Genomic DNA, 144,179 nt, shown 5'->3' with positions numbered 1-144,179 from the left:
AAATGTGACTGGTGTACTCGTATCATTCATAAATGTGACTGGTGTACTCGTATCATTCATAAATGTGACTGGTGTACTCGTATCATTCATAAATGTGACTGGCGTACTCGTATCATTCATAAATGTGACTGGCGTACTCGTATCATTCATAAATGTGACTGGCGTACTCGTATCATTCATAAATGTGACTGGCGTACTCGTATCATTCATAAATGTGACTGGTGTACTCGTATCATTCATAAATGTGACTGGTGTACTCGTATCATTCATAAATGTGACTGGCGTACTCGTATCATTCATAAATGTGACTGGTGTACTCATATCGTTCATAAATGTGACTGGCGTACTCGTATCATTCATAAATGTGACTGGCGTACTCGTATCATTCATAAATGTGACTGGCGTACTCGTATCATTCATAAATGTGACTGGTGTACTCGTATCATTCATAAATGTGACTGGTGTACTCGTATCGTTCATAAATGTGACTGGCGTACTCGTATCGTTCATAAATGTGACTGGCGTACTCGTATCGTTCATAAATGTGACTGGCGTACTCGTATCGTTCATAAATGTGACTGGCGTACTCGTATCGTTCATAAATGTGACTGGTGTACTCGTATCATTCATAAATGTGACTGGCGTACTCGTATCATTCATAAATGTGACTGGCGTACTCGTATCATTCATAAATGTGACTGGCGTACTCGTATCATTCATAAATGTGACTGGTGTACTCGTATCATTCATAAATGTGACTGGTGTACTTTCATTCATAAATGTGACTGGTGTACTCGTATCATTCATAAATGTGACTGGTGTACTCGTATCATTCATAAATGTGACTGGTGTACTCGTATCGTTCATAAATGTGACTGGCCTACTCGTATCATTCATAAATGTGACTGGTGTACTCGTATCATTCATAAATGTGACTGGCGTACTCGTATCATTCATAAATGTGACTGGTGTACTCGTATCATTCATAAATGTGACTGGTGTACTCGTATCATTCATAAATGTGACTGGCGTACTCGTATCGTTCATAAATGTGACTGGCGTACTCGTATCGTTCATAAATGTGACTGGCGTACTCGTATCGTTCATAAATGTGACTGGCGTACTCGTATCATTCATAAATGTGACTGGCGTACTCGTATCATTCATAAATGTGACTGGTGTACTCGTATCATTCATAAATGTGACTGGTGTACTCGTATCATTCATAAATGTGACTGGCGTACTCGTATCATTCATAAATGTGACTGGTGTACTTATCATTCATAAATGTGACTGGTGTACTCGTATCGTTCATAAATGTGACTGGCCTACTCGTATCATTCATAAATGTGACTGGCGTACTCGTATCATTCATAAATGTGACTGGTGTACTCGTATCATTCATAAATGTGACTGGTGTACTCGTATCATTCATAAATGTGACTGGCGTACTCGTATCATTCATAAATGTGACTGGCGTACTCGTATCATTCATAAATGTGACTGGTGTACTCGTATCATTCATAAATGTGACTGGTGTACTCGTATCATTCATAAATGTGACTGGTGTACTCGTATCATTCATAAATGTGACTGGCGTACTCGTATCATTCATAAATGTGACTGGTTTACTCGTATCATTCATAAATGTGACTGGCGGTATCATTCATAAATGTGACTGGTGTACTCGTATCATTCATAAATGTGACTGGCGTACTCGTATCATTCATAAATGTGACTGGCGTACTCGTATCATTCATAAATGTGACTGGTGTACTGTATCATTCATACATATGACTGGTGTACTCGTATCATTCATAAATGTGACTGGTGTACTCGTATCATTCATAAATGTGACTGGTGTACTCGTATCATTCATACATATGACTGGTGTACTCGTATCATTCATAAATGTGACTGGCGTACTCGTATCATTCATAAATGTGACTGGCGTACTCGTATCATTCATAAATGTGACTGGCGTACTCGTATCATTCATAAATGTGACTGGAGTACTCGTATCATTCATAAATGTGACTGGTGTACTCGTATCATTCATAAATGTGACTGGCGTACTCGTATCATTCATAAATGTGACTGGCGTACTCGTATCATTCATAAATGTGACTGGAGTACTCGTATCATTCATAAATGTGACTGGTGTACTCGTATCATTCATAAATGTGACTGGTGTACTCGTATCGTTCATAAATGTGACTGGTGTACTCGTATCGTTCATAAATGTGACTGGCGTACTCGTATCGTTCATAAATGTGACTGGCGTACTCGTATCATTCATAAATGTGACTGGTGTACTCGTATCATTCATAAATGTGACTGGTGTACTCGTATCATTCATAAATGTGACTGGTGTACTCGTATCGTTCATAAATGTGACTGGCGTACTCGTATCGTTCATAAATGTGACTGGCGTACTCGTATCGTTCATAAATGTGACTGGCGTACTCGTATCGTTCATAAATGTGACTGGTGTACTCGTATCATTCATAAATGTGACTGGTGTACTCGTATTATTCATAAATGTGACTGGTGTACTCGTATCATTCATAAATGTGACTGGTGTACTCGTATCATTCATAAATGTGACTGGTGTACTCGTATCATTCATAAATGTGACTGGTGTACTCGTATCATTCATAAATGTGACTGGCGTACTCGTATCGTTCATAAATGTGACTGGCGTACTCGTATCGTTCATAAATGTGACTGGCGTACTCGTATCGTTCATAAATGTGACTGGCGTACTCGTATCATTCATAAATGTGACTGGTGTACTCGTATCGTTCATAAATGTGACTGGTGTACTCATTCATAAATGTGACTGGTGTACTCGTATCATTCATAAATGTGACTGGTGTACTCGTATCATTCATAAATGTGACTGGTGTACTCGTATCATTCATAAATGTGACTGGTGTACTCGTATCATTCATAAGTGACTGGTGTACTCGTATCATTCATAAATGTGACTGGCGTACTCGTATCGTTCATAAATGTGACTGGCGTACTCGTATCATTCATAAATGTGACTGGCGTACTCGTATCATTCATAAATGTGACTGGTGTACTCGTATCATTCATAAATGTGACTGGTGTACTCGTATCATTCATAAATGTGACTGGTGTACTCGTATCATTCATAAATGTGACTGGTGTACTCGTATCATTCATAAATGTGACTGGCGTACTCGTATCATTCATAAATGTGACTGGCGTACTCGTATCATTCATAAATGTGACTGGCGTACTCGTATCATTCATAAATGTGACTGGAGTACTCGTATCATTCATAAATGTGACTGGTGTACTCGTATCATTCATAAATGTGACTGGCGTACTCGTATCATTCATAAATGTGACTGGTGTACTCGTATCATTCATAAATGTGACTGGTGTACTCGTATCATTCATAAATGTGACTGGTGTACTCGTATCGTTCATAAATGTGACTGGTGTACATTCGTATCATTCATAAATGTGACTGGCGTACTCGTATCATTCATAAATGTGACTGGTGTACTCGTATCGTTCATAAATGTGACTGGCGTACTCGTATCGTTCATAAATGTGACTGGCGTACTCGTATCGTTCATAAATGTGACTGGCGTACTCGTATCGTTCATAAATGTGACTGGCGTACTCGTATCATTCATAAATGTGACTGGTGTACTCGTATTATTCATAAATGTGACTGGTGTACTCGTATCATTCATAAATGTGACTGGTGTACTCGTATCATTCATAAATGTGACTGGTGTACTCGTATCATTCATAAATGTGACTGGTGTACTCGTATCATTCATAAATGTGACTGGCGTACTCGTATCGTTCATAAATGTGACTGGCGTACTGTATCGTTCATAAATGTGACTGGCGTACTCGTATCGTTCATAAATGTGACTGGTGTACTCGTATCGTTCATAAATGTGACTGGTGTACTCGTATCATTCATAAATGTGACTGGTGTACTCGTATCATTCATAAATGTGACTGGTGTACTCGTATCATTCATAAATGTGACTGGTGTACTCGTATCATTCATAAATGTGACTGGTGTACTCGTATCATTCATAAATGTGACTGGTGTACTCGTATCGTTCATAAATGTGACTGGCGTACTCGTATCGTTCATAAATGTGACTGGCGTACTCGTATCATTCATAAATGTGACTGGCGTACTCGTATCGTTCATAAATGTGACTGGCGTACTCGTATCATTCATAAATGTGACTGGTGTACTCGTATCATTCATAAATGTGACTGGTGTACTCGTATCATTCATAAATGTGACTGGTGTACTCGTATCATTCATAAATGTGACTGGCGTACTCGTATCATTCATAAATGTGACTGGCGTACTCGTATCATTCATAAATGTGACTGGAGTACTCGTATCATTCATAAATGTGACTGGTGTACTCGTATCATTCATAAATGTGACTGGTGTACTCGTATCATTCATAAATGTGACTGGTGTACTCGTATCATTCATAAATGTGACTGGTGTACTCGTATCATTCATAAATGTGACTGGTGTACTCGTATCGTTCATAAATGTGACTGGTGTACTCGTATCATTCATAAATGTGACTGGCGTACTCGTATCATTCATAAATGTGACTGGCGTACTCGTATCATTCATAAATGTGACTGGTGTACTCGTATCATTTATAAATGTGACTGGTGTACTCGTATCATTCATACATATGACTGGTGTACTCGTATCATTTATAAATGTGACTGGTGTACTCGTATCATTCATAATCCAATCAGAAATATGGTACATGACCGTAGAGTGTAAAGAGGTAACTACATGTAACTAGATAACCTATGGCATATGACATGAACCGAGAGTAAAGAGGTAACGTAAATCTTGCAAGCTCACCTGCCTACTGAAAAAAGTGAGAATGGCTTGTGTGGAAAAGAAAACTACAAAATGCTGACTGGTTATTTTCTGCCCAACGACAACCAATCAGGGACCAGCGGATTGACATCGAGTCAGGGACGATGCGGATGAGTCATCAGAGACAGAGCCTGTGGTTTGTCAGAATCAACTGTTATTCCTCACATGCTTGGTAAACAACAGGTGGACTAACAGTGACATGCTTCTTAACCTCCTATCTGAACAATGCTGAGAACATAGTAATAATACTAAAGTAAAACACATAATAATAGGAGCTAACATGGCTATATACAGGAAGTACCAGGTAATAACATGGCTATATACAGGGAGTACCAGGTAATAACATGGCTATATACAGGGAGTACCAGGTAATAACATGGTTATATACAGGGAGTACCAGGTAATAACATGGTTATATACAGGGAGTACCAGGTAATAACATGATTATATACAGGGAGTACCAGGTAATAACAGGGCTATATACAGGGAGTACCAGGTAATAACATGATTATATACAGGAAGTACCAGGTAATAACATGGCTATATACAGGGAGTACCAGGTAATTACATGGCTATATACAGGGAGTACCAGGTAATTACATGGCTATATACAGGAAGTACCAGGTAATAATATGGCTATATACCGGAAGTACCAGGTAATAACATGGCTATATACAGGGAGTACCAGGTAATAACATGGCTATATACAGGGAGTACCAGGTAATTACATGGCTATATACAGGGAGTACCAGGTAATTACATGGCTATATACAGGAAGTACCAGGTAATAACATGATTATATACAGGAAGTACCAGGTAATAACATGGCTATATACAGGGAGTACCAGGTAATTACATGGCTATATACAGGGAGTACCAGGTAATTACATGGCTATATACAGGAAGTACCAGGTAATAATATGGCTATATACCGGAAGTACCAGGTAATAACATGGCTATATACAGGGAGTACCAGGTAATAACAGGGCTATTTACAGGGAGTACCAGGTAATAACATGGCTATATACAGGGAGTACCGGGTAATAACCTGGTTATATACAGGGAGTACCAGGTAATAACATGGCTATATACAGGGAGTACCAGGTAATAACATGACTATATACAGGGAGTACCAGGTAATAACATGGCTATATACAGGGAGTACCAGGTAATAACATGGCTATATACAGGGAGTACCAGGTAATAACATGGCTATATACAGGAAGTACCAGTTAATAACATGGCTATATACAGGAAGTACCAGTTAATAACATGGCTATATACAGGAAGTACCAGTTAATAACATGGCTATATACAGGAAGTACCAGTTAATAACATGGCTATATACAGGAAGTACCAGGTAATAACATGGCTATATACAGGAAGTACCAGTTAATAACATGGCTATATACAGGAAGTACCAGGTAATAACATGGCTATATACAGGAAGTACCAGTTAATAACATGGCTATATACAGGAAGTACCAGGTAATAACATGGCTATATACAGGAAGTACCAGTTAATAACATGGCTATATACAGGAAGTACCAGGTAATAACATGGCTATATACAGGAAGTACCAGTTAATAACATGACTATATACAGGGAGTACCAGGTAATAACATGGCTATATACAGGGAGTACCAGGTAATAACATGGCTATATACAGGGAGTACCAGGTAATAACATGGCTATATACAGGGAGTACCAGGTAATAACATGGCTATATAAAGGAAGTACCAAGTAATAACATGGCTATATACAGGGGTACCAGGTAATAACATGGCTATGTACAGGAAGTACCAGGTAATAACATGATTATATACAGGGGTACCGGGTAATAACATGGCTAAATACAGGAAGTACCAGGTAATAACATGGCTATATACAGGAAGTACCAGGTAATAACATGGCTATATACAGGAAGTACCAGTTAATAACATGGCTATATACAGGAAGTACCAGGTAATAACATGGCTATATACAGGAAGTACCAGGTAATAACATGGCTATATACAGGAAGTACCAGGTAATAACATGGCTATATACAGGAAGTACCAGGTAATAACATGGCTATATACAGGAAGTACCAGTTAATAACATGGCTATATACAGGAAGTACCAGTTAATAACATGGCTATATACAGGAAGTACCAGGTAATAACATGGCTATATACAGGAAGTACCAGTTAATAACATGGCTATATACAGGAAGTACCAGGTAATAACATGGCTATATACAGGAAGTACCAGGTAATAACATGGCTATATACAGGAAGTACCAGGTAATAACATGGCTACAGGTGGACACCAATCAAGTTGCAGAAACATCAAGGACGATCAATGGAAACAGGAGGAGTTCAATTTTGAGTCTCATAGCAAATAGTCTATATACGGTATCTGTTTATTTTTGACACAGTTGCAAAACTTTCTAAAAAAAGTTTTCTTTGTCATCATGGGGTATTGTGACATCATCATGGGGTATTGTGACGTCATCATGGGGTATTGTGACGTCATCATGGGGTATTGTGACATCATCATGGGGTATTGTGACGTCATCATGGGGTATTGTGATGTCATCATGGGTTATTGTGTGTAGATTGCTGAGGATTTTTATTTATCTATACATTTTAGAATAAGGCTGTAACGTAACAAAATGTGGAAAAGGGAAAGGGGTCTGAATACTTTCCGAATGCACTGACTGACTTAGCTCCTTCTGATATTTCTTAATTCCTTTAATTATGAGGATTTGTGTGTATTTTTCTGTGTTGTTAGGTATATACTGCACTGTTTGAGCTAGAAACAGTAGCATTTTGCTACACCTGCGATAACATCTGCAAAATGTGTACACAACCAATAAACTTTAGATATCAGTTAAGAGTCTGGAAAACATTCAACAGAACAACGTTCCGTGAGTTCAACTGCACCAACAAACTCCAGGTGAACTGAGCCCGGGACAGATCCTACAGAATGGTTTCAGGAAGTGGTGTTGATGTCTGTTCCTCTGTAGGGAGACAGCTCTCCACATGGAACCCTATGGACCCTGGTCTAAAGTAGTGCACTATATAGGGAATAGGGTGCTCTGGTCAAAAGTAGTGCACTATATAGGGAATAGGGTGCTCTGGTCAAAACTAGTGTACTATATAGGGAATAGGGTGCTCTGGTCAAAACTAGTGTACTATATAGGGAATAGGGTGCTCTGGTCAAAACTAGTGTACTATATAGGGAATAGGGTGCTCTGGTCAAAACTAGTGTACTATATAGGGAATAGGGTGCTCTGGTCAAAACTAGTGTACTATATAGGAATAGGGTGCTCTGGTCAAAACTAGTGTACTATATAGGGAATAGGGTGCTCTGGTCAAAACTAGTGTACTATATAGGGAATAGGGTGCTCTGGTCAAAACTAGTGTACTATATAGGGAATAGGGTGCTCTGGTCAAAACTAGTGTACTATATAGGGAATAGGGTGCTCTGGTCAAAACTAGTGTACTATATAGGGAATAGGGTGCTCTGGTCAAAACTAGTGTACTATATAGGGAATAGGGTGCTCTGGTCAAAACTAGTGTACTATATAGGGAATAGGGTGCTCTGGTCAAAACTAGTGTACTATATAGGGAATAGGGTGCTCTGGTCAAAACTAGTGTACTATATAGGGAATAGGGTGCTCTGGTCAAAACTAGTGTACTATATAGGGAATAGGGTGCCATTTGCGACACTCACATGTGATTAATGGAATTATAAAATCACACCAGTCAACTCTCTGATAAAACACTTTACTAACGTTTAGACAAACAGAATGTCATGCCGACAGGATACTCCTCCAATAGTAATACAACATATTGGTTCATTGGGAAAATAAATCATTTATCTTAACTATCAACAATGTACAGCATTAGGATAGAAATATAGAGTAGTATGTTTCATATCCCGTCACCGCCCCCGCTGGGTCAGCAGTGGGCTCCTCAATCCATGACGTCCTCCTGCTGTGACCTGAACTCACTCACACTCCTCTACAACACACACACACACACACACACACACACACACACACACACACACACACACAACACACACACAGACACACACACACACACACACACATACTATAACAGTCCCCAACATCAGAGTCCCCATCTGTTATAACTGACCCTGTCCCCACTACTGTTAAATCTGACCCTGTCCCCACTACTGTTATAACTGACCCTGTCCCCACTACTGTTATAACTGACCCTGTCCCCACTACTGTGATAACTGACCCTGTCCCCACTACTGTTATAACTGACCCTGTCCCCACTACTGTTATAACTGACCCTGTCCCCACTACTGCTATAACTGACCCTGTCCCCACTACTGCTATAACTGACCCTGTCCCCACTACTGCTATAACTGACCCTGTCCCCACAGACCCTGGGTTGGAAGGATGGTGGACCCTGGAAGGTGCTATAACTGACCCTGTCCCCACTAGACATCACTGACCCAGTCCCCTTCTCAAAGGTTATAACTGACCCCCTGTCCCCACTACTGTTATAACTGACCCTGTCCCCACTACTGTTAAAACTGACCCTGTCCCCACTACTGTTATAACTGACCCTGTCCCCACTACAGTTATAACTGACCCTGTCCCCACACTGTTATAACTGACCCTGTCCCCACTACTGTTATAACTGACCCTGTCCCCACTAGTTATAACTGACCCTGTCCCCACTACTGTTACAACTGACCCTGTCCCCACTACTGTTACAACTGACCCTGTCCCCACTTGTTACAACTGACCCTGTCCCCACTACTGTTATAAGGACCCATCCCCACTACTGTTATAAATGACATGTCCCCACTACTGTCTTTGACCCTGTCCCCAGTACTGTTATAACTGACCCTGTCCCCACTACTGTTATAACATGACCCTGTCCCCACTACTGTTATAACTATTAGGCACCCACTACTGCTATAACTGACCCTGTCCCCACACTGTTATAACTGACCCTGTCCCCACTACTGTTATAACTGAGGGTGTCCCCACTACTGCTATAACTGACCCTGTCCCCACTACTGGACAGAGGGTGGACTGCTATAACTGACAGGGGTCCCCACTACTGCTATAACTGAGGGTCCCCACTACTGCTATAACTGAGGGGCTATAACTGACCCTGTCCCCAGAAGTGACAGATGACCCTGTCCCCACTACTGCTATAACTGACCCTGTCCCCACAGACCCTGGGTTGGAAGGATGGTGGTACCTGGAAGGTGTTGAGGACGTGTTGACAGACATCACAGAGGTGGATTCAGTCCTCTTCTCAAAGGTTCCACAGCTGGAACCCCACCTGGAACACACAGAGACAGGACAGAGGGTGGACAGAGAAGGACACACACACAGAGACACACACAGAGACACAGACACAGGACAGAGACAGGACAGAGGTGGAGAGACACAGGACAGATGGTGGAGAGACACACACAGAGACACACACACAGAGACACACACACAGAGACACACACACAGAGGACACACACAGAGGGTGGACACACACAGGACACACACACAAGAATAACATCCGAGGCTCGTCAGGACCCATACAGGTAATAGTTTGTAAAAGCTGTGGAGGCTCGTGGCTACAGGACATCCCACCAATAGAATGACATGCTGTCTTTACTGCAGTATGTAGACCGACAGGAAACATGCTGACTGGGGATTTCTATTAGGCAGCAAGTAGCTGTGTTATACACGCACACAGGGCAGAGTGGGTGGAGGAGAGAAGGACAGAGGGTGGAGGAGAGAAGGACAGAGGGTGGAGGAGAGAAGGACAGAGGGTGGAGGAGAGAAGGACAGAGGGTGGAGGAGAGAAGGACAGAGGGTGGAGGAGAGAAGGACAGAGGGTGGAGGAGAGAAGGACAGAGGGTGGAGGAGAGAAGGACAGAGGGTGGAGGAGAGAAGGACAGAGGGTGGAGGAGAGAAGGACAGAGGGTGGAGGAGAGAAGGACAGAGGGTGGAGGAGAGAAGGACAGAGGGTGGAGGAGAGAAGGACAGATGGTGGAGGAGAGAAGGACAGATGGTGGAGGAGAGAAGGACAGAGGGTGGAGGAGAGAAGGACAGAGGGTGGAGGAGAGAAGGACAGATGGTGGAGGAGAGAAGGACAGAGGGTGGAGGAGAGAAGGACAGAGGGTGGAGGAGAGAAGGACAGATGGTGGAGGAGAGAAGGACAGATGGTGGAGGAGAGAAGGACAGATGGTGGAGGAGAGAAGGACAGAGGGTGGAGGAGAGAAGGACAGATGGTGGAGGAGAGAAGGACAGAGGGTGGAGGAGAGAAGGACAGATGGTGGAGGAGAGAAGGACAGAGGGTGGAGGAGAGAAGGACAGAGGGTGGAGGAGAGAAGGACAGATGGTGGAGGAGAGAAGGACAGAGGGTGGAGGAGAGAAGGACAGAGGGTGGAGGAGAGAAGGACAGAGGGTGGAGGAGAGAAGGACAGATGGTGGAGGAGAGAAGGACAGAGGGTGGAGGAGAGAAGGACAGATGGTGGAGGAGAGAAGGACAGAGGGTGGAGGAGAGAAGGACAGAGGGTGGAGGAGAGAAGGACAGAGGGTGGAGGAGAGAAGGACAGAGGGTGGAGGAGAGAAGGACAGATGGTGGAGGAGAGAAGGACAGAGGGTGGAGGAGAGAAGGACAGAGGGTGGAGGAGAGAAGGACAGATGGTGGAGGAGAGAAGGACAGAGGGTGGAGGAGAGAAGGACAGAGGGTGGAGGAGAGAAGGACAGAGGGTGGAGGAGAGAAGGACAGAGGGTGGAGGAGAGAAGGACAGATGGTGGAGGAGAGAAGGACAGAGGGTGGAGGAGAGAAGGACAGAGGGTGGAGGAGAGAAAGACAGAGGGTGGAGGAGAGAAAGACAGAGGGTGGAGGAGTACCTCGGGTCTGGATACGGAAGTTGATTTTGCTCTCAGAGGGGTGAGTGATGCTGTAACCACAGAAGTCTACATCCAGGCTAAACACACAGCAGAAACAGACCATTACACACAGTAAGACCCATCACTATGACGAGGCATTACATAGGAGGGAGCAATATAACCAAGGATAAACCAAGCCCACCTAATGGCAAGGTGGACACCTACAGACAACACATCTCAGTGGTGGCTGGTGGCTGTGGAGCGGGGGCTAGGGGCAAGGCCTGGATTATGGCTCTGTATCAGAGGAGCTTGGTTGCCCAGGGTTAAGGGTCAGAGGTTAGGATGTCAAGGACTAACCTGATCACGAAGCGGAGGAAGTTAGGGTTAAAGGTCAGAGGTTAGGGTTAGGGTCAGGTAATAACCTCTCCATGACGTTGTAGCAGAGGGAGTTAGGGGTTAGAGGTTAAAGGTCAGGTAATAACCTCTCCATGACGTTGTAGCAGAGGGGGTTAGGGGTCAGGTAATAACGTCTCCATGATGTTGTAGCAGAGGGGGTTAGAGGTTAGAGGTCAGGTAATAACCTCTCCATGACGTTGCAGCAGAGGGAGTTAGGGGTTAGAGGTTAAAGGTCAGGTAATAACCTCTCCATGACGTTGCAGCAGAGGGAGTTAGGGGTTAGGGGTCAGGTAATAACGTCTCCATGACGTTGTAGCAGAGGGAGTTAGGGTTAGAGGTTAAAGGTCAGGTAATAACCTCTCCATGACGTTGCAGCAGTAGCAGAGGGGTTAGGGTCAGGTAATAACCTCTCCATGACGTTGTAGCAGAGGGGTTAGGGGTCAGGTAATAACCTCTCCATGACGTTGCAGCAGAGGGGTTAGGGGTCAGGTAATAACCTCTCCATGACGTTGTAGCAGAGGGAGGGGTTAGGGTCAGGTAATAACCTCTCCATGACGTTGTAGCAGAGGGGTTAGGGGTCAGGTAATAACCTCTCCATGACGTTGTAGCAGAGGGAGTTAGGGGTTAGAGGTTAGGTAATAACCTCTCCATGACGTTGTAGCAGAGGGGGTTAGGGGTCAGGTAATAACCTCTCCATGACGTTGTAGCAGAGGGAGTTAGGGGTTAGAGGTCAGGTAATAACCTCTCCATGACGTTGTAGCAGAGGGGGTTAGGGGTCAGGTAATAACCTCTCCATGACGTTGTAGCAGAGGGGGTTAGGGGTCAGGTAATAACCTCTCCATGACGTTGTAGCAGAGGGGGTTAGGGGTCAGGTAATAACCTCTCCATGACGTTGTAGCAGAGGGGTTAGGGGTCAGGTAATAACCTCTCCATGACGTTGCAGCAGAGGGAGTTAGGGGTTAGGGGTCAGGTAATAACCTCTCCATGACGTTGTAGCAGAGGGAGTTAGGGGTTAGAGGTCAGGTAATAACCTCTCCATGACGTTGTAGCAGAGGGAGTTAGGGGTTAGGGGTCAGGTAATAACCTCTCCATGACGTTGTAGCAGAGGGGGTTAGGGGTCAGGTAATAACCTCTCCATGACGTTGTAGCAGAGGGAGTTAGGGGTTAGAGGTCAGGTAATAACCTCTCCATGACGTTGTAGCAGAGGGAGTTAGGGGTTAGAGGTCAGGTAATAACCTCTCCATGACGTTGTAGCAGAGGAGTTAGGGGTTAGAGGTCAGGTAATAACCTCTCCATGACGTTGTAGCAGAGGGAGTTAGGGGTCAGGTAATAACGTACTCTCCATGACGTTGCAGCAGAGGGGTTACCCCTGCACCTCAGTTAGAGGTCAGGTAATAACCTCTCCATGACGTTGTAGCAGAGGGAGTTAGGGGTTAGAGGTTAGGTAATAACCTCTCCATTACGTTGCAGCAGAGGGGTTACCCTGGGGTCAGGTAATAACCTCTTCATGACATTGTAGCAGAGGGAGTTACAGGGTTAGAGGTTAGGGGTCAGGGACTAACCTCTTCATAACCATGTAACGTAGAGAGTTCCCCAGAGTGTGATCCTCCTCATGAAGAACAAACGTCACACAGCCTTCGTCTGTTCCATCAGCCTGCACCTGGGGACACAGATACAACAATCAGACCCTTAAACAGCCACCTCCCAGTACTCTACCCTGAACCTCAGTCACTCGCCGGCTAACACCCGGTACTCTACCCTGCACCTCAGTCACTAGCAGGCTAACACCCGGTACTCTACCCTGCACCTCAGTCACTAGCAGGCTAACACCCGGTACTCTACCCTGCACCTCAGTCACTAGCAGGCTAACACCCGGTACTCTACCCTGCACCTCAGTCACTAGCCGGCTAACACCCGGTACTCTACCCTGCACCTCAGTCACTAGCAGGCTAACACCCGGTACTCTACCCTGCACCTCAGTCACTAGCCGGCTAACACCCGGTACTCTACCCTGCACCTCAGTCACTAGCCGGCTAACACCCGGTACTCTACCCTGCACCTCAGTCACTAGCCGGCTAACACCCGGTACTCTACCCTGCACCTCAGTCACTAGCCGGCTAACACCCGGTACTCTACCCTGCACCTTAGTCACTAGCCGGCTAACACCCGGTACTCTACCCTGCACCTCAGTCACTAGCCGGCTAACACCCGGTACTCTACCCTGCACCTCAGTCACTAGCAGGCTAACACCCGGTACTCTACCCTGAACCTCAGTCACTAGCCGGCTAACACCCGGTACTCTACCCTGCACCTCAGTCACTAGCAGGCTAACACCCGGTACTCTACCCTGCACCTCAGTCACTAGCAGGCTAACACCCGGTACTCTACCCTGAACCTCAGTCACTAGCAGGCTAACACCCGGTACTCTACCCTGCACCTCAGTCACTAGCAGGCTAACACCCGGTACTCTACCCTGAACCTCAGTCACTAGCCGGCTAACACCCGGTACTCTACCCTGCACCTTAGTCACTAGCAGGCTAACACCGGTACTCTACCCTGAACCTCAGTCACTAGCCGGCTAACACCCGGTACTCTACCCTGCACCTCAGTCACTCAGCCGGCTAACACCCGGTACTCTACCCTGCACCTCAGTCACTAGCCGGCTAACACCCGGTACTCTACCCTGAACCTCAGTCACTAACACCCGGCCGGCTAACACCCGGTACTCTACCCTGAACCTCAGTCACTAGCAGGCTAACACCCGGTACTCTACCCTGCACCTCAGTCACTAGCCGGCTAACACCCGGTACTCTACCCTGCACCTCAGTCACTAGCCGGCTAACACCCGGTACTCTACCCTGCACCTCAGTCACTAGCAGGCTAACACCCGGTACTCTACCCTGCACCTGAGTCACTAGCAGGCTAACACCCGGTACTCTACCCTGCACCTCAATCACTAGCAGGCTAACACCCGGTACTCTACCCTGCACCTCAGTCACTAGCCGGCTAACACCCGGTACTCTACCCTGCACCTCAGTCACTAGCCGGCTAACACCCGGTACTCTACCCTGCACCTCAGTCACTAGCAGGCTAACACCCGGTACTCTACCCTGCACCTCAGTCACTAGCAGGCTAACACCCGGTACTCTACCCTGCACCTCAGTCACTAGCAGGCTAACACCCGGTACTCTACCCTGCACCTCAGTCACTAGCAGGCTAACACCCGGTACTCTACCCTGCACCTCAGTCACTAGCCGGCTAACACCCGGTACTCTACCCTGCACCTCAGTCACTAGCAGGCTAACACCCGGTACTCTACCCTGCACCTCAGTCACTAGCAGGCTAACACCCGGTACTCTACCCTGCACCTCAGTCACTAGCAGGCTAACACCCGGTACTCTACCCTGAACCTCAGTCACTAGCAGGCTAACACCCGGTACTCTACCCTGCACCTTAATCACTAGCAGGCTAACACCCGGTACTCTACCCTGCACCTCAGTCACTCGCCGGCTAACACCCGGTACTCTACCCTGCACCTCAGTCACTAGCAGGCTAACACCCGGTACTCTACCCTGCACCTTAGTCACTAGCAGGCTAACACCCGGTACTCTACCCTGCACCTCAGTCACTAGCTGGCTAACACCCGGTACTCTACCCTGCACCTCAGTCACTCGCCGGCTAACACCCGGTACTCTACCCTGCACCTCAATCACTAGCAGGCTAACACCCGGTACTCTACCCTGCACCTCAGTCACTAGCAGGCTAACACCCGGTACTCTACCCTGCACCTCAGTCACTAGCAGGCTAACACCCGGTACTCTACCCTGCACCTCAGTCACTAGCAGGCTAACACCCGGTACTCTACCCTGCACCTCAGTCACTAGCAGGCTAACACCCGGTACTCTACCCTGCACCTCAGTCACTAGCAGGCTAACACCCGGTACTCTACCCTGAACCTCAGTCACTAGCAGGCTAACACCCGGTACTCTACCCTGCACCTCAGTCACTAGCAGGCTAACACCCGGTACTCTACCCTGCACCTCAGTCACTAGCAGGCTAACACCCGGTACTCTACCCTGCACCTCAGTCACTAGCAGGCTAACACCCGGTACTCTACCCTGCACCTTAGTCACTAGCAGGCTAACACCCGGTACTCTACCCTGCACCTCAGTCACTAGCAGGCTAACACCCGGTACTCTACCCTGCACCTCAGTCACTAGCAGGCTAACACCCGGTACTCTACCCTGCACCTCAGTCACTAGCAGGCTAACACCCGGTACTCTACCCTGCACCTCAGTCACTAGCAGGCTAACACCCGGTACTCTACCCTGCACCTCAGTCACTAGCAGGCTAACACCCGGTACTCTACCCTGCACCTCAGTCACTAGCCGGCTAACACCCGGTACTCTACCCTGCACCTCAGTCACTAGCAGGCTAACACCCGGTACTCTACCCTGCACCTCAGTCACTAGCAGGCTAACACCCGGTACTCTACCCTGCACCTTAAGTCACTAGCAGGCTAACACCCGGTACTCTACCCTGCACCTTAGTCACCAGCAGGCTAACACCCGGTACTCTACCCTGCACCTCAGTCACTAGCAGGCTAACACCCGGCACTCTGCCCTGCACCTCAGTCACTAGCAGGCTAACACCCGGTACTCTACCCTGCACCTCAGTCACTAGCAGGCTAACAGTCACTACCCTGCAGTCACTAGCAGGCTAACACCCGGTACTCTACCCTGCACCTTAGTCACTAGCAGGCTAACACCCGGTACTCTACCCTGCACCTCAGTCACTAGCAGGCTAACACCCGCTCTACTCTACCCTGCACCTCTAGTCACTAGCAGGCTAACACCCGGTACTCTACCCTGCACCTCAGTCACTAGCAGGCTAACACCCGGTACTCTACCCTGCACCTCAGTCACTAGCAGGCTAACACCCGGTACTCTACCCTGCACCTCAGTCACTAGCAGGCTAACACCCGGTACTCTACCCTGCACCTCAGTCACTAGCAGGCTAACACCCGGTACTCTACCCTGCACCTCAGTCACTAGCAGGCTAACACCCGGTACTCTACCCTGCACCTTAGTCACTAGCAGGCTAACACCCGGTACTCTACCCTGCACCTCAGTCACTAGCAGGCTAACACCCGGTACTCTACCCTGCACCTCAGTCACTAGCAGGCTAACACCCGGTACTCTACCCTGCACCTCAGTCACTAGCAGGCTAACACCCGGTACTCTACCCTGCACCTCAGTCACTAGCAGGCTAACACCCGGTACTCTACCCTGCACCTCAGTCACTAGCAGGCTAACACCCGGTACTCTACCCTGCACCTTAGTCACTAGCCGGCTAACACCCGGTACTCTACCCTGCACCTTAGTCACTAGCAGGCTAACACCCGGTACTCTACCCTGCACCTCAGTCACTAGCAGGCTAACACCCGGTACTCTACCCTGCACCTCAGTCACTAGCAGGCTAACACCCGGTACTCTACCCTGCACCTCAGTCACTAGCAGGCTAACACCCGGTACTCTACCCTGCACCTCAGTCACTAGCAGGCTAACACCCGGTACTCTACCCTGCACCTCAGTCACTAGCAGGCTAACACCGGTACTCTACCCTGCACCTCAGTCACTAGCAGGCTAACACCCGGTACTCTACCCTGCACCTCAGTCACTAGGAGGCTAACACCCGGTACTCTACCCTGCACCTCAGTCACTAGGAGGCTAACACCCGGTACTCTACCCTGCACCTCAGTCACTAGCAGGCTAACACCCGGTACTCTACCCTGCACCTCAGTCACTAGCAGGCTAACACCCGGTACTCTACCCTGCACCTCAGTCACTAGCAGGCTAACACCCGGTACTCTACCCTGCACCTCAGTCACTAGCAGGCTAACACCCGGTACTCTACCCTGCACCTCAGTCACTAGCAGGCTAACACCCGGTACTCTACCCTGCACCTCAGTCACTAGCAGGCTAACACCCGGTACTCTACCCTGCACCTCAGTCACTAGCAGGCTAACACCCGGTACTCTACCCTGCACCTCAGTCACTAGGAGGCTAACACCCGGTACTCTACCCTGCACCTCAGTCACTAGCAAGCTAACACCCGGTACTCTACCCTGCACCTTAGTCACTAGCAGGCTAACACCCGGTACTCTACCCTGCACCTCAGTCACTAGCCGGCTAACACCCGGTACTCTACCCTGCACCTCAGTCACTAGGAGGCTAACACCCGGTACTCTACCCTGCACCTCAGTCACTAGCAGGCTAACACCCGCTACTCTACCCTGCACCTTAGTCACTAGCAGGCTAACACCCGGTACTCTACCCTGCACCTCAGTCACTAGCCGGCTAACACCCGGTACTCTACCCTGCACCTCAGTCACTAGGAGGCTAACACCCGGTACTCTACCCTGCACCTCAGTCACTAGCAGGCTAACACCCGGTACTCTACCCTGCACCTCAGTCACTAGCAGGCTAACACCCGGTACTCTACCCTGCACCTCAGTCACTAGCAGGCTAACACCCGGTACTCTACCCTGCACCTCAGTCACTAGCAGGCTAACACCCGGTACTCTACCCTGCACCTTAGTCACTAGCAGGCTAACACCCGGTACTCTACCCTGCACCTTAGTCACTAGCAGGCTAACACCCGGTACTCTACCCTGCACCTTAGTCACTAGCAGGCTAACACCCGGTACTCTACCCTGCACCTCAGTCACTAGCAGGCTAACACCCGGTACTCTACCCTGCACCTCAGTCACTAGCAGGCTAACACCCGGTACTCTACCCTGCACCTCAGTCACTAGGAGGCTAACACCCGGTACTCTACCCTGCACCTCAGTCACTAGCAGGCTAACACCCGGTACTCTACCCTGCACCTCAGTCACTAGCAGGCTAACACCCGGTACTCTACCCTGCACCTCAGTCACTAGCAGGCTAACACCCGGTACTCTACCCTGCACCTCAGTCACTAGGAGGCTAACACCCGGTACTCTACCCTGCACCTCAGTCACTAGCAAGCTAACACCCGGTACTCTACCCTGCACCTTAGTCACTAGCCGGCTAACACCCGGTACTCTACCCTGCACCTCAGTCACTAGGAGGCTAACACCCGGTACTCTACCCTGCACCTCAGTCACTAGGAGGCTAACACCCGGTACTCTACCCTGCACCTCAGTCACTAGCAGGCTAACACCCGGTACTCTACCCTGCACCTTAGTCACTAGCAGGCTAACACCCGGTACTCTACCCTGCACCTCAGTCACTAGCAGGCTAACACCCGGTACTCTACCCTGCACCTCAGTCACTAGCAGGCTAACACCCGGTACTCTACCCTGCACCTCAGTCACTAGCAGGCTAACACCCGGTACTCTACCCTGCACCTCAGGGCAGCAATCTATGTACGTAGTCATTCAACACTTGTCACAATAACAGATACTGTTCTTAACTGACTTGCCTGGTTAAATAAAGGTAATAAAGGTAAATAAAGGCCTGGTTAAATAAAGGTAAGAAAAAAACAAAAAAAACAGAAGAAAGAAAAAAAAAAAAAAAAAAACACCCCCGTTTTCTAAAAGTGAAATTTACCCAGTAAAATATTACTAAAATATAAATAAATACAATATATATAATATAAAATAAAAAATATTAATGTTATACACTATTTTAGGTCCAGTCTTTGAAACTTTGGTTTTCCTAGATATGGCTATTATATCATGATCACTACGTCTGATGGGTATGAATACTACATAAGAGAAGATTTCTGTGGGATTAGTAAAGATGTGGTCAATACAATGGTTTAGTTCCTGTTCTGTTTGTAACTACCCTGGTAGGTTGACGGTTTAGTTCCTGTTCTGTTTGTAACTACCCTGGTAGGTTGACGGTTTAGTTCCTGTTCTGTTTGTAACTACCCTGGTAGGTTGACGGTTTAGTTCCTGTTCTGTTTGTAACTACCCTGGTAGGTTGACGGTTTAGTTCCTGTTCTGTTTGTAACTACCCTGGTAGGTTGACGGTTTAGTTCCTGTTCTGTTTGTAACTACCCTGGTAGGTTGACGGTTTAGTTCCTGTTCTGTTTGTAACTACCCTGGTAGGTTGACGGTTTAGTTCCTGTTCTGTTTGTAACTACCCTGGTAGGTTGACGGTTTAGTTCCTGTTCTGTTAGTAACTACCCTGGTAGGTTGACGGTTTAGTTCCTGTTCTGTTTGTAAATACCCTGGTAGGTTGACGGTTTAGTTCCTGTTCTGTTTGTAAATACCCTGGTAGGTTGACGGTTTAGTTCCTGTTCTGTTTGTAACTACCCTGGTAGGTTGACGGTTTAGTTCCTGTTCTGTTTGTAACTACCCTGGTAGGTTGACGGTTTAGTTCCTGTTCTGTTTGTAACTACCCTGGTAGGTTGACGGTTTAGTTCCTGTTCTGTTTGTAACTACCCTGGTAGGTTGACGGTTTAGTTCCTGTTCTGTTTGTAACTACCCTGGTAGGTTGACGGTTTAGTTCCTGTTCTGTTTGTAAATACCCTGGTAGGTTGACGGTTTAGTTCCTGTTCTGTTTGTAACTACCCTGGTAGGTTGACGTTTTAGTTCCTGTTCTGTTTGTAACTACCCTGGTAGGTTGACGGTTTAGTTCCTGTTCTGTTTGTAACTACCCTGGTAGGTTGACGGTTTAGTTCCTGTTCTGTTTGTAACTACCCTGGTAGGTTGACGGTTTAGTTCCTGTTCTGTTTGTAACTACCCTGGTAGGTTGACGGTTTAGTTCCTGTTCTGTTTGTAACTACCCTGGTAGGTTGACGGTTTAGTTCCTGTTCTGTTTGTAACTACCCTGGTAGGTTGACGGTTTAGTTCCTGTTCTGTTTGTAACTACCCTGGTAGGTTGACGGTTTAGTTCCTGTTCTGTTTGTAACTACCCTGGTAGGTTGACGGTTTAGTTCCTGTTCTGTTTGTAACTACCCTGGTAGGTTGACGGTTTAGTTCCTGTTCTGTTTGTAAATACCCTGGTAGGTTGACGGTTTAGTTCCTGTTCTGTTTGTAACTACCCTGGTAGGTTGACGTTTTAGTTCCTGTTCTGTTTGTAACTACCCTGGTAGGTTTACGGTTTAGTTCCTGTTCTGTTTGTAAATACCCTGGCAGGTTGACGGTTTAGTTCCTGTTCTGTTTGTAACTACCCTGGCAGGTTGACGGTTTAATTCCTGTTCTGTTTGTAACTACCCTGGTAGGTTGACGGTTTAGTTCCTGTTCTGTTTGTAACTACCCTGGTAGGTTGACGGTTTAGTTCCTGTTCTGTTTGTAACTACCCTGGTAGGTTGACGGTTTAGTTCCTGTTCTGTTTGTAACTACCCTGGTAGGTTGACGGTTTAGTTCCTGTTCTGTTTGTAACTACCCTGGTAGGTTGACGGTTTAGTTCCTGTTCTGTTTGTAACTACCCTGGTAGGTTGACGGTTTAGTTCCTGTTCTGTTTGTAACTACCCTGGTAGGTTGACGGTTTAGTTCCTGTTCTGTTTGTAACTACCCTGGTAGGTTGACGGTTTAGTTCCTGTTCTGTTTGTAACTACCCTGGTAGGTTGACGGTTTAGTTCCTGTTCTGTTTGTAACTACCCTGGTAGGTTGACGGTTTAGTTCCTGTTCTGTTTGTAACTACCCTGGTAGGTTGACGGTTTAGTTCCTGTGCTGTTTGTAAATACCCTGGTAGGTTGACGGTTTAGTTCCTGTTCTATTTGTAACTACCCTGGTAGGTTGACGGTTTAGTTCCTGTTCTGTTTGTAACTACCCTGGTAGGTTGACGGTTTAGTTCCTGTTCTGTTTGTAACTACCCTGGCAGGTTGACGGTTTAGTTCCTGTTCTGTTTGTAACTACCCTGGCAGGTTGACGGTTTAGTTCCTGTTCTGTTTGTAACTACCCTGGCAGGTTGACGGTTTAGTTCCTGTTCTGTTTGTAACTACCCTGGTAGGTTGACGGTTTAGTTCCTGTTCTGTTTGTAACTACCCTGGTAGGTTGACGGTTTAGTTCCTGTTCTGTTTGTAACTACCCTGGTAGGTTGACGGTTTAATTCCTGTTCTGTTTGTAACTACCCTGGTAGGTTGACGGTTTAGTTACTGTTCTGTTTGTAACTACCCTGGTAGGTTGACGGTTTAATTCCTGTTCTGTTTGTAACTACCCTGGTAGGTTGACGGTTTAGTTCCTGTTCTGTTTGTAACTACCCTGGTAGGTTGACGGTTTAGTTCCTGTTCTGTTTGTAAATACCCTGGTAGGTTGACGGTTTAGTTCCTGTTCTGTTTGTAACTACCCTGGTAGGTTGACGGTTTAGTTCCTGTTCTGTTTGTAACTACCCTGGTAGGTTGACGGTTTAGTTCCTGTTCTGTTTGTAACTACCCTGGTAGGTTGACGGTTTAGTTCCTGTTCTGTTTGTAACTACCCTGGTAGGTTGACGGTTTAGTTCCTGTTCTGTTTGTAACTACCCTGGTAGGTTGACGGTTTAGTTCCTGTTCTGTTTGTAACTACCCTGGTAGGTTGACGGTTTAGTTCCTGTTCTGTTTGTAACTACCCTGGTAGGTTGACGGTTTAGTTCCTGTTCTGTTTGTAACTACCCTGGTAGGTTGACGGTTTAGTTCCTGTTCTGTTTGTAAATACCCTGGTAGGTTGACGGTTTAGTTCCTGTTCTGTTTGTAACTACCCTGGTAGGTTGACGGTTTAGTTCCTGTTCTGTTTGTAACTACCCTGGTAGGTTGACGGTTTAGTTCCTGTTCTGTTTGTAACTACCCTGGTAGGTTGACGGTTTAGTTCCTGTTCTGTTTGTAACTACCCTGGTAGGTTGACGGTTTAGTTCCTGTTCTGTTTGTAACTACCCTGGTAGGTTGACGGTTTAATTCCTGTGCTGTTTGTAAATACCCTGGTAGGTTGACGGTTTAGTTCCTGTTCTATTTGTAACTACCCTGGTAGGTTGACGGTTTAGTTCCTGTTCTGTTTGTAAATACCCTGGTAGGTTGACGGTTTAGTTCCTGTTCGGTTTGTAACTACCCTGGTAGGTTGACGGTTTAGTTCCTGTTCTGTTTGTAACTACCCTGGTAGGTTGACGGTTTAGTTCCTGTTCTGTTTGTAACTACCCTGGCAGGTTGACGGTTTAGTTCCTGTTCTGTTTGTAACTACCCTGGTAGGTTGACGGTTTAGTTCCTGTTCTGTTTGTAACTACCCTGGTAGGTTGACGGTTTAGTTCCTGTTCTGTTTGTAACTACCCTGGTAGGTTGACGGTTTAATTCCTGTTCTGTTTGTAACTACCCTGGTAGGTTGACGGTTTAGTTACTGTTCTGTTTGTAACTACCCTGGTAGGTTGACGGTTTAATTCCTGTTCTGTTTGTAACTACCCTGGTAGGTTGACGGTTTAGTTCCTGTTCTGTTTGTAACTACCCTGGTAGGTTGACGGTTTAGTTCCTGTTCTGTTTGTAAATACCCTGGTAGGTTGACGGTTTAGTTCCTGTTCTGTTTGTAACTACCCTGGTAGGTTGACGGTTTAGTTCCTGTTCTGTTTGTAACTACCCTGGTAGGTTGACGGTTTAGTTCCTGTTCTGTTTGTAACTACCCTGGTAGGTTGACGGTTTAGTTCCTGTTCTGTTTGTAACTACCCTGGTAGGTTGACGGTTTAGTTCCTGTTCTGTTTGTAACTACCCTGGTAGGTTGACGGTTTAGTTCCTGTTCTGTTTGTAACTACCCTGGTAGGTTGACTGATAACATGAACCAGGATGCAGGCACTGGTTACAGTTTGAAGTTTTTTTCCTGAGTGGGCAGCTTGATGAAAACTAGTCAATATTTAAAATCACCCAGAAAATATACTTCTCTGTTGATATCACATATATTATCAAGCATTTCACACATATTACCCAGATACTGACTGACCACTTGGTGGTCTATAGCAGCTTCCCACCAGAATGGGCTTTAGGTGAGGCAGATGAACCTGTAGCCATATTACTACAACAGTATTTAACATTATCCAGATACTGACTGTCTATAGCAGCTTTAGATGAGGCAGATGAACCTGTAGCCATATTACCTCAACAATATTTAACATTATCCAGATACTGACTGTTAACACTTGGTGGTCTATAGCAGCTTCCCACCAGAATGGGCTTTAGGTGAGGCAGATGAACCTGTAGCCATATTACTTCAATAGTATTTAACATTATCCAGATACTGACTGTTAGCACTTGGTGGTCTATAGCAGCTTCCCACCAGAATGGGCTTTAGGTGAGGCAGATGAACCTGTAGCCATATTACTTCAATAGTATTTAACATTATCCAGATACTGACTGTTAGCACTTGGTGGTCTATAGCAGCTTCCCACCAGAATGGGCTTTAGGGGAGGCAGATGAACCTGTAGCCATATTACTTCAATAGTATTTAACATTATCCAGATACTGACTGTCTATAGCGGCTTTAGATGAGGCAGATGAACCTGTAGCCATATTACCTCAACAATATTTAACATTATCCAGATACTGACTGTCTATAGCAGCTTCCCACCAGAATGGGCTTTAGTTGAGGCAGATGAACCTGTAGCCATATTACTTCAATAGTATTTAACATTATCCAGATACTGACTGTCTATAGCGGCTTTAGGTGAGACAGATGAACCTGTAGCCATATTACCTCAACAGTATTTAACATTATCCAGATACTGACTGTCTATAGCGGCTTTAGGTGAGACAGATGAACCTGTAGCCATATTACCTCAACAGTATTTAACAGGAGATCCTCTCTAAGCTTTACAGGAATGTGGTTCTGAATATAAACAGCAACACCTCTAGTATTTATACAGTGTATTTCTACACAGCTCACTGATATATATCCTAGTATATCTGGAGGAGTGGTAGGGTTAGTGGAGGGGTGGTAGGGTTAGTAGCTCACTGATATATATCCTAGTATATCTGGAGGAGTGGTAGGGTTAGTGGAGGGGTGGTAGGGTTAGTAGCTCACTGATATACAGTGCCTTGCGAAAGTATTCGGCCCCCTTGAACTTTGCGACCTTTTGCCACATTTCAGGCTTCAAACATAAAGATATAAAACTGTATTTTTTTGTGAAGAATCAACAACAAGTGGGACACAATCATGAAGTGGAACGACATTTATTGGATATTTCAAACTTTTTTAACAAATCAAAAACTGAAAAATTGGGCGTGCAAAATTATTCAGCCCCTTTACTTTCAGTGCAGAAAACTCTCTCCAGAAGTTCAGTGAGGATCTCTGAATGATCCAATGTTGACCTAAATGACTATTGATGATAAATACAATCCACCTGTGTGTAATCAAGTCTCCGTATAAATGCACCTGCACTGTGATAGTCTCAGAGGTCCGTTAAAAGTGCAGAGAGCATCATGAAGAACAAGGAACACACCAGGCAGGTCCGAGATACTGTTGTGAAGAAGTTTAAAGCCGGATTTGGATACAAAAAAAGATTTCCCAAGCTTTAAACATCCCAAGGAGCACTGTGCAAGCGATAATATTGAAATGGAAGGAGTATCAGACCACTGCAAATCTACCAAGACCTGGCCGTCCCTCTAAACTTTCAGCTCATACAAGGAGAAGACTGATCAGAGATGCAGCCAAGAGGCCCATGATCACTCTGGATGAACTGCAGAGATCTACAGCTGAGGTGGGAGACTCTGTCCATAGGACAACAATCAGTCGTATATTGCACAAATCTGGCCTTTATGGAAGAGTGGCAAGAAGAAAGCCATTTCTTAAAGATATCCATAAAAAGTGTTGTTTAAAGTTTGCCACAAGCCACCTGGGAGACACACCAAACATGTGGAAGAAGGTGCTCTGGTCAGATGAAACAAAAATTGAACTTTTTGGCAACAATGCAAAACGTTATGTTTGGCGTAAAAGCAACACAGCTCATCACCCTGAACACACCATCCCCACTGTCAAACATGGTGGTGGCAGCATCATGGTTTGGGCCTGCTTTTCTTCAGCAGGGACAGGGAAGATGGTTCAAATTGATGGGAAGATGGATGGAGCCAAATACAGGACCATTCTGGAAGAACCTGATGGAGTCTGCAAAAGACCTGAGACTGGGACGGAGATTTGTCTTCCAACAAGACAATGATCCATAAAGCAAAATCTACAATGGAATGGTTCAAAAATAAACATATCCAGGTGTTAGAATGGCCAAGTCAAAGTCCAGACCTGAATCCAATCGAGAATCTGTGGAAAGAACTGAACACTGCTGTTCACAAATGCTCTCCATCCAACCTCACTGAGCTCGAGCTGTTTTGCAAGGAGGAACGGGAAAAAATTTCAGTCTCTCGATGTGCAAAACTGATAGAGACATACCCCAAGCGAATTACAGCTGTCATCGCAGCAAAAGGTGGCGCTACAAAGTATTAACTTAAGGGGGCTGAATAATTTTGCACGCCCAATTTTTCAGTTTTTGATTTGTTAAAAAAGTTTGAAATATCCAATAAATGTTGTTCCACTTCATGATTGTGTCCCACTTGTTGTTGATTCTTCACAAAAAAATACAGTTTTATATCTTTATGTTTGAAGCCTGAAATGTGGCAAAAGGTCGCAAAGTTCAAGGGGGCCGAATACTTTCGCAAGGCACTGTATATCCTAGTATATCTGGAGGAGTGGTAGGGTTAGTGGAGGAGTGGTGGGGTTAGGGGAGGGGTGGTAGGGTTAGTGGATGGGTGGTAGGGTTAGTGGAGGGGTGGTAGGGTTAGTGGAGGAGTGGTAGGGTTAGTGGAGGAGTGGTAGGGTTAGTGGAGGAGTGGTAGGGTTAGTGGAGGAGTGGTAGGGTTAGTGGAGGAGTGGTAGGGTTAGTGGAGGAGTGGTAGGGATAGTGGAGGAGTGGTGGGGTTAGGGGAGGGGTGGTGGGGTTAGTGGAGGAGTGGTAGGGTTAGTGGAGGGGTGGTAGGGAGTGGTAGGGTTAGTGGAGGAGTGGTAGGGTTAGTGGAGGAGTGGTAGGGTTAGTGGAGGAGTGGTGGGGTTAGTGGAGGGGTGGTAGGGTTAGTGGAGGAGTGGTAGGGTTAGTGGAGGAGTGGTAGGGTTAGTGGAGGAGTGGTGGGGTTAGGGGAGGAGTGGTAGGGTTAGTGGAGGAGTGGCAGGGTTAGTGGAGGAGTGGTAGGGTTAGGGGGGGGTTAGGGGAGGGGTGGTAGGGTTAGTGGAGGAGTGGTAGGGTTAGTGGAGGGGTGGTAGGGTTAGTGGAGGGGTGGTAGGGTTAGTGGAGGGGTGGTAGGGTTAGTGGAGGGGTGGTAGGGTTAGTGGAGGGGTGGTAGGGTTAGTGGAGGGGTGGTAGGGTTAGTGGAGGGGTGGTAGGGTTAGTGGAGGAGTGGTAGGGTTAGGGGAGGGGTGGTAGGGTTAGGGGAGGGGTGGTGGGGTTAGTGGAGGAGTGGTAGGGTTATGGGAGGAGTGGTAGGGTTATGGGAGGAGTGGTAGGGTTATGGGAGGAGTGGTAGGGTTATGGGAGGAGTGGTAGGGTTATGGGAGGAGTGGTAGGGTTAGGGGAGGGGTGGTGGGGTTAGTGGAGGAGTGGTAGGGTTAGTGGAGGAGTGGTAGGGTTATGGGAGGAGTGGTAGGGTTATGGGAGGAGTGGTAGGGTTATGGGAGGAGTGGTAGGGTTATGGGAGGAGTGGTAGGGTTATGGGAGGAGTGGTAGGGTTAGGGGAGGGGACACACAGTACTACATAGAGCCATGACCACATGGCCGCCTCGCTTCACGTTCCTAGGAAACTATGCAGTTTTTTGTTTTTTTACGTGTTATTTCTTACATTAGTACCCAGGACATCTTAGGTGTCATTACATACAGTCGAGAAGAACTACATACTCATCTCAAATGTATATACTGTACTCGATACCATCTACTGTATGCTGCTCTGTACCATCACTCATTCATATATCCTTATGTACATATTCTTTATCCCCTTACACTGTGTATAAGACAATAGTTTAGGAATTGTTAGTTAGATTACTTGTTGGTTATCACTGCATTGTCGGAACTAGAAGCACAAGCATTTCGCTACACTCGCATTAACATCTGCTAACCATGTGTATGTGACAAATAACATTTGATTTGATGTGTGTAACAGTATAACTTTAAACCATCACCTCGCCCATACCAGGGACCCTGGTTCACATCCCTTACATGTGGTAGTGGTGGAGAAATGGCTTGAGGGCACACAGTCTGAATGTGTTGTAATGTTTTTTTAAATGGTATAAACTGCCTTAATTCTTCTGGACCCAACGAAGAGTAGCGTACACAGGAGTAATTGCCTTTAAATAAAACAAATATAATGGAAACATCCCCCAGTGGACGCTGTCTAAATGACAGGTTGTTGTACAGTCAACCTCTTCCCGGTTACATTTACGAGTTGTCAAAACAAACCCTAGATAACTGGCAACACAGGCAGTATGCATCAGGCTTAATTAAAATAATTATGTACATTGTGTATTTGAGTTAACAGTACCTGGTCTGACATAACGCTACTGTAGTCAAATCATGACCAGGGCCCGTGAATCTTCTTCCACACGAACCGTGGAAAACTCAGCCTGCTATTACACGATGAGGCTGCCTTTGCCGAATTATGGCACCACGTGAGAACCATTTCAGACAACTATTCAGAGGCATATTTTCATGCCCTGTTCGATAAAGTAGTTCGCAACACTTACCATCTCCAATACCGATTTCTTTTCTCCATCTACCCCCGCCATGCTTGAACAAAAAAAAAAAACACTCGACTGCAAAGTTTCCTGTTTCGTCGCGTAAATGTGACATACATGTGACGTTGGTCTGACACAACCAGGAAGTAGCTGCACACCAGGAAGTGTAGTTCAACATTCCGCATGCATATTCATCGTAAGGAAGCAAAAAACCACATTTCCCTCGGTGGAACCAGATAAAGCTTCCGATCAAGGATCTGGGAAAGCAGAAGTCAGACGAGAAGATTAACGTTAACAGTTGTTTTAATGTTGAAAACACATCGTTTTGAAGACTGCTGAGCATCGCAGGTATGCATGATTATGTGTTATTGTTTAGTACTGCTAAAAAAAACATTTATAATGGTCGTATTATTGCTAACTATGATTTGTCATGATGATCGCAACCGTAGGTACCCGGGATGCATACGGCAGTCTTTGTGAACGTCATTGTTGTAGTTTATGCTAACCAGCCACCTTAACTAGCTACTTTAGTTTGATTCAGAGCGACAATGTTAAAGTTGGCGGTGGTGAATCTCTTGCTCATGTTTCCCGATGTTCCGCAGGCAGACGGCTGTGCACTGGGTTAGCTAACCTTAGCTAGCTTGTTAGCAACATGTCAGTGTTGTTGGTCTCAACAGTGTTGTTGTAGACTTGTCTACTATTCGTTGCCTACTTTGCCACTAGCTTAGTGGTGAAAACATGTTAACCCACCATCTCTCTATCCCTCCTCATAACCTTTCTCCTCCCTCTCTCAGTGAACCTCTGACCAGCTGTCCTCCCTGACCCTGTCCACAACCATGGCGATCCTGTTTGCAGTGGTTGCCCGCGGCAGCACCATCCTGGCGAAGCATGCGTGGTGTGGCGGTAATTTCCTGGAGGTGACAGAACAGATCCTAGCTAAGATACCATCCGAGAACAACAAGCTCACCTACAGCCATGGCAGGTAGGGATAACACTCAGACAGCCACACACACATCCGCCTGGAGTTGGATAGTCCTGTTCTACTTGTAGTGTATGTATGTTAGTGTGACCGTGAAGATCAAATCAGACTGAGTATCTGACAAAGTATCTTGTCTTCTCCTTCAGCTATCTCTTCCACTACATCTGCCATGACAGAATCATATATCTCTGTATCACTGACGACGTGAGTATACAGGCTTTAGTTGTAATGTGTGTCTGAGAGACCGAGTGTGTGTATATAGTGTTTTTTGGTTTACAAACCTAAATGTACAGTGGGGCAAAAAAGTATTTAGTCAGCCACCAATTGTGCCAGTTTTCTCACTTAAAAAGATGAGAGGCCTGTAATTTTCATCATAGGTACACTTCCACTATGACAGACAAATCACATTTTAGGATTTTTTAATGAATTTATTTGCAAATTATGGTGGAAAATAAGTATTTGGTCAATAACAAAAGTTTATCTCAATACTTTGTCATTGCCAACAAAGGGTATGTATCAGAGGTCAAACGTTTTCTGTAAGTCTTCACAAGGTTTTCACACACTGTTGCTGGTATTTTGGCCCAATCCTCCATGCAGATGTTTTATTTTATTTTACCTTTATTTAACTAGTCAGTTAAGAACAAATTCTTATTTTCAATGACGGCCTAGGAACAGTGGGTTAACTGCCTGTTCAGGGGCAGAACGACAGATTTGTACCTTGTCAGCTCTGGGATTCGAACTTGCAACCTAGTCCAACACTCTAACCACTAGGCTACCCTGCCGCCCCAGATCTCCTCTAGAGCGGTGATGTTTTGGGGCTGTTGCTGGGTAAGACAGACTTTCAACTCCCCTCAAAGATGTTCTATGGGGTTGAGATCTGGAGACTGGCTAGGCCACTCCAGGACCTTGAAATGCTTCTTACGAAGCCACTCCTTCGTTGCCCGGGCGGTGTGTTTGGGATCATTGTCATGCTGAAAGACCCAGCCACGTTTCATCTTCAATGCCCTTGCTGATGGAAGGAGGTTTTCACTCAAAATCTCACGATACATGGCCCCATTCATTCTTTCCTTTACACGGATCAGTCGTCCTGGTCCCTTTGCAGAAAAACAGCCCCAAAGCATGATGTTTCCACCCCCATGCTTCACAGTAGGTTTGGTGTTCTTTGGATGCAACTCGGCATTCTTTGTCCTCCAAACACGACAAGTTGGGTTTTTACCAAAAAGTTATTTTGGTTTCATCTGACCATATGACATTCTCCCAATCTTCTTCTGGATCATCCAAATGCTCTCTAGCAAACTTCAGACAGGCCAGGACATGTACTGGCTTAAGCAGGGGGAAACGTCTGGCACTGCAGGATTTGAGTCCCTGGCAGCGTAGTGTGTTACTGATGGTAGAGGCTTTGTTACTTTGGTCCCAGCTCTCTGCAGGTCATTCACTAGGTCCCCCCGTGTGGTTCTGGGGTTTTTGCTCACCGTTCTTGTGATCATTTTGACCCCACGGGGTGAGATCTTGCGTGGAGCCCCAGATCGAGGGAGATCATCAGTGGTCTTGTATGTCTTCCATTTCCTAATAATTGCTCCCACAGTTGATTTCTTCAAACCAAACTGCTTACCTATTGCAGATTCAGTCTTCCCAGCCTGGTGCAGGTCTACAATTTTGTTTCTGGTGTCGTTTGACAGCTCTTTGGTCTTGGCCATAGTGGAGTTTGGAGTGTGACTGTTTGAGGTTGTGGACAGGTGTCTTTTATACTGATAACAAGTTGAAACAGGTGCCATTAATACAGGTAACGAGTGGAGGACAGAGGAGCCTCTTACAGGCCAGAAATCTTGCTTGTTTGTAGGTGACCATACTTATTTTCCACCATAATTTGCAAATAAATTCATTAAAAATCCTACAATGTGATTTTCAGGATTTTTTTCCCCCTCATTTTGTCTGTCATAGTTGAAGTGTACCTATGATGAAAATTACAGGCCTCTATCATCTTTTTAAGTGGGAGAACTTGCACAATTGATGGCTGACTAAATACTTTTTTTGCCCCACTGTATCTGAATAACCTGCCATTCTATATGGGTGTGCTGCAGGATATTTTTTTGACAACTGTGTTAACCCCCTAGAATCGATGTCCGCACACCCGTAAACATCTAATTAGCATGATCGGGTTGGGTCCTTTACGGGGGGGTCGGGGTTGAGTCCTTTACGGGGGTCGGGGTCGGGGTTGAGTCCTTTAAGGGGGGTCGGGGTTGAGTCCTTTAAGGGGGGTCGGGGTTGAGTCCTTTACGGGGGGTCGGGGTTGAGTCCTTACGGGGGGTCGGGGTTGAGTCCTTTACGGGGGGTCGGGGTTGAGTCCTTTACGGGGGTCGGGGTTGAGTCCTTTACGGGGGGGGGTCGGGGTTGAGTCCTTTACGGGGGGTCGGGGTTGAGTCCTTACGGGGGGTTGAGTCCTTACGGGGGGGTTGAGTCCTTTACGGGGGGCGGGGTTGAGTCCTTACGGGGGGTTGAGTCCTTACGGGGGGTGGGGGGTTGAGTCCTTTACGGGGGGTTGAGGCTTACGGGGGGTTGAGTCCTTTACGGGGGGTCGGGGTTGAGTCCTTTACGGGGCGGGGTTGAGTTTTTAAAAATGTATTTCATTTTATATGGGGGGGTTGATCAGATTTAATATTGTAGCTTCCATCAAGGTAATTGTGTGTGTGTGTGTGTGTGTGTGTGGTGTGTGTGGTGTGTTGTGTTGCATGGTAAAAGTTGAGAGAAAAGAGAATAAACCATCTTACTAGTATCACTGCTCTTCATTAAGCTTTATGTATCGGCCTCAAGGCTTATCTTACTAGTATCACTGCCCTTCATTAAGCTTTATGTATCGGCCTCAAGGCCTTCCTCAGAGCTTATGTTAAAATAACTAACAATTGAAGAGCAGCAGTAAAATAACAATAGCAAGGCTATTGTACAGGGGTACAGGTACAGAGTAAATGTGCGGGGCACCGGTTAGTCGAGGTAATTGAGGTAATATGTACATGTAGGTAGAGTTAAAGTAACTATGCATAGATGATAAACTGAGAGTAGCAGCAGCATAAAATGCAATGCAAGTAGTCTGGGTGGCCATTTGATTAGATGTTCAGGAGTCTTATGGCTTGGGGGTAGAAGCTGTTTAGAAGCCTTTTGGACCTGGACTTGGCGCTCCAGGAACCGCTTGCCGTGCGGTGGCAGAGAGAACAGTCTATGGGGTGGCTGGAGTCCTTGACATTTTATAGGGCCTTCCTCTGACACCGCCTGGTATAGAGGTCCTGGATGGCAGGAATCTTGGCCCCAGTGATGTACTGGGCCGTACGCACTATCCTCTGTTGCCAGGTCTGTTGGAACTGTCGTGTCTCACTGTGTTAACTGTCTGTCTGTTAGGACTTTGAGCGGTCACGTGCGTTCAGCTTCCTGGGAGAGGTGAAGAAGCGTTTCCAGACGACCTATGGTTCCAGAGCTCAGACAGCCCTTCCCTACGCAATGAACTCAGAGTTCTCCTCCACTCTGATGGCTCAGATGGTGAGACAGACACACACACACACACACACACACACACACACACACACACACACACACACACACACACACACACACACACACACACACTCACTCCCTGATCAGATGGTGAGTTAGTTTGCCTCCACTATGATGGCTCAGATGGTGAGACACACACACACACACACACACACACACACACACACACACACACACACACACACACACACACACACACACACTCCCTGATCAGATGGTGAGTTAGTTTGCCTCCACTCTGATGGCTCAGATGGTGAGACACACACACACACACACACTCCCTGATCAGATGGTGAGTGAGTTCTCCTCCACTCCCTGATCAGATGGTGAGTTAGTTCTCCTCCACTCCCTGATCAGATGGTGAGTTAGTTCTCCTCCACTCCCTGATCAGATGGTGAGTTAGTTCTCCTCCACTCCCTTATCAGATGATGAGTTAGTTCTCCTCCACTCCCTGATCAGATGGTGAGTTAGTTCTCCTCCACTCCCTGATCAGATGGTGAGTTAGTTCTCCTCCACTCCCTTATCAGATGGTGAGTTAGTTCTCCTCCACTCCCTTATCAGATGGTGAGTTAGTTCTCCTCCACTCCCTGATCAGATGGTGAGTGAGTTCTCCTCCACTCCCTGATCAGATGGTGAGTTAGTTCTCCTCCACTCCCTGATCAGATGGTGAGTTAGTTCTCCTCCACTCCCTGATCAGATGGTGAGTTAGTTCTCCTCCACTCCCTTATCAGATGGTGAGTTAGTTCTCCTCCACTCCCTGATCAGATGGTGAGTTAGTTCTCCTCCACTCCCTGATCAGATGGTGAGTTAGTTCTCCTCCACTCCCTGATCAGATGGTGAGTTAGTTCTCCTCCACTCCCTGATCAGATGGTGAGTTAGTTCTCCTCCACTCCTGATCAGATGGTGAGTTAGTTCTCCTCCACTCCCTGATCAGATGGTGAGTTAGTTCTCCTCCACTCCCTGATCAGGTGGTGAGTTAGTTCTCCTCCACTCCCTGATCAGGTGGTGAGTTAGTTCTCCTCCACTCCCTGATCAGATGGTGAGTTAGTTCTCCTCCACTCCCTGATCAGGTGGTGAGTTAGTTCTCCTCCACTCCCTGATCAGATGGTGAGTTAGTTCTCCTCCACTCCCTGATCAGATGGTGAGTTAGTTCTCCTCCACTCCCTGATCAGATGGTGAGTTAGTTCTCCTCCACTCCCTGATCAGATGGTGAGTTAGTTCTCCTCCACTCCCTGATCAGATGGTGAGTTAGTTCTCCTCCACTCCCTGATCAGATGGTGAGTTAGTTCTCCTCCACTCCCTGATCAGGTGGTGAGTTAGTTCTCCTCCACTCCCTGATCAGGTGGTGAGTTAGTTCTCCTCCACTCCCTGATCAGATGGTGAGTTAGTTCTCCTCCACTCCCTGATCAGATGGTGAGTTAGTTCTCCTCCACTCCCTGATCAGATGGTGAGTTAGTTCTCCTCCACTCCCTGATCAGATGGTGAGTTAGTTCTCCTCCACTCCCTGATCAGATGGTGAGTTAGTTCTCCTCCACTCCCTGATCAGATGGTGAGTTAGTTCTCCTCCACTCCCTGATCAGATGGTGAGTTAGTTCTCCTCCACTCCCTGATCAGATGGTGAGTTAGTTCTCCTCCACTCCCTGATCAGATGGTGAGTTAGTTCTCCTCCACTCCCTGATCAGGTGGTGAGTTAGTTCTCCTCCACTCCCTGATCAGGTGGTGAGTGAGTTCTCCTCCACTCCCTGATCAGATGGTGAGTTAGTTCTCCTCCACTCCCTGATCAGGTGGTGAGTTAGTTCTCCTCCACTCCCTGATCAGGTGGTGAGTTAGTTCTCCTCCACTCCCTGATCAGGTGGTGAGTTAGTTCTCCTCCACTCCCTGATCAGATGGTGAGTTAGTTCTCCTCCACTCCCTGATCAGATGGTGAGTTAGTTCTCCTCCACTCCCTTATCAGGTGGTGAGTTAGTTCTCCTCCACTCCCTGATCAGATGGTGAGTTAGTTCTCCTCCACTCCCTGATCAGATGGTGAGTTAGTTCTCCTCCACTCCCTTATCAGATGGTGAGTTAGTTCTCCTCCACTCCCTGATCAGATGGTGAGTTAGTTCTCCTCCACTCCCTGATCAGATGGTGAGTTAGTTCTCCTCCACTCCCTGATCAGATGGTGAGTTAGTTCTCCTCCACTCTGGCTACTCAGATGATGAGAGCCAACCCTGTAATATGTTAGTATGGTAGCGAGTGGTCAGAACAGACTGTGAGACAGGGTTTGACAGGTCTGCGTTTCAGCTAGACCTCTCACTCCACAAATGTATTGTGTTCCTTTTAAACAGCTTGGACAATTCCTGAAAATGATGTCATGGCTTTAGGAGCTTCTGATAGGCTAATTGACATCATTTGAGTCATTTGGAGGTGTACCTGTGGATGTATTTCAATGCCTACCTTTAAACTCAGTGCCTCTTTGCTTGACATTTAATTTTACCTTTATTTAACCAGGCAAGTCAGTTAAGAACATATTCTTATTTTCAATGACGGCCTAGGAACAGTGGGTTAACTGCCTGTTCAGGGGCAGAATGAAAGATTTGTACCTTGTCAGCTCGGGGGTTTGAACTCGCAACCTTCCGGTTACTAGTCCAACGCTCTAACCACTAGGCTACGCTGCCGACATCATGGGAAAATCAAAAGAAATCAGCCAAGACCTCAGAAAAACAACCTCCAAAGTCTGATTCATCTTTGGGAGCAAATTCCAAATGCCTAAAGGTACCACATTCATCTGTACAAACAATAGTACGCAAGTATGAACACCATGGGACCACGCAGCCATCATACCGCTCAGGAAGGAGGCGTTGGCCGAGGTTGGAGTAGCCAGGAGGAAGGCATGGCCAGCCGCTGAGAAATGCTTATTGCAATTTTCGATTATCATGGATTTATCAGTGGTGACAGTGTTCCCTAGCCTCAGTGCAGTGGGAGCTGGGAGGAGGTGCTCTTGTTCTCCATGGATTTATCAGTGGTGACCATGTCGCCTAGCCTCAGTGCAGTGGGAGCTGGGAGGAGGTGCTCTGGTTCTCAATGGATTTATCAATGGTGACAGTGTTTCCTAGCCTCAGTGCAGTGGGAGCTGGGAGGAGGTGCTCTTGTTCTCCATGGATTTATCAGTGGTGACCGTGTTCCCTAGCCTCAGTGCAGTGGGCAGCTGGGAGGAGGTGCTCTTGTTCTCCATGGATTTATCAGTGGTGACAGTGTTACCTAGCCTCAGTGCAGTGGGCAGCTGGGATGAGGTGCTCTTGCTCTCCATGGACTTTACAGTGTCCCAGAACTTTTTGGAGTTGGAGCTACAGGATGCAAACTTCTGCCTGAAGAAGCTGGCCTTTGCTTTCCTGACTGACTGCGTGTATTGGTTCCTGACTTCCCTGAACAGTTGCATATCGTTGGGACTATTCGATGCTATTGCAGTCCGCCACAGGATGTTTTTGTGCTGGTCGAGGGCAGTCAGGTCTGGAGTGAACCAAGGGCTATATCTGTTCTTAGTCCTACATTTTTAGAAAGGGGCATGCTTATTCAAGATGGTGATGAAAGCACGTTTAAAGAACAACCAGGCATCCTCTACTGACGGGACGAGGTCAATATCCTTCCAGGATACCCGGGCCAGGTCGATTGGAAAGGCCTGCTCGCAGAAGTGTTTTAGGGAGCGTTTGACAGTGATGAGGGGTGGTCGTTTGACTGCAGACCCGTAGCGGATACAGGCAATGAGGCAGTGATCGCTGAGATCCTGATTGAAGACAGCGGAGGTGTATTTGGAGGGCCAGTTGGTCAGGATGACGTCTATGAGGGTGTCCGTGTTTACGGATTTAGGGTTGTACCTGGTGGGGTCCTTGATGATTTGTGTGAGATTGAGGGCATCTAGCTTAGATTCTAGAACGGCCCGGGTGTTAAGCATATCCCAGTCACCTAACAGAACAAACTCTGAAGCTAGATGGGGGCGATCAATTCACAAATGGTGTCCAGGGCACAGCTGGGAGCGGAGGGGGGTTGATAGCAGCTGGCAACCGTGAGAGACCTTTCTGGAGAGATTAATTTTTTAAATTAGAAGTTCAAACTGTTTGGGTATAGACCTGGAAAGTATGACAGAACTTTGCAGGCTAACTCCTACCCTTTGGCAGTTCTATCTTGTTGGTGGCCTTCCTAAGCCAGGATTCAGACACGGCAAGGACATCAGAGTTGGCGGAGTGTGCTAAAGCAGTGAATAAAACAAACTTAGGGAAGCTTCTGATGTTAACATGCATGAAACCAAGGTTTCTTCGATCACAGAAGTCTGAGATGAGCTATTCCACATGGTTTTAGAGACATGTGAAGAGCTACTAAACAAAGAGTCATTTGGGAGATGAAGACCAGACTCAGAATGCCAATCACTAGTGGCAGGAGAGATGAGGAACACACTGTCAGCTCAAAGGGGCCAGAGAGGGGCCTGGGCTGAAAGGATTATGGCTGGAGGACGGGTTAGTGTGTAAGGAGGGGCTCGTGAGGGGAGCATGACAACTATGCCTCTGGGGGAACTCTGAGCGCATGACCACACCACTGAAAACACACACACAGGCACAAACACACACTACACACACACTCCGTTTGTGAGGACAGTCTGTTTACCTTCAGTCACATGAACACCATACCACTGATCCCCTCTCTCTCCCTCCATGTGTCTCCTTATCTCTCCCTCCATGTGTCTCCTTATCTCTCCCTCCATGTGTCTCCTTATCTCTCCCTCCATGTGTCTCCTTATCTCTCCCTCCATGTGTCTCCTTATCTCTCCCTCCATGTGTCTCCTTATCTCTCCCTCCATGTGTCTCCTTATCTCTCCCTCCATGTGTCTCCTTATCTCTCCCTCCATGTGTCTCCTTATCTCTCCCTCCATGTGTCTCCTTATCTCTCCCTCCCCGTGTCTCCTTATCTCTCCCTCCCTGTGTCTCCTTATCTCTCCCTCCATGTGTCTCCTTATCTCTCCCTCCATGTGTCTCCTTATCTCTCCCTCCATGTGTCTCCTTATCTCTCCCTCCCCGTGTCTCCTTATCTCTCCCTCCATGTGTCTCCTTATCTCTCCCTCCCCGTGTCTCCTTATCTCTCCCTCCCCGTGTCTCCTTATCTCTCCCTCCCCGTGTCTCCTTATCTCTCCCTCCACGTGTCTCCTTATCTCTCCCTCCACGTGTCTCCTTATCTCTCCCTCCACGTGTCTCCTTATCTCTCCCTCCACGTGTCTCCTTATCTCTCCCTCCACGTGTCTCCTTATCTCTCCCTCCACGTGTCTCCTTATCTCTCCCTCCACGTGTCTCCTTATCTCTCCCTCCACGTGTCTCCTTATCTCTCCCTCCATGTGTCTCTCTTTCTCCTTCTCCCTCTCCTTCTTTCTCTCTCTAGAAGCACCATTCCTCTCCTCCATCAGATCGCCTGGCTGAGACTCAGATGCAGGTTGACGACCTGAAAGGCATCATGGTACGCAACATCGGTGAGATAAGACTCCACTCCTACATCCACCACTACCGCTGTATTCGGGGCTAGGGGAGAAGTGTCTAGGGTCTGAGGATTTATTTTAGTGTCTTGTGTTTACTCTGTGTTTCCTACAGACTTGGTGGCTCAGAGGGGAGAGAAGTTGGAGTTGCTGATTGATAAAACGGAGAACCTGGTCGGCTCAGTGAGTCACATTCTAATCTACTACAATTACTCAACTATCTTACTACTACTGTTCCTATAACCCGACTCAGAGCGGCACTAACTTCCTCTCTCCTCCAGTCTGTGAGTTTCAAGACCACCAGCCGTAACCTGGCCAGAGCCATGTGTATGAAGAACCTCAAACTGACTGTCGTCGTAGTGGTGGTGTCACTGGTAGGTACTGTGTGTGTGTGTGTGTGTGTGTGTGTGTGTGTGTGTGTGTGTGTGTGTGTAATAGTCTGAACTATGTGGTGTGTTCTCGTCAGGTGGTCCTGTATGTAGTTGTGTCTGCAGCCTGCGGAGGACTCAGCTGGCCCAACTGCATCAGGAAATAAGAGAGGGGGAGGACGAGGAGAGAGAGAGGGGGAGGAAAATAGGGAGCAAGAGAAGACTACAGCGGACCCACAAAGAAAGAAATTGCTCTCCTCCTCCTCCTCCCTCTTGACTGCCAGTCAGCGGGGAGGAGAGGTCCTCTATTGGACAGAATGGTGACGAAAACAAGGCATCCAGACTGGAGATTTAACAACGTTGTGATTGTCTTGCTTTCTGTTCCTTAACAAGAGAATGAGGTGTGTTTATCTGTCCAAAGACAAGCGATTGTTGGATATGCAGCTTTAAAATATTGTGCAAGTGGAATTCAGTCCACTCTCCAGTCCAGCTGTCCTCCATACTGTTCTCCAGTCCATGGCCCTCTCATCCAGGGCTCTACAAGCCTAGCAAACAGCTGTTCTCCAGTCCATGGCTCTCTCATCCAGGGCTCTACAAGCCTAGCAAACAGCTGTTCTCCAGTCCATGGCCCTCTCATCCAGGGCTTTACAAGCCTAGAAAACAGACTGATAATCTGGAGTAGGGTTTACCAAATGTTTTTACCCTGGGGCCCCCTTCCAGCATTGGAGAACATCCCACGCCTCCCCCGGCACCGTGTCTATTTCTATTGGTACAGCACTGTTCATGGCACACTGTTCACACCCCTCTTGTTGGTGGAGAGGACATGTTGCAGGTTTTTAAGCTTATTTCCTGCAATTGTACACATTTTGTCATGGGGTGCAAAATAAATGTTTCAGTTTTAAAGCAACATTTTTTGCAATTCTATACATTTTGCCATGTCTAATGTGTATTGGGCTAAAAAAAACTAACTTAAAAGACGTTAGCTGATCTGGACATGTCTCACCAGTATTTAACATCTCTGTAGGGTCGTTAGCTGATCTGGACATGTCTCACCAGTATTTAACATCTCTGTAGGGTCGTTAGCTGATCTGGACATGTCTGACCAGTATTTAACATCTCTGTAGGGTCGTTAGCTGATCTGGACATGTCTCACCAGTATTTAACATCTCTGTAGGGTCGTTAGCTGATCTGGACATGTCTCACCAGTATTTAACATCTCTGTAGGGTCGTTAGCTGATCTGGACATGTCTCACCAGTATTTAACATCTCTGTAGGGTCGTTAGCTGATCTGGACATGTCTCACCAGTATTTAACATCTCTGTAGGGTCGTTAGCTGATCTGGACATGTCTCACCAGTATTTAACATCTCTGTAGGGACGTTAGCTGATCTGGACATGTCTCACCAGTATTTAACATCTCTGTAGGGACGTTAGCTGATCTGGACATGTCTCACCAGTATTTAACATCTCTGTAGGGTCGTTAGCTGATCTGGACATGTCTCACCAGTATTTAACATCTCTGTAGGGTCGTTAGCTGATCTGGACATGTCTCACCAGTATTTAACATCTCTGTAGGGTCGTTAGCTGATCTGGACATGTCTGACCAGTATTTAACATCTCTGTAGGGTCGTTAGCTGATCTGGACATGTCTCACCAGTATTTAACATCTCTGTAGGGTCGTTAGCTGATCTGGACATGTCTCACCAGTATTTAACATCTCTGTAGGGTCGTTAGCTGATCTGGACATGTCTCACCAGTATTTAACATCTCTGTAGGGACGTTAGCTGATCTGGACATGTCTCACCAGTATTTAACATCTCTGTAGGGTCGTTAGCTGATCTGGACATGTCTCACCAGTATTTAACATCTCTGTAGGGTCGTTAGCTGATCTGGACATGTCTCACCAGTATTTAACATCTCTGTAGGGACGTTAGCTGATCTGGACATGTCTCACCAGTATTTAACATCTCTGTAGGGACGTTAGCTGATCTGGACATGTCTCACCAGTATTTAACATCTCTGTAGGGTCGTTAGCTGATCTGGACATGTCTCACCAGTATTTAACATCTCTGTAGGGTCGTTAGCTGATCTGGACATGTCTCACCAGTATTTAACATCTCTGTAGGGTCGTTAGCTGATCTGGACATGTCTCACCAGTATTTAACATCTCTGTAGGGTCGTTAGCTGATCTGGACATGTCTCACCAGTATTTAACATCTCTGTAGGGTCGTTAGTTGATCTGGACATGTCTCACCAGTATTTAACATCTCTGTAGGGACGTTAGCTGATCTGGACATGTCTCACCAGTATTTAACATCTCTGTAGGGTCGTTAGCTGATCTGGACATGTCTCACCAGTATTTAACATCTCTGTAGGGTCGTTAGCTGATCTGGACATGTCTCACCAGTATTTAACATCTCTGTAGGGTCGTTAGCTGACATGACAAGAGGAACTGATGATGTACTACCCAATTAGATACCTTGTGGGCTCTACTATTGCAACTTTCAAGAGAAAGTTTAAAGACGCACGAGTTCCTTTTTAAAACAAACCAGTAATGGGGGGGCATGGAACCACTGCTGTCTCTGTGTAGATGTCTGTCTCTGTGTAGATGTCTGTCTCTGTGTAGCTACCCTGTCAGGGTCAGTCTGTACCCAGACAGAATATTTAGATGTCTGTCTCTGTGTAGCTACCCAGTCAGGGTCAGTCTGTACCCAGACAGAATATTTAGATGTCTGTCTCTGTGTAGCTACCCAGTCAGGGTCAGTCTGTACCCAGACAGAATATTTAGATGTCTGTCACTCTGTGTAGCTACCCAGTCAGTGCTAGTGATACTAAACTACACCTGTAATGTGTTATCACCATGGAGATCAGGACATGGTACATTACAGGTCTCCCCTGTTCTATACACACTGCTGTGACGGCTTCATTACTCTACATGTCAGAGAAGCAGGTCTGTTATTGTCCAGACACCGTTACAATGTCTCTCTGTTCAGTTGTTACAAGAAATTAGATTAAAAGATTGATTGCACTAACAAGTCTGATGTTACAAATCAATAGACAGTATTTAATGACATTAAATAACCATATCACTCTACTCTGATATGCTACTCCTTCCCCTCTGCTATGATAGGCTGACCCTTCCCTTACTCTGATAGGGCGCTTCAGCTCAGCCTCTCGTCCACAGCCTCCTTTCTGGTTCAGCCCCCTGGCCTTGACTCAGGAGTACGGTACTATAGTTTTGCTCTTGTAGTACTGCAGTAGTACTGTACAGAGCTGAGCTTGACCGTGGGACCTGGCACGCAGTTGGAAAGGCTTAACGTACTGACAGAAATGTCTTGAATAGAACTGACATGCTTCATTACTCTACATGTCAGAGAAGCAGGTCTGTTCTACAGTGCATTCGGAAAGTATTCAGACCCCTTGACTATGTCCACATTTTGTTCCGTTACAGCCTTATTCTAGAATGGATTCAATTGTTGTTTTCCCCTCATCAAACTACACACACTACCCCATAATGACACACTACCCCATAATGACACAATACCCCATAATGACTCAATACCCCATAATGACTCAATACCCCATAATGACTCAATACCCCATAATGACTCACTACCCCATAATGACACAATACCCCATAATGACTCGATACCCCTTAACGACACAATACCCCATAATGACAAAGAAAAATATACATTTATTTTTAGCAAATTTATTAAATAAAAAAATAGATCACATTTACATAAGTATTCAGACCCTTTACTCAGTACTTTGTTGAAGCACCTTTGGCAGCGATTACAACCTTAAGTCTTCTTGTGTATGACTCTACAAGCTCTGTCAGAGGGACCATCCTCGCTACCAAGTCCCTTCTCCCCCGATTGCTCAGTTTGGCCAGGCGGCTAGCTCTGGGAAGAATCTCTGTGTTTCCAAACTTCTTCCATTTAAGAATGATGGAGGCCAATGTGTTCTTGGGGACCTTCAATGCTGCAGACATTTTTTGGTACCCTTCCCCAGATCTGTGCCTGGACACAATCCTGTCTCTGAGCGCTATGGACATTTCCTTCGACCTCATGGATAGGTTTTTGCTCTAACCATGCGCTGTCAACTGTGGGACCTTTTATATAGACAGGTGTGTGCCTTTCCAAATCATGTCCAACCAATTGAATTTACCTCAGGTGGACTACCACAGTTGTAGAAACATCTCAAGGATGATCAATGGAAACGGGATGCACCTGAGCTCAATTTGGAGTCAAAAATCTGTCACTTTGTCACTATGGGGTAATGTGTGTAGATTGAGGACATTTTAATACATTTTTTAATCCATTTTAGAATAAGGCAACATGTGGAAAAGGGAAGGGGTCTGAATACTCCCTGAATGACCCCTGATCTCCTGTCACCTCTGTACCCTGACCACCTCTCCTCTGTCACCTCTGAACCCTGACCACCTCCTCTGTCACCTCTGAACCCTGACCTCTCTGTCACCTCTGAACCCTGACCCTCTGTCACCTCTGAACCCTGACCTCTCCTCTGTCACCTCTGAACCCTGACCTCTCCTCTGTCACCTCTGAACCCTGACCGTCACCTCTGAACCCTGACCACCTCCTCTCTGTCACCTCTGAACCCTGACCACCTCCTCTCTGTCACCTCTGAACCCTGACCACCTCCTCTCTGTCACCTCTGAACCCTGACCACCTCTCCTCTGTCACCTCTGAACCCTGACCACCTCCCTCTGTCACCTCTGAACCCTGACCTCTCCTCTGTCACCTCTGAACCCTGACCACCTCCTCTCTGTCACCTCTGAACCCTGAGCACCTCCTCTGTCACCTCTGAACCCTGACCACCTCCTGTCACCTCTGAACCCTGACCTCTCCTCTGTCACCTCTGAACCCTGACCACCTCTGATTCACCTCCACCGTTTGTGTCTTTCAGTTAATCATATACATTATAATGTACTGCACTGTGACATGGTTTGTTTGCTTCCTGCCGTCATATGGTTTATAATCACGGAATGATTTAATTATTCTACAATTTGGAACTGCAGATGAAAATTAGCCAGCTGGCTAAAACCAGCACTTTTACTGAAACCTTGATTAATGTGCACTGTCCCTGTAAATATAAAAATAAACTAATCATAATAAACAAACTCATTTTTCTGCCTTGATTTCTACAGGATAGGTTTTCTAAATGTCAAATGATATGGCCACACAGAGGGATGATACCTTCAAGTCAATGAAAAGTCATGAAGACCACTAGTTCTGTCTTAGTTTAATTGTTATTATTTCATATGGCACATCTTCAGGATGTGTTCTGTGTTCCACTCTGCTCCAACACCCTACAGAGTCAACAGTCTGTATAACGCTCCAACACCCTACAGAGTTAACAGTCTGTATAACACTCCAACACCCTACAGAGTTAACAGTCTGTATAATGCTCCAACACCCTACAGAGTTAACAGTCTGTATAACGCTCCAACACCCTACAGAGTTAACAGTCTGTATAACGCTCCAACACCCTGCAGAGTTAACAGTCTGTATAACGCTCCAACACCCTACAGAGTTAACAGTCTGTATAACGCTCCAACACCCTACAGAGTTAACAGTCTGTATAACGCTCCAACACCCTACAGAGTTAACAGTCTGTATAACGCTCCAACACCCTACAGAGTTAACAGTCTGTATAACACTCCAACACCCTACAGAGTTAACAGTCTGTATAACGCTCCAACACCCTACAGAGTTAACAGTCTGTATAACGCTCCAACACCCTACAGAGTTAACAGTCTGTATAACGCTCCAACACCCTACAGAGTTAACAGTCTGTATAACGCTCCAACACCCTACAGAGTTAACAGTCTGTATAACGCTCCAACACCCTACAGAGTTAACAGTCTGTATAACGCTCCAACACCCTACAGAGTTAACAGTCTGTATAACGCTCCAACACCCTACAGAGTTAACAGTCTGTATAACGCTCCAACACCCTACAGAGTTAACAGTCTGTATAACGCTCCAACACCCTACAGAGTTAACAGTCTGTATAATGCTCCAACACCCTACAGAGTTAACAGTCTGTATAACGCTCCAACACCCTACAGAGTTAACAGTCTGTATAACGCTCCAACACCCTACAGAGTTAACAGTCTGTATAACGCTCCAACACCCTACAGAGTTAACAGTCTGTATAACGCTCCAACACCCTACAGAGTTAACAGTCTGTATAACGCTCCAACACCCTACAGAGTTAACAGTCTGTATAACGCTCCAACACCCTACAGAGTTAACAGTCTGTATAACACTCCAACACCCTACAGAGTTAACAGTCTGTATAACGCTCCAACACCCTACAGAGTTAACAGTCTGTATAACGCTCCAACACCCTACAGAGTTAACAGTCTGTATAACGCTCCAACACCCTACAGAGTTAACAGTCTGTATAACGCTCCAACACCCTACAGAGTTAACAGTCTGTATAACGCTCCAACACCCTACAGAGTTAACAGTCTGTATAACGCTCCAACACCCTACAGAGTTAACAGTCTGTATAACGCTCCAACACCCTACAGAGTTAACAGTCTGTATAACGCTCCAACACCCTACAGAGTTAACAGTCTGTATAACGCTCCAACACCCTACAGAGTTAACAGTCTGTATAACGCTCCAACACCCTACAGAGTTAACAGTCTGTATAACGCTCCAACACCCTACAGAGTTAACAGTCTGTATAACGCTCCAACACCCTACAGAGTTAACAGTCTGTATAACGCTCCAACACCCTACAGAGTTAACAGTCTGTATAACGCTCCAACACCCTACAGAGTTAACAGTCTGTATAACGCTCCAACACCCTACAGAGTTAACAGTCTGTATAACGCTCCAACACCCTACAGAGTTAACAGTCTGTATAACGCTCCAACACCCTACAGAGTTAACAGTCTGTATAACGCTCCAACACCCTACAGAGTTAACAGTCTGTATAACGCTCCAACACCCTACAGAGTTAACAGTCTGTATAACACTCCAACACCCTACAGAGTTAACAGTCTGTATAACGCTCCAACACCCTACAGAGTTAACAGTCTGTATAATGCTCTAGCACCCTACAGAGTTAACAGTCTGTATAACGCTCTGATACTGATACTGACTCCCAGTCTATTCTGGGTTCTGTTACCACCCCACAGTCTATTTTGGGGTGATATTGCCCCCAGTCTATTCTGGGGTCTGATACTGCCTCCAAATCTATTCTGGGGTCTGATACTCCCTCCCAGTCTATTCTGGGGTCTGATACTGCCTCCCAGTCTATTCTGGGGTCTGATACTGCCTCCAAATCTATTCTTGGGTCTGATTCTGCCTCCCAGTCTATTCTGGGGTCTGATACTGACTCCCAGTCTATTCTGGGTTCTGTTACCACCCCACAGTCTATTTTGGGGTCTGATATTGCCCCCCAGTCTATTCTGGGGTCTGATACTGCCTCCAAATCTATTCTGGGGTCTGATACCCCCTCCCAGTCTATTCTGGGGTCTGATACTGCCTCCAAATCTATTATGGGTTCTGATTCTGCCTCCCAGTCTATTCTGGGGTCTGATACCGCCTCCCAGTCTATTCTGGGGTCTGATACTGTCTCCCAGTCTATTCTGGGGTCTGATACTTACTCCCAGTCTATTCTGGGGTCTGATACTGCCCCCCAGTCTCTTCTCGGCTCTGATACTGACTCCCAGTCTATTCTGGGGTCTGATACTGCCTCCCAGTCTATTCTGGGGTCTGATACTGACTCCCAGTCTATTCTGGGTTCTGTTACCACCCCCCAGTCTATTTTGGGGTCTGATACCACCTCCCAGTATATTCTGGGGTCTGATACTGCCCCACCCCCCAGTCTATTCTGGGGTCTGATACTGCCTCCCAGTCTATTCTGGGGTCTGATACCACCCCCCAGTCTATTCTGGGGTCTGATATTGCCCCTCCAGTCTATTCTGGGGTCTGATTCTGCCTCCCAGTCTATTCTGGGGTCTGATACTGCCTCCAAATCTATTCTGGGTTCTGATACTCCAACTATTCTGGGTTCCTCCCAGTCTATTCTGGGGTCTGATACTGCCCCCAGTCTCTTCTGGGGTCTGATACTGACTCCCAGTCTATTCTGGGGTCTGATACTGCCTCCCAGTCTATTCTGGGGTCTGATACTGACTCCCAGTTTATTCTGGGTTCTGTTACAGAGTTAACACCCCCAGTCTATTCTGGGGTCTGATACTGACTCCCAGTCTATTCTGGGGTCTGATACCTGCCTCCCAGTCTATTCTGGGGTCTGATACCACCCCCCAGTCTATTCCGGGGTCTGATATTGCCCCCCCAGTCTATTCTGGGGTCTGATTCTGCCTCCCAGTCTATTCTGGGGTCTGATACTGCCTCCAAATCTATTCTGGGTTCTGATACCGCCTCCCAGTCTATTCTGGGGTCTGATACTGCCTCCAAATCTATTCTTGGGTCTGATACCGCCTCCCAGTCTATTCTGGGGTCTGATACTACTACCCCCAGTCTCTTCTGGGGTCTGATACTGACTCCCAGTCTATTCTGGGGTCTGATACTGCCTCCAAATCTATTCTTGGGTCTGATTCTGCCTCCCATTCTATTCTGGGGTCTGATACTGACTCCCAGTCTATTCTGGTTTCTGTTACCACCCCACAGTCTATTTTGGGGTCTGATACCGCCTCCCAGTCTATTCTGGGGTCTGATACCGCCTCCCAGTCTATTCTGGGGTCTGATACTGCCCCCAGTCTATTCTGGGGTCTGATACTGCCTCCCAGTCTATTCTGGGGTCTGATACCGCCTCCCAGTCTATTCTGGGGTCTGATACTGCCTCCCAGTCTATTCTGGGGTCTGATACTGCCCCCCAGTCTATTCTGGGGTCTGATACTGCCTCCCAGTCTATTCTGGGGTCTGATACCACCCCCAGTCTATTCCGGGGTCTGATATTGCCCCCCAGTATATTCTGGGGTCTGATTCTGCCTCCAAGTCTATTCTGGGGTCTGATTCTGCCTCCCAGTCTATTCTGGGGTCTGATACTGCCTCCAAGTCTATTCTGGGTTCTGATTCTGCCTCCCAGTCTATTCTGGGGTCTGATACTGCCTCCCAGTCTATTCTGGGGTCTGATACTGACTCCCAGTCTATTCTGGGTTCTGTTACCACCCCACAGTCTATTTTGGGGTCTGATACCGCCTCCCAGTCTATTCTGGGGTCTCATACCGCCTCCCAGTCTATTCTGGGGTCTGATACCGCCTCCCAGTCTATTCTGGGGTCTGATAATGCCTTCCAGTCTATTCTGGGGTCTGATACTGCCCCCCAGTCTATTCTGGGGTCTGATACTGCCTCCCAGTCTATTCTGGGGTCTGATACCGCCTCCCAGTCTATTCTGGGGTCTGATACTGCCTCCCAGTCTATTCTGGGGTCTGATACTGCCTCCCAGTCTATTCTGGGGTCTGATACTGCCCCCAGTCTATTCTGGGGTCTGATACTGCCTCCCAGTCTATTCTGGGGTCTGATTCTGCCTCCCAGTCTATTCTGGGGTCTGATACTGCCTCCCAGTCTATTCTGGGTTCTGATTCTGCCTCCCAGTCTATTCTGGGGTCTGATACTGCCTCCCAGTCTATTCTGGGGTCTGATACTGTCTCCCAGTCTATTCTGGGGTCTGATACCGCCTCCCAGTCTATTCTGGGGTCTGATACTGCCCCCCAGTCTCTTCTGGGGTCTGATACTGACTCCCAGTCTATTCTGGGGTCTGATACTGCCTCCAAGTCTATTCTGGGGTCTGATTCTGCCTCCCAGTCTATTCTGGGGTCTGATACTGCCTCCCAGTCTATTCTGGGGTCTGATACTGCCCCCCAGTCTATTCTGGGGTCTGATACTGCCTCCAAATCTATTCTTGGGTCTGATTCTGCCTCCCAGTCTATTCTGGGGTCTGATACTGCCTCCCAGTCTATTCTGGGGTCTGTTACCACCCCCAGTCTATTTTGGGGTCTGATACCGCCTCCCAGTCTATTCTGGGGTCTGATACCGCCTCCCAGTCTATTCTGGGGTCTGATACCGCCTCCCAGTCTATTCTGGGGTCTGATACTGCCTCCCAGTCTATTCTGGGGTCTGATACTGCCCCCAGTCTATTCTGGGGTCTGATACTGCCTCCCAGTCTATTCTGGGGTCTGATACTGCCTCCCAGTCTATTCTGGGGTCTGATACCGCCTCCCAGTCTATTCTGGGGTCTGATACTGCCTCCCAGTCTATTCTGGGGTCTGATATTGCCCCCAGTCTATTCTGGGGTCTGATACTGCCTCCCAGTCTATTCTGGGGTCTGATACTGCCTCCAGTCTATTCTGGGGTCTGATTCTGCCTCCCAATCTATTCTGGGGTCTGATTCTGCCTCCAAATCTATTCTGGGTTCTGATTCTGCCTCCCAGTCTATTCTGGGGTCTGATACTGCCTCCCAGTCTATTCTGGGGTCTGATACTGCCTCCCAGTCTATTCTGGGGTCTGATACTGCCTCCCAGTCTATTCTGGGGTCTGATACTGCCTCCCAGTCTATTCTGGGGTCTGATACTGCCTCCCAGTCTATTCTGGGGTCTGATACTGCCTCCCAGTCTATTCTGGGGTCTGATACTGCCTTCCAGTCTATTCTGGGGTCTGATACTGCCCCCAGTCTATTCTGGGGTCTGATACTGCCTCCCAGTCTATTCTGGGGTCTGATTCTGCCTCCAAATCTATTCTGGGGTCTGATTCTGCCTCCCAGTCTATTCTGGGGTCTGATACTGCCTCCAAATCTATTCTGGGTTCTGATTCTGCCTCCCAGTCTATTCTGGGGTCTGATACCGCCTCCCAGTCTATTCTGGGGTCTGATACTGTCTCCCAGTCTATTCTGGGGTCTGATACTGCCTCCCAGTCTATTCTGGGGTCTGATACTGCCTCCCAGTCTATTCTGGGGTCTGATACTCTACTCCCAGTCTATTCTGGGGTCTGATACTGCCTCCCAGTCTATTCTGGGGTCTGATACTGCCTCCCAGTCTATTCTGGGGTCTGATACTGCCCCCCAGTCTCTTCTGGGGTCTGATACTGACTCCCAGTCTATTCTGGGGTCTGATACTGCCTCCAAATCTATTCTTGGGACTGATTCTGCCTCCCAGTTTATTCTGAGGTCTGATACTGACTCCCAGTCTATTCTGGGTTCTGTTACCACCCCACAGTCTATTTTGGGGTCTGATACCGCCTCCCAGTCTATTATGGGGTCTGATGCTGCCTTCCAGTCTATTCTGGGGTCTCATACCGCCTCCCAGTCTATTCTGGGGTCTGATACCGCCTCCCAGTCTATTCTGGGGTCTGATACTGCCTTCCAGTCTATTCTGGGGTCTGATACTGCCCCCCAGTCTATTCTGGGGTCTGATACTGCCTCCCAGTCTATTCTGGGGTCTGATACTGCCTCCCAGTCTATTCTGGGGTCTGATACTGCCTCCCAGTCTATTCTGGGGTCTGATACTGCCTCCCAGTCTATTCTGGGGTCTGATACTGCCCCCAGTCTATTCTGGGGTCTGATACTGCCTCCCAGTCTATTCTGGGGTCTGATTCTGCCTCCAAGTCTATTCTGGGGTCTGATACTGCCTCCAAATCTATTCTGGGTTCTGATTCTGCCTCCCAGTCTATTCTGGGGTCTGATACTGCCTCCCAGTCTATTCTGGGGTCTGATACCGCCTCCCAGTCTATTCTGGGGTCTGATACTGCCCCCCAGTCTATTCTGGGGTCTGATACTGACTCCCAGTCTATTCTGGGGTCTGATACTGCCTCCCAGTCTATTCTGGGGTCTGATACTGCCTCCCAGTCTATTCTGGGGTCTGATACTGCCTCCAAATCTATTCTGGGGTCTGATACTGCCTCCCAGTCTATTCTGGGGTCTGATACCGCCTCCCAGTCTATTCTGGGGTCTGATACTGCCTCCCAGTCTATTCTGGGGTCTGATACCGCCTCCCAGTCTATTCTGGGGTCTGATACTGCCTCCCAGTCTATTCTGGGGTCTGATACCACTGGGGTCTCCCAGTCTATTTCTGGGGTCTGATACTGCCTCCCAGTCTATTCTGGGGTCTGATACTGCCTCCCAGTCTATTCTGGGGTCTGATACCCCCCCCCAGTCTATTCTGGGGTCTGATACTGCCTCCCAGTCTATTCTGGGGTCTGATACTGCCTCAGTCTATTCTGGGTCTGATACTGCCTCCCAGTCTATTCTGGGGTCTGATACTGCCTCCCAGTCTATTCTGGGGTCTGAGTCTATTCTGGGGTCTGATACTCCCAGTCTATTCTGGGGTCTGATACTGCCTCCCAGTCTATTCTGGGGTCTGATACTGACTCCCAGTCTATTCTGGGGTCTGATACTGCCTCCCAGTCTATTCTGGGGTCTGATACTGCCTCCCAGTCTATTCTGGGGTCTGATACTGCCTCCCAGTCTATTCTGGGGTCTGATACTGCCTCCCAGTCTATTCTGGGGTCTGATACTGCCTCCCAGTCTATTCTGGGGTCTGATACTGCCTCCCAGTCTATTCTGGGGTCTGATACTGCCTCCCAGTCTATTCTGGGGTCTGATACTGCCCCCAGTCTATTCTGGGGTCTGATACTGCCTCCCAGTCTATTCTGGGGTCTGATACTGCCTCCCAGTCTATTCTGGGGTCTGATACTGCCTCCCAGTCTATTCTGGGGTCTGATACTGCCTCCAAATCTATTCTGGGGTCTGATTCTGCCTCCCAGTCTATTCTGGGGTCTGATACTGCCTCCAAATCTATTCTGGGTTCTGATTCTGCCTCCCAGTCTATTCTGGGGTCTGATACCGCCTCCCAGTCTATTCTGGGGTCTGATACTGCCTCCCAGTCTATTCTGGGGTCTGATACCGCCTCCCAGTCTATTCTGGGGTCTGATACTGCCCCCAGTCTATTCTGGGGTCTGATACTGACTCCCAGTCTATTCTGGGGTCTGATACTGCCTCCAAGTCTATTCTGGGTCTGATACTGCCTCCCAGTCTATTCTGGGGTCTGATACTGCCTCCCAGTCTATTCTGGGGTCTGATACTGCCTCCCAGTCTATTCTGGGGTCTGATACTGCCTCCCAGTCTATTCTGGGGTCTGATACTGCCTCCCAGTCTATTCTGGGGTCTGATACTGCCTCCCAGTCTATTCTGGGGTCTGATACTGCCTCCCAGTCTATTCTGGGGTCTGATACTGCCTCCCAGTCTATTCTGGGGTCTGATACTGCCTCCCAGTCTATTCTGGGGTCTGATACTGCCTCCCAGTCTATTCTGGGGTCTGATACTGCCTCCCAGTCTATTCTGGGGTCTGATACTGCCTCCCAGTCTATTCTGGGGTCTGATACTGCCTCCAGTCTATTCTGGGGTCTGATACTGCCTCCCAGTCTATTCTGGGGTCTGATACTGCCTCCAAAGTCTATTCTGGGGTTCTGATTCTGCCTCCCAGTCTATTCTGGGGTCTCATACTGCCTCCCAGTCTATTCTGGGGTCTGATACCGCCTCCCAGTCTATTCTGGGGTCTGATACTGCCTTCCAGTCTATTCTGGGGTCTGATACTGCCCCCAGTCTATTCTGGGGTCTGATACCGCCTCCCAGTCTATTCTGGGGTCTGATACTGCCTCCAAATCTATTCTGGGGTCTGATTCTGCCTCCCAGTCTATTCTGGGGTCTGATACTGCCTCCCAGTCTATTCTGGGGTCTGATACTGCCCTCCCAGTCTATTCTGGGGTCTGATACTGCCTCCCAGTCTATTCTGGGGTCTGATACTGCCTCCCAGTCTATTCTGGGGTCTGATACTGCCTCCCAGTCTATTCTGGGGTCTGATACTGCCTCCCAGTCTATTCTGGGGTCTGATACTGCCTCCCAGTCTATTCTGGGGTCTGATACTGCCTCCCAGTCTATTCTGGGGTCTGATACTGCCTCCCAGTCTATTCTGGGGTCTGATACTGCCTCCCAGTCTATTCTGGGGTCTGATACCACCCCCAGTCTATTCTGGGGTCTGATACTGCCTCCCAGTCTATTCTGGGGTCTGATACTGCCCCCCAGTCTATTCTGGGGTCTGATACTGCCTCCCAGTCTATTCTGGGGTCTGATACTGCCTCCCAGTCTATTCTGGGGTCTGATACTGCCTCCCAGTCTATTCTGGGGTCTGATACTGCCCCCCAGTCTATTCTGGGGTCTGATACTGCCTCCCAGTCTATTCTGGGGTCTGATACTGCCCTCCCAGTCTATTCTGGGGTCTGATACTGCCTCCCAGTCTATTCTGGGGTCTGATACTGCCCCCCAGTCTATTCTGGGGTCTGATACTGCCTCCCAGTCTATTCTGGGGTCTGATACTGCCTCCAAATCTATTCTGGGTCTGATTCTGCCTCCCAGTCTATTCTGGGGTCTGATACTGACTCCCAGTCTATTCTGGGTTCTGTTACCACCCCCAGTCTATTTTGGGGTCTGATACCGCCTCCCAGTCTATTCTGGGGTCTGATACCGCCTCCCAGTCTATTCTGGGGTCTGATACTGCCTCCCAGTCTATTCTGGGGTCTGATACTGCCTTCCAGTCTATTCTGGGGTCTGATACTGCCCCCCCCCAGTCTATTCTGGGGTCTGATACTGCCTCCCAGTCTATTCTGGGGTCTGATACTGCCTCCCAGTCTATTCTGGGGTCTGATACTGCCTCCCAGTCTATTCTGGGGTCTGATACTGCCTCCCAGTCTATTCTGGGGTCTGATACTGCCTCCCAGTCTATTCTGGGGTCTGATACTGCCTCCCAGTCTATTCTGGGGTCTGATACTGCCTCCCAGTCTATTCTGGGGTCTGATACTGCCTCCAAGTCTATTCTGGGTTCTGATTCTGCCTCCCAGTCTATTCTGGGGTCTGATACCGCCTCCCAGTCTATTCTGGGGTCTGATACTGTCTCCCAGTCTATTCTGGGGTCTGATACTGCCTCCCAGTCTATTCTGGGGTCTGATACTGCCCCCCAGTCTATTCTGGGGTCTGATACTGACTCCCAGTCTATTCTGGGGTCTGATACTGCCTCCAAATCTATTCTGGGGTCTGATTCTGCCTCCCAGTCTATTCTGGGGTCTGATACTGCCTCCCAGTCTATTCTGGGGTCTGATACTGCCCCCAGTCTATTCTGGGGTCTGATACTGCCTCCCAGTCTATTCTGGGGTCTGATACTGCCTCCAAGTCTATTCTGGGGTCTGATACTGCCTCCCAGTCTATTCTGGGGTCTGATACTGCCTCCCAGTCTATTCTGGGGTCTGATTCTGCCTCCCAGTCTATTCTGGGGTCTGATACTGCCTCCCAGTCTATTCTGGGGTCTGATACTGCCTCCCAGTCTATTCTGGGGTCTGATACTGCCTCCCAGTCTATTCTGGGGTCTGATACTGCCTCCCAGTCTATTCTGGGGTCTGATACTGACTCCCAGTCTATTCTGGGGTCTGATACTGCCTCCCAGTCTATTCTGGGGTCTGATACTGCCTCCAAATCTATTCTGGGGTCTGATACTGCCTCCCAGTCTATTCTGGGGTCTGATACTGCCTCCCAGTCTATTCTGGGGTCTGATACTGCCTCCCAGTCTATTCTGGGGTCTGATACTGCCTCCCAGTCTATTCTGGGGTCTGATACTTACTCCCAGTCTATTCTGGGGTCTGATGCTGCCCCCCAGTCTCTTCTGGGCTCTGATACTGACTCCCAGTTTATTCTGGGGTCTGATACTGCCTCCCAGTCTATTCTGGGGTCTGATACTGCCCCCCCCAGTCTATTCTGGGGTTCTGCCTCCAGTCTACTGGGGTCTGCCTCCCAGTCTATTATTCTGGGGTCTGATACTGCCCCCCAGTCTATTCTGGGGTCTGATACTGCCTCCCAGTCTATTCTGGGGTCTGATACTGCCTCCCAGTCTATTCTGGGGTCTGATACCGCCTCCCAGTCTATTCTGGGGTCTGATACTGCCCCCAGTCTATTCTGGGGTCTGATACTGCCTCCCAGTCTATTCTGGGGTCTGATACTGCCTCCCAGTCTATTCTGGGGTCTGATACCGCCTCCCAGTCTATTCTGGGGTCTGATACTGCCTCCCAGTCTATTCTGGGGTCTGATACTGCCTCCCAGTCTATTCTGGGGTCTGATACTTACTCCCAGTCTATTCTGGGGTCTGATACTGCCCCCCAGTCTCTTCTGGGGTCTGATTCTGACTCCCAGTCTATTCTGGGGTCTGATACTGCCTCCAAATCTATTCGTGGGTCTGATTCTGCCTCACTGTCTATTCTGGGTTCTGTTACCACCACCCAGTCTATTTTGGGGTCTGCTACCTCCTCCTAGTCTATTCTGGGGTCTCATACCGCCTCCCAGTCTATTCTGGGGTCTGATACCGCCTCCCAGTCTATTCTGGGGTCTGATAATGCCTTCCAGTCTATTCTGGGGTCTGATACTGCCCCCCCAGTCTATTCTGGGGTCTGATACTGCCTCCCAGTCTATTCTGGGGTCTGATACCACCCCCAGTCTATTCCGGGGTCTGATATTGCCCCCCAGTCTATTCTGGGGTCTGATACTGCCTCCAAATCTATTCTGGGGTCTGATTCTGCCTCCCAGTCTATTCTGGGGTCTGATACTGCCTCCAAGTCTATTCTGGGTTCTGATTCTGCCTCCCAGTCTATTCTGGGGTCTGATACTGCCTCCCAGTCTATTCTGGGGTCTGATACTGCCTCCCAGTCTATTCTGGGGTCTGATACTGTCTCCCAGTCTATTCTGGGGTCTGATACTTACTCCCAGTCTATTCTGGGGTCTGATACTGCCCCCCAGTCTCTTCTGGGGTCTGATACTGACTCCCAGTCTATTCTGGGGTCTGATACTGCCTCCAAATCTATTCTGGGGTCTGATACTGCCTCCCAGTCTATTCTGGGGTCTGATACTGCCCCCAGTCTATTCTGGGGTCTGATTACTGCCTCCCAGTCTATTCTGGGGTCTGATACTGCCTCCCAGTCTATTCTGGGGTCTGATACTGCCTCCCAGTCTATTCTGGGGTCTGATACTGCCTCCCAGTCTATTCTGGGGTCTGATACTGCCTCCCAGTCTATTCTGGGGTCTGATACTGCCTCCAAATCTATTCTGGGGTCTGATTCTGCCTCCCAGTCTATTCTGGGGTCTGATACCACCTCCCAGTCTATTCTGGGGTCTGATACCACCTCCCAGTCTATTCTGGGGTCTGATACTGCCCCCAGTCTATTCTGGGGTCTGATACTGCCTCCCAGTCTATTCTGGGGTCTGATACCGCCTCCCAGTCTATTCTGGGGTCTGATACTGCCTTCCAGTCTATTCTGGGGTCTGATACTGCCCCCAGTCTATTCTGGGGTCTGATACTGCCTCCCAGTCTATTCTGGGGTCTGATACCACCCCCAGTCTATTCTGGGGTCTGATATTGCCCCCCAGTCTATTCTGGGGTCTGATACTGCCTCCAAGTCTATTCTGGGGTCTGATTCTGCCTCCCAGTCTATTCTGGGGTCTGATACTGCCTCCAAATCTATTCTGGGTTCTGATTCTGCCTCCCAGTCTATTCTGGGGTCTGATACCGCCTCCCAGTCTATTCTGGGGTCTGATACTGTCTCCCAGTCTATTCTGGGGTCTGATACTTACTCCCAGTCTATTCTGGGGTCTGATACTGCCCCCCAGTCTCTTCTGGGGTCTGATACTGACTCCCAGTCTATTCTGGGGTCTGATACTGCCTCCAAATCTATTCTGGGGTCTGATACTGCCTCCCAGTCTATTCTGGGGTCTGATACTGCCCCAGTCTATTCTGGGGTCTGATTCTGCCTCCCAGTCTATTCTGGGGTCTGATACTGCCTCCAAGTCTATTCTGGGTTCTGATTCTGCCTCCCAGTCTATTCTGGGGTCTGATACCGCCTCCCAGTCTATTCTGGGGTCTGATACTGCCTCCCAGTCTATTCTGGGGTCTGATACTGACTCCCAGTCTATTCTGGGGTCTGATACTGCCTCCCAGTCTATTCTGGGGTCTAATACTACCCCAGTCTATTCTGGGGTCCCCCCAGTCTATTCTGGGGTCTGATACTGCCTCCCAGTCTATTCTGGGGTCTGATACTGCCTCCCAGTCTATTCTGGGGTCTGATACTGCCTCCCAGTCTATTCTGGGGTCTGATACTGCCTCCCAGTCTATTCTGGGGTCTGATACTGCCTCCCAGTCTATTCTGGGGTCTGATACTGCCTCCCAGTCTATTCTGGGGTCTGATACTGCCTCCCAGTCTATTCTGGGGTCTGATTCTGCCTCCCAGTCTATTCTGGGGTCTGATTCTGCCTCCAAGTCTATTCTGGGGTCTGATTCTGCCTCCCAGTCTATTCTGGGGTCTGATACTGCCTCCCAGTCTATTCTGGGGTCTGATACTGCCCCCAGTCTATTCTGGGGTCTGATACTGCCTCCCAGTCTATTCTGGGGTCTGATACTGCCTCCCAGTCTATTCTGGGGTCTGATACTGACTCCCAGTCTATTCTGGGGTCTGATACTGCCTCCAAATCTATTCTTGGGTCTGATTCTGCCTCCCAGTCTATTCTGGGGTCTGATACTGACTCCCAGTCTATTCTGGGTTCTGTTACCACCCCCAGTCTATTTTGGGGTCTGATACCGCCTCCCAGTCTATTCTGGGGTCTGATACCGCCTCCCAGTCTATTCTGGGGTCTGATACCGCCTCCCAGTCTATTCTGGGGTCTGATACTGCCTCCCAGTCTATTCTGGGGTCTGATACTGCCTCCCAGTCTATTCTGGGGTCTGATACTGCCTCCCAGTCTATTCTGGGGTCTGATACCACTCCCAGTCTATTCTGGGGTCTGATACTGCCCCAGTCTATTCTGGGGTCTGATTCTGCCTCCCAGTCTATTCTGGGGTCTGATACTGCCTCCCAGTCTATTCTGGGGTCTGATACTGCCTCCCAGTCTATTCTGGGGTCTGATACTGCCTCCCAGTCTATTCTGGGGTCTGATACTTACTCCCAGTCTATTCTGGGGTCTGATACTGCACCCCAGTCTCTTCTGGGGTCTGATACTGCCTCCAAATCTATTCTGGGTTCTGATTCTGCCTCCCAGTCTATTCTGGGGTCTGATACCGCCTCCCAGTCTATTCTGGGGTCTGATACTGCCTCCCAGTCTATTCTGGGGTCTGATACTGCCTCCCAGTCTATTCTGGGGTCTGATACTGCCCCCCAGTCTATTCTGGGGTCTGATACTGACTCCCAGTCTATTCTGGGGTCTGATACTGCCTCCCAGTCTATTCTGGGGTCTGATACTGCCTCCCAGTCTATTCTGGGGTCTGATACTACTCCCAGTCTATTCTGGGGTCTGATACTGCCCCCCAGTCTATTCTGGGGTCTGATACTGCCTCCCAGTCTATTCTGGGGTCTGATACTTCCTCCCAGTCTATTCTGGGGTCTGATACTGCCCCCCAGTCTATTCTGGGGTCTGATACTGCCTCCCAGTCTATTCTGGGGTCTGATTCTGCCTCCCAGTCTATTCTGGGGTCTGATACTGCCTTCCAGTCTATTCTGGGGTCTGATACTGCCTCCCAGTCTATTCTGGGGTCTGATACTTACCCCAGTCATTCTGGGGTCTATTCCAGTCTATTCTGGGGTCTGATACTGCCTCCCAGTCTATTCTGGGGTCTGATTCTGCCTCCAAATCTATTCTGGGGTCTGATTCTGCCTCCCAGTCTATTCTGGGGTCTGATACCGCCTCCCAGTCTATTCTGGGGTCTGATACTGCCTCCCAGTCTATTCTGGGGTCTGATACTGCCTCCCAGTCTATTCTGGGGTCTGATACTGTCTCCCAGTCTATTCTGGGGTCTGATACTTACTCCCAGTCTATTCTGGGGTCTGATACTGCCCCCCCAGTCTATTCTGGGGTCTGATACTGACTCCCAGTCTATTCTGGGGTCTGATACTGCCTCCCAGTCTATTCTGGGGTCTGATACTGCCTCCCAGTCTATTCTGGGGTCTGATACTGCCTTCCAGTCTATTCTGGGGTCTGATACTGCCCCCAGTCTATTCTGGGGTCTGATACTGCCTCCCAGTCTATTCTGGGGTCTGATACTGCCTCCCAGTCTATTCTGGGGTCTGATACTGCCTCCCAGTCTATTCTGGGGTCTGATACTGCCTCCCAGTCTATTCTGGGGTCTGATACCACCTCCCAGTCTATTCTGGGGTCTGATACTGCCCCCCAGTCTATTCTGGGGTCTGATTCTGCCTCCCAGTCTATTCTGGGGTCTGATACCTGCCCCCCCAGTCTATTCTGGGGTCTGATACTGCCTCCCAGTCTATTCTGGGGTCTGATACTGCCTCCCAGTCTATTCTGGGGTCTGATACTGCCTCCAAATCTATTCTGGGGTCTGATTCTGCCTCCCAGTCTATTCTGGGGTCTGATACTGCCTCCAAATCTATTCTGGGTTCTGATTCTGCCTCCCAGTCTATTCTGGGGTCTGATACCGCCTCCCAGTCTATTCTGGGGTCTGATACTGTCTCCCAGTCTATTCTGGGGTCTGATACTTACTCCCAGTCTATTCTGGGGTCTGATACTGACTCCCAGTCTATTCTGGGGTCTGATACTGCCTCCCAGTCTATTCTGGGGTCTGATACTGCCTCCCAGTCTATTCTGGGGTCTGATACTGCCTCCCAGTCTATTCTGGGGTCTGATACTGCCTCCCAGTCTATTCTGGGGTCTGATACTGCCCCCAGTCTATTCTGGGGTCTGATACTGCCTCCCAGTCTATTCTGGGGTCTGATACTGCCTCCAAATCTATTCTGGGGTCTGATTCTGCCTCCCAGTCTATTCTGGGGTCTGATACTGCCCCCAGTCTATTCTGGGGTCTGATTCTGCCCTCAAATCTATTCTGGGGTCTGATACCGCCTCCCAGTCTATTCTGGGGTCTGATACCGCCTCCCAGTCTATTCTGGGGTCTGATACTGCCCCCAGTCTATTCTGGGGTCTGATACTGCCTCCCAGTCTATTCTGGGGTCTGATACTCACTCCGTCTATTCTGGGGTCTGATACTGCCCCCCAGTCTATTCTGGGGTCTGATACCACCTCCCAGTCTATTCTGGGGTCTGATACCACCCCCCAGTCTATTCTGGGGTCTGATACTGCCCCCAGTCTATTCTGGGGTCTGATTCTGCCTCCCAGTCTATTCTGGGGTCTGATACCGCCTCCCAGTCTATTCTGGGGTCTGATACTGCCTTCCAGTCTATTCTGGGGTCTGATACTGCCCCCCCTCCCAGTCTATTCTGGGGTCTGATACTGCCTCCAAATCTATTCTGGGGTCTGATTCTGCCTCCCAGTCTATTCTGGGGTCTGATACTGCCTCCAAATCTATTCTGGGTTCTGATTCTGCCTCCCAGTCTATTCTGGGGTCTGATACTGCCTCCCAGTCTATTCTGGGGTCTGATACTTACTCCCAGTCTATTCTGGGGTCTGATACTTACTCCCAGTCTCTTCAGGGGTCTGATACTGATTCCCAGTCTATTCTGGGGTCTGATACTTACTCCCAGTCTATTCTGGGGTCTGATACTGCCTCCCAGTCTATTCTGGGGTCTGATACTTACTCCCAGTCTATTCTGGGGTCTGATACTGCCCCCCAGTCTCTTCTGGGGTCTGATACTGACTCCCAGTCTATTCTGGGGTCTGATACTGCCTCCAAATCTATTCTTGGGTCTGATTCTGCCTCCCAGTCTATTCTGGGGTCTGATACTGACTCCCAGTCTATTCTGGGTTCTGTTACCACCCCACAGTCTATTTTGGGGTCTGATACCGCCTCCCAGTCTATTCTGGGGTCTCATACCGCCTCCCAGTCTATTCTGGGGTCTGATACCGCCTCCCAGTCTATTCTGGGGTCTGATACTGCCTTCCAGTCTATTCTGGGGTCTGATACTGCCTCCCAGTCTATTCTGGGGTCTGATACTGCCCTCCCAGTCTCTTCTGGGGTCTGATACTGACTCCCAGTCTATTCTGGGTTCTGTTACCACCCCCCAGTCTATTTTGGGGTCTGATACCGCCTCCCAGTCTATTCTGGGGTCTCATACCGCCTCCCAAAGTTTTGGGACACTGTAAAGCCCATGGAGAATCAGAGCACCTCCTACCAGCTGCCCACTGCTCTGAGGCTAGGAAACACAGTCACCACCGATAAATCTACGATAATTGAGAATTTCAATAAGCATTTTTCTACGGCTGACCATGCTTTCCACCTGGCTACCCCTACCCTGGTCAACAGCCCTGCAACCCCCCACAACAATTTGCCCAAGCCTCCCCATTTCTCCTTCACCCAAATCCAGATAGCTGATGTTCTGAAAGAGCTGCAAAATCTGGACCCCAACAAATCAGTTGTTCAATCTGGACCCCTCTTTCTAAAATTATCTCCCGAAATTGTTGCAACCCCTATTACTAGCCTTTTCAACCTCTCTTTCGTAATGTCTGAGATCCCCGAAGATTGAAAGCTGCCGCGGTCATCCCCTCTTCAAAGGGGGACACTCTAGACCCAAACTGCTACAGACCTATATCTATCCTGCCCTGCCTTTCTTCGAAAGCCAAGTCAACAAACAGATCATCGACCATTTTGAATCCCACTGTACCTTCTCCGCTATGCAATCTGGTTTCCGAGCTGGTCATGGGTGCACCTCAGCCACGCTCAAGGTCTGAAACGATATCATAACCGCCATCGATAAAAGACAGTACTGTGCATCCGTATTCATCGACCTGGCCAAAGCTTTCGACTCTGTCAATCACCGTATTCTTATCGGCAGACTCAACCGCCTTGGTTTCTTAAATGACTGCCTCGCCTGGTTCCCCAACTACTTCTCAGACAGAGTTCAGTGTGTCAAATTGGAAGGTCTGTTGTCCGGGCCTCTGGCAGTCTCTATGGAGGTGAGAAAGGGTTCAGTTCTCAGGCCGACTCTTTTCTCTGTATAGATCAATGATGTTGCTCTTGCTGCTGGTGATTCTCTGATCCACCTCTACACAGACGACACCATTCTGTATACATTTAGTCCATTCTTAGGACACTGTGTTAACTAACCTCCAGACGAGCTTCAATGTTCGCACTACTACATGCATGCTCTTCAACCAATCGCTGCCCACACCTGCCCGCACATCCAGCATCACTACTCTGGACGGTTCTGACTTAGAATATGTGGACAACTACAAATGCCTAGGTTAGAGCGTAAACTCTCCTTCCAGACTCACATTAAGCATCTCCAATCCAAAATGAAATCTTGAATCGGCTTCCTATTTCACAACAAAGCATCCTTCACTCATGCTGCCTAACATACCCTCGTAAAACTGACTATCCTACCAAGCCTTGACTTCGGCGATGTCATTTGCAAAATAGCCTCCAACACTCTACTCAGCAAATTAGATTCAGTCTATCACAATTTCGTCTGTTTTGTCACCAAATCCCCATATACTACCACACCTGCTACCTGTATGCTCTCGTTGGCTGGCCCTGCTTCATATTTGTCGCCAAACCCACTGGCTCAAGGACATCTATAAGTCTTCGCTAGGTAACGCCCCGCCTTATCTCAGCTCACTGGTCACCATAGCAGCACCCACCCGTAGCACGCACTCCAGCATGTTTATTTCACTGGTCACCCCCAAAGCCAATTCCTCCTTTGGCCGCCTTTCCTTCCAGTTCTTTGCTGCCAATGACTGAAACAAACTGCAAAAATCACTGAAGCTGGAGACTCATATCCCCCTCACTAACCTTAAGCATCAGCTGTCAGAGCAGCTTACAGATCACTGCACCTGTAAATAGCCCATCCAACTACCTCATCCCCATACTGTTATTTATTTTGTTCCTTTGCACCCCATTATCTCTACTTGCACGCTCATCTGCTGCACATCTATCACTCCAGTGTTTAATTGCTATATTGTAATTATTTCACCACTATGACCTATTTATTGCCTTACCTCCCTAATCTTACCTCATTTCCACTCACTGTATATAGACTTTTTCTATTGAATTATTGACTGTATGTTTGTTTTACTCCATGTGTAACTGTGTTGTTTGTGTCGCACTGCTTTGCTTTATCTTGGTCAGGTCGCAGTTGTAAATGAGAACTTGGTTAAATAAAGGTGAAAAAATAAATACAAATCGCACTGTCACAGTGTAGTCTAATTACCATCGTTCTATCAGTACTGTCAGTCTACCTACCATCATATTGTACGTACTGTCAGTCTGTCTACCATTATACTGTCACAGTGTACCTGTCACAGTGTACCTACCATCGTTCTGTCAGTCTACCAAACATTGTACGGTCATAGTGTGGTCCACCTACCATCATACCGTCACAGAGTAGTGTGGGGCACTCTGTTCACAACGTTGACATCAGCAAACCACTCGCCCACACGACGCCATACAAGCTGTCTGCCATCTGCCTGGTTGAAATCTGGATTTATCCACTTCTCCAGCGTGGTGACCGAAGGTGAGGTGGGTTATGACCCTGAACTGCAGTCAGGTCAAGACCCTGATGAAGACGAGGAGAGGGGATGGCTGCCGTTTTTAACGGGCTCCTTACCAACTGTGCTCTTTGTGTGTTTTGAATCATTGTTTGTAACTTATTTTGTACATAATGTTGCTGCTACCGTCTCTTATGACCCGAAAAGATCTTCTGGACATCAGAACAAAAATTACTCAACAAAGATTTTTTTTCTTTAATGAGTCCAACGCAAAGGATATACTGCTTTGTCAAGACAAATCCCCGTCATAAGCGTGAAGACAAGATGGAGAAAAAGGGAGAGGAGGGCGGGGTGCCTTGTAAGGATTCGCCACCACTTCCTTCCGTATTATTGGCCAACGATGGTTTTGATTCATCATGGGCTGAAAACAAACTGGACGATCTATGATTAAGATGATCCCACCAACAGGACATTAAAAACTGTAATGTCTTATGTTTCACCGAGACGTGGCTGAACGACGACACAGATAATATAGTGCTGGCTGGCTTCTCCATGCATCGGCAGGACAGAGCAGCTACGTCTGGTAAGATGAGCGGCGGGTGTGTGTCTATTTGTCAAAAACTGCTGGTGCGCGATGTCTAATATTAAAGAAGTATCGAGGTATTGTTTGACTGAGGTAGAATACCTCATTATAAGCTGTAGACCACGCTATCTACCAAGAGAGTTTGCATCTTTATTATTCGTAGCCGTCTATTTACCACCACAAAAACCGATGCTGGCACTAAGACCGCACTCAACCAGCTGCATCAAGCCTAAAGCAAACAAGAAAATGCTCATGTCACGCCTTGGTCTTAGTATTTTGTGTTTTCTTTAATTATTTGTTCAGGCCAGGGTGTGACATTGTCGTATTGGGGTTTTTGTAGACATTGGGATTGTGATTGATTAGGGGTGTGTCTAGTATAGGCTTGGCTGCCTGAGTCAGGTGATTCTTGTTGTCACTGATGGGGAACCGTATTTAGGTAGCCTGGGTTTCACTTTGTATTTCGTGGGTGATTGTTCCTGTCTCTGTGTAGTTTCACCAGATAGGTTTCACGTTCCGTTTTGTTGTTTTGTATTTGTATCAGTTATTTCATGTACCGCGATTCATTCATTATAGACATGAGGAACCACCACGCTGCATTTCGGTCCGACTCTCTTTCTACAAACGGAGGAACGCCGTTACAGCTCATCCAGAAGCGGCGCTCCTAGTGGCCAGGGACTTTAATGCAGTAATGAAACTTAAATCAGTTTGACCTCATTTCTACCAGCATGTCACATGTGCAACCAGAGGAAAACAACTCTAGACCACCTTAACTCCACACACAGAGACGCATACAAAGCTCTCCCTCGTCCTCCATTTGGCAAATCGGACCATAGTTCTATCCTCCCGATTCCTACAAGCAAAAACTAAAGCAGAAAATACCAGTGACTCTCAATATGGAAGTGGTCAGATGACGTGGATGCTAAACTACAGGACTGTTTTGCAGCACAGACTGGAATATGTTCCGGGATTCATCCAATGGCAGTGAGGAGTTACACCACCTCAGTCACCGGCTTCATCAATAAGTGCATCGACGACGTTGTCCCCACAGTGACTGTATGTACATATCCAACCAGAAGCCATGGATTACAGGCAACCTCCTCACCGAGCTAAAGGCTAGAGCTTCCACTTTCAAGGAGCAGGACACTAATCCGGACACTTATGAGAAATCCCGCTATGCCCTCAGACGAACCATCAAACAGGCAAAGCGTCAATACAGGAATAAGATTGAATCCTGCTACACTACACTCTGACGCTTGTTTGATGTGGCAGGGTTTGTAAACTATTAAGGACTACAAATCTGAAACCCAGTCGCGAGCCTACCAGACGAGCTAAATGCCTTTTATGCTCGCTTCGAGGCAAGCAACACTGAAGCATGCATGAGAGCACCAGCTGTTTTGGACGACTGTGTGATCACGCTCTCAGTAGCCGATGTGAGCAAGACCTTTAAACAGGTCAACATTCACAAAGCCGCGGGGCCAGACGGATTTCCAGGTGTACTCAAAGCATGTGCGGACCAACTGGCAAGTCTCTTCACTGACATTTTCAAACTCTCCCTGACCGAGTCTGTAATCCCTACATGTTTCAAACAGACCACCATATTCCCTGTGCCCAAGGAAGCGAAGGTAACCTGCCTAAATCATTAACGCCCCGTAGCACTCATGTCAATAGCCAGGCTGGTCATGGCTCACATCCACACCATCATCCCGGATATCCTAGACCCACTCCAATTCGCAGACCACCCCAACAGATCCACAGATGACACCATCTCGATCGCACTACACACGGCCCTTTCCCACCTGGACAAAAGGAACACCTATGTGAGAATGCTGTTCATTGACTACAGCTCAGAATTCAACACCATAGTGCTCACAAAGCTCATCATTGAGTTAAAGACCCGGGGACTAAACACCTCCCACTGCAACTGGATCCTGGACTTCCTGACGGGTCGCCCCCAGGTGGTAAGGGTAGGCAACAACATCTGCCATGCTGATCCTCAACACTGGGGCCCCTCAGGGGTGCGTGCTTAGTCCCCTCCGGTACTCCCTGTTCACCCACGACTGCTTGGCCAAGCATAACACCAACACCATTATTAAGTTTGCTGATGATACAACAGTGGTAGATAGCCTGATCACCGACAATGATGAGTCAGCCTATAGGTAGGATGTCAGAGACCTGGCAGTGTGGTGCCAGGACAACAACCTCTCCCTCAATGTGAGGAAGACAAAGGAGCTGATCGTGGACTATAGGAAAAGAAGGGCATGTGACCGTTAGGCGCTAGAGAGGGTAGTATGTACAGTCCAATACATCACTGGGGCCAAGATCCTGACATCCAGGACCTATATTGTTGGCGGTGTCCGAGGAAGGCCCAAAAAATTGTCAGACTGTTCCCTCTGCTACCGCATGGCAAGTGGTAACATAGCGCCAAGTCTAGGACCGAAATGCTCCTTAACAGCTTCTACCCCCAAGCCATCAGACTGCTGAACAACTAATCAAATGGCCACCTGGACTATTTATATTGACCCCCCCCCCCAAAAAAAAATGTGCACAAAATGTTTGGGTTGTCTATGTTCGTTTTTCTATGTTGTGTTTTGCGTTTGGCCTGGTATGGTTCTCAATCAGAGGCAGGTGTCGTTGTCTCTGATTGAGAATCATACTTAGGCAGCCTTTTCCCACCTGTGTTTCGTGGGTGATTGTTTTCTGTCTTTGTGTATGTCACCAGACAGGACTGTTTCGCTTCGTGTCATTTTCTTTGTTATTTTTGTTTTAGTGTTCTGTGTATAATATATTAATCATGAACAGGCTTAAACCAAACCCCAAACGAGGAACAGGTGAAACCAATAAGACATAACCAACAGAAAAGGTGGCAGCTGGAAGACCGATGACTGCCGAGCGTTGCCCGAACAGGAAGGTGGAAGTCGTGACAGAGTGAGACATTTTCATAGGTTTTTTTTCATACTTTTTGAATCAATCCCACAACCATGGCGTTGCTCTACCAACTGAGCCACACAGGACCATGTTGCAATTATATTTTTGTTCTGTGCATATTTTAGATGAGACACCTGTCAAGAGTGTGCAAAGCTGTCATCAAGGCAAAGAGTGGCTACTTTGAAGAATCTCAAATATAAAATATATGATATATAATATATAAAATATATGATTCCATATGTGTTATTTCATAGTTTTGAAGTCTTCACTATTATTCTACAATGTAGAAAATAGGAAAAATAAAGAAAACCCTGGAATGAGTCGGTGTCCAAACTTTTGACTGGCACTGTACATGAATAAAAATGTATTGGCCCTGGATAATATGCTAGCATCACACGAAGCAGACTCCCATAGTGAAGGAGGTTTACATCGTGCATCACGTACACTTTTATGGATGGAGGTTCTCTGTGCTCTGGAGGTCCTTGGACTCACTTGGTAACTTACCATACTTCTCTGACCAACTAGACATTACTTCAGCCATTCTCTGCCCGACTCCTTGTTGCCTGCTCCAGTCTATAGGTCTTCTTCTAGGGTCAAAACGATACAGCTTCACTGTCAAAAGAAACCCACACTGCCATCTGGTGCAGTCAGGTGCAATGGCTCAGCGTTCTAAAAGTATTCACCTGAATCTACATCAAGCCTGGACAATGTTAGACTTAATATTTTTATGGTGTGCATGCAGCCCAAAATGGATTACCTCTCTGATTTACAATGGAGGGAAAAAAGTGACATCAGATTGATACAGATATGCAACACTCATCATTGTTGGGTTAAAGTGGGCTCTCGAGTTGGGACTGCATCTCCACTACTAGAGGCATCACTACAGACCCTGGTTTGATTCCAGGCTGTATCACAGTTGGCCCAGCGTCGTTTGGGTTTGGTAGGCCGTTATTGTAAATAAGATTTGTTTTTATTGACTCGTCTAGTTAAATAAAGATATGTAAAAAAGTGAAACATGGCTTTCAACATATAGACTCACTTTAGACGAGGACCCAAAGCATTTATTCCATATAGTATTTTTCTGTTTTGTGCTTGATTCATCATGGGCTGGAACACTGTGGTGTTCCCTGGGTTTGATTCATCATGGGCTGGAACACTGTGGTGTTCCCTGGGTTTGATTCATCATGGGCTGGAACACTGTGGTGTTCCCTGGGTTTGATTCATCATGGACCGGAACACTGTGGTGTTCCCTGGGTTTGATTCATCATGGGCCAGAACACTGTGGTGTTCCCTGGGTTTGATTCACCATGGACCAGAACACTGTGGTGTTCCCTGGGTTTGATTCACCATGGACCAGAACACTGTGGTGTTCCCTGGGTTTGATTCACCATGGGCCAGAACACTGTGGTGTTCCCTGGGTTTGATTCATCATGGGCCAGAACACTGTGGTGTTCCCTGGGTTTGATTCATCATGGGCTGGAACACTGTGGTGTTCCCTGGGTTTGATTCACCATGGGCTGGAACACTGTGGTGTTCTCTGGGTTTGATTTATCATGGGCCGGAACACTGTGGTGTTCCCTGGGTTTGATTCATCATGGGCCAGAACACTGTGGTGTTCCCTGGGTTTGATTCACCATGGGCCAGAACACTGTGGTGTTCCCTGGGTTTGATTCATCATGGGCCGGAACACTGTGGTGTTCCCTGGGTTTGATTCATCATGGGCTGGAACACTGTGGTGTTCCCTGGGTTTGATTCACCATGGGCTGGAACACTGTGGTGTTCTCTGGGTTTGATTCATCATGGGCTGGAACACTGTGGTGTTCCCTGGGTTTGATTCATCATGGGCCAGAACACTGTGGTGTTCCCTGGGTTTGATTCATCATGGGCTGGAACACTGTGGTGTTCCCTGGGTTTGATTCACCATGGGCTGGAACACTGTGGTGTTCTCTGGGTTTGATTCATCATGGGCTGGAACACTGTGGTGTTCCCTGGGTTTGATTCACCATGGACCAGAACACTGTGGTGTTCCCTGGGTTTGATTCACCATGGACCAGAACACTGTGGTGTTCCCTGGGTTTGATTCACCATGGACCAGAACACTGTGGTGTTCCCTGGGTTTGATTCACCATGGACCAGAACACTGTGGTGTTCCCTGGGTTTGATTCACCATGGACCAGAACACTGTGGTGTTCCCTGGGTTTGATTCATCATGGGCCAGAACACTGTGGTGTTCCCTGGGTTTGATTCATCATGGACCAGAACACTGTGGTGTTCCCTGGGTTTGATTCACCATGGACCAGAACACTGTGGTGTTCCCTGGGTTTGATTCACCATGGGCCAGAACACTGTGGTGTTCCCTGGGTTTGATTCACCATGGGCCAGAACACTGTGGTGTTCCCTGGGTTTGATTCATCATGGGCTGGAACACTGTGGTGTTCCCTGGGTTTGATTCATCATGGACCAGAACACTGTGGTGTTCCCTGGGTTTGATTCACCATGGGCTGGAACACTGTGGTGTTCCCTGGGTTTGATTCACCATGGACCAGAACACTGTGGTGTTCCCTGGGTTTGATTCACCATGGACCAGAACACTGTGGTGTTCCCTGGGTTTGATTCACCATGGACCAGAACACTGTGGTGTTCCCTGGGTTTGATTCACCATGGACCAGAACACTGTGGTGTTCAATGTGTTTGTTGGGTCTGTTCTGTTTGTGTAAAATACATGTTGGTTTACTATTTCTGCAGTAAATTCATTTTTAATGTAAATGTCATGTTATAGAGTCTCACCAAATGGAATATACTATTGTGGATCACATTTGGAATGACACAATTCCATATGTACAACCTCTAAAGACCTGGATCACTGTACTGAGAGCATCTCCATTTAATCAAATGTGGTCAGAGTTTTCGTATAGAGGGTCTGACGCAAAGCCTCCAGAGGCCAAATCAAGCTTCCTACCGCATCCTCGTGTGCCTCTCAAATGTTTATATATCATTTTTATTGAACCTTTATTGAACAAGTCAGTTAAGAACAAATTCTTATTTACAATTACGGCCTATGAAAAGGCCTCCTGCGGGGACGGTGTCTGGGATTAAAAATAAAAATATAGGACAAAACACACATCATGACTAGAGAGACACCCCTATATAAAGAGACCTAAGACAACACAACATGACAACAACATGGTAGCAACACAACATGGTAGCAACACAACATGGCAGCAGCACAACATGGTAGCAACACAACATGGTAGCAACACAACATGGTAGCAGCACAACATGGTAGCAACACAACATGGTAACAACACAACATGGTAGCAACACAACATGGTAGCAACACAACATGGCAGCAGCACAACATGGTAACAACACAACATGGTAGCAACACATGGTAGCAGCACAACATGGTAGCAACACAACATGGTAGCAACACAACATGACAACAACATGGTAGCAACACAACATGGTAGCAACACAACATGGTAGCAACACAACATGGTAGCAGCACAACATGGTAGCAACACAACATGGAAACAACACGGTAACAACACAACATGGTAGCAACACAACATGGTAGCAACACATGGTAGCAGCACAACATGGTAGCAACACAACATGGAAACAACACGGTAACAACACAACATGGTAGCAACACATGGTAGCAGCACAACATGGCAGCAGCACAACATGGTAGCAACACATGGTAGCAACACAACACGGTAACAACACAACATGGTAGCAACACATGGTAGCAGCACAACACGGTAACAACACAACATGGTAGCAACACATGGTAGCAGCACAACACGGTAACAACACAACATGGTAGCAACACATGGTAACACAACACGGTAACAACACATGGTAGCAGCACAACATGGCAGCAGCACAACATGGTAGCAACACATGGTAGCAACACAACATGGTAACAACACAACATGGTAGCAACACATGGCAGCAGCACAAAACAGGGTAGCAGCACATGACAACACAGCATGGCAGCAACACATGAAAACACAGCATGGTAGCAACACAACATGGTAGCAGCACAAAACAGGGTACAAACATTATGGGGCACAGACAACAGCACAAAGGACAAGAAGGTAGAGACAACAATACATCACAGACAACAGCACAAAGGACAAGAAGGTAGAGACAACAATACATCACAGACAACAGCACAAAGGACAAGAAGGTAGAGACAACAATACATCACAGACAACAGCACAAAGGACAAGAAGGTAGAGACAACAATACATCACACAAAGCAGCCACAACTGTCAGTAAGAGAGTCCATGATTGAGTCTTTGAATGAAGAGATAAAACTGTCCAGTTTGAGTGTTGGTTGCAGCTCGTTCCAGTCGCTAGCTGCAGCGAACTGAAAAGAGGAGCGACCCAGTGATGTATTCGCTTTGGGGACCTTTAACAGAATGTGACTGGCAGAACTGGGGTGGTATGTGGAGGATGAGGGCTGCAGTAGATATCTCAGAGAGGGGGGAGTGAACAGGTGTTGTATGTGGAGGATGAGGGCTGCAGTAGATATCTCAGATAGGGGGGAGTGAACAGGTGTTGTATGTGGAGGATGAGGGCTGCAGTAGATATCTCAGATAGGGGGGAGTGAACAGGTGTTGTATGTGGAGGATGAGGGCTGCAGTAGATATCTCAGAGAGGGGGGAGTGAACAGGTGTTGTATGTGGAGGATGAGGGCTGCAGTAGATATCTCAGATAGGGGGGAGTGAACAGGTGTTGTATGTGGAGGATGAGGGCTGCAGTAGATATCTCAGAGAGGGGGGAGTGAACAGGTGTTGTATGTGGAGGATGAGGGCTGCAGTAGATATCTCAGAGAGGGGGGAGTGAACAGGTGTTGTATGTGGAGGATGAGGGCTGCAGTAGATATCTCAGAGAGGGGGGAGTGAAGGCCTAGGTAGAGTTGCAAAAGGGTCGGAAACTTTTCGGTAAATTTCCAGAATATTTCTACGTCCTGGAATTTGGGTAATTTTGTTTAAATTCATCAAAACAATTAGCTTATAACAGTGAACCTTTTTGTGGGATAAACAAGGCAATTCTAGGTCTTGTGACATTGGATAAAGGTCTTGGGACATTTGGTTAAACTATCAATGGAATTGTAACCCTCTGCATGCACAGTGCTTCCATCACATGTACAGCTGATTCTCAAGATCTTGCACACTAATGAGATGCTATTGAGCCCACACTACTACACTGTCTGAGCCAAGGACTACATGCTTTCTGCTAAGTTTTGATTACAATACTGGGTAGGGTGAATACATTTTAAATTACATACATTATATTTGTTAACAAGTAAATAGTAGCCTACAGCAAAGTGTGTTTAAATCATTTCTAACTGAGGAGTGTTAATTCACCCATGTCCATGCGTTTAAACATGTATCTTACGAAGGAGATGTTCAATCTAGCTGCTTAACTATTTATCTGTACATGGAATTGTATTTTTTTTTTACTCATTTTTCCCTAATCTTTATAGGAAAATGTCACTATCTGATGTGTGGAGACATTTCACTGCAGCTAATGTAAACTCAGCAAAAAATGAAACGTCCCTTTTTCAGGACCCCGTCTTTCAAAGATAATTTGTAAAAATCCAAATAACTTCACAGATTTTCAATGTAAAGGGATTAAACACTGTTTCCCAGGCTTTTTCAATGAACCATAAACAATTAATGAACATGCACCCGTGGAAAGGTTGTAAGACACTAGCAGCTTACAAACGGTAGGCAGACACTAAAGAGGAATTTCTACTGACTCTGAAAAACACCAAAAGAAAGATGCCCAGGGTCCCTGCTCATCTGCGTGAACATGCCTTAGGCATGCTGCAAGGAGGCATGAGGACTGCAGATGTGTCCCGGGCAATAAATTGCAATGTCTGTACCGTGAGACACCAAAGACAGCGCTACAGGGAGACAGGATGGACAGCTGATCGTCCTCGCAGTGGCAGACCACGTGTAACAACACCTGCACAGGATCGGTACATCCGAACATCACACCTGCGGGACAGATACAGGATGGCAACAACAACTGCCCGAGTTACACCAGGAACGCACAATCCCTCCATCAGTGCTCAGACTGTCCTCAATAGGCTGAGAGAGGCTGGACTGAGGGCTTGTAGGCCTGTTCAAAGGCAGGTCCTCACCAGACATCACCGGCAACAACGTCGCCTATGGGCACAAACCCACCGTCGCTGGACAAGACAGGACTGGCAATAAGTGCTCTTCACTGACGAGTCACGGTTTTGTCTCACCAGGGGTGATGGTCGCATTCGCGTCTTTTGACGAAGGAATGAGCGTTACACCGAGGCCTGTACTCTGGAGCGGGATCGATTTGGAGGTGGAGGGTCCGTCATGGTCTGGGGCGGTGTGTCACAGCATCATCGAACTGAGCTTGTTGTCATTGCAGGCAATCTCAACGCTGTGCGTTACAGGGAAGACATCCTCCTCCCTCATGTGGTACCCTTCCTGCAGGCTCATCCTGACATGACCCTCTAGCATGACAATGCCACCAGCCATACTGCTCGTTCTGTGATTTCCAACAAGACAGGAATGTCAGTGTTCTGCCATGGCCAGAGAAGATCCCGGATCTCAGTCCCATTGAGCACGTCTGGGACCTGTTGGATCGGAGGGTGAGGGCTAGGGCCATTCCCCCCAGAAATGTCCAGGAACTTGCAGGTTCCTTGGTGGAAGAGTGGGGTAACATCTCACAGCAAGAACGGCCAAATCTGGTGCAGTCCATAAGGACTGCCGTACTTAATGCAGCTGGTGGCCACACAAGATTTTTTTTTTTCCTTTGTTCAGGGACACATTATTCCATTTCAGTTGGTCACGTCTGTGGAACTTGTTCAGTTTATGTCGCCGTTGTTGAATCTTGTTATGTTCATACAAATATAAACATTAAGTTTGCTGAAAAGTGTGAGGATATTTCTTTTTTTGCTGAGTTTATTTAGCTGGCTTGTTAGCCTGCAGGATTACATTGTTACGAGCAAGCTAACTTGGTAACAAAGGATAAACTGTTGGCTAGCTAACATTAGATAGAAAAGCACATTTTAGCTTTCGCTTGCATCACATTGAGTATTGAATTCATTATTTAGGCTAGCTGGAAACAGGACATTAATGTGCAGAATGAAGAACTTGATATTTTCAATTTACCTTGTTTAGCTTTTTTTGCTGCTCGTTCCTGCAGAATTTTGTTTGTCCTCTTCCTCCCTTCTTCCATCACTTTTTCCCCTCACATGTTTTCTAATCCTGTCAGACATCTCCTCCTCTGTCTGCTCTCAGTCCTCCCGCCTCCTCTCCATTTTCATTGGTTGTTCATAATCATTTCTGCCAAAATAATGATGGGCAACTGGGCATTTTTATACATGACCATAAGCATGAGGGGATGTTAATTGCTTAATTAAGTCAGGAACCACACCTGTGAGGAAGCACCTGCTTTCAATATACTTTGTTTCCTTTATTTCGATAGTTACCTTCACATCTTGCTGATAAGCACACATACACACTCCTCTTCCAGTAACTCTGACTTCACTATCCTCTAGCTGAGCAATCAGAGTTCACAACAAAGAAAACTAGTACCACGTGCTCAACTCAACACTCACACATCCACACACACTATGCCTGGCAACACTCACACATCCACACACACTATGCCTGGTAACACTCACACATCCACACACACTATGCCTGGCAACACTCACACATCCACACACACTATGCCTGGCAACACTCACACATCCACACACACTATGCCTGGCAACACTCACACATCCACACACACTATGCCTGGCAACACTCACACATCCACACACACTATGCCTGGCAACACCCACACATCCACACACACTATGCCTGGCAACACTCACACATCCACACACACTATGCCTGGCAACACTCACACATCCACACACACTATGCCTGGCAACACTCACACATCCACACACACTATGCCTGGCAACACTCACACATCCACACACACTATGCCTGGCAACACTCACACATCCACACACACTATGCCTGGCAACACTCACACATCCACACACACTATGCCTGGCAACACTCACACATCCACACACACTATGCCTGGCAACACTCACACATCCACACACACTATGCCTGGCAACACTCACACATCCACACACACTATGCCTGGCAACACTCACACATCCACACACACTATGCCTGGCAACACTCACACATCCACACACACTATGCCTGGCAACACTCACACATCCACACACACTATGCCTGGCAACACTCACACATCCACACACACTATGCCTGGCAACACTCACACATCCACACACACTATGCCTGGCAACACTCACACATCCACACACACTATGCCTGGCAACACTCACACATCCACACACACTATGCCTGGCAACACTCACACATCCACACACACTATGCCTGGCAACACTCACACATCCACACACACTATGCCTGGCAACACTCCATCTGAAACGAACATGAAAGAACAGAAGCATGTAATATCGTGAAGATTTGTATTTAATCCGTTCAGGATCATGGCGTCTGTATAGACAGGACTCTGTAACTCAGACAGGCTTCTCTCCCCAAATCCTTCCTCACCAACGATAGTAGTGTTTTAACAGGTTCCATTACACATCACTAACTGGTCAGGGACATTTAAAGCTTTGCTTTTCAACGACTACATTATTTCAACAACAAAAAAGATTGTTTATGCATAGTTGATTGGCTACCTTTCTGTTAAAGGCATGGCCATATATACCAGTCAAACATACTAATAACATATATACCAGTCAAACATACTAATAACATGGGATGCCATATATACCAGTCAAACATACTAATAACATGGGATGCCATATATACCAGTCAAACATACTAATAACATGGGATGCCATATATACCAGTCAAACATACTAATAACATACTAATAACATGGGATGCCATATATACCAGTCAAACATACTAATAACATGGGATGCCATATATACCAGTCAAACATACTAATAACATGGGATGCCATATATACCAGTCAAACATACTAATAACATGGGATGCCATATATACCAGTAAAACATACTAATAACATGGGATGCCATATATACCAGTAAAACATACTAATAACATGGGATGCCATATATACCAGTAAAACATACTAATAACATGGGATGCCATATATACCAGTCAAACATACTAATAACATGGGATGCCATATATACCAGTCAAACATACTAGTAACATACTAATAACATGGAATGCCATATATACCAGTAAAACATACTAATAACATACTAATAACATGGGATGCCATATATACCAGTCAAACATACTAATAACATGGAATGCCATATATACCAGTAAAACATACTAATAACATGGGATGCCATATATACCAGTAAAACATACTAATAACATGGGATGCCATATATACCAGTAAAACATACTAGTAACATGGGATGCCATATATACCAGTAAAACATACTAATAACATGGGATGCCATATATACCAGTAAAACATACTAGTAACATGGGATGCCATATATACCAGTAAAACATACTAATAACATGGGATGCCATATATACCAGTAAAACATACTAATAACATACTAATAACATGGGATGCCATATATACCAGTAAAACATACTAATAACATACTAATAACATGGGATGCCATATATACCAGTAAAACATACTAATAACATGGGATGCCATATATACCAGTAAAACATACTAATAACATACTAATAACATGGGATACCATATATACCAGTAAAACATACTAATAACATACTAATAACATGGGATTCCATATATACCAGTCAAACATACTAATAACATGGAATACTCTATTGTGTAGGTATGTTTTGTGTAATTTGGTCAATAATCTAAACTAGGGACATAGGGACCCGTTTACGACTGAACTTTAAGGCCATTCGATGAAAAATCTTTGAATCAAAGCAACACACTCTCTCTATCGCTCGGTCTTTCTCTCTCTCTCTATCTCTCTGTCTTTCTCTCTCAATCTATATATATCTCTCTCTCTCAATCTCTATCTCTCTCTGTCTCTCTCTCTCTCTCTAATCCTACAGAACCTTCGAGTCCAATCTCTCAACTAAGAACTGTTGTGAGAGCGATTCCAGTCATCCCCCACATGACATGTCCTTAAACAGCCATAGTCCAGTCTCATGTTCACCACAGAGGTCAACGAAAAGCTACAGCATCACATACAGTGTGACACTGTGTCTTAAGTTAAAGGCAGATATACAGAGTCATCAAATCAGACCAGAGTCATCAAATCAGATCAGAGTCATCAAATCAGATCAGAGTCATCAAATCAGATCAGAGTCATCAAATCAGACCAGAGTCATCAAATCAGATCAGAGTCATCAAATCAGATCAGAGTCATCAAATCAGACCAGAGTCATCAAATCAGACCAGAGTCATCAAATCAGACCAGAGTCATCAAATCAGACCAGAGTCATCAAATCAGACCAGAGTCATCAAATCAGACCAGAGTCATCAAATCAGACCAGAGTCATCAAATCAGACCAGAGTCATCAAATCAGATCAGAGTCATCAAATCAGATCAGAGTCATCAAATCAGACCAGAGTCATCAAATCAGATCAGAGTCATCAAATCAGATCAGAGTCATCAAATCAGATCAGAGTCATCAAATCAGACCAGAGTCATCAAATCAGACCAGAGTCATCAAATCAGACCAGAGTCATCAAATCAGACCAGAGTCATCAAATCAGACCAGAGTCATCAAATCAGATCAGAGTCATCAAATCAGCTGTGGAGCAGTATGGCCACTTTCATTCAATATGTATCTAATATAATATGGCTGTTTTCATTGTTTAAGCCAGAAGCCTTTTAGCAAACAGGCTAGAGGCTGAGGCACAGGCTGATGGTGTGGCTGAAGTGCTATTCCCTCTTCATACCCCGTCCCATGAGGCAGGCGAACACAGTCATCACCATCTTAGGTTTCACCTCCACCAGGTCCTCTGGTAGGGCGTACACACGGGCTCCGATCTTCCTTGCCATGGACACAGCGTACCTGGAGGCAGAGGTTAGAAGTCAGGGGTCAGTAAACCATATAACACTAGTTATTACAGTATTGTACCAGACTTTTCCAGCCCCAAACCTATACCGTAGTGTCCCAAACGACACATTGCGGTGTGTGTGTCTGCGTGTGTGTGTGTATCTGCGTGTGTGTGCGTTTGTGTGGTACATGCGTGTGTCTGTGTGCGTGTGTGTGTATGTGGTGCGTGTGTGTGTATGTGGTGCGTGTCTGCATGTGTATGTCAGACTGACTTGGCATTGTCCAATCTGTCGACGTCGGAGAGCGTTCCAGTCTTGACAAGGTCATAGTTCACGCTGCGTGGCTGGATGGAGTCAATCAGGTCCAGGACAGGAAGACTACTGCTGATAACACGATCCTGGAGAGAGAGAGTGACACACACACACACACACACACACACACACACACACACACACACACACACACACACACACACACACACACACACACACACACACACACACACACACACACACACACACACACACACACACACACAACTGGGTTTAGAGCTATATAGAACACTGGGTTTAGAGCTATATAGAACACTGGGTTTAGAGCTATATAGAACAATGGGTTTAGAGCTATATAGAACACTGGGATTAGAGCTATATAGAACACTGGGTTTAGAGCTATATAGAACACTGGGTTTAGAGCTATATAGAACACTGGGTTTAGAGCTATATAGAACACTGGGTTTAGAGCTATATAGAACACTGGGTTTAGAGCTATACAGAACACTGGGTTTAGAGCTATACAGAACACTGGGTTTAGAGCTATACAGAACACTGGGTTTAGAGCTATACAGAACACTGGGTTTAGAGCTATACAGAACACTGGGTTTAGAGCTATACAGAACACTGGGTTTAGAGCTATACAGAACACTGGGTTTAGAGCTATACAGAACACTGGGTTTAGAGCTATACAGAACACTGTGTTTAGAGCTATACAAAACACTGGGTTTAGAGCTATACAGAACACTGGGTTTAGAGCTATAGAGAACACTGGGTTTAGAGCTATAGAGAACACTGGGTTTAGAGCTATAGAGAACCACTGGGTTTAGAGCTATAGAGAACCACTGGGTTTAGAGCTATAGAGAACCACTGGGTTTAGAGCTATAGAGAACACTGGGTTTAGAGCTATACAGAACACTGGGTTTAGAGCTATAGAGAACCACTGGGTTTAGAGCTATAGAGAACCACTGGGTTTAGAGCTATAGAGAACCACTGGGTTTAGAGCTATAGAGAACCACTGGGTTTAGAGCTATAGAGAACACTGAGTTTAGAGCTATAGACAACCACTGGGTTTAGAGCTATAGAGAACCACTGGTTTTAGGGCTTTTTAGAACCACTGGTTTTAGGGCTATAGAGAACCACTGGGTTTAGAGCTATAGAGAACCACTGGGTTTAGAGCTACAGAGAACACTGGGTTTAGAGCTATAGATAACCACTGGGTTTAGAGCTATAGAGAACCACTGGTTTTAGGGCTTTTTAGAACCACTGGTTTTAGGGCTATAGAGAACCACTGGGTTTAGAGCTATAGAGAAACACTGGGTCTACGGTTTAGTAACTGAGAGTTCCTAGTGATTCACAGATCACACAGTATAACAGACATTATAAAGCCACCCCGTTCCATATGTCTTGTCACCTTGAAGCTGGAGATCTTAGAGTTCTTCCCGGCTCCAGTCAGGGTTCTGTTGACCCAGTTGATGATGAGGTCATCATTAGCAGCCTCTCCATGTCCAAGGTCCTCCAGAACATTCAGAGTGTATCTGAGGAGGTTATCTATTAGTCAGGTCTGATAGAGGATCAGGAGGTGGTTATCGGTTAGTCAAGTCTGATAGAGGGTCAGGTGGTTATCTATTAGTCAGGTATGATAGAGGATGAGGTAAAGGTTATCTACTAGTCAGGTCTGATAGAGGATCGGGAGGTGGTTATCTATTAGTCAGGTCTGATAGAGGAACATGTTATCTATTAGTCAGGTCTGATAGAGGTGATCTACTAGTCAGGTCTGATAGAGGAGCAGGAGGTGGTGATCTATTAGTCAGGTCTGATGGAGGAGCAGGAGGAGGTGATCTATTAGTCAGGTCTGATAGAGGAACATGTTATCTATTAGTCAGGTTTGAGAGAGGAACATGTTATCTATTAGTCAGGTCTGATAGAGGAACATGTTATCTATTAGTCAGGTTTGATAGAGGAACATGTTATCTATTAGTCAGGTCTGATAGAGGAACATGTTATCTACTAGTCAGGTCTGATAGAGGAACAGGAGGAGGTGATCTATTAGTCAGGTCTGATAGAGGAACATGTTATCTATTAGTCAGGTCTGATAGAGGAACATGTTATCTATTAGTCAGGTCTGATAGAGGAGCAGGAGGATGTGATCTATTAGTCAGGTCTGATAGAGGAACATGTTATCTATTAGTCAGGTCTGATAGAGGAGGTGATCTACTAGTCAGGTCTGATAGAGGATCGGGAGGAGGTTATCTATTAGTCAGGTCTGATAGAGGAACATGTTATCTATTAGTCAGGTCTGAGAGAGGAACATGTTATCTATTAGTCAGGTCTGAGAGAGGAACATGTTATCTATTAGTCAGGTCTGATAGAGGAACATGTTATCTATTAGTCAGGTCTGAGAGAGGAACATGTTATCTATTAGTCAGGTCTGATAGAGGAGCAGGAGGAGGTGATCTATTCGTCAGGTCTGATAGAGGAACATGTTATCTATTAGTCAGGTCTGATAGAGGAACATGTTATCTATTAGTCAGGTCTGATAGAGGAACATGTTATCTATTAGTCAGGTCTGAGAGAGGAACATGTCATCTATTAGTCAGGCTGATAGAGGAGCAGGAGGAGGTGATCTATTCGTCAGGTCCCACCCCCTCTCTCTACCTCCCCCCTCCCTCCCTCTCTCTCTCTCTCCTACCTCCTCATCAGTTGCCAGACCAGAGCCAGGGTGAGGGTGGGGTTTCCGTCGTTAAGGTCCTGTCCTCCGATGCCGACCAGAGAGAACCCTGCCTTGGCCTTCCCGAGGTCCACTGCGTAGTTACAGTTCTCCAGCTTCTTCATGTTGGCCCCTAGCTTGGGGTAGGGAGGGCGGTTGACTTTGTGGTCCCAGTCCACTGCAACCTTAATCCTCTCATACAGCTGGAGGATGACCAGCGCATCTAACAGATCACTGGAGGGAGGAAGAGAGGGGGAGGGAGAGGGGGAGGGAGGGAAGAGAGGGGGGAGGGGGAGGGAAGAGAGGGGGGGGAGGGGGGGGAGGGAAGAGAGGGGGAGGGAAGAGGGAGGGGAGAGAGGGGGAGGGAAGAGAGGGGGAGGTAGAGGGAGGAGGGAGGGAGGGAGGGAGGGGGAGGGAAGAGAGGGGGAGGTAGAGGGAGGGGAGATAAAGGGGAAGGAGGGAGGGGGAGGGAGGGAAGAGAGGGGGAGAGAGGGGGTAGGTAGAGGGGGGAGGGAGGGAGGGAAGAGAGGGGGAGAGAGGGGGAGGGAGGGAAGAGAGGGGGAGGTAGAGGGAGGGGAGAGAGGGGGAGGGAGGGAGGGGGAGGGAGGGAAGAGGGGGAGGGAGGGGGGGGAGGGAGGGAAGAGGGGGAGGTAGAGGGAGGGAGGGAGAGAGGGGGAAGAGAGGGGGAGGGAGGGGAGAGGGGGGAGAGAGGGGGAGGGAGGGGGAGGGAGGGAGGAGGGAGGGAGGGAGGGAGGGAGGGAGGGAGGGAGGGAGGGAGGGAGGGAGGGAGGGAGGGAAGAGAGGGGGAGGTAGATGGAGGGGGAGGAAGTAGGGGAGAAGAGAGGGGAGGGAGTGAGGGAGAGAGGGGAAGAGGAGAGAGAGGGAGGGAAGAGAGGGGGAAGTAGAGGTAGTTACCCGTATATATGGTTAACATGAGGGTTGATATTATAGTAAAGCTAGTTACCCGTATATATGGTTAACATGAGGGTTGATATTATAGTAAAGGTATATATGGTTAACATGAGGGTTGATATTATAGTAAAGGTATATATGGTTAACATGAGGGTTGATATTATAGTAAAGGTAGTTACCCGTATATATGGTTAACATGAGGGTTGATATTATAGTAAAGGTATATATGGTTAACATGAGGGTTGATATTATAGTAAAGGTATATATGGTTAACATGAGGGTTGATATTATAGTAAAGGTATATATGGTTAACATGAGGGTTGATATTATAGTAAAGGTATATATGGTTAACATGAGGGTTGATATTACAGTAAAGGTATATATGGTTAACATGAGGGTTGATATTATAGTAAAGGTATATATGGTTAACATGAGGGTTGATATTACAGTAAAGGTATATATGGTTAACATGAGGGTTGATATTACAGTAAAGGTATATATGGTTAACATGAGGGTTGATATTATAGTAAAGGTATATATGGTTAACATGAGGGTTGATATTATAGTAAAGGTATATATGGTTAACATGAGGGTTGATATTATAGTAAAGGTATATATGGTTAACATGAGGGTTGATATTATAGTAAAGGTATATATGGTTAACATGAGGGTTGATATTATAGTAAAGGTATATATGGTTAACATGAGGGTTGATATTATAGTAAAGGTATATATGGTTAACATGAGGGTTGATATTATAGTAAAGGTATATATGGTTAACATGAGGGTTGATATTATAGTAAAGGTATATATGGTAAACATGAGGGTTGATATTATAGTAAAGGTATATATGGTTAACATGAGGGTTGATATTATAGTAAAGGTATATACGGTTAACATGAGGGTTGATATTATAGTAAAGGTATATATGGTTAACATGAGGGTTGATATTATAGTAAAGGTATATATGGTTAACATGAGGGTTGATATTATAGTAAAGGTATATATGGTTAACATGAGGGTTGATATTATAGTAAAGGTATATATGGTTAACATGAGGGTTGATATTATAGTAAAGGTATATATGGTTAACATGAGGGTTGATATTATAGTAAAGGTATATATGGTTAACATGAGGGTTGATATTATAGTAGAGGTATATATGGTTAACATGAGGGTTGATATTATAGTAAAGGTATATATGGTTAACATGAGGGTTGATATTATAGTAAAGGTATATATGGTTAACATGAGGGTTGATATTATAGTAAAGTAGTTACCCGTATATATGGTTAACATGAGGGTTGACTCCCAGAGAATTCATCCAGTTCCTGAAGGTTCTCTCCTCTCTCGTCTCACCTGAGGAAACAGGAGGAGTTACCACAGGGTGTGTTCAGTAGGGGAGACGTGTGTGTGTGTGTGTTACCACTGGGTGTATTTAGTAGGGGAGACGTGTGTGTGTGTGTGTGTGTTACCACTGGGTGTATTTAGTAGGGGAGACGTGTGTGTGTGTGTGTGTGTGTTACCACTGGGTGTATTTAGTAGGGGAGACGTGTGTGTGTGTGTGTTACCACTGGGTGTATTTAGTAGGGAGACGTGTGTGTGTGTGTGTGTGTTACCACTGGGTGTATTTAGTAGGGGAGACGTGTGTGTGTGTGTGTGTGTGTTACCACTGGGTGTATTTAGTAGGGGAGACGTGTGTGTGTGTACTGTACATGGGACAATATGTTAAAGATGACAAAACCTCCACCTTGACACCGGCCAGCTGAAGATAATTGGTGAAAGAAGCTGGCTAGTTTGCTAGATATCCTAGGCTAGATATCCTAGGCTAGATATCCTAGGCTAGATATCCTAGGCTACTTCCAGACACAAGACCTGGTTAGACTGCTAGTTATCTGTAGAAAGGTGAGTGACTGTAACTGTTTTGACAGGGTGAATGTCCAAACTCTTCCCACCTTCAAACACACACAAGAGACAGCCACATCAAAACACACCTCCCAGACCCACATCTGGTTCTCAGACGGGTCTTTCTTTTTCCCAACACAGTCAAAACCACACCCCGTTATTCAGAGCGGTGTACTACTACGCTCCCATTGGCTAGCTCGCGTTGTCTCAGTTCAGTCAGAACCACACCCCGTTATTCAGAGCGGTGTACTACTACGCTCCCATTGGCTAGCTCGCGTTGTCTCAGTTCAGTCAGAACCACACCCCGTTATTCAGAGCGGTGTACTACTACGCTCCCATTGGCTAGCTAACGTTGTCTCAGTTCAGTCAAAACCACACCCCGTTATTCAGAGCGGTGTACTACTACGCTCCCATTGGCTAGCTAACGTTGTCTCAGTTCAGTCAAAACCACACCCCGTTATTCAGAGCGGTGTACTACTACGCTCCCATTGGCTAGCTAGCGTTGTCTCAGTTAAGCCAAAACCACACCCCGTTATTCAGAGAGACGTTCTACAACGCTCCCATTGGCTAGCTAACGTCTCAGTTAAGCCAAAACCACGCCCCGTTATTCAGGAGACGTTCTACAACGCTCCCATTGGCTAGCTAACGTCTCAGTTAAGCCAAAACCACGCCCGTTATTCAGAGAGACGTTCTACAACGCAATGTGTGTGTGTGTGTGTGTGTGTGTGTGTGTGTGTGTGTGTGTGTGTGTGTGTGTGTGTGTGTGTGTTACCACTGGGTGTATTTAGTGGGGAGACGTGTGTGTGTGTGTTACCACTGGGTGTATTTAGTGGGGAGACGTGTGTGTGTGTGTTACCACTGTGTGTGTGTTAACTGCATTGGGAAAAAGAAAGACGCTTCCCAGACGCATTTCATAATGAGGAGAATGAAACCTAAATAAGGAAGTTCAGCCCCCTTTCAAAATGAGTGTAATTCTGTTGAGAGCCAGCAGGGGGAGTTCTATACACAGATCTACAGAGAGCAGAATCAGAGGTGTGTTTATGAGTATTTACTGATATACTCTATACAGCATGTCAGATGTCAGTTCATCACCACGGGTACTAGGTATATCTACAGGGGGTATATCTACAGGGGGTATATCTACAGGGGGTATATCTACAGGGGGTATATCTACAGGGGGTATATCTACAGGTGTACTAGGTATATCTACAGGGGGTATATCTACAGGGGTATATCTACAGGGGGTATATCTACAGGGGGTATATCTACAGGGGGTATATCTACAGGGGGTATATCTACAGGGGGTATATCTACAGGGGTATATCTACAGGGGGTATATCTACAGGGGTACTAGGTATATCTACAGGGGTATATCTACAGGGTACTAGGTATATCTACAGGGGTATATCTACAGGGTACTAGGTATATCTACAGGGGTATATCTACAGGGGTATATCTACAGGGGTATATCTACAGGGGTATATCTACAGGGGGGTATATCTACAGGGGGTATATCTACAGGGGGTATATCTACAGGGGGTATATCTACAGGGGTATATCTACAGGGGTATATCTACAGGGGTACTAGGTATATCTACAGTGGGTATATCTACAGGGGTATATCTACAGGGGTATATCTACAGGGGTATATCTACAGGGGTACTAGGTATATCTACAGGGGTATATCTACAGGGGGTATATCTACAGGGGTACTAGGTATATCTACAGGGGTATATCTACAGGGGTATATCTACAGGGGTACTAGGTATATCTACAGGGGTATATCTACAGGGGGTATATCTACAGGGGTATATCTACAGGGGTATATCTACAGGGGTACTAGGTATATCTACAGGGGTATATCTACAGGGGTATATCTACAGGGGTATATCTACAGGGGTATATACAGGGGTATATACAGGGGTACTAGGTATATCTACAGGGGTATATCTACAGGGGTATATCTACAGGGGTATATCTACAGGGGTATATCTACAGGGTACTAGGTATATCTACAGGGGTATATCTACAGGGGTATATCTACAGGGGTATATCTACAGGGGGTATATCTACAGGGGTACTAGGTATATCTACAGGGGTATATCTACAGGGGTATATCTACAGGGGTATATCTACAGGGGTATATCTACAGGGGTATATCTACAGGGGGTATATCTACAGGGGTATATCTACAGGGGTATATCTACAGGGGGTATATATACAGGGGTATATCTACAGGGGTATATCTACAGGGGTATATCTACAGGGGTATATCTACAGGGGTATATCTACAGGGGTATATATACAGGGGTATATCTACAGGGGGTATATATACAGGGGTATATCTACAGGGGTATATCTACAGGGGTATATCTACAGGGGTATATCTACAGGGGTATATCTACAGGGGGTATATCTACAGGGGTATATCTACAGGGGTATATCTACAGGGGTATATCTACAGGGGTATATCTACAGGGGTAATATCTACAGGGGTATATCTACAGGGTAATATCTAGGTATATCTACAGGGGGTATATCTACAGGGGGTATATCTACAGGGGGTATATCTACAGGGGGTATATCTACAGGGGGTATATCTACAGGGGTACTAGGTATATCTACAGGGGTACTAGGTATATCTACAGGGGTACTAGGTTTTTCTACAGGGGTACTAGGTATATCTACAGGGGTACTAGGTTTTTCTACAGGGGTACTAGGTTTTTCTAAAGGGGTACTAGGTATATCTACATGGGGTATATCTACAGGGGTACTAGATATATCTACAGGGGTACTAGGTACATCTACAGGGGGTATATATACAGGGGGTATATCTACAGAGGTACTAGGTATATCTACAGGGGGTATATCTACAGGGGGTATATCTACAGGGGCACTAGGTATATCTACAGGGGGTATATCTACAGGGGTACTAGGTATATCTACAGGGGGTATATTTACAGTGGGTAAATATACAGGGGTACTAGGTATATCTACAGGGGGTATATCTACAGGGGTACTAGATATATCTACAGGGGTACTAGGTACATCTACAGGGGGTATATATACAGGGGGTATATCTACAGAGGTACTAGGTATATCTACAGGGGGTATATCTACAGGGGGTATATCTACAGGGGCACTAGGTATATCTACAGGGGGTATATCTACAGGGGTACTAGGTATATCTACAGGGGGTATATTTACAGTGGGTAAATATACAGGGGTACTAGGTATATCTACAGGGGGTATATCTACAGGGGCACTAAGTATATCTACAGTGGGTATATCTACAGGGGCACTAGGTATATCTACAGGGGGTATATCTACAGGGGTACTAGGTATATCTACAGGGGGTATATCTACAGGGGTACTAGATATATCTACAGGGGTACTAGATATATCTACAGGGGTACTAGGTATATTTACAGGGGTACTAGGTATATCTACAGGGGGTATATATATTTTTTATTTTTTTTACCTTTATTTTACTAGGCAAGTCAGTTAAGAATAAATTCTTATTTTCAATGACGGCCTAGGAACAGTGGGTTAACTGCCTGTACAGGGGCAGAATGACAGATTTGTACCTTGTCAGCTCGGGGATTCGAACTTGCAACCTTTCGGTTACTAGTCCAACGCTCTAACCACTAGGCTACCCTGCCGCCCCATATCTACAGGGGTACTAGGTATATCTACATTGGTACTAGGTATATCTACAGGGGTACTTGAGAAGAGTCATGAGACCATAGGCTTACTAGTAAAATACGCATGAGTGTGTACTTCCGAGGTACTCTGGGCAGAGCAGAATTGACTTGGTGGTACATGGGGCGGCAGGGTAGCCTAGCGGTGGACTAGTAACTGGAAGGTTGCAAGTTCAAACCCCCGAGCTGACAAGGTAAAAATCTGTCGTTCTGCCCCTGAACAGGCAGTTAACCCACTGTTCCTAGACCAGTTAACCCACTGTTCCTAGGCCGTCATTGAAAACAAGAATTTGTTCTTAACTGACTTGCCTGGTTAAATAAAGGTAAAATAAATCAAATAGAAACACGTAGAGTATATTATAAGTGTACCCACCCTCCAGTTTGGCCCAGTCCAGGTCCTGCCCCTCAGGCTTGGTGAGTGATGGGTATTTATTAAACAGGTTGGCAACGAACGCCAGGTTGAGTTTGGGGTTCCCACAGACCACATCAGTGGGGGTCACAAACTGTCTACAGCCCAACCTGTCAGCCTGAACCAGCATACTCTCTGCCCTGCGCAGGTCATCTTTCTCCTGGAGAGGGGGAAGAGAGAGAGAGAGAGAGAGAGAGCTGACAGTTAGTTATATACACAGATTTATCAACAAAAAACTGAGCAAACTAGAATGCTATTTGGCCCTAAACAGAGAGTACACAGCGGCAAAATACCTGACCACTGTGACTGACCCAAACTTAAGGAAAGCTTTGGCTATGTACAGATTCAGTGAGCATAGCCTTGCTATTGAGAAAGGCCGCCGTAGGCAGACATGGCTCTCAAGAGAAGACAGGCTATGTGCTCACTGCCCACAAAATGAACTGAGTTGCACTTCCTAACCTCCTGCCCAATGTATGACCATATTAGAGACACATATTTCCCCCAGATCACACAGATCCACAAAGAATTCTTAAACAAATCCAATGTTGATAAACTCCCATATCTACTGGGTGACATCCCACAGTGTGCCATTACAGCAGCAAGATATGTGACCTGTTGCCACGAGAAAAGGGCAACCAGTGAAGAACAGACACCATTGTAAACACAACCCATATTTATGCTTATGTATTTTCCATTGTGTACAACATTGTACCATTGCTGCTAGTTTCTGTTTATTATCTATGCATAGTCACTTTACAAATTACCCCCTGTATATATCCTCATTAATAACCGGTATTTACCTATCAGTAGGTCAGTCTATATTTATCCATCAGCAGGTCAGACTATATTTATCCATTAGCAGGTCAGTCTATATTTATCCATTAGCAGGTCAGTCTATATTTATCCATCAGCAGGTCAGTCTATATTTATCCATCAGCAGGTCAGTCTATATTTATCCATCATCAGGTCAGTCTATATATTTATCCATCAGCAGGTCAGTCCATATTTATCCATCAGCAGGTCAGACTATATTTATCCATCAGCAGGTCAGTCTATATTTACCTATCAGCAGGTCAGACTATATATTTACCTATCAGCAGGTCAGACTATATTTACCTATCAGCAGGTCAGTCTATATTTACCTATCAGCAGGTCAGACTATATTAATCCATCAGCAGGTCAGTCTATATTTACCTATCAGCAGGTCAGTCTATATTTATCCATCAGCAGGTCAGTCTATATTTACCTATCAGCAGGTCAGACTATATTAATCCATCAGCAGGTCAGTCTATATTTACCTATCAGCAGGTCAGTCTATATTAATCCATCAGCAGGTCAGTCTATATTTACCTATCAGCAGGTCAGTCTATATTTATCCATCAGCAGGTCAGTCTATATTTATCCATCAGCAGGTCAGTATATATTTTTATCCATCAGCAGGTCAGTCTATATTTACCTATCAGCAGGTCAGTCTATATTTATCCATCAGCAGGTCAGACTATATTTACCTATCAGCAGGTCAGTCTATATTTATCCATCAGCAGGTCAGACTATATTTACCTATCAGCAGGTCAGTCTATAATTATCCATCAGCAGGTCAGACTATATTTATCCATCAGCAGGTCAGTCTATATTTATCCATCAGCAGGTCTATATTTATCCATCAGCAGGTCAGTCTATATTTATCCATCAGCAGGTCAGTCTATATTTATCCATCAGCAGGTCAGTCTATATTTATCCATCAGCAGGTCAGTCTATATTTATCCATCAGCAGGTCAGTCTAGGTCATTTATCCATCAGCAGGTCAGTCTATATTTATCCATCAGCAGGTCAGTCTATATTTATCCATCAGCAGGTCAGTCTATATTTATCCATCAGCAGGTCAGTCTATATTTATCCATCAGCAGGTCAGTCTATATTTATCCATCAGCAGGTCAGTCTATATTTATCCATCAGCAGGTCAGTCTATATTTACCCATCAGAAGGTCAGTCTATATTTATCCATCAGCAGGTCAGACTATATTTACCTATCAGCAGGTCAGACTATATTTACCTATCAGCAGGTCAGACTATATTAATCCATCAGCAGGTCAGTCTATATTTATCCATCAGCAGGTCAGTCTATATTTACCTATCAGCAGGTCAGACTATATTTATCCATCAGCAGGTCAGTCTATATTTATCCATCAGCAGGTCAGTCTATATTTATCCATCAGCAGGTCAGTCTATATTTATCCATCAGCAGGTCAGTCTATATTTATCCATCAGCAGGTCAGTCTATATTTATCCATCAGCAGGTCAGTCTATATTTATCCATCAGAATATTTATCCATCAGCAGGTCTATATTTATCCATCAGAAGGTCAGTCTATATTTATCCATCAGCAGGTCAGTCTATATTTATCCATCAGCAGGTCAGTCTATATTTATCCATCAGCAGGTCAGTCTATATTTATCCATCATCAGCAGGTCAGTCTATATTTATCCATCAGCAGGTCAGTCTATATTTATCCATCAGCAGGTCAGTCTATATTTATCCATCAGCAGGTCAGTCTATATTTATCTATCAGCAGGTCAGTCTATATTTATCCATCAGCAGGTCAGACTATATTTACCTATCAGCAGGTCAGTCTATAATTATCCATCAGCAGGTCAGACTATATTTATCCATCAGCAGGTCAGTCTATATTTATCCATCAGCAGGTCAGTCTATATTTATCCATCAGCAGGTCAGTCTATATTTATCCATCAGCAGGTCAGTCTATATTTATCCATCAGCAGGTCAGTCTATATTTATCCATCAGCAGGTCAGTCTATATTTATCCATCAGCAGGTCAGTCTATATTTATCCATCAGAAGGTCAGTCTATATTTATCCATCAGCAGGTCAGACTATATTTACCTATCAGCAGGTCAGACTATATTTACCTATCAGCAGGTCAGACTATATTAATCCATCAGCAGGTCAGTCTATATTTATCCATCAGCAGGTCAGTCTATATTTTACCTATCAGCAGGTCAGACTATATTTACCTATCAGCAGGTCAGACTATATTTATCCATCAGCAGGTCAGTCTATATTTATCCATCAGCAGGTCAGTCTATATTTATCCATCAGCAGGTCAGTCTATATTTATCCATCAGCAGGTCAGTCTATATTTATCCATCAGCAGGTCAGTCTATATTTATCCATCAGAAGGTCAGTCTATATTTATCCATCAGAAGGTCAGTCTATATTTATCCATCAGCAGGTCAGTCTATATTTATCCATCAGCAGGTCAGTCTATATTTATCCATCAGCAGGTCAGTCTATATTTATCCATCAGCAGGTCAGTCTATATTTATCCATCAGCAGGTCAGTCTATATTTATCCATCAGCAGGTCAGTCTATATTTATCTATCAGCAGGTCAGTCTATATTTATCCATCAGCAGGTCAGACTATATTTACCTATCAGCAGGTCAGTCTATAATTATCCATCAGCAGGTCAGACTATATTTATCCATCAGCAGGTCAGTCTATAATTATCCATCAGCAGGTCAGACTATATTTATCCATCAGCAGGTCAGTCTATATTTATCCATCAGCAGGTCAGTCTATATTTACCTATCAGCAGGTCAGTCTATATTTATCCATCAGCAGGTCAGACTATATTTACCTATCAGCAGGTCAGACTATATTTACCTATCAGCAGGTCAGACTATATTTATCCATCAGCAGGTCAGTCTATATTTATCCATCAGCAGGTCAGTCTATATTTACCTATCAGCAGGTCAGTCTATATTTATCCATCAGCAGGTCAGACTATATTTACCTATCAGCAGGTCAGACTATATTTACCTATCAGCAGGTCAGACTATATTAATCCATCAGCAGGTCAGTCTATATTTATCCATCAGCAGGTCAGTCTATATTTACCTATCAGCAGGTCAGACTATATTTACCTATCAGCAGGTCAGACTATATTTATCCATCAGCAGGTCAGTCTATATTTATCCATCAGCAGGTCAGTCTATATTTATCCATCAGCAGGTCAGTCTATATTTATCCATCAGCAGGTCAGACTATATTTATCCATCAGCAGGTCAGTCTATATTTATCCATCAGCAGGTCAGACTATATTTATTTATCCATCAGCAGGTCAGACTATATTTATCCATCAGCAGGTCAGTCTATATTTATCCATCAGCAGGTCAGTCTATATTAATCCATCAGCAGATCAGTCTATATTTATCCATCAGCAGGTCAGTCTATATTTATCCATCTGCAGGTCAGTCTATATTTACACACACACACACACACACACACACACACACACACACACACACACACACACACACACACACACACACACACACACACACACACACACACACACACACACACACACACACAAAGCAGTTCGACAGATACAACAACACAGAGTTACACATGGAGTAAAACAAACATACAGTCAATAATGCAGTATGAAAAAATCTATATACAATGTGAGCAAATGAGGTGAGAAGGGAGGTAAAGGCAAAAAAGGCCATGGTGGCAAAGTAAATACAATATAGCAAGTAAAACACTGGAATGGTAGTTTTGCAATGGAAGAATGTGCAAAGTAGAAATAAAAATAATGGGGAGCAGAGGAGCAAAATAAATTAATAAATTAAATACAGTTGGGAAAGAGGTAGTTGTTTGGGCTAAATTATAGGTGGGCTATGTACAGGTTCAGTAATCTGTGAGCTGCTCTGACAGTTGGTGCTTAAAGCTAGTGAGGGAGATAAGCGTTTCCAGTTTCAGAGATTTTTGTAGTTCGTTCCAGTCATTGGCAGCAGAGAACTGGAAGGAGAGGCGGCCAAAGAAAGAATTGGTTTTGGGGGTGACTAGAGAGATATACCTGCTGGAGCGTGTGCTACAGGTGGGAGATGCTATGGTGACCAGCGAGCTGAGATAAGGGGGACTTTACCTACCAGGGTCTTGTAGATGACATGGAGCCAGTGGGGTTTGGCGACGAGTATGAAGCGAGGGCCAGCCAATGAGAGCGTACAGGTCGCAATGGTGGGTAGTATATGGGGCTTTGGTGACAAAACGGATTGCACTGTGATAGACTGCATCCAATTTGTTGAGTAGGGTATTGGAGGCTATTTTGTAAATGACATCGCCAAAGTCGAGGATTGGTAGGATGGTCAGTTTTACAAGGGTATGTTTGGCAGCATGAGTGAAGGATGCATTGTTGCGAAATAGGAAGCCAATTCTAGATTTAACTTTGGATTGGAGATGTTTGATATGGGTCTGGAAGGAGAGTTTACAGTCTAACCAGACACCTAAGTATTTGTAGTTGTCCACGTATTCTAAGTCAGAGCCGTCCAGAGTAGTGATGTTGGACAGGCGGGTAGGTGCAGGTAGCGATCGGTTGAAGAGCATGCATTTAGTTTTACTTGTATTTAAGAGCAATTGGAGGCCACGGAAGAAGAATTGTATGGCATTGAAGCTTGCCTGGAGGGTTGTTAACACAGTGTCCAAAGAAGGGCCAGAAGTATACAGAATGGTGTTGTCTGCGTAGAGGTGGATCAGAGACTCTCCAGCAGCAAGAGCGACCTCATTGATATATACAGAGAAGAGAGTCGGTTCAAGAATTGAACCCTGTGGCACCCCCATAGAGACTGCCAGAGGTCCGGACAGCAGACCCTCCGATTTGACACACTGAACTCTATCAGAGAAGTGGTTGGTGAACCAGGCGAGGCAATCATTTGAGAAACCAAGGCTGTCGAGTCTGCCGATGAGGATGTGGTGATTGACAGAGTCGAAAGCCTTGGCCAGATCAATGAATACGGCTGCACAGTAATGTTTCTTATCGATGGCGGTTAAGATATCGTTTAGGACCTTGAGCGTGGCTGAGGTGCACCCATGACCAGCTCTGAAACCAGATTGCATAGTGGAGAAGGTATAGTGAGATTCTAAATAGTCAGTAATCTGTTGACTTGGCTTTCGAAGACCTTAGAAAGGCAGGGTAGGATAGATATAGGTCTGTAGCAGTTTGGGTCAAGAGTGTTCCCCCCTTTGAAGAGGGGGATGACCGCAGCTGCTTTCCAATCTTTGGGAATCTCAGACGACACGAAAGAGAGGTTCAACAGGCTAGTAATAGGGGTGGCAACAATTTCGGCAGATAATTTTAGAAAGAAAGGGTCCAGATTGTCTAGCCCGGCTGATTTGTAGGGGTCCAGATTTTGCAGCTCTTTCAGAACATCAGCTGACTGGATTTTGGAGAAGGAGAAATGGGGAAGGCTTGAGCGAGTTGCTGTGGGGGGTGCAGTGCTGTTGACCGGGGTAGCCAGGTGGAAAGCATGGCCAGCCGTAGAAAAATGCTTATTGAAATTCTCAATTATAGTGGATTTATCAGTGGTGACAGTGTTTGCTATCCTCAGTGCAGTGGGCAACTGGGAGGAGGTGTTCTTATTCTCCATGGACTTTACAGTGTCCCAGAACTTTTGTTGAGTTTTTTACATTTACATTTAAGTCATTTAGCAGACGCTCTTATCCAGAGCGACTTACAAATTGGTGCATTCACCTTATGACATCCAGTGGAACAGTCACTTTACAATAGTGCATCTAAATCTTAAAAGGGGGGTGAGAAGGATTACTTATCCTATCCTAGGTATTCCTTAAAGAGGTGGGGTTTCAGGTGTCTCCGGAAGGTGGTGATTGACTCCGCTGTCCTGGCGTTAGTACTACAGGATGCAAATTTCTGTTTGAAAAAGCCTTGGCTTTTCTAACTGCCTGTGGATAACGGTTTCTAGCTTCTAACTATGTGGCAGCGTATGCCTCCAACAACAGCATTAAGTTTGTTGACGACACAACAGTGGTAGGCCTGACCACTGACGACAAAGATACAGCTTACAGGGAGGAGGAGAGAGACCTGGCCGTGTGGTGCCAGGACACCAACACCAGCATTAAGTTGGTTGACGACACAACAGTGGTAGGCCTGACCACTGACGACAAAGATACAGCCTACAGGGAGGAGGAGAGAGACCTGGCCGTGTGGTGCCAGGACACCAACAACAGTAAGACCAGGGAGCTGATCGTGAACACACATCACCCTTGAAAAAGTTTGGCATGGGCCCTCAAAAATCATGGTACTGAACTGACCCTGTATATAGTCACCTTCCCCCTATACATATCTACCTCCATCACTCCAGTATCCCTGTACATTGTTAATATGGTATTAGAACTGACCCTGGAACTGACCCTATACAGTATATAGATTCTGCACATTGTTAATATGGTATTAGAACTGACCCTGGAACTGACCCTATACAGTATATAGATTCTGCACATTGTTAATATGGTATTAGAACTGACCCTGGAACTGACCATGTACAGTATATAGATTCTGCACATTGTTAATATGGTATTAGAACTGACCCTGGAACTGACCATGTACAGTATATAGATTCTGCACATTGTTAATATGGTATTAGAACTGACCCTGGAACTGACCCTATACAGTATATAGATTCTGCACATTGTTAATATGGTATTAGAACTGACCCTGGAACTGACCCTATACAGTATATAGATTCTGCACATTGTTAATATGGTATTAGAACTGACCCTGGAACTGACCCTATACAGTATATAGATTCTGCACATTGTTAATATGGTATTAGAACTGACCCTGGAACTGACCCTATACAGTATATAGATTCTGCACATTGTTAATATGGTATTAGAACTGACCCTGGAACTGACCATGTACAGTATATAGATTCTGCACATTGTTAATATGGTATTAGAACTGACCCTGGAACTGACCATGTACAGTATATAGATTCTGCACATTGTTAATATGGTATTAGAACTGACCCTGGAACTGACCCTATACAGTATATAGATTCTGCACATTGTTAATATGGTATTAGAACTGACCCTGGAACTGACCCTGTACAGTATATAGATTCTGCACATTGTTAATATGGTATTAGAACTGACCCTGGAACTGACCCTATACAGTATATAGATTCTGCACATTGTTAATATGGTATTAGAACTGACCCTGGAACTGACCCTATACAGTATATAGATTCTGCACATTGTTAATATGGTATTAGAACTGACCCTGGAACTGACCCTATACAGTATATAGATTCTGCACATTGTTAATATGGTATTAGAACTGACCCTGGAACTGACCCTATACAGTATATAGATTCTGCACATTGTTAATATGGTATTAGAACTGACCCTGGAACTGACCCTATACAGTATATAGATTGTATCCAGACATGTTGATTTGAAGAGGGACTCACATTGTATCCAGACATGTTGATTTGAAGAGGGACTCACATTGTATCCAGACATGTTGATTTGAAGAGGGACTCACATTGTATCCAGACATGTTGATTTGAAGAGGGACTCACATTGTATCCAGACATGTTGATCTCAATGCGTTGCTCGTTCTCTTTTCTGCCGTCAGGAGCGATCATGTTCAGCAGGTGATAGTAAGCCCTAGAGTCCTGCAGGGGACAGTCAGAGAGTTACTCTCCCGCTAGGAAACACAGTGTTATTCTCCTCAGGACAACACAGAACACATAAACATGCCAGAATTGAAGTCAGAGAAATACATTAAATTATAAGGAAGGACGTTGATGTCAAAGAGAGTTCAACATTCATTACAGTACCTTCACTAAGTTAAAGAAGTCTGATACTGTCTGAAGCATGGCAGGAGACACAGAGGCATGACAGGTAGACAGGTAGACAGAGACCGACAGGTAGACAGAGACCGACAGGTAGACAGAGACAGAGAAATGAGACAGAGACCGACAGGTAGACAGAGACAGAGAAATGAGACAGAGACAGAGACAGACAGGTAGACAGGTAGACAGGTAGACAGACAGGTAGACAGACAGGTAGACAGGTAGACAGGTAGACAGACAGGTAGACAGGTAGACAAAGACAGACAGGTAGACAGGTAGACAGAGACAGAGAAATTAGACAGATATAGACAGGTAGACAGAGACAGACAGGTAGACAGAAATGAGACAGAGACAGACAGGTAGACAAAGACAGAGAAATGAGACAGAGACAGACAGGTAGACAGAGACCGACAGGTAGACAGAGACAGAGAAATGAGACAGAGACAGACAGGTAGACAGAGACCGACAGGTAGACAGAGACCGACAGGTAGACAGAGACAGAGAAATGAGACAGAGACAGACAGGTAGACAGAGACCGACAGGTAGACAGAGACAGAGAAATGAGACAGAGAGACAGGTAGACAGAGACCGACAGGTAGACAGAGACCGACAGGTTGACAGAGACCGACAGGTAGACAGAGACCGACAGGTAGACAGAGACCGACAGGTAGAGAGAGACAGAGAAATGAGACAGAGACAGACAGGTAGACAGAGACCGACAGGTAGACAGAGACCGACAGGTAGACAGAGACCGACAGGTAGACAGAGACCGACAGGTAGACAGAGACCGACAGGTAGAGAGAGACAGAGAAATGAGACAGAGACAGACAGGTAGACAGAGACCGACAGGTAGACAGAGACCGACAGGTAGACAGAGACCGACAGGTAGACAGAGACCGACAGGTAGACAGAGACCGACAGGTAGACAGAGACCGACAGGTAGACAGAGACCGACAGGTAGAGAGAGACAGAGAAATGAGACAGAGACCGACAGGTAGACAGAGACCGACAGGTAGACAGAGACAGAGAAATGAGACAGAGACAGACAGGTAGACAGAGACCGACAGGGAGAGAGAGACAGAGAAATGAGACAGAGACAGACAGGTAGACAGAGACCGACAGGTAGACAGAGACAGAGAAATGAGACAGAGACAGACAGGTAGACAGAGACCGACAGGTAGACAGAGACCGACAGGTTGACAGAGACCGACAGGTAGACAGAGACAGGGAAATTAGACAGATATAGACAGGTAGACAGAGACAGACAGGTAGACAGAAATGAGACAGAGACAGACAGGTAGACAAAGACAGAGAAATGAGACAGAGACAGACAGGTAGACAGAGACCGACAGGTAGACAGAGACAGAGAAATGAGACAGAGAGACAGGTAGACAGAGACCGACAGGTAGACAGAGACAGAGAAATGAGACAGAGAGACAGGTAGACAGAGACCGACAGGTAGACAGAGACCGACAGGTAGACAGAGACAGAGAAATGAGACAGAGAGACAGGTAGACAGAGACCGACAGGTAGACAGAGACCGACAGGTTGACAGAGACCGACAGGTAGACAAAGACAGAGAAATGAGACAGAGACAGACAGGGAGACAGAGAAATTATACAGAGACAGACAGGGAGACAGAGATGTAGATAGAGACAGAGAAATGAGACAGAGACAGACAGGGAGACAGAGACAGACAGGGAGACAGAGACAGACAGGGAGACAGAGACAGACATGTAGATAGAGACAGAGAAATGAGACAGAGACAGACAGGTAGACAGAGACCGACAGGTAGACAGAGACAGAGAAATGAGACAGAGAGACAGGTAGACAGAGACCGACAGGTAGACAGAGACCGACAGGTTGACAGAGACCGACAGGTAGACAGAGACCGACAGGTAGAGAGAGACAGAGAAATGAGACAGAGACAGACAGGTAGACAGAGACCGACAGGTAGACAGAGACTGACAGGTAGACAGAGACCGACAGGTAGACAGAGACCGACAGGTAGACAGAGACCGACAGGTAGAGAGAGAAAGAGAAATGAGACAGAGACAGACAGGTAGACAAAGACCGACAGGTAGACAGAGACCGACAGGTAGACAGAGACCGACAGGTAGACAGAGACCGACAGGTAGACAGAGACCGACAGGTAGAGAGAGACAGAGAAATGAGACAGAGACAGACAGGTAGACAGAGACCGACAGGTAGACAGAGACAGAGAAATGAGACAGAGACAGACAGGTAGACAGAGACCGACAGGTAGACAGAGACAGAGAAATGAGACAGAGACAGACAGGTAGACAGAGACCGACAGGTAGACAGAGACCGACAGGGAGACAGAGACAGAGAAATGAGACAGAGACAGACAGGTAGACAGAGACAGAGAAATGAGACAGAGACAGACAGGTAGACAGAGACCGACAGGTAGACAGAGACAGAGAAATGAGACAGAGACAGACAGGTAGACAGAGACAGACAGGTAGACAGAGACCGACAGGGAGAGAGAGACAGAGAAATGAGACAGAGACAGACAGGTAGACAGAGACCGACAGGGAGAGAGAGAGACAGAGAAATGAGACAGAGACAGACAGGTAGACAGAGACCGACAGGTAGACAGAGACCGACAGGGAGACAGAGACAGAGAAATGAGACAGAGACAGACAGGTAGACAGAGACCGACAGGTAGACAGAGACAGAGAAATGAGACAGAGACAGACAGGTAGACAGAGACCGACAGGTAGACAGAGACAGAGAAATGAGACAGAGACAGACAGGTAGACAGAGACAGACAGGTAGACAGAGACCGACAGGGAGAGAGAGACAGAGAAATGAGACAGAGACAGACAGGTAGACAGAGACCGACAGGGAGAGAGAGACAGAGAAATGAGACAGAGACAGACAGGTAGACAGAGACCGACAGGTAGACAGAGATCTAGAAATGAGACAGAGACAGACAGGTAGACAGAGACCGACAGGTAGACAGAGACAGAGAAATGAGACAGAGACAGACAGGTAGACAGAGACCGACAGGTAGACAGAGACCGACAGGTAGACAGAGACAGAGAAATGAGACAGAGACAGACAGGTAGACAGAGACCGACAGGTAGACAGAGACAGAGAAATGAGACAGAGACAGACAGGTAGACAGAGACCGACAGGTAGACAGAGACAGAGAAATGAGACAGAGACAGACAGGTAGACAGAGACCGACAGGTAGACAGAGACAGAGAAATGAGACAGAGACAGACAGGTAGACAGAGACCGACAGGTAGACAGAGACAGAGAAATGAGACAGAGACCGACAGGTTGACAGAGACCGACAGGTAGACAGAGACCGACAGGTAGACAGAGACAGAGAAATGAGACAGAGACAGACAGGTAGACAGAGACCGACAGGTAGACAGAGACAGAGAAATGAGACAGAGACCGACAGGTAGACAGAGACCGACAGGTAGACAGAGACCGACAGGTAGACAGAGACAGAGAAATGAGACAGAGACAGACAGGTAGACAGAGACCGACAGGTAGACAGAGACAGAGAAATGAGACAGAGACCGACAGGTAGACAGAGACAGAGAAATGAGACAGAGACAGACAGGTAGACAGAGACCGACAGGTAGACAGAGACCGACAGGTAGACAGAGACAGAGAAATGAGACAGAGACCGACAGGTAGACAGAGACAGAGAAATGAGACAGAGACAGACAGGTAGACAGAGACCGACAGGGAGAGAGAGACAGAGAAATGAGACAGAGACCGACAGGTAGACAGAGACAGAGAAATGAGACAGAGACAGACAGGTAGACAGAGACCGACAGGTAGACAGAGACAGAGAAATGAGACAGAGACAGACAGGTAGACAGAGACCGACAGGGAGAGAGAGACAGAGAAATGAGACAGAGACAGACCATCACCTACAGAGAGATTAACCTGGAGAAGAGTCCCCTAAGCAAGCTGGTCCTGGGGCTCTGTTCACAAACACAAACACACCCTACAGAGCCCCAGGACATCAGCACAATTAGACCCAACCAAATCATGAGAAAACAAAAAGATAATTACTTAACACATTGGAAAGAATTAACAAAAAAACAGATCAAACTAGAATGCTATTTGGCCCTAAACAGAGAGTACACAGCGGCAGAATACCTGACCACTGTGACTGACCCAAAATTAAGGAAAGCTTTGACTATGTACAGACTCAGTGAGCATAGCCTTGCTATTGAGAAAAGCCGCCGTAGGCAGACATGGCTCTCAAGAGAAGACAGGCTATGTGCTCACTGCCCACAAAATGAGGTGGAAAATGAGCTGCACTTCTTAAACTCCTGCCTAATACCATGTCAATAAAGCCTTGAATTGAATTGAATTGAATTGAATTGACAGACAGGGAGACAGAAACAGACAAAGAGACAGAGAAATGAGACCGAGACAGACACAGAGAAATTAGACAGAGAAATTAGACAGAGACATACAGGGAGAGAGAAACGGAGACAGAGAACTGAGACAGACATGGAGAGAGACAGGGAGAGAGAAAAGGAGACAGAGAAATGAGACAGACATAAAAAGAGAGAGATAACTAGGTAATTCATCAGACTGACTGAGGCAGTTGACATTTACATACAGGCAGTTGAAGGAGAGGTGAAGGAGAAAGAGAGGAGAGAGATATATACAGCGCATTCAGAATAATAATAATAATTCAGAATAGTAATCCGACCCCTTGACTTTCTCCACATTTTGTTGCATTACAGCCTTATTCTAAAATTCATTGAATTGTTTTCTTCCTCAGCAATCTACACACAATACCCCACGATGACATCACAATACCCCACGATGACATCACAATACCCCACGATGACATCACAATACCCCACGATGACATCACAATACACCATGATGACAAATTTGCTAATTTATATATTTTTTAAAACAGAAATACCTTATTTACATAAGTATTCAGACCCTTTGCTATTAGACTCGAAATGCAGCTCAGATGCATCCTGTTTCCATTGATCATCTTTGAGATGTTTCTATAACTTGATGGAGTCCACCTGTGGTAAATTCAATTGGTTGGACATGATTTGGAAAGGCAAACACCTGTCTATATAAGGTCCCACAGTTGACAGTGCATGTCAGAGCAAAAACCAAGCCATGAGGTGGAAGGAATTGTCCGTAGCGCTCCGAGACGGGATTGTGTCGAGGAACAGATCTGGGGAAGGTCACCAACATTCCTGCAGCATTGAAGGTCCCCAAGAACTCAGTGGCCTCCATCATTATTAAATGGAATAAGGTTGGAACCACCAAGACTCTTCCTAAAGATGGCCGCCCGGACAAACTGAGCAATCAGGGTAGAAGGGCCTTGGTCAGGGAGGTGACCAGGAACCCGATGGTCACTCTGAGAGAGCTCCAGTGCTCCTCTGTGGAGATGGGAGAATCTTCCAGAAGGACAACCATCTCTGCAGCACTTCACCAATTAGGCCTTTATGGTAGAGTGGCCAGATGGAAGCCACTCCTCAGTAAAAGGCACATGACAGCCCACTTGGAGTTTGCCATAAGGCATGTAAAGATTCTTAGAACACGAGAAACAAGATTCTCTGGTCTGATGAAACCAAGATTGAACTCTTTGGCCTGAATGCCAAGCGTCACATCTGGAGGAAACCTGGCACCATCCCTACAATGAAGCATGGTGGTGGCAGCATCATGCTGTAGGCATGTTTTTCAGCAGCAGGGACTGGGAGACTAGTCAGGATTGAGGATTGATCCTTGATGAAAACCTGCTCCAAAGTGTTCAGGACCTCAGACTGGGGTGAAGGTTCACCTTCCAACTGGAAAATGACAATAAGCACACAGCCAAGACAACGCAGGAGTGGCTTCGGGACAAGTCTCTGAATGTCCTTGAGTGACCTGGCCAGAGCCCGGACTTGAACCTGATTGAAACATCTCTGGAGAGACCTGAAAATAGCTATGCAGCAACTCTCCCCATCCAACCTGACAGAGCTTGGGAGGATCTGCAGAGAAGAATGGGAGAAACTCCCCAAATACAGGGGTGTCAAGCTTGTAGTGTCATACCCAAGAAGACTTGAGGTTGTAATCGTTGCAAAAGGTGCTTCAATAAAGTACTGAGTAAAGGATCTAAATACTTATGTAAATGTGATATTTCAGTTATTTCATAAAAATAAAAAATATAATAATGAGCAATTGTTTTTTTTAAATAGTTCTTGCTTTTTCATTATGGGGTGTTGTGTTGACGGGGATGAAACAATGTGTTTTTTTAGAATAAGATATATATATACATTTGGGTCAGAAGTTTAAATACACTCAATTAGTATTTGGTAGCATTGCTTTTAAATTGGTTAACTTGGGTCAAACGTTTCGGGTAGCCTTCCACAAGCTTCCCACAATAAGTTGGGTGAATTTTGGCCCATTCCTCCTGACAGAGCTGGTGTAACTGAGTCAGGTTTGTAGGCCTCCTTGCTCGCACACGCTTTTTCAGTTCTGCCCACAAACTTTCTAGAGGATGGAGGTCAGGGCTTTGTGATGGCCACTCCAATACCTTGACTTTGTTGTCCTTAAGCCATTTTGCCACAACTTTGGAAGTATGCTTGGGGTCATTGTCCATTTGGAAGACCCATTTTCAACCAAGCTTTAACTTCCTGACCGATGTCTTCAGATGTTGCTTCAAAATATCCATGTAATTTTCGTTCCTCATGATGCCATCTATTTTGTGAAGTGCACCAGTCCCTCCTGCAGAAAAGCCCCCCACAACATGATGCTGCCACCCCCGTGCTTCACGGTTGGGATGGTGTTCTTCGGCTTGCAAGCCTCCCCCTTTTCCTCCAAACATAACGATGGTCATTATGGCCAAACAGATACATTTTTGTTTCATCAGACCAGAGGACATTTCTCCAAGAAGTACGATCTTTGTCCCCATGTGCAGTTGCAAACCATAGTCTGGCTTTTTTTATGGCGGTTTTAGAGCAGTGGCTTCGTCCTTGCAGAGTGGCCTTTCAGGTTATTTCGATATAGGACTCATTTTACTGTGGATATAGATACTTTTGTATCTGTTTCCTCCATCATCTTCACACGGCCCTTTGCTGTTGTTCTGAGAGTGATTTGCACTTTTAACACCAAAGTATGTTCATCTCTCGGAGACAGAACGCGTCTCCTTCCTGAGCGGTATGACGGCTGCGTGGTCCCATGGTGTTTAGACTTGCGTACTATTGTTTGTACAGATGAACGTGGTTCCTTCAGGCGTTTGGAAATTGCTCCCAAGGATGAACCAGACTTGTGGAGGTCTGCCATTTTTTTTATGAGGTCTTGGCTGATTTCTTTTGATTTTCCAATGATATCAAGCAAAGAGGCCACTGAGTTTGAAGGTAGGCCTTGAAATACATCCACAGGTACACCTCCAATTGACTCAAATGATGTCAATTAGCCTATCAGAATCTTCTAAAGCCGTAAAGCTGTTTAAATGCACAGTCAACTTAGTGTATGTAATCTTCTGACCCACTGGAATTGTGATACAGTGGATTATAAGTGAAATAATCTGTTACTTGTGTCATGCACAAAGTAATGTCCTAACCGACTTGCCAAAACTATAGTTTGTTAACAAGACATTTGTGGAGTGGTTGAAAAACAAGTTTTAATGACTCCAACATAAGTGTATGTAAACTTCCCAACATCAACTCTCTCTCTATATATATATATTTATTTAATACGAGAGAGAAAACTGAGCAGGGCAGGCAGTAAGGGAGATATTCTCTGGTACCATGTAACATATTGTTGAGCACTTTGACTAGTAGCATAAAGCAATTAGCAGGTTGATGAATCAGATCATTTAAAGATGTTGAACTTGGGTTAGGATTGTGTTTTGGAAAAGAGGTCAGGGAAAAAGGTCAGAGGTTACCTTGATGTCAGAGGAGAGGTTGTTGATCTTGCTGAAGCCAGCATTCTCTAGGTGAAAGTTAGCCCAGCGGAGCAGAAGCTCTTCAGGAGACAGCTTCATCAAATCCTCCAGACTCTCTCCCTCACGCAGCAACGCAGCTAGGGCTACACACACACACACACCATACACACACACACACCACACACACACACACCATACACATACCATACACACACACACACACACACCATACACACAATACACACACAGACGTTAACACTACCCTACCTGTGTGTGTGTGTGTGTGTGTGTGTGTGTGGTGTGTGGTGTGTGGTGTGTTGTGTGTGTGTGTGTGTGTGTGTGTGTGTGTGTGTACCTTCGTTCCTACTGAGTTCTATATCAGCGAACAGCCCTATCTTGATGATTTGCCACAGCAGGCCCAGTACCAGATGTGGTTTCCCCTCTCTCAGATCCAGAGCTCCGATGTTCACTACATGACAACCAATAGCAGAGGCAGAATTCAGAGCCAGGTTGAGATTCTCCTGTAGGAGAAAGGAGTGAGTGAGTGAGTGTGAGAGTGAGAGAGAGAGGTCATGAGCAGATTCACTGACATTTTCAGCATGTTTTTACAAAAAAAGAAAAAAATATAGATTTAGAATTGGATACATCATAACCTTATATTAACCAGACCATCCCCTGGTACAGTGCTATATTAACCAGACCATCCCCTGGTACAGTGCTATATTAACCAGACCATCCCCTGGTACAGTGCTATATTAACCAGACCATCCCCTGGTACAGTGCTATATTAACCAGACCATCCCCTGGTACAGTGCTATATTAACCAGACCATCCCCTGGTACAGTGCTATATTAACCAGACCATCCCCTGGTACAGTGCTATATTAACCAGACCATCCCCTGGTACAGTGTTATATTAACCAGACCATCCCCTGGTACAGTGTTATATTAACCAGACCATCCCCTGGCACAGTGCTATATTAACCAGACCATCCCCTGGTACAGTGCTATATTAACCAGACCATCCCCTGGCACAGTGCTATATTAACCAGACCATCCCCTGGTACAGTGCTATATTAACCAGACCATCCCCTGGTACAGTGCTATATTAACCAGACCATCCCCTGGTACAGTGCTATATTAACCAGACCATCCCTGGTACAGTGCTATATAACCAGACCCCCTGGTACAGTGCTATATTAACCAGACCATCCCCTGGTACAGTGCTATATTAACCAGACCATCCCCAGGCACAGTGCTATATTAACCAGACCATCCCCTGGTACAGTGCTATATTAACCAGACCATCCCCTGGCACAGTGCTATATTAACCAGACCATCCCCTGGTACAGTGCTATATTAACCAGACCATCCCCTGGTACAGTGTTATATTAACCAGACCATCCCCTGGTACAGTGCTATATTAACCAGACCATCCCCTGGTACAGTGCTATATTAACCAGACCATCCCCTGGTACAGTGTTATATTAACCAGACCATCCCCTGGTACAGTGCTATATTAACCAGACCATCCCCTGGTACAGTGCTATATTAACCAGACCATCCCCTGGCACAGTGCTATATTAACCAGACCATCCCCTGGTACAGTGCTATATTAACCAGACCATCCCCTGGTACAGTGCTATATTAACCAGACCATCCCCTGGTACAGTGCTATATTAACCAGACCATCCCCTGGTACAGTGCTATATTAACCAGACCATCCCCTGGTACAGTGCTATATTAACCAGACCATCCCCTGGTACAGTGTTATATTAACCAGACCATCCCCTGGTACAGTGCTATATTAACCAGACCATCCCCTGGTACAGTGCTATATTAACCAGACCATCCCCTGGCATGCTATATTAACCAGACCATCCCCTGGCACAGTGCTATATTAACCAGACCATCCCCTGGTACAGTGCTATATTAACCAGACCATCCCCTGGCACAGTGCTATATTAACCAGACCATCCCCTGGTACAGTGCTATATTAACCAGACCATCCCCTGGTACAGTGTTATATTAACCAGACCATCCCCTGGTACAGTGCTATATTAACCAGACCATCCCCTGGTACAGTGCTATATTAACCAGACCATCCCCTGGTATATTAACCAGACCATCCCCTGGTACAGTGCTATATTAACCAGACCATCCCCTGGTACAGTGCTATATTAACCAGACCATCCCCTGGTACAGTGCTATATTAACCAGACCATCCCCTGGTACAGTGTTATATTAACCAGACCATCCCCTGGTACAGTGCTATATTAACCAGACCATCCCCTGGTACAGTGTTATATTAACCAGACCATCCCCTGGTACAGTGTTATATTAACCAGACCATCCCCTGGTACAGTGCTATATTAACCAGACCATCCCCTGTTACAGTGTTATATTAATTTCAGACCATCCCCTGCATACAGTGCTATATTAACCAGACCATCCCCTGGTACAGTGCTATATTAAGCTCTTTAGACCATCCTGTATGGTGACAGTGCTATATTAACCAGACCATCCCCTGGTACAGTGAATATTAAGCTCTTTAGACCATCCCCTGGTGAAGGGAGTTGCTATATTAACCAGACCATCCCCTGGTGACAGTGCTAGTTAAGCTCAGACCACCTGTATGGTGAAGGGACAGTGCTATATTAACCAGACCATCCCCTGGTACAGTGCTATATTAACCAGACCATCCCCTGGTACAGTGTTATATTAACCAGACCATCCCCTGGTACAGGAGCTATATTAACTCAGACCATCCCCTGGTGACAGTGCTATAGTTAAGCTCTTTAGACCACCTGTATGGTGAAGGGAGTTAGAGCTCTTTAACTCAGACCTGTATGGTGACAGTGCTATATTAAGCTCTTTAACCACCTGTATGGTGAAGGGAGTTAGAGCTTTTAGACCATCCCCTGTACAGTGAAGGGAGTTAGAGCTCTTTAACCCATGTAAGGTGAAGGGAGTTAGAGCTCTTTAACCCACCTGTATGGTGAAGGGATCCCCTGTTAGAGCTCTTTAACCATCACCTGTATGGTGAAGGGAGTTAGACCATCCCCTTTAACCCAGTGTTATATTGAAGGGAGTTAGAGCTCTTTAACCCACCTGTATGGTGAAGGGAGTTAGAGCTCTTTAACCCATCCCCTGTATGGTGAATATTAACTCTTTAACCACCTGTATGGTGAAGGGAGACCAGCCCTTTAACCTCACCTGTATGGTGAAGGGAGTTAGAGCTCTTTAACCCACCTGTATGCCTTGTGAAGGGAGTTAGAGCTCTTTAATTTCTTTCCTGTATGGTGAAGGGAGTTAGAGCTCTTTAACCCACCTGTATGGTGAAGGGAGTTAGAGCTCTTTAACTCACCTGTATGGTGAAGGGAGTTAGAGCTCTTTAACTCACCTGTATGGTGAAGGGAGTTAGAGCTCTTTAACTCACCTGTATGGTGAAGGGAGTTAGAGCTCTGAAGGGAGTTAACCCACCTGTATGGTGAAGGGAGTTAGAGCTCTTTAACCCACCTGTATGGTGAAGGGAGTTAGAGCTCTTTAACCCACCTGTAGGTGAAGGGAGTTAGAGCTCTTTAACTCACCTGTATGGTGAAGGGAGTTAGAGCTCTTTAACCCACCTGTATGGTGAAGGGAGTTAGAGCTCTTTAACCCACCTGTATGGTGAAGGGAGTTAGAGCTCTTTAACCCACCTGTATGGTGAAGGGAGTTAGAGCTCTTTAACTCACCTGTATGGTGAAGGGAGTTAGAGCTCTTTAACCCACCTGTATGGTGAAGGGAGTTAGAGCTCTTTAACTCACCTGTATGGTGAAGGGAGTTAGAGCTCTTTAACTCACCTGTATGGTGAAGGGAGTTAGAGCTCTTTAACCCACCTGTATGGTGAAGGGAGTTAGAGCTCTTTAACCCACCTGTATGGTGAAGGGAGTTAGAGCTCTTTAACCCACCTGTATGGTGAAGGGAGTTAGAGCTCTTTAACCCACCTGTATGGTGAAGGGAGTTAGAGCTCTTTAACCCACCTGTATGGTGAAGGGAGTTAGAGCTCTTTAACCCACCTGTATGGTGAAGGGAGTTAGAGCTCTTTAACTCACCTGTATGGTGAAGGGAGTTAGAGCTCTTTAACTCACCTGTATGGTGAAGGGAGTTAGAGCTCTTTAACTCACCTGTATGGTGAAGGGAGTTAGAGCTCTTTAACTCACCTGTATGGTGAAGGGAGTTAGAGCTCTTTAACTCACCTGTAAGGTGAAGGGAGTTAGAGCTCTTTAACTCACCTGTATGGTGAAGGGAGTTAGAGCTCTTGGACCCACCTGTATGGTGAAGGGAGTTAGAGCTCTTTAACTCACCTGTAAGGTGAAGGGAGTTAGAGCTCTTTAACCCACCTGTATGGTGAAGGGAGTTAGAGCTCTTTAACTCACCTGTATGGTGAAGGGAGTTAGAGCTCTTTAACTCACCTGTATGGTGAAGGGAGTTAGAGCTCTTTAACCCACCTGTATGGTGAAGGGAGTTAGAGCTCTTTAACCCACCTGTATGGTGAAGGGACCTGTTGGTGAAGGGAGTTAGAGCTCTTTAACCCACCTGTATGGTGAAGGGAGTTAGAGCTCTTTAACCCACCTGTAAGGTGAAGGGAGTTAGAGCTCTTTAACCCACCTGTATGGTGAAGGGAGTTAGAGCTCTTTAACCCACCTGTATGGTGAAGGGAGTTAGAGCTCTTTAACCCACCTGTATGGTGAAGGGAGTTAGAGCTCTTTAACCCACCTGTATGGTGAAGGGAGTTAGAGCTCTTTAACCCACCTGTATGGTGAAGGGAGTTAGAGCTCTTTAACCCACCTGTATGGTGAAGGGAGTTAGAGCTCTTTAACTCACCTGTATGGTGAAGGGAGTTAGAGCTCTTTAACTCACCTGTATGGTGAAGGGAGTTAGAGCTCTTTAACTCACCTGTATGGTGAAGGGAGTTAGAGCTCTTTAACCCACCTGTATGGTGAAGGGAGTTAGAGCTCTTTAACCCACCTGTATGGTGAAGGGAGTTAGAGCTCTTTAACCCACCAGAGCCTGTATGGTGAAGGGAGTTAGAGCTCTTTAACCCACCTGTATGGTGAAGGGAGTTAGAGCTCTTTAACTCACCTGTATGGTGATGGTGAAGGGAGTTAGAGCTCTTTAACTCACCTGTATGGTGATGGTGGGAGTTAGAGCTCTTTAACTCACCTGTATGGTGAAGGGAGTTAGAGCTCTTTAACCCACCTGTATGGTGAAGGGAGTTAGAGCTCTTTAACCCACCTGTATGGTGAAGGGAGTTAGAGCTCTTTAACCCACCTGTATGGTGAAGGGAGTTAGAGCTCTTTAACTCACCTGTATGGTGAAGGGAGTTAGAGCTCTTTAACTCACCTGTATGGTTTAACTCACCTGTAAGGTGAAGGGAGTTAGAGCTCTTTAACCCACCTGTATGGTGAAGGGAGTTAGAGCTCTTTAACTCACCTGTATGGTGAAGGGAGTTAGAGCTCTTTAACCCACCTGTAAGGTGAAGGGAGTTAGAGCTCTTTAACCCACCTGTATGGTGAAGGGAGTTAGAGCTCTTTAACCCACCTGTATGGTGAAGGGAGTTAGAGCTCTTTAACCCACCTGTAAGGTGAAGGGAGTTAGAGCTCTTTAACCCACCTGTATGGTGAAGGGAGTTAGAGCTCTTTAACCCACCTGTATGGTGAAGGGAGTTAGAGCTCTTTAACTCACCTGTATGGTGAAGGGAGTTAGAGCTCTTTAACTCACCTGTATGGTGAAGGGAGTTAGAGCTCTTTAACCCACCTGTATGGTGAAGGGAGTTAGAGCTCTTTAACTCACCTGTATGGTGAAGGGAGTTAGAGCTCTTTAACTCACCTGTATGGTGAAGGGAGTTAGAGCTCTTTAACTCACCTGTAAGGTGAAGGGAGTTAGAGCTCTTTAACTCACCTGTAAGGTGAAGGGAGTTAGAGCTCTTTAACCCACCTGTTAAGGTGAAGGGAGTTAGAGCTCTTTAACCCACCTGTATGGTGAAGGGAGTTAGAGCTCTTTAACTCACCTGTATGGTGAAGGGAGTTAGAGCTCTTTAACCCACCTGTATGGTGAAGGGAGTTAGAGCTCTTTAACCCACCTGTAAGGTGAAGGGAGTTAGAGCTCTTTAACTCACCTGTAAGGTGAAGGGAGTTAGAGCTCTTTAACCCACCTGTAAGGTGAAGGGAGTTAGAGCTCTTTAACTCACCTGTATGGTGAAGGGAGTTAGAGCTCTTTAACTCACCTGTATGGTGAAGGGAGTTAGAGCTCTTTAACCCACCTGTATGGTGAAGGGAGTTAGAGCTCTTTAACCCACCTGTATGGTGAAGGGAGTTAGAGCTCTTTAACCCACCTGTATGGTGAAGGGAGTTAGAGCTCTTTAACTCACCTGTATGGTGAAGGGAGTTAGAGCTCTTTAACCCACCTGTAAGGTGAAGGGAGTTAGAGCTCTTTAACCCACCTGTATGGTGAAGGGAGTTAGAGCTCTTTAACCCACCTGTAAGGTGAAGGGAGTTAGAGCTCTTTAACCCACCTGTATGGTGAAGGGAGTTAGAGCTCTTTAACCCACCTGTAAGGTGAAGGGAGTTAGAGCTCTTTAACTCACCTGTAAGGTGAAGGGAGTTAGAGCTCTTTAACCCACCTGTATGGTGAAGGGAGTTAGAGCTCTTTAACTCACCTGTATGGTGAAGGGAGTTAGAGCTCTTGGACCCACCTGTATGGTGAAGGGAGTTAGAGCTCTTTAACTCACCTGTATGGTGAAGGGAGTTAGAGCTCTTTAACTCACCTGTATGGTGAAGGGAGTGAGCTTCTTCTTATTGATTGTCCTCTCATCAATGGTGTCTGGGACTGACAGGTTGATCATTTTACTGCAGGACAACAGGAGAGACAGACATTGCAGTCAACTGGTGGGGATGGTGATGTGGGGCACTTAATTGTTCCTGTAAGTTTCTGTGGATCAGAGCGTCTGTTAAGATGACAGAAAGACAATGTGTGTGTTCTCACCAGAGAATGATGCCGTCTCCCACAGCAGTGAACAAACTGTTGGGGGTGTTGGGGTTCATAGGGAGGACGTGTTTACAGTCAGGGTCCTTCTCCAGCGCTGCATTGATCCAGTTAACAAACGCGTAACGCTCCTCCTCTACAAAACACAACCACACTGGGGGTTAATAACACAACCACACTGGGTTAATAACACAACCACACTGGGGGTTAATAACACAACCACACTGGGGGTTAATAACACAACCACACTGGGTTAATAACACAACCACACTGGGGGTTAATAACACAACCACACTGGGTTAATAACACAACCACACTGGGGTTAATAACACAACCACACTGGGGTTAATAACACAACCACACTGGGGGTTAATAACACAACCACACTGGGTTAATAACACAACCACACTGGGGTTAATAACACAACCACACTGGGGGTTAATAACACAACCACACTGGGGGTTAATAACACAACCACACTGGGGGTTAATAACACAACCACACTGGGGTTAATAACACAACCACACTGGGGGTTAATAACACAACCACACTGGGGGTTAATAACACAACCACACTGGGGGTTAATAACACAACCAACTGGGGGTTAATAACACAACCACACTGGGGTTAATAAACAACCACACTGGGAGTTAATAACACAACCACACTGGGGGTTAATAACACAACCACACTGGGGGTTAATAACACAACCACACTGGGGGTTAATAACACAACCACACTGGGGTTAATAACACAACCACACTGGGGGTTAATAACACAACCACACTGGGTTAATAACACAACCACACTGGGGGTTAATAACACAACCACACTGGGGGTTAATAACACAACCACACTGGGGGTTAATAACACAACCACACTGGGTTAATAACACAACCACACTGGGGGTTAATAACACAACCACACTGGGGGTTAATAACACAACCACACTGGGGGTTAATAACACAACCACACTGGGGGTTAATAACACAACCACACTGGGTTAATAACACAACCACACTGGGGGTTAATAACACAACCACACTGGGGGTTAATAACACAACCACACTGGGGGTTAATAACACAACCACACTGGGGGTTAATAACTGGGGGTTAATAACACAACCACACTGGGGGTTAATAACACAACCACACTGGGGGTTAATAACACAACCACACTGGGGGTTAATAACACAACCACACTGGGGGTTAATAACACAACCACACTGGGTTAATAACACAACCACACTGGGGGTTAATAACACAACCACACTGGGGGTTAATAACACAACCACACTGGGTTAATAACACAACCACACTGGGGGTTAATAACACAACCACACTGGGGGTTAATAACACAACCACACTGGGGGTTAATAACACAACCACACTGGGGTTAATAACACAACCACACTGGGTTAATAACACAACCACACTGGGTTAATAACACAACCACACTGGGGGTTAATAACACAACCACAATGGGGGTTAATAACACAACCACAATGGGGGTTAATAACACAACCACACTGGGGGTTAATAACACAACCACACTGGGGGTTAATAACACAACCACACTGGGGGTTAATAACACAACCACACTGGGGGTTAATAACACAACCACACTGGGGGTTAATAACACAACCACACTGGGGTTAATAACACAACCACACTGGGTTAATAACACAACCACACTGGGTTAATAACACAACCACACTGGGGGTTAATAACACAACCACACTGGGGGTTAATAACACAACCACACTGGGGGTTAATAACACAACCACACTGGGGGTTAATAACACAACCACACTGGGGGTTAATAACACAACCACACTGGGGTTAATAACACAACCACACTGGGTTAATAACACAACCACACTGGGGGTTAATAACACAACCACACTGGGGGTTAATAACACAACCACACTGGGGGTTAATAACACAACCACACTGGGTTAATAACACACTAAGACGGCTGTGCTACCTGAGAATGAGTGTTGTGTTCCTTCACTGGACAGCTCACTGGTTCCTCCTATCGCCAGAATCCCCTCCTTCCTGTTGATGGCCTTCCGGAAGCTCTTAGCTATGTCATCACCCTTCAGCTCCTTGGCGATCTGTATAAACACATGTTATACATGTCACATGTCTGATAGGACGACCTCAACACCAGACCATGAGCATGTCTCATGTCTGATAGGACGACCTCAACACCAGACCATGAGCCTGTCTCATGTCTGATAGGACAGCCTCATCACCAGACCATGAGCCTGTCTCATGTCTGATAGGACGACCTCATCACCAGACCGTGAGCCTGTCTCATGTCTGATAGGACGACCTCATCACCAGACCGTGAGCCTGTCTCATGTCTGATAGGACGACCTCATCACTTGACCGTGAGCCTGTCTCATGTCTGATAGGACGACCTCATCACCTGACCGTGAGCCTGTCTCATGTCTGATAGGACGACCTCATCACCAGACCATGAGCCTGTCTCATGTCTGATAGGACGACCTCATCACCAGACCATGAGCCTGTCTCATGTCTGATAGGACGACCTCATCACCAGACCATGAGCCTGTCTCATGTCTGATAGGACGACCTCATCACCAGACCATGAGCATGTCTCATGTCTGATAGATCCTTATGCTGTGGATCAGTAGGTAACGGAAGAGCTGAATCACCTTCTGTTTTACCTCTGTGGTCACCCCCTTCACATTTCTGTGGTCACCCTCTTCGCATTTCTGTGGTCACCCTCTTCGCATTTCTGTGGTCACCCTCTTCGCATTTCTGTGGTCACCCTCTTCACATTTCTGTGGTCAGTCACCCTCTTCACATTTCTGTGGTCAGTCACCCTCTTCACATTTCTGTGGTCACCCTCTTCACATTTCTGTGGTCACCCTCTTCACATTTCTGTGGTCACCCTCTTCACATTTCTGTGGTCACCCTCTTCACATTTCTGTGGTCACCCTCTTCACATTTCTGTGGTCACCCTCTTCACATTTCTGTGGTCACCCTCTTCACATTTCTGTGGTCACCCTCTTCACATTTCTGTGGTCACCCTCTTCACATTTCTGTGGTCACCCTCTTCACATTTCTGTGGTCACCCTCTTCACATTTCTGTGGTCACCCTCTTCACATTTTTGTGGTCACCCTCTTCACATTTCTGTGGTCACACTCTCTTCACATTTCTGTGGTCATCCTCTTCACATTTCTCACTGTCAATCGTGAATCATAATTCTTCCAGCTTTACAGTTTAAAATTCCATCTGCATACCAACCATTTGATTTAATCAGTTTGACGGGGATCTTCTTGAGTTATTCCATGTATATTCAGTTCTGTTATTTTCAATAATATCATCAAATATTTCAGCTATGATCTAATTGTATTAAACCAGCACCATTCACCAGAGTAGCCTGTTCTCTACGAGTAGAACAGAGACTGAAGAATTCTGCACAGAGGCTTCAGGACCTTAGCTGTCGGGAACAGGGATCCAGAAAAGTTGGATCGGAAGCCACTCTGAAAAAACGAATGCAAATGCAAACAAATGACTATAAGTCCTTCCCATGAACCCTGGCTGCTTGCAACACTGACAGCCTATAAGACGTGTGTGTGTGCGTGTGCGTGTGCGTGTGCGTGTGTGTGTGTGTGTGTGTGTGTGTGTGTGTGTGTGGAGGTAATCATATTAAGTGGTGCAATGTAAGGACTCAGTCCAAGATGGCAGCCTGCCAGACATCAGATCCTAACTCATCATGACCAACAGAATGGAAGCTGTGTAGTGACTCATCATGACCAACAGAATGGAAGCTGTGTAGTGACTCATCATGACCAACAGAATGGAAGCTGTTTAGTGACTCATCATGACCAACAGAATGGAAGCTGTTTAGTGACTCATCATGACCAACAGAATGGAAGCTGTTTAGTGACTCATCATGACCAACAGAATGGAAGCTGTTTAGTGACTCATCATGACCAACAGAATGGAAGCTGTTTAGTGACTCATCATGACCAACAGAATGGAAGCTGTTTAGTGACTCATCATGACCAACAGAATGGAAGCTGTGTAGTGACTCATCATGACCAACAGAATGGAAGCTGTTTAGTGACTCATCATGACCAACAGAATGGAAGCTGTTTAGTGACTCATCATGACCAACAGAATGGAAGCTGTGTAGTGACTCATCATGACCAACAGAATGGAAGCTGTGTAGTGACTCATCATGACCAACAGAATGGAAGCTGTTTAGTGACTCATCATGACCAACAGAATGGAAGCTGTTTAGTGACTCATCATGACCAACAGAATGGAAGCTGTCATGACCAACAGTAGTGACTCATCATGACCAACAGAATGGAAGCTGTGTAGTGACTCATCATGACCAACAGAATGGAAGCTGTTTAGTGACTCATCATGCCCAACAGAATGGAAGCTGTGTAGTGACTCATCATGACCAACAGAATGGAAGCTGTTTAGTGACTCATCATGACCAACAGAATGGAAGCTGTTTAGTGACTCATCATGACCAACAGAATGGAAGCTGTTTAGTGACTCATCATGACCAACAGAATGGAAGCTGTTTAGTGACTCATCATGACCAACAGAATGGAAGCTGTTTAGTGACTCATCATGCCCAACAGAATGGAAGCTGTTTAGTGACTCATCATGACCAACAGAATGGAAGCTGTTTAGTGACTCATCATGACCAACAGAATGGAAGCTGTGTAGTGACTCATCATGACCAACAGAATGGAAGCTGTTTAGTGACTCATCATGCCCAACAGAATGGAAGCTGTTTAGTGACTCATCATGACCAACAGAATGGAAGCTGTTTAGTGACTCATCATGACCAACAGAATGGAAGCTGTTTAGTGACTCATCATGACCAACAGAATGGAAGCTGTTTAGTGACTCATCATGACCAACAGAATGGAAGCTGTGTAGTGACTCATCATGACCAACAGAATGGAAGCTGTTTAGTGACTCATCATGACCAACAGAATGGAAGCTGTTTAGTGACTCATCATGACCAACAGAATGGAAGCTGTTTAGTGACTCATCATGACCAACAGAATGGAAGCTGTTTAGTGACTCATCATGACCAACAGAATGGAAGCTGTGTAGTGACTCATCATGACCAACAGAATGGAAGCTGTGTAGTGACTCATCATGACCAACAGAATGGAAGCTGTTTAGTGACTCATCATGACCAACAGAATGGAAGCTGTTTAGTGACTCATCATGACCAACAGAATGGAAGCTGTTTAGTGACTCATCATGACCAACAGAATGGAAGCTGTGTAGTGACTCATCATGACCAACAGAATGGAAGCTGTTTAGTGACTCATCATGACCAACAGAATGGAAGCTGTTTAGTGACTCATCATGACCAACAGAATGGAAGCTGTGTAGTGACTCATCATGACCAACAGAATGGAAGCTGTGTAGTGACTCATCATGACCAACAGAATGGAAGCTGTTTAGTGACTCATCATGACCAACAGAATGGAAGCTGTTTAGTGACTCATCATGACCAACAGAATGGAAGCTGTGTAGTGACTCATCATGACCAACAGAATGGAAGCTGTGTAGTGACTCATCATGACCAACAGAATGGAAGCTGTTTAGTGACTCATCATGCCCAACAGAATGGAAGCTGTGTAGTGACTCATCATGACCAACAGAATGGAAGCTGTTTAGTGACTCATCATGACCAACAGAATGGAAGCTGTTTAGTGACTCATCATGACCAACAGAATGGAAGCTGTTTAGTGACTCATCATGACCAACAGAATGGAAGCTGTTTAGTGACTCATCATGACCAACAGAATGGAAGCTGTTTAGTGACTCATCATGCCCAACAGAATGGAAGCTGTTTAGTGACTCATCATGACCAACAGAATGGAAGCTGTTTAGTGACTCATCATGACCAACAGAATGGAAGCTGTTTAGTGACTCATCATGACCAACAGAATGGAAGCTGTTTAGTGACTCATCATGCCCAACAGAATGGAAGCTGTTTAGTGACTCATCATGCCCAACAGAATGGAAGCTGTTTAGTGGCTCATCATGACCAACAGAATGGAAGCTGTTTAGTGACTCATCATGCCCAACAGAATGGAAGCTGTTTAGTGACTCATCATGACCAACAGAATGGAAGCTGTTTAGTGACTCATCATGCCCAACAGAATGGAAGCTGTTTAGTGACTCATCATGCCCAACAGAATGGAAGCTGTTTAGAGTGCAGACTCAGAAACAACCTTTTACTAAGCCCTATGCAGACTTAGGGTCCCATCCATAAACAACCCTTAGACCGTAGACCCGGGGCACTTCTCCCTTTCCCCTTCCCATTGCCCTAAGCCTATAGCCTTTTCCAACGCTTCAAAGCTGGTGTGTGTGTGTGTGTGTGTGTGTGTGTGTGTGTGTGTGTGTGTGTGTGTGTGTGTGTGTGTGTGTGTGTGTGTGTGTGTGTGTGTGTGTGTGTGTGTGTGTGTGTGTGTGTGTGTGTGTGTGTGTGTGTGTGTGTGTGTGTGTGTGTGTGTGTGTGTGTGTGTGTGTGTGTGTGTGTGTGTGTGTGTGTGTGTGTGTGTGTGTGTGTGTGTGTGTGTGTGTGTGTGTGTGTGTGTGTGTGTGTGTGTGTGTGTGTGTGTGTGTGTGTGTGTGTGTGTGTGTGTGTGTGTGTGTGTGTGTGTGTGTGTGTGTGTGTGTGTGTGTGTGTGTGTGTGTGTGTGTGTGTGTGTGTGTGTGTGTGTGTGTGTGTGTGTGTGTGTGTGTGTGTGTGTGTGTGTGTGTGTGTGTGTGTGTGTGTGTGTGTGTGTGTGTGTGTGTGTGTGTGTGTGTGTGTGTGTGTGTGTGTGTGTGTGTGTGTGTGTGTGTGTGTGTGTGTGTGTGTGTGTGTGTGTGTGTGTGTGTGTGTGTGTGTGTGTGTGTGTGTGTGTGTGTGTGTGTGTGTGTGTGTGTGTGTGTGTGTGTGTGTGTGTGTGTGTGTGTGTGTGTGTGTGTGTGTGTGTGTGTGTGTGTGTGTGTGTGTGTGTGTGTGTGTGTGTGTGTGTGTGTGTGTGTGTGTGTGTGTGTGTGTGTGTGTGTGTGTGTGTGTGTGTGTGTGTGTGTGTGTGTGTGTGTGTGTGTGTGTGTGTGTGTGTGTGTGTGTGTGTGGACTCACCGAGAGGAACTCGTCGAAGCTGATCTGGTTGTCTTTGTTGCGGTCCAGTTTTTTAATGATCTCTCTGACCTTGTATCCCGGCAACGGTAGGTTAGCTTCTTTAAACAGGTCAGTCAGCTCCACGTCACAGATAAAACCATTACTGTTAGTATCTGGAGAGAGAGGGGATATAGGGAGGGATAACGAGAGGATGAGGAGGGAGGGAGAAAGGTGGACGGAGGGAGGGAGGGAGGGAGGGAGGGAGGGGGAGGGAGGGAGGGAGGGAGAAGAGAGGGAGGGAGGGAGGAAGAGAGGGAGGGAGGGGGAAGAGAGGGAGGGAGGGGGGAAGGGAGGGAGGGAGGGGGAAGGGGAGGGAGGGAGGAGAGAGGGGGAGAGGAGGGAGGGAGGGAGGGAGGGAGGGAGGAGGGGGGAGGGAGGGAGGGAGAGGGAGGGAGGGAGGGAGGGAGGGGGAGGAGGATTGAGAAATGGAGAGAAAGGTGTGGAGAGAGAGAGAAAGCAATGAGCAGATGGACAGTTGAAGTCAGAAGTTTACATACACTTATGTTGGAGTCATTAAAACTTGTTTTTCAACCACTCCACAAATTTCTTGTTACCAAACTATAGTCTTGGCAAGTCTGTTAGGACATCTACTTTGTGCATGACACAAGTAACAGATTATTTCACTTATAATTCACTGTATCACAATTCCAGTGGGTCAGAAGATTACATACACTAAGTTGACTGTGCATTTAAACAGCTTTACGGCTTTAGAAGATCCTGATAGGCTAATTGACATCATTTGAGTCAATTGGAGGTGTACCTGTGGATAAATGTCAAGGCCTACCTTCAAACTCAGTGCCTCTTTGTTTGACATCATGGGAAAATCAAAAACAATCAGCCAAGACCTCAGAAAATTGTAGACCTCCACAAGTCTGGTTCATCCTTGGGATCAATTTCCAAACACCTGAAGGAAGTATAAACACCATGGGACCACGCAGCCGTCATACTGCTCAGGAAGGAGACGGGTTCTGTCTCCTAGAGATGAACGTACTATCGTGCGAAAAGTGCAAATCAATCCCAGAAGAACAGCCAAAGACCCTGTGAAGATGCTGGAGGAAACATGTACAAAAGTATCTATATCCACAGTAAAACGAGTCTTATATCGACAGAACCTGAAAGGCCGTTCAGCTCAGCAAGGAAGAAGCCACTGCTCCAAAACCGCTTAAAAAAGCCAGACTATGGTTTGCAACTGCACATGGGGACAAAGATAGTTCTTCTTGGAGAAATGTCCTCGGGTCTGATGAAACAAAAATGTATCTGTTTGGCCATAATGACCATTGTTATGTTTGGAGGAAGAAGGGGGAGGCTTGCAAGCCGAAGAACACCATCCCAACCGTGAAGCACGGAGGTGGCAGCATCATGTTGTGTGGGTGCTTTGCCTGCAGGAGGGACTGGTGCACTTCACAAAATAGATGGCATCATGAGGCAGGAAAATAACGTGGATATATTGAAGCAACATCTCAAGACATCAGTCAAGAAGTTAAAGCTTGCTCGCAAATGGGTCTTCCAAATGGACAACGACCCCAAGCACACTTCCAAAGTTGTGGCAAAATGGCTTAAGGACAACAACGTCAAGGTATTGGAGTAGCCATAACAAAGCCCTGACCTCAATCCTATAGAAAGTTTGTGGGCAGAACTGAAAAAGCGTGTGTGAGCAAGGAGGCCTACAAACCTGACTCAGTTACACCAGCTCTGTCAGGAGGAATGGGCCAATATTTACCCATCTTATTGTGGGAAGCTTGTGGAAGGCTACCTGAAACGTTTGACCTAAGTTAAACAATTTAAAGGCAATGCTACCAAATACTAATTGAGTGTATTTAAACGTCTGACCCACTCGGAATGTGATGAATGAAATAAAATCTGAAATTAACAATTCTCTCTACTATCATTCTGACATTTCACATTCTTAAAATAAAGTGGTGATCCTAACTGACCTAAAACAGATAATTTTTACTGGGATTAAATGTCAGTAATTGTGAAAAACTGAGTTTAAATGTATTTGGTTAATGTATGTAAACTTCTGACTTCAACTGTATATAACATCGTGATCAGAGGGAAGATTTGACAATCTTGTGATTTACTACAATCACAGACTGGATCACTTGCAGTCTATTTCCCACGAGGAAAACACCTCACACTGAATACACTGTATATGCACATATACATTAAATATAAATAAATATATGCCATTTAGCAGACGCTTTTATCCAAAGCGACTTACAGTCATGTGTGCATACATTCTACGTATGGGTGGTCCCGGGGATCGAACCCACTACCCTGGCGTTACAAGCGCCATGCTCTACCAACTGAGCTACAGAAGGACCATTATACACTATCTATACAAAGGTATGACACCCCTTCAAATTAGTGGATTGAGCTATTTCAGCCACACCCGTTGCTGACAGGTGTATAAAATCGAACACACGGTGATGCTGATCTCCATAGACAACGATTGGCAGTAGAATCTCCTTACTGAAAAGCTCAGTGACTTTCAACGTGGCACCGTCGTTGGATGGCACCTTTGCAACAAGTCAGTTCGTGGAATTTCTGCCCTGATAGAGCTGCCCCGGTCAACTGTAAGTGCTGTTATTGTAAAGTAGAAACGTCTAGGAGCAACAACGGCTCAGCCGCAAAGTGGTAGGCCACACAAGCTCACAAAACGGGACCACCGAGTGCTGAAGCGAGTAGCGCATAAAAATAATCTGTCCTCGGTTGCAACACTCACTCCCGAGTTCCAACCTGCCTCTGGAAGCAACGTCAGCAGAAGAACTCTTCGTCGGGAGCTTCATGAAATGGGTTTCCATGGCTGAGCAGCCGCACACAAGCCTAAGATCACCATGCCCAATGCCAAGCATCGGCTGGAGTGATGTAAAGCTCAACGCCATTGGACTCTGGAGCAGTGGAAACGCTGGAGTGATGAATCACGCTTCACCATCTGGCAGTTTGACAGACGAATCTGGGTTTAGCAGATGCCAGGAGAACGCTACCTGCCCCAATGCATAGTGCCAACTGTAAAGTTTGGTGGAGGAGGAATAATGGTCTGGGGCTGTTTTTCATGGTCCGGGCCCCTTAGTTCCAGTGAAGGGAAATCTTAACGCGACAGCATACAATGACATTCTAGACGATTCTGTGCTTCCAACTTTGTGGCCACAGTTTGAGGAAGGCCCTTTCCTGTTTCAACATGACAATGCCTCCGTGCACAAAGCGAGGTCCATACAGAAATGGTTTGTCAAGATCGGTGTGGAAGAACTTGACTGGCCTGCACAGAGCCCTGACCTCAACACCATCAAACACCTTTGGGATGAATTGGAACGCCGACTGTGAGCCAGGCCTAATCACCCCCAACATCAGTGCCCTACCTCACGAATGCTCTTGTGGCTGAATAGAAGCAAGTCCCCGCAGCAATGTTCCAACATCTAGTGGAAAGCCTTCCCAGAAGAGTGGAGGCTGTTATAGCAGCAATGTTCCAACATCTAGTGGAAAGCCTTTCCAGAAGGGTGGAGGCTGTTATAGCAGCAATGTTCCAACATCTAGTGGAAAGCCTTTCCAGAAGGGTGGAGGCTGTTATAGCAGCAATGTTCCAACATCTAGTGGAAAGCCTTTCCAGAAGGGTGGAGGCTGTTATAGCAGCAAAGGGGGGACCAACTCCATATTAATACCATGATTTTGGAATGAGATGTTTGACGAACAGGTGTCCACATACTTTCGGTCATGTAGTGTATTGAATGCACTCACCAACTTTCTGGAAGGCCTCTCTGAGCTCCTCCATCTCATCTTTAGGTATCTTTCCCGCCATCTTTAGTTTCTACCAGAGAAACACTATCTCCTCTGATCACACTGAGTCTGGAGAGCAGGAGAGAGGGAGCGAGGGAGAGAGAAAATGAGAGAAGAGAGAGGGGGGGTTATAGAGCGTGGGGGATGATGAAAGGAAAAGAGAGCGAGTGTACAACGTAGAACACCAAATAATGCATGCAGAGCAGAATTAGGCCGATACCCACTAATGATCAAAATCCGGAAAAGAGAAGTTAAATTCTACAACCACCTAAAAGAAAGCGATTCCCAAACCTTCCATAACAAAGCCATCACCTACAGAGAGATGAGAAGAGTCCCCTAAGCAAGCTGGTCCTGGGGCTCTGTTCATAAACAGACCCTACAGAGAGATGAACCTGGAGAAGAGTCCCCTAAGCAAGCTGGTCCTGGGGCTCTGTTCACAAACATAAACACACCCCACAGAGCCATCACCTACAGAGAGATGAACCTGGAGAAGAGTCCCCTAAGCAAGCTGGTCCTGGGGCTCTGTTCACAAACACAAACACACCCCACAGAGTCCCAGGACAGCAATACAATTAGACCCAACCAAATCATGAGAAAAATAAACTATAATTGGAAAGTATTAATTAACAAAAAAACTGAGTAAACTAGAATGCTATTTGGCCCTAAACAGAGAGTACACAGTGGAAGAATACCTGACCACTGTGACTGACCCAAACTTAAGGAAAGCTTTGACTATGTACAGACTCAGTGAGCATAGCCTTGGTATTGAGAAAAGCCGCCGTAGGCAGACATGGCTCTCAAGAGAAGACAGGCTATGTGCTCACTGCCCACAAAATGAGGTGGGAACTGAGATGCACTTCCTAACCTCCTGCCCAATGTATGACCATATTAGAGAGACATATTTCCCTCAGATTACACAGACACACAAAGAATTAAAAGATAAACTCACATATCTATTTGGTGAAATACCAGTGTGCCATCATTACAGCAAGATTTGTGACCTGTTGAAAAGTGAAAACTTTATTTATGTTTATTTATCTTCCCTTTTGTACTTTTAACTATTTGCACATCATTACAACACTGTGTATATATATATATATATATATATATATATATAATTACATTTGAAATGTCTTTATTCTTTTGGAGCTTTTGTGAGCGTAATGTTTACTAAATGTGTGTACAGAATATGAGAGACATTTATGTGCGTATAGAACATTTCTGGGATCTTTTGTTTCAGCTCATAAAACACGGCACCAACACTTTACATGTTGCCTTAATATTTTTGTTCAGTGTAGAATCAAAACTGGGCCGTGTTTTGTATTTTGGGAACATATCGTCTGTGATGGCCTCACAATGTTCTCACCAAAATGCTCCCTACAACCTAATGAAACATCTGGGAACCTTTAAGGAACAGATGAAATGTGTTGTAAGAACGTTCTTGCAGCGTCAGGCGAATGTTTTGTACGTGTTATGAGAACATTACCTAACAAATGTTCTGGGAACTTGCTAGGAAAACATTACTTGTAGATTGTGTAATTACATTACCTGGAAACTTAAATGAGAACTTTTGGAGAACGCTCGTTCTGTGGTGATTGTTACCGAAGTTGTACACAACATTATAATCAATGTTAGGAGAACATTTCAAGGATATTTAATTTAAAAACGTTTTATTTTATTTTATATAATATTTTGTAATCAAAGACATTATCTGAATGATGCTATCATCCTAATGTTAAATAAAACCCTAATGGGGAATCTTAGATAACGTTCTGGGAATGTTCCCGGTTTGCTGGGATATCTCTGACTGTTCCTTCACTCTGACATCTTACTGAGACAGGAGGTTAGAGTGGAGCGAAGTCTGCTTGGAGGTCCTGTGGTTTAAGGTGTAGTGGCTAGGAAATAGGATGTAGTGGCTAGGAAATAGGATGTAGTGGCTAGGAAATAGGATGTAGTGGCTAGGAAATAGGGTGCAGTCGCTAGGAAATAGGATGTAGTGGCTAGGAAATAGGGTGCAGTGGCTAGGAAATAGGGTGTAGTGGCTAGGAAATAGGGTGCAGTGGCTAGGAAATAGGGTGTAGTGGCTAGGAAATAGGATGTAGTGGCTAGGAAATAGGGTGTAGTGGCTAGGAAATAGGGTGTAGTGGCTAGGAAATAGGGTGCTGTGTCTATGAAATAGGATGTAGTGGCTAGGAAATAGGGAGTAGTCGCTAGGAAATAGGGTGTAGTGGCAGGAAATAGGGTGTAGTGGCTAGGAAATAGGGTGTAGTGGCTAGGAAATAGGGTGTAGTGGCTAGGAAATAGGGTGCTGTGTCTATGAAATAGGATGTAGTGGCTAGGAAGTAGGGAGTAGTCGCTAGGAAATAGGGTGTAGTGGCTAGGAAATAGGATGCAGTGGCTAGGAAATAGGGTGTAGTGGCTAGGAAATAGGGTGTAGTGGCTAGGAAATAGGATGCAGTGGCTAGGAAATAGGGTGTAGTGCCTATATTGTAGGAATTAGGAGTTGATTTGGAACTCAGCATATCTCTACTGCCTGTTTCAGAGGTCAGGGCTGTGCTGGGTGAGATGTAGAGATTCCTGGGTCTTGGGTTACAAACCAATACACCAGATCACCTGCAGAAGCAGTCATTAGAGGGGGGTAGTGGCTACAGCAGAACAGACAGCAGAACAAGCAGGTTCGATTTAGATTCATAGAAACTTTTCAGAGATGAGAGAAGGGGGTTGTCCTAAGGAGAAACATGCGTGTTAACTTTCACCTCATACAGCTGGGAACACAGCACTTTGTCCAGTGTTCAGTTTTCAGAGTAACTGTGGTTATGAGGTTGGTTGGACGTACTGCCAAATTCTCTAAAACTACGTTGGAGGCGGCTTTTGGTAGAGAAATGAACATTCAACAGCTCTGGTGGACATTACTGCAGTCAGCATGTCAATTGCACGCTCCCGCAAAACTTGAGACATCTGTGGCATTGTGTTGTGACAAAAGTGCACATTTTAGAGTGGCCTTTTATTGCCCCCAGCACAAGGTGCACCTGTGTAATGATCTAGCCTCTTGATATCCCACACCTGTCAGGTGGCTGGACTATATTGGAGAACACCGAGGTAAACAAATTTGATAGATATAAAACGTTTCTTCATATGGAATATTTCTGGGATCTTTTATTTCAGCTCATGCAACATGGGACCAACATGTTACATGTTGAGTTTATATTGTTGTTCAGTATATGTAATGTATTTTCATAAAGTTACATTTTAATGATAGCATTCAACCATATAATCCGTTGGTAAACGCCACAGGCCTTTAAAAATGAAAGAATTCAACAACCATGTCTCTGTCGCTAACAAATACAGTCATGGGTGGTGACTCTACAATTCACTTGAAAATAAATGGAAATGTATATATATCACAGTGTTAAAACTACACACCAAAGGACTTCCTGTGGAGTGTTTAGCACGAATAGGAAGTAACTCTAGACCAAAACTAGTGTTGCATTGTATTAACCCCTTCCACAGGCTTTATGTTTGCAACATGCTTGATACACACGATTATATTTTGCATGTTCAACTATACAGTAATAAAAACTGAAAAAAAACATCTTCAAGGCCATCAGACTGTTAAATAACCATCACTAACTCAGAGAGGCTGCTGCCATTACATACAGACAGGAAATCATTGGCCAGTTGAATAAATGGAACACTAGTCACTTTGATCATATTTATCCTGCATTACTCATCTCATATGTATTCTATACTATCTATTTCATATTAAACTATGTCACTCCGACATTTTTATTTAAGCACGTCAGTAAAGAACAAATTCTTATTTTACAATGACAACCTACCGAGGAACAGTGAGTTAACTGCCTTGTTCAGGGGGCAGAACGACAGATATTTACCTTGTCAGTTCGGGGGTTTGATCCAGCAACCTTTCAGTTATTGGACTAATGCTCTAACCACTGGGCTACCCCACATCGCTCATCCATATATTCATATGTATATATTCTTATTCCATTATTTTACTTAGATTTGTGTGTATAATGTAGTTGTTGGGGAATTGTTAGATTACTTGTTAGATATTACTGCACTGTCGGAACTAGAAGCACAAGCATTTCACTACACTCGCATTAACATCTGCTAACAATGTGTATGTGACCATTAACATCTGCTAACCATGTGTATGTGACCATTAACATCTGCTAACCATGTGTATGTAACCATTAACATCTGCTAACCATGTGTATGTGACCATTAACATCTGCTAACCATGTGTATGTGACCATTAACATCTGCTAAAAATGTGTATGTGACCAATAACATCTGCTAACCATGTGTATGTGACCATTAACATCTGCTAACCATGTGTATATGTGACCAATAACATCTGCTAACCATGTGTATGTGACCATTAACATCTGCTAACCATGTGTATGTGACCATTAACATCTGCTAACGATGTGTATGTGACCAATAACATCTGCTAACCATGTGTATGTGACCATTAACATCTGCTAACCATGTGTATGTGACCAATAACATCTGCTGACCATGTGACCATTAACATCTGCTAACCATGTGTATGTGACCATTAACATCTGCTAACCATGTGTATGTGACCAATAACATCTGCTAACCATGTGTATGTGACCAATAACATCTGCTAACCATGTGTATGTGACCATTAACATCTGCTAACCATGTGTATGTGACCATTAACATCTGCTAACCATGTGTATGTGACCAATAACATCTGCTAACCATGTGACCAATAACATCTGCTAACCATGTGACCAATAACATCTGCTAACCATGTGTATGTGACCATTAACATCTGCTAACCATGTGTATGTGACCAATAACATCTGCTAACCATGTGTATGTGACCAATAACATCTGCTAACCATGTGTATGTGACCATTAACATCTGCTAACCATGTGTATGTGACCAATAACATCTGCTAACCATGTGTATGTGACCAATAACATCTGCTAACCATGTGACCAATAACATCTGCTAACCATGTGTATGTGACCATTAACATCTGCTAACCATGTGACCAATAACATCTGCTAACCATGTGTATGTGACCAATAACATCTGCTAACCATGTGTATGTGACCATTAACATCTGCTAACCATGTGTATGTGACCAATAACATCTGCTAACCATGTGTATGTGACCAATAACATCTGCTAACCATGTGTATGTGACCATTAACATCTGCTAACCATGTGTATGTGACCAATAACATCTGATTTGAACATATCCTCCAATGGGATTCCAACAAGTTCTTGGCTCATTGCATTCCATGTCTGTGTCAATTACCAGTTCATCAGACTATTCTCTCATCATTGATTTCATTTACTTATTTAAGTAATTTGAGATTTTTCTGTGTAGTTATCTAATGTTGGTGAGGCATGTTACTTCTTAATCACTATGATAAATAAAATGGTTTTCTTGAGTGTACTTTTAAAAGAGATTTACTTTGAAGTGCAAAAATCAGTCACCGAGCCAGACATCGAGGATATTAGGAAGATTGGAACGCTATGAACCGACAGGTTGTGAGTTCAAATCCCACCTGAGGGCATGTTGAATATTAATTGCTGTGTAAATGAACATGCACAATGTCAACGTGAGTTAAATATGTACTGTCGGTTAAAAATATTAGATGCTAAAAGCACTGTGTTTGTAACTAATTCCACAAGCCTTTTTTAAAAAGTAAGATACAATAATTTCTAGTTGAATGAACATATGAGACAATTTGAGCAAACACATCCTTTAAGTTGACTGAATTTCTTCAAACATTGGAGCTAAATGTTGACCAACTAAAAACGTTGAGAAAAAACAACAACAAAACAGTCTGTGGAACCAGTTACTGAATCATATTTAGTCGAACAGTCTGTGGAACCAGTTACTGAATCATATTTAGTTGAACAGTCTGTGGAACCATTCGACACCATTCTATACCATTCTATATACTTTCGGCCCGTCATTGGACACTGTGCTATCCAACCTCCAAACGAGCTTCAATGCCATACAGCACTCCTTCCGTGGCCTCCAACTGCTCCTAAACGCAGTAAAACCAAATGCATGCTTTTCAACCGATCGCTGCCTGCACCCGCATGCCCGACTAGCATCACCACCCTGGATGGTTCCAACCTTGAATATGTGGACATCTATAAGTACCTAGGTGTCTGGCTAGACTGCAAACTCTCCTTCCAGACTCACATCAAACATCTCCAATCAAAAATCAAATCCAGAGTCGGCTTTCTATTCCGCAACAAAGCCTCCTTCACTCACGCTGCCAAGCTTACCCTAGTAAAACTGACTATCCTACCGATCCTCGACTTCGGCGATGTCATCTACAAAATGGCTTCCAACACTCTACTCAGCAAACTGGATGCAGTCTATCACAGTGCCATCCGTTTTGTCACTAAAGCACCTTATACCACCCACCACTGCGACTTGTATGCTCTAGTCGGCTGGCCCTCACTACATATTCGTCGCCAGACCCACTGGCTCCAGGTCATCTACAAGTCCATGCTAGGTAAAGCTCCGCCTTATCTCAGTTCACTGGTCACGATGGCAACACCCATCCGTAGCACGCGCTCCAGCAGGTGTATCTCACTGATCATCCCTAAAGCCAACACCTCATTTGGCCGCCTTTCGTTCCAGTACTCTGCTGCCTGTGACTGAATTGTAAAAATCGCTGAAGTTGAGACTTTTATCTCCCTCACCAACTTCAAACATCAGCTATCCGAGCAGCTAACCGATCGCTGCAGCTGTACATAGTCTATTGGTAAATAGCTCACCCTTTTTCACCTACCTCATTCCCATACTGTTTTTATACTGTTTTTATTTATTTACTTTTCTGCTCTTTTGCACACCAATATCTCTACCTGTACATGCCCATCTGATCATTTATCACCAGTGTTAATCTGCAAAATTGTATTATTCGCCTACCTCCTCATGCCTTTTGCACACATTGTATATAGACTCCCCTTTTTTTCTACTGTGTTATTGACTTGCTAAATTGTTTACTCCATGTGTAACTCTGTGTTGTCTGTTCACACTGCTATGCTTTATCTTGGCCAGGTCGCAGTTGCAAATGAGAACTTGTTCTCAACTAGCCTACCTGGTTAAATAAAGGTGAAATAAAAATAAATAAAAACCAGTTACTGAATCATATTTAGTTGAACAGTCTGTGGAACCAGTTACTGAATCATATTTAGTTGAACAGTCTGTGGAACCAGTTACTGAATCATATTTAGTTGAAAAGTCTGGGGAACCAGTTACTGAATCATATTTAGTTGAAACAACTAGATGTTCTTTTTTAAAGTGTGGATCGAAAGAACACTGTGAGAGTTACCCCATAATGTTACATAATACAGGCAAGTGTAATGCAGTGGTACTTTAACACTCAAAATGTAACAATATAATCAACTACTTTATACACTCTGTAGAGTGTGGCCATGTGTAGTATTATAGTATTAAGTATTATAGTATTAAAATATTATAGTGTTATAGTATTATAGTATTAATTATTATAGTATTGAGTATTATAATATCATAGTATTAAAATATTATAGTATTATAGTATTAAAATATTATAGTGTTATAGTATTATAGTATTAATTATTATAGTATTAAGTATTATAATATCATAGTATTAAAATATTATAGTATTAAAATATTTTAGGATTATAGTATTGAAATATTATAGGATTATAGTATTACGTATTATAATATTAAGTATTATAGTATTAAAATATTATGGTATTAAAATATTATAGTATTAAAATATTATAGTATTATAGTATTAAGAATGATAATATTATAGTATTAAACTATTATAGTATTATAATATTATAGTATTATCATATTAATATATTATAGTATTATAGTATTAACGTATAATAATATTAAAGTATTATAGTATTAAGTATTAAAGTATGAATGAATTATAGTATTAAAGTATTAAAGTAGTATAGTATTAAGTATTATAATATTAAAGTATTATAGTATTAAGTATTAAAGCATTATGGTATTAAGTATTATAGTATTAAAGTGTTATAGTATTAACTATTTAAGGGTTGATTTAAAGGGATAATTTGGGATTGTGGCAATAAGGCCCTTTACCTACTTAGAGTCAGTTGAACTTGTGGATACCATGTGTTTATCTACATAGAGTCAGATGAACTTGTGGATACCATGTGTTTATCTACATAGAGTCAGTTGAACTTGTGGATACCATGTGTTTATCTACTAAGAGTCAGATGAACTTGTGGATACCATGTGTTTATCTACATAGAGTCAGATGAACTTGTGGATACCATGTGTTTATCTACATAGAGTCAGATGAACTTGTGGATACCATGTGTTTATCTACATAGAGTCAGATGAACTTGTGGATACCTTGTGTTTATCTACATAGAGTCAGTTGAACTTGTGGATACCATGTGTTTATCTACTAAGAGTCAGATGAACTTGTGGATACCATGTGTTTATCTACTTAGAGTCAGTTGAACTTGTGGATACCATGTGTTTATCTACATAGAGTCAGATGAACTTGTGGATACCATGTGTTTATCTACTTAGAGTCAGTTGAACTTGTGGATACCACATGTTTATCTACTTAGAGTCAGATGAACTTGTGGATACCATGTGTTTATCTACTTAGAGTCAGTTGAACTTGTGGATACCATGTGTTTATCTACTAAGAGTCAGATGAACTTGAGGATACCACGTGTTTATCTACTAAGAGTCAGATGAACTTGTGGATACCATGTGTTTATCTACTAAGAGTCAGATGAACTTGAGGATACCATGTGTTTATCTACTAAGAGTCAGATGAACTTGAGGTGGTGCGGTCGGCTAAGACACTTCAAGGAGGACGGTCCTGAGCAGTGGTGTAAAGTACTTCAGTAAAAATACATTAAAGAACTACGTCATTTTTCTGGGTATCTGGCCTCTACTTCGCTATTTATATTTTTGACAACTTTTACTTTTACTTCACTACATTCCTGAAGAAAACATTGTACTTTTTACTCCATATAATTTCCTTGAAACCCAAAAGTACCTGTTACATTTTGAATGATTAGCAGGACAGGAAAATGGTCCAATTCACACACACTCAAGAGAACATCCCTGGTCATCCCTACTGCCTCTGATCTGGAGGACTCACTAAACAGAGAACATCCCTGGTCATTGCTACTAACTCTGATCTGGAGGACTCACGAAACAGAGAACATCCCTGGTCATCCCTACTGCCTCTGATCTGGATGACTCACTAAACAGAGAACATCCCTGGTCATCCCTACTGCCTCTGATCTGGAGGACTCACTAAACAGAGAACATCCCTGGTCATCCCTTCTAGCCTCTGATCTGGAGGACTCACTAAACAGAGAACATCCCTGGTCATCCCTACTGCCTCTGATCTGGAGGACTCACTAAACAGAGAACATCCCTGGTCATCACTACTGCCTCTGATCTGGCAGACTGACTAAACAGAGAACATCCCTGGTCAGCCCTACTGCCTCTGATCTGGAGGACTCACTAAACAGAGAACATCCCTGCTGCCTCTGATCTGGAGGACTCACTAAACAGAGAACATCCCTACTGTCTCTGATCTGGACACTGAACAGAGAACATCCCTGGTCATCCCTACTGCCTCTGATCTGGACACTGAACAGAGAACATCCCTGGTCATCCCTACTGCCTCTGATCTGGAGGACTCACTAAACAGAGAACATCCCTGGTCATCCCTTCTAGCCTCTGATCTAGAGGACTCACTAAACAGAGAACATCCCTGGTCATCCCTTCTAGCCTCTGATCTGGAGGACTCACTAAACAGAGAACATCCCTGGTCATCCCTACTGCCTCTGATCTGGAGGACTCACTAAACAGAGAACATCCCTGGTCAGCCCTACTGCCTCTGATCTGGAGGACTCACTAAACAGAGAACATCCCTGGTCATCCCTTCTAGCCTCTGATCTGGAGGACTCACTAAACAGAGAACATCCCTGGTCATCCCTACTGCCTCTGATCTGGAGGACTCACTAAACAGAGAACATCCCTGGTCAGCCCTACTGCCTCTGATCTGGAGGACTCACTTAACAGAGAACATCCCTGGTCATCCCTCCAAGCCTCTGATCTGGAGGACTCACTAAACCCATCCCTCCAAGCTTCTGATCTGGAGGACTCACTAAACAGAAAACATCCCTGGTCATCCCTACTGCCTCTGATCTGGAGGACTCACTAAACAGAGAACATACCTACTGTCTCTGATCTGGAGGACTCACTAAACAGAGAACATCCCTGGTCATCCCTACTGCCTCTGATCTGGAGGACTCACTAAACAGAGAACATACCTACTGTCTCTGATCTGGACACTGAACAGAGAACATCCCTGGTCACTAAACATTAAACACAAATGATTTGTTTGTAAATGATGTTGGAGTGTCCCTGGCTGTTTGTAAATGATGTTGGAGTGTTGGAGTGTCCCTGGCTGTTTGTAAATGATGTTGGAGTGTCCCTGGCTGTTTGTAAATGATGTTGGAGTGTTGGAGTGTCCCTGGCTGTTTGTAAATCATGTTGGAGTGTTGGAGTGTCCCTGGCTGTTTGTAAATCATGTTGGAGTGTTCCTGGCTGTTTGTAAATAATGTTGGAGTGTCCCTGGCTGTTTGTAAATGATGTTGGAGTGTCCCTGGCTGTTTGTAAATGATGTTGGAGTGTCCCTGGCTGTTTGTAAATGATGTTGGAGTGTCCCTGGCTGTTTGTAAATGATGTTGGAGTGTCCCTGGCTGTTTGTAAATAATGTTGGAGTGTCCCTGGCTGTTTGTAAATGATGTTGGAGTGTTGGAGTGTCCCTGGCTGTTTGTAAATGATGTTGGAGTGTTGGAGTGTCCCTGGCTGTTTGTAAATGATGTTGGAGTGTTGGAGTGTCCCTGGCTGTTTGTAAATGATGTTGGAGTGTTGGAGTGTCCCTGGCTGTTTGTAAATGATGTTGGAGTGTTGGAGTGTCCCTGGCTGTTTGTAAATGATGTTGGAGTGTTGGAGTGTCCCTGGCTGTTTGTAAATCATGTTGGAGTGTTGGAGTGTCCCTGGCTGTTTGTAAATAATGTTGGAGTGTCCCTGGCTGTTTGTAAATGATGTTGGAGTGCTGGAGTGTCCCTGGCTGTTTGTAAATGATGTTGGAGTGTCCCTGGCTGTTTATAAATAATGTTGGATTGTTGGAGTGTCCCTGGCTGTTTGTAAATGATGTTGGAGTGTTGGAGTGTCCTTGGCTGTTTGTAAATGATGTTGGAGTGGTGGAGTGTCCCTGGCTGTTTGTAAATGATGTTGGAGTGTTGGAGTGTCCCTAGCTGTTTGTAAATGATGTTGGAGTGTTGGAGTGTCCCTGGCTGTTTGTAAATAATGTTGGAGTGTTGGAGTGTCCCTGGCTGTTTGTAAATGATGTTGGAGTGTCCCTGGCTGTTTGTAAATGATGGTGGAGTGTTGGAGTGTCCCTGGCTGTTTGTAAATGATGTTGGAGTTTCCCTGGCTGTTTGTAAATGATGTTGGAGTGTTCCTGGCTGTTTGTAAATCATGTTGGAGTGTTGGAGTGTCCCTGGCTGTTTGTAAATAATGTTGGAGTGTTGGAGTGTCCCTGGCTGTTTGTAAATGATGTTGGAGTTTCCCTGGCTGTTTGTAAATGATGTTGGAGTATTGGAGTGTCCCTGGCTGTTTGTAAATGATGTTGGAGTGTTGGAGTGTCCCTGGCTGTTTGTAAATAATGTTGGAGTGTTGGAGTGTCCCTGGCTGTTTGTAAATGATGTTGGAGTGTTGGAGTGTCCCTGGCTGTTTGTAAATGATGTTGGAGTGTTGGAGTGTCCCTGGCTGTTTGTAAATAATGTTGGAGTGTCCCTGGCTGTTTGTAAATGATGTTGGAGTGTCCCTGGCTGTTTATAAATAATGTTGGAGTGTCCCTGGCTGTTTGTAAATGATGTTGGAGTGTCCCTGGCTGTTTGTAAATGATGTTGGAGTGTCCCTGGCTGTTTGTAAATGATGTTGGACTGTTGGAGTGTCCCTGGCTGTTTGTAAATGATGTTGGAGTGTTGGAGTGTCCCTGGCTGTTTGTAAATGATGTTGGAGTGTTGGAGTGTCCCTGGCTGTTTGTAAATGATGTTGGAGTGTTGGAGTGTCCCTGGCTGTTTGTAAATGATGTTGGAGTGTTGGAGTGTCCCTGGCTGTTTGTAAATAATGTTGGAGTGTTGGAGTGTCCCTGGCTGTTTGTAAATAATGTTGGAGTGTTGGAGTGTCCCTGGCTGTTTGTAAATCATGTTGGAGTGTTGGAGTGTCCCTGGCTGTTTGTAAATGATGTTGGAGTGTTGGAGTGTCCCTGGCTGTTTGTAAATAATGTTGGAGTGTTCCTGGCTGTTTGTAAATGATGTTGGAGTGTTGGAGTGTCCCTGGCTGTTTGTAAATGATGTTGGAGTGTTGGAGTGTCCCTGGCTGTTTGTAAATAATGTTGGAGTGTTGGAGTGTCCCTGGCTGTTTGTAAATTATGTTGGAGTGTTGGAGTGTCCCTGGCTGTTTGTAAATAATGTTGGAGTGTTGGAGTGTCCCTGGCTGTTTGTAAATGATGTTGGAGTGTCCCTGGCTGTTTGTAAATGATGTTGGAGTGTCCCTGGCTGTTTGTAAATGATGTTGGAGTGTTGGAGTGTCCCTGGCTGTTTGTAAATGATGTTGGAGTTTCCCTGGCTGTTTGTAAATTATGTTGGAGTGTTCCTGGCTGTTTGTAAATGATGTTGGAGTGTTGGAGTGTCCCTGGCTGTTTGTAAATGATGTTGGAGTGTTGGAGTGTCCCTGGCTGTTTGTAAATAATGTTGGAGTGTTGGAGTGTCCCTGGCTGTTTGTAAATTATGTTGGAGTGTTGGAGTGTCCCTGGCTGTTTGTAAATAATGTTGGAGTGTTGGAGTGTCCCTGGCTGTTTGTAAATGATGTTGGAGTGTCCCTGGCTGTTTGTAAATGATGTTGGAGTGTCCCTGGCTGTTTGTAAATGATGTTGGAGTGTTGGAGTGTCCCTGGCTGTTTGTAAATGATGTTGGAGTTTCCCTGGCTGTTTGTAAATTATGTTGGAGTGTTGGAGTGTCCCTGGCTGTTTGTAAATGATGTTGGAGTGTTGGAGTGTCCCTGGCTGTTTGTAAATAATGTTGGAGTGTTGGAGTGTCCCTGGCTGTTTGTAAATCATGTTGGAGTGTTGGAGTGTCCCTGGCTGTTTGTAAATGATGTTGGAGTGTTGGAGTGTCCCTGGCTGTTTGTAAATGATGTTGGAGTGTTGGAGTGTCCCTGGCTGTTTGTAAATAATGTTGGAGTGTTCCTGGCTGTTTGTAAATAATGTTGGAGTGTCCCTGGATTTCAGTAAAGTAAAAAAACAAGAAAATGGTGCTGTCTGGTTTGCTTAATATAGGGATTTTTTAAATATTATTTATACTTTTACTTAAATTTACTTAAGTATATTTTAAACCAAATACTTTTAGACAAGTAGAATTATACTGGGTGACTTTTACTTGAGTCATTTTCTATGAAGGTATCTTTACTTTTACTACAGTATGACAAATTGAGTACTTCTTCCACCACTGGTCCCGAGGTCGCGCCAGGTATGGGCTGAACCAGGGGGAAGTGATGCTCGCTAAGCAAGCAGCATGACATCATTTAAACCAGCATGCTACCAGATACCAATAGACTTCCAGTCCTTATGAAATTACCTCTAAATTCCTTGAAACTGGACACAAAGACATACAAATTCTATCCACAAGTCCATTTGACTCTGGGGAAGTAGATAAAGGGACTCATTGCCAAAATCCTGAAGTATCCCTTTAAACACTGCAAAATGTGTAAAACTGTGTAGAGATTGGCAGCAGTCCAACATCCCCTAGAACATCAAGTTCTCTCGGAGAAGGGTTACGGTTTAGGAATGTGTCCTTGGTTCTGCTGACTCACCGGCTGTCTGTTTCAGGAGCAGCACTAGCTGTAGTAGCAGGCTGGATCCCTTAGAGGGAACACCCACACACATACACCCACACACATACACCCACACACATACACCCACACACACACACCCACACACATACACCCACACACATACACCCACACACATACACCCACACACATACACCCACATCCACACACATACACCCACACACATACACCCACACACATACACCCACACACATACACCCACACACACACACACACATCCACACACATACACCCACACACATACACCCACACACATACACCCACACACACACACCCACACACACACACACATACACCCACACACATACACCCACACACATACACCCACACACACCCACACACAGACACCCACACCACACACACACATCCACACACACCCACACACAGACACCCACACACATCCACACACATACACCCACACACATCCACACACAGACACACAGACACCCACACACAGACACCCACACACACAGACACACACACACACACACACCCACAGACACACACACACAGACACACACATACACCCACACACTCACACACAGACACCAACACACAGACACACACATACATCCACACACAGACACCCACATACATCCACACACAGACACACACAGACAGACACACACATCCACACACAGACACCCACACACATACACCCACACACATCCACACACAGACAGACACACACAGACACACACAGACACACACACACAAGACACCCACACACATCACACACAGACACCCACACACATCCACACACACACATCCACACACAGACACCCACACACAGACACACAGACACATCCATCCACACACAGACACACACATCCACACACAGACATCCACACACAGACAGACACACACAGACACACACACACCCACACACAGACACCCACACACAGACACACACAGACACCCACACACATCCACACACACATCCACACACATCCACACACAGACACACACAGACACATCCATCCACACACATCCACACACAGACACCCACACACAGACACACACAGACACCCACACACAGACACATCCATCCACACACAGACACACATCCACACACAGACATCCACACACCCACACACAGACACCACACACAGACACCCACACACAGACACCCACACACAGACACCCACACACAGACACCCACACACAGACACCCACACACAGACACATCCATCCACACACAGACACACACACACACACACAGACATCCACACACAGACATCCACACACAGACACACACACACCCACACACAGACACCCACACACAGACACACAGACACCCACACACATCCACACACACACATCCACACACATCCACACACAGACACACACAGACACATCCATCCACACACATCACACACAGACACCCACACACAGACACCCACACACAGACACATCCATCCACACACAGACACACATCCACACACAGACATCCACACACAGACACACACACACAGACACACACACACCCACACACAGACACACACACCCACACACAGACACCCACACACAGACACACACAGACACCCACACACAGACACACACAGACACCCACACACAGACACCCACACACAGACACACACAGACATCCACACACATCCACACACAGACACAACGAAGTTGCAGCCAGAGGGGTTAAGTTGCATCACAACCAAATTCAGGCTTTTTTACTGAAGAATGTTTTCATTTCATATGATTGTGTTTTACTTTTCATGTGTAAGTGATGTATAATAGTAATGCATCTAATGAATGAATTACCAGGGAGATGCCCTCGCTCTGAAAGGTGCCAAGATAAATACATTTAGCTGTAGGCCGTGTCTCATTGATCATTGTTTTCCAAACTGGGAATGTTTTGGCTTTAGGCTATATTTCACTAACCAGGAAAGAATGGACAATGGGCATTAATGATAAAAATAAAACAGAGAGAGAGAGAGACAGAGAGAGAGAGTAAGGGAGAGCGAGAGAGTGAGGGAGAGAGAGAGAGAGAGAGAGAGAGAGAGACAGAGTGAGACAGAGAGAGAGAGTAAGGGAGAGTGAGAGAGTAAGGGAGAGACAGAGAGAGAGAGAGAGAAAGAGAGAGAGAGTAAGAGAGAGACAGACAGAGTAAGGGAGGGAGAGAGAGAGAGTAAAGGAGAGAGAGAGTAAGGGAGAGACAGAGTAAGGGAGAGAGAGTGAGACAGACAGACAGAGAGAGAGAGAGACAGACAGAGTAAGGGAGAGAGAGAGAGTAAGGGAGAGACAGAGAGTAAGGGAGAGACAGAGAGTAAGGGAGAGAGATAGAGTAAGGGAGAGACAGAGAGTAAGGGAGAGAGAGAGAAAGGAAGAGAGAGAGTGAGACAGACAGAAAGTAAGAGAGAGAGAGAGACAGACAGAGTAAGGGAGAGAGAGAGTAAGGGAGAGAGAGAGAGTAAGGGAGAGACAGAGACAGAGAGAGAGAGAGAGTGTGTAAGGGAGAGAGAGAGACAGTAAGGGAGAGAGAGAGACAGAAACAGAGAGAGTAGGGGAGCATATGACTGCTCCTCATGGCAGAGCATCCACAGACAATACGTCATTCATTCCACACATTGTCACTGACCACGCGCTGTCCTCCCTGTCTGTCCTGCAGACGGATCATATCCTTCTCTCTCTGTAGGCTAGAATACAGACTGATGCGCTGCCTGCCGAGCAACTGAACATCTGCTGTTACGGCTGTTATGTCTAATGTAATGTTGTGTATCATCTAGCCCTTTGTTGGTGAAACACACGTGTTTATGAAACACCCGGTTTTATGAAACAACAAACAGTTGTATGAAACACACGGTTTTATGAAACAACACACGGTTTTATGAAACAACACACGGTTTTATGAAACAACACACGGTTTTATGAAACAACACACGGTTTTATGAAACAACAAACAGTTGTATGAAACACCCGGTTTTATGAAACAACAAACAGTTGATGAAACAAGTTTTATGAAAACCGGTTTTATGAAACAACACAGTTTTATGAAACAACAAACAGTTGTATGAAACACACGGTTTTATGAAACAACACACGGTTTTATGAAACAACACACGGTTTTATGAAACAACACACGGTTTTATGAAACAACACACGGTTTTATGAAAGTTATGATGGGATATAAGAACCGTGCAAGGACAAGTCACTTAGTTCCATGGACAAATATCCCAGGATAGGGAAGCAGGAAGGAACCATTCTTTCTACTGGATGGTACAATTGTGTCCACAACATGTTAACACACACACGCCTCATTTGTAATAACCTTACCTTGATATGCTACACTGGTAAACTGTAAACTAAAATACCAAAGTAATAACGCGATGTCCTGGACAGTGGACAATAAGGTTCATTTTGTGTAACTTCGGATTTTCCTTAACAATATGTATTCTTTAGCCTACATTCGGGGTAATGGAAGATTGCGTGTCTAGTTTAGCCTACCTTTGAAAGCAAATCAAGAGAATGAATGCTGGCAACTCAGATTACACCTTAAAAAAACAGATACCCGAACCAAACGCAACATTAGTGAGTTGGATAGATCCTTCAGTCAATAGAATAAATCAATCACTTACTTTCTCTCCACCAATGTGTCAATCCGGATGCCTGTCGTCCTGCACCGCTGCCTGTCGTCCTGCACTGCAACCACATCCCTGGTCCCACTCCCTGCTCCCGGTCCGCCCACTGCTGCTCCCGGTCCGCCCACTCGTCCGCCTATTGGCCAGCCTCCATGGGATCCATTCAAATTCAATTCAAAGTGCTTCATTGTCATGGGAAACAGGTTTACATTGGCAAATTAAGTGAAATAAAAGTGAGAAGACACATCAACAAAAACGATTCGAATTAAATAGTAAATATTGCACTCAAAAAGATAAAGACATTTCCGGTTAAATATAATCAACTATGTCTAGTGTATTAGTAATGTGCAAATAGTTGTAGCATAAATAGTAAATAAAGGTAAATAAATAAAGGGGAGGGTAAATAAACACATTTCATGAGTGGATCCCAGACCTCACAACCTCATAGGGCAATGGGTGTTTTTAGTCAGATCCTAATTGGGTTGTTGAGTTTTGATGGCGTAGAAGGCGCTTCTTGCCTTGTCTCTCAGATTGTTCACATCCTTGTGGAAGTTACCTGTGGTGTTGATGTTTAGGCCGGGGTAGGTGTCATTCTTTGTGTGTTCTAGGGCAATAGTGTCTAGATGGAGTTTGTATTTGTTGTCTTGGCTACTGGACCTTTTTAGGAACACCATTATTTTAGTCTTGAGTCAGGACCCAAGTCTGACAGAATCTGTGCAGAGCTACAGTGCCTTCAGAAAGCATTCATACCCCTTGATTTATTCCATATTTTGTTTAGTTACAGCCTGCACTCAAAATTGACTAAATATATATATTTTTTATCTCACCCATCAAGGACAACAGCCACCCGAGCCACTGCCTGTTCACCCCGCTATCATCCAGAAGGCGAGGTCAGTACAGGTGCATCAAAGCTGGGACCGAGAGACTGAAAAACAGCTTCTATCTCAAGGCCATCAGACTGTTAAACAGCCATCACTAACATTGAGTGGCTGCTGCCAACACACTGACTCAACTCTAGCCACTTTAATAATGGAAATGGATAGAAATTGATGTAAAAATGTATCACCAGCCACTTTAAACAATGCCACTTTATATAATGTTATATTTTTACATACCCTACATTACTCATCTGAAATGTTTATACTGTACTCTACCATCTACTGCATCTTGCCGTTCTGTACCATCACTCATTCATATATTTTTAGGTTCATATTCTCATTCATTCCTTTACAATTGTGTGTATAAGGTAGTTGTTGTGAAATTGTTAGGTTAGATTACTTGTTAGCTTCGTCGGAACTAGAAGGACAAGCATTTCGCTACTCTTGCATTAACATCTGCTAACCATGTGTATGTGACCATTAACTTCTGCTAACCATGTGTATGTGACCATTAACATCTACTAACCATGTGTATGTGGCAAATACAATTTGATATGATTTGATTGATGAGGTGGAATGCATTTCAATTAAAACCTCTTAAGGATTTGCCCCTTTTTTTTCTTCCAATTTTTGCCTAAAATCTAACTGCAGGAACTGAAGCAAGGATATGCATATTCTTGGTACCATTTGAAAGGAAACACTTTGGAGTTTGTGGAAATGTGAAAGGAACATAGGAGAATATAACACATTAGATTTGGTTAAAGATAATACAAAGAAAAAAACAACTGTTTTTATTTTATTTTCTTTGTTCCTTCATCTTTGAAATGCAAGAGAAAGGCCATAATGTATTATTCCAGCCCAGGTGCAATTTAGATGTTGGCCACTAGATGGCAACAGTGTACGTGCAACGTTTCAGACTGATCCAATGAACCATTGAATTTCTGTTCAAAATGTTGTATCAAGACTGCCCAAATGTGCTTAATTGATTTATTAATCATTTTTCAAATTCAAAACTGTGCAATCTCCTGAAACAATATAATGGTATTATTTCACTGTAATAGCTACTGTAAATTACACAGTGCAGTTAGATTAACAAGAATTGAAGCTTTCTGTCAATATCAGATATGTCTAAGTCCTGGGAAATGTTCTTGTTACTTACAACCTCATGCTAATCGCATTAGCCTACGTTAACCCACTGTTCCCCGGTAGGCCGTCATTGTAAATATGAATTTGTTCTTAACTGATTTGGCGAGTTAAATAAAGGTTAAATAAAAAACAATTAAAAAAATATGCATGAATCTACAGGTACCTAATCAACCAGGTTTAATGTTAGCTAGTTAAAATTAGGCTATAGCTAGCCAAATCAAATGGCTCTGAGATACGAATAATAAGATCATACACATAACGTTAGCTAGCGAGGCAGCCAGCTAACGTTAGCTAGCTAGCTAACAGTACACTAACTTGAAATGAAAATACTTTATTTCAAAATTAGAAATGTGTAACATCTGAAAATGTAGCTAGCTAGACTAACTTTACTAACTTACCTCCTGGTTCATCACCTCCTGGTTCATCACCTCCTGGTTCATCACCTCCCCGGCCTGGTTAATCATTTCCTGGTTCATCACCTCCTGGTTCATCACCTCCCTGGCCTGGTTAATAATTTCCTGGTTAATCACCTCCTGGTAAATCACCTCCTGGTTAATCATCTCCTGGTTCATCACCCTCTGGTTCATCACCTCCTGGTTCATTGCCTCCAGGTTCATTGCCTCCTGGTTCATCACCTCCTGGTTCATCACCTCCTGGTTCATTGCCTCCTGGTTCATCACCTCCTGGTTCATCACCTCCTGGTTCATTGCCTCCTGGTTTATCACCTCCTGGTTTATCATCTCCTGGTTCATCATCTCCTGGTTAATCACCTCCTGGTTCATCACCTCCTGGTTCATCACCTCCTGGTTCATTGCCTCCTGGTTCATCACCTCCTGGTTCATTGCCTCCTGGTTAATCATTTACTGGTTCATCACCTCCTGGTTTTATCATCTCCTGGTTCATCACCTCCTGGTTCATCACCTCCTGGTTCATCACCTCCTGGTTCATTGCGTCCTGGTTCATCACCTCCTGGTTCATCAACTCCTGGTTCATCACCTCCTGGTTCATTGCCTCCTGGTTCATCACCTCCTGGTTCATTGCCTCCTGGTTTATCACTTCCTGGTTTATCACCTCCTGGTTCATTGCCTACTGGTTAATCATTTCCTGGTTCATCACTTCCTGGTTTATCACCTCCTGGTTCATTGCCTCCTGGTTAATCATTTCCTGGTTCATCACCTCCTGGTTCATCACCTCCTGGTTCATCACCCCCCGGCCTGGTTAATAATTTCCTGGTTCATCACCTCCTGGTTCATCACCTCCTGGTTCATCACCTAATAATAATAATAATAATATAATAATATAATAATACCTCCCCGGCCTGGTTAATCATTTCCTGGTTCATCACCTCCGGGTTCATCACCTCCTGGTTCATCATCTCCTGGTTCATCGCCTCCTGGTTCATTGCCTCCTGGTTCTACAGGTACCTACCCAACCAGGTTTAATGTTAGCTAGCTAAAATTAGGCTATAACTAGCCAAAGCAAATGGCTCTGAGATACGAATAATCAGATCATACACATAACGTTAGCTAGCGAGGCAGCCAGCTAACGTTAGCTAGCTAGCTAACAGTACACTAACTTGAAATGAAAATACTTTATTTCAGAATTAGAAATGTGTAACATCTGAAAATGTAGCGAGCTAGACTAACTTTACTAACTTACCTCCTGGTTCATCACCTCCTGGTTCATCACCTCCTGGTTCATCACCTCCCCGGCCTGGTTAATCATTTCCTGGTTCATCACCTCCTGGTTAATCATTTCCTGGTTAATCATTTCCTGGTTAATCACCTCCTGGTTAAT

The 144,179-nt window shown here is 45.6% G+C and overlaps 4 protein-coding genes and 3 long non-coding RNA genes across 45 annotated transcripts; 4 read left to right on the top strand and 3 right to left on the bottom strand.

The window, feature by feature from the left end:
* Positions 1-8,682: 8,682 nt before the first annotated feature.
* Positions 8,683-13,873, bottom strand: polr1d (RNA polymerase I and III subunit D; the record flags this gene model as incomplete). The annotated part of the gene is given in 5 exon segments (XM_052518289.1): positions 8,683-8,935; positions 10,163-10,204; positions 10,206-10,246; positions 11,824-11,900; positions 13,761-13,873. Coding segments are annotated over 5 exon segments (321 nt in total), but the record flags the coding sequence as incomplete, so codon positions are not given.
* A 15,118-nt stretch (positions 13,874-28,991) lies between these two features.
* On the top strand, positions 28,992-42,257 carry LOC127929791 (vesicle-associated membrane protein 7). Its single transcript, XM_052518161.1, has 8 exons — positions 28,992-29,194; positions 29,641-29,828; positions 29,972-30,029; positions 33,216-33,353; positions 38,772-38,859; positions 38,978-39,045; positions 39,144-39,236; positions 39,329-42,257. The coding sequence occupies exons 2-8, from the start codon at positions 29,683-29,685 to the stop codon at positions 39,395-39,397; spliced, it is 660 nt and encodes a 219-aa protein (XP_052374121.1). The 5' UTR covers positions 28,992-29,194; positions 29,641-29,682; the 3' UTR covers positions 39,398-42,257.
* Positions 34,261-37,272, top strand: LOC127929792 (uncharacterized). 26 transcript variants are annotated; one of them, XR_008136292.1, is made up of 5 exons: positions 34,272-34,438; positions 34,473-34,676; positions 34,745-35,050; positions 35,119-35,186; positions 35,459-37,272. It is a non-coding gene; the product is annotated as an uncharacterized LOC127929792 (long non-coding RNA). The 26 variants fall into 26 exon arrangements; XR_008136281.1 differs by having other exon boundaries at positions 35,425-37,272; XR_008136290.1 differs by having other exon boundaries at positions 35,119-35,220.
* A 1,272-nt stretch (positions 42,258-43,529) lies between the features above and the next one.
* Positions 43,530-44,120, bottom strand: LOC127929793 (uncharacterized). Of its 3 annotated transcripts, XR_008136300.1 has the most exons (4): positions 43,966-44,120; positions 43,826-43,904; positions 43,750-43,777; positions 43,627-43,700 (listed from the first exon to the last, which is right to left on the bottom strand). It is a non-coding gene; the product is annotated as an uncharacterized LOC127929793 (long non-coding RNA). The 3 variants fall into 3 exon arrangements; XR_008136298.1 differs by lacking the exon at positions 43,750-43,777 and having other exon boundaries at positions 43,530-43,674; positions 43,829-43,904; XR_008136299.1 differs by lacking the exon at positions 43,627-43,700 and having other exon boundaries at positions 43,731-43,777.
* Positions 44,121-75,721: 31,601 nt separating this feature from the next.
* On the bottom strand, positions 75,722-140,506 carry LOC127929789 (plastin-3-like). 2 transcript variants are annotated; one of them, XM_052518160.1, is made up of 16 exons: positions 140,356-140,443; positions 123,697-123,748; positions 122,709-122,816; positions 118,935-119,086; positions 113,762-113,891; positions 111,775-111,910; positions 111,557-111,638; positions 105,105-105,270; positions 104,750-104,892; positions 96,571-96,666; positions 88,136-88,331; positions 83,437-83,515; positions 81,227-81,478; positions 79,949-80,072; positions 78,535-78,659; positions 75,722-78,277 (listed from the first exon to the last, which is right to left on the bottom strand). In XM_052518160.1, the coding sequence occupies exons 3-16, from the start codon at positions 122,767-122,769 to the stop codon at positions 78,145-78,147; spliced, it is 1,875 nt and encodes a 624-aa protein (XP_052374120.1). In that variant the 5' UTR covers positions 122,770-122,816; positions 123,697-123,748; positions 140,356-140,443; the 3' UTR covers positions 75,722-78,144. The 2 variants fall into 2 exon arrangements, with proteins under 2 accessions (XP_052374120.1, XP_052374119.1); XM_052518159.1 differs by lacking the exon at positions 123,697-123,748 and having other exon boundaries at positions 140,356-140,506.
* LOC127929790 (uncharacterized) lies at positions 82,180-83,428 on the top strand. 4 transcript variants are annotated; one of them, XR_008136269.1, is made up of 5 exons: positions 82,180-82,327; positions 82,377-82,493; positions 82,689-82,961; positions 83,079-83,273; positions 83,313-83,428. It is a non-coding gene; the product is annotated as an uncharacterized LOC127929790 (long non-coding RNA). The 4 variants fall into 4 exon arrangements; XR_008136270.1 differs by having other exon boundaries at positions 82,650-82,961; positions 83,118-83,273; XR_008136268.1 differs by having other exon boundaries at positions 82,650-82,961.
* LOC127929788 (uncharacterized) lies at positions 88,338-92,694 on the top strand. 8 transcript variants are annotated; one of them, XM_052518158.1, is made up of 5 exons: positions 88,338-89,111; positions 90,666-90,795; positions 91,030-91,081; positions 91,681-91,706; positions 91,915-92,694. In XM_052518158.1, exons 1-5 carry the CDS (start codon positions 88,912-88,914, stop codon positions 92,626-92,628), a joined length of 1,122 nt encoding a protein of 373 aa, XP_052374118.1. In that variant the 5' UTR covers positions 88,338-88,911; the 3' UTR covers positions 92,629-92,694. The 8 variants fall into 8 exon arrangements, with proteins under 8 accessions (XP_052374118.1, XP_052374116.1, XP_052374115.1 ...); XM_052518156.1 differs by lacking the exon at positions 91,030-91,081 and having other exon boundaries at positions 91,577-92,694; XM_052518155.1 differs by lacking the exons at positions 90,666-90,795; positions 91,030-91,081; positions 91,681-91,706 and adding an exon at positions 91,187-91,368 and having other exon boundaries at positions 88,338-89,427; positions 91,941-92,694.
* Positions 140,507-144,179: the final 3,673 nt, after the last annotated feature.

The sequence above is a fragment of the Oncorhynchus keta genome, chromosome 4 (assembly GCF_023373465.1).
Source record: "Oncorhynchus keta strain PuntledgeMale-10-30-2019 chromosome 4, Oket_V2, whole genome shotgun sequence".
NCBI lineage: Eukaryota > Metazoa > Chordata > Actinopteri > Salmoniformes > Salmonidae > Oncorhynchus > Oncorhynchus keta.
This window is presented reverse-complemented; position numbering and strand designations above follow the sequence as displayed.

What these genes read in the sequence shown, in the direction of transcription:
- LOC127929788 (XM_052518150.1), top strand. Translation starts at nt 88,912, where the DNA reads ATGCATAGTCACTTTACAAATTACCCCCTGTATATATCCTCATTAATA. An exon ending in CTATATTTACCTATCAGCAG is followed by an intron (nt 89,428 to 91,186) that starts GTCAGACTATAT and finishes ACCTATCAGCAG; the next exon opens with GTCAGACTATATTTACCTAT.
- LOC127929789 (XM_052518159.1), bottom strand. Translation starts at nt 122,769, where the DNA reads ATGGCGGGAAAGATACCTAAAGATGAGATGGAGGAGCTCAGAGAGGCC. An exon ending in TCACTCCCTTCACCATACAG is followed by an intron (nt 105,271 to 111,556) that starts GTGAGTTAAAGA and finishes TTTCTCCTACAG; the next exon opens with GAGAATCTCAACCTGGCTCT. An exon ending in AGAACTCAGTAGGAACGAAG is followed by an intron (nt 104,893 to 105,104) that starts GTACACACACAC and finishes GTGTGTGTGTAG; the next exon opens with CCCTAGCTGCGTTGCTGCGT.
- LOC127929791 (XM_052518161.1), top strand. Translation starts at nt 29,683, where the DNA reads ATGGCGATCCTGTTTGCAGTGGTTGCCCGCGGCAGCACCATCCTGGCG. An exon ending in CTCACCTACAGCCATGGCAG is followed by an intron (nt 29,829 to 29,971) that starts GTAGGGATAACA and finishes CTTCTCCTTCAG; the next exon opens with CTATCTCTTCCACTACATCT. An exon ending in TCGTAGTGGTGGTGTCACTG is followed by an intron (nt 39,237 to 39,328) that starts GTAGGTACTGTG and finishes TGTTCTCGTCAG; the next exon opens with GTGGTCCTGTATGTAGTTGT.